This window comes from Saccopteryx bilineata, chromosome 6 (genome assembly GCF_036850765.1).
Source record: "Saccopteryx bilineata isolate mSacBil1 chromosome 6, mSacBil1_pri_phased_curated, whole genome shotgun sequence".
NCBI classification, from domain to species: domain Eukaryota; kingdom Metazoa; phylum Chordata; class Mammalia; order Chiroptera; family Emballonuridae; genus Saccopteryx; species Saccopteryx bilineata.
Window position 1 is genome coordinate 161,707,817 of NC_089495.1, and position 121,896 is coordinate 161,829,712.

The window sequence follows — 121,896 nt, forward strand, 5'->3', positions numbered from 1 at the left end:
AACTAACCAGTATTTCAATGGGAACTATGCTCCTCTCACTGACCACCAATGAAAGAGGTGCCCCTTCTAGAACTGCAGCGGGGGCCGGATAAATGGCCTCAGGAGGCCGCATGCAGCCTGTGGGTCGTAGTTTGGGGACCCCGCTCGAGATAAAGGAGCTTAAGGATTTGAGGTCAAGGATTCAGTCTTGGAGCCGGGCCAACCTGAGGTCAAGTCCTGCCTTCACTGTTCACTAGCTTTTGTAAATGTCACACATTTAACTGCTCTAAGCATCAGTGTATTCATCCGGAAAATGGGAATGTTGATACCACCCTGCCAGGTGGTGGTGGAGATTAAACAGGACACGGTCTATAAAGTAATATCCATGGTAGTTACAGTGACCATGGCAGAGCAGCCAGGGGCTCAACAATGCAAGCGAAGTGTTCTTTTCAGTAGAACCCAACATTTCCCCAAGTGTCATTCCTGGGGCCCACGTTCCATGGGGCGTGAATTCACTCTCAGCAAAGCTTACCTTCTGGAATGCAAAGAGACCAGGTATGTAGCATGTTCAAGGTTCAGGGAAGTCCTGCATTTAAATAGATAGATAGATAGATAGATAGATAGATAGATAGATAGATAGAGCTGTTTGATTTTGCTGAACTCAGCATTTCCCAAACCTATTGGCCACGAAAGTTTTTCTTTTTCTCACAGAGATTTCCCCAGACCACTGTGCCACCTTACACTCCAGGAAGCGCTGACCCGTGCTTAGTTTGAGAGTTTCCTGGTCAGGTGCGGAGGAGCCCCGCCAGGATGGTACCTGAGCCTTCACCACTCCCTTTCCCTCCCAGGTTTCCAGCCTGGTGGACTGGGCTGAGAGAGGAGGGAGGGGTTCAGGAGGAGCCAAAGGGCGGGCTTTCCCAGTTTGCACTGAATATTTCTGCAATGTTTGATTGTCTCACAGGGCACGAATTCCTTTGATGAGAAGGGAGGGAGAGAGGGAAGAAAAGGGGATGAGAAGGAGAGAAGAAATGAGAGAGAAGAAATGTCTCCAGCCCCTCCTGCCCATCCTCTTAAGCTAAAGCCAACCTGCAGACCTCAGGAAGAAGAGGCCATTCTGTAGACATCCCCCTCCCTCATGCCTCTTCCCCATCCTCACACGCCAGCCCACTCGGGAAGCACGTGCTAACTAAAAGCCACCTCCCTGTCACAGCTGTGCCTCTGCCCTGTGCCTTAACTATGTGCACTTTCCATTCAACTCCCCAGAAACAGAGGGGCGGGCTCAGGGTCCACCACATTATCATTCCACATCTTCACCCTAATGGGCCCTCTCCACACCAGTTTGATTTTATTATTATGCCAGCACACTTGCTTAATTCTCTGCTGTCTTTCTTCTGCACTGTTGATTTACACTGTTAGTGTTTTAATTATACAATTCAGCACTCCTTAAAACATGAAAAACTGCTCAGCTTTTCAAGCAATTAAAAGGCGGTGAAGTATATCAGCAGATCGGAGACAAGATAAGTAAATCATACAATTAAAAAAAAAAAATCATTTGGTGAAAATGTAGCAATCCACCAAAAAGGAGTGAGGTTTCCTGGGCCCTCCGGACCAGAACTTCCAAAACAGGTGTCTCCTTCACCTCACCTTCCTGCTGGGCTTGCTTGCTCACCCCTCACCTCCCTCTCCCCCTCTGCTGCAGGGGCTGCGTGGGTGCCCTCAGCCCCCACAAGGGACCTGTGCCAGGGGAGCTGTGTGGAAAAGCAGGATGGGGCAACCCGGCCACAGGGCAGCTGGTAAACTTGGCTGTGTCCGTCTCCTCTTGGCCTCAGTTTCCCATCTGCATATGGGCTGTATCGATAAGTTGGTGTCATCCATTTGTCCTAATGTTGGCGAAATACACATAACAAAATTTACCACCTTCACCATCTTCCAGCGTACGGTTCGGTGGCATTAAACACATTCACACTGTTGTGCCACCGGCACCACTATCCTCCAGGACTTCTCTTTTTGCAAAACCAAAACCCTGTACCCATTCAACACTGACTTCCCTTTCCCGGCTTCCTGCATCGCCGATTTTAAGCTGGTCTTTGAGGAGACTCGGGGCTGCATTGCGGCCCCTTGGGCTGCCTGGGAGGGGAGAGGTTCAAGGGAAGGATGAACAAGCAGAGTTCTATTTTAATATAAGTCAGCAGGCAGCTCTTTTTGATCTGGGTAAGCCCCTGGGCTTCTGGGTTAGGTTTCATTTGAGTAAAAGACTGCAGAATATTTTCTGAAGCCTGAAAACAACAGGATGAGATGAGCTTAGAGGTCTTCTGGGCTGGAAGGAACCAGGCTAAGGAGCTTGAGTTTCTCTGAAGGAACGCTCTGCTCACCAGCAAAGGGGACTGGGACCTGCTTCTCTGAGTCCCGAGCAGGATAGAAAGTGCTCCCCAGAGAGGGCCGGGAACACCTCAGAACGCAGCCTCCCCCAGGTCTTTGTCTGTTCTCTTCTCCTTGCACAGCTGGCATCATGACTCCAGGCTCACGGGCCCTCTGGAGCCAGCGACTTCCCCTGCACTCTGAAAGTGGTAGGAGTGGGGACAGAAGTGCAGCACCCATGTGTCCATCACACCGGGAGCTGGAAAGCCCCAAGATGCCACCCATCCTGCTCCCTGGCCAGGCTCTCTGGGAGAAGCATACTGAGCAAAGCGAGAAGGCAGGAGAGGTGGTGGGTTCCTGGGCTGGCACTGAAGGGGGCAGAGAGACCAGGGCAGGCTGCCTGCTACACAGCATCCGGTTCGGCACAGAACCTCCCTGGGGGGTTACACTTCCCCTGTCCTTCGTCTGCCGGCTGGCAGGGTTACACATGCTGAGCGGCAGTGCCCGGATCCCAGCTAGGCTAGGTCTCTGCAGAAAGAGGCGAGGTCAGAGACCAGGGCACTGGCTCTACAACCAGGGTTCAGGTTTCTTCCAGGAGACCAGCTGCATCCAGAGTTGTGCCTGGATCCATCCCCCTACTCTACCAAAGTGTCCCTGTGAAGAGGAAAAGAGATGGAAAATCCTGACTTTCTCTCCTTCAGGGAAACAGAAGACGCTGCTGCCATTTTCTTCCCACTCTGGGTCACTGCCCTTTAATAACACCGGAGGGACCAAACAGTCAGTCTCTGGAAACTGCCCTTCCACAGGTGGGGATTTGCTTTGTGGTGGGGTCTCTCCCCTCTGAGTCTTTTCCAGGAGAACAAGGGGCCCAGCCTCTGAGTCAGGCTTTGCTGTGTTCAGTGGAAAGTAGGCTTGGGACTTAAGAATGAGTGGGACAGGTGCGTACACAGGTCCAGCTCTTACGATCACTGCCAGCCCCTCTGCCTCCAGCCTTGTCCAAGCCCTAAGCCAGATCTCTCCAGAGTCACCTTCTGCTGGGCCACCGCCCAGTCCTGTTCCTCCCCATCTCTCTTCAAAGGCCCCTGCCCCAGCCTTTCCTGGGTCCACAGAATGTCCCCAACCTGGGCCCACACTCTCCTCAAGGTCACTCCCAAGCAATTTCGGTTCCAAACAGTTTCTACTGGTTGCACTTTGCAATTCCAGAACGTCCATTAATCATTCTTAAGCCCTTTGAATGCAATATTTTCCCAAAGAACAGAAATTTCTTCACAACTCTGTACCTTCCTGCCATCTCCAATTACCCATGCTCATCAGTCATTAACAGAAAGCATTAGCATATCTATAATTTCTATATACCATGATTAATTCAGCTTGGAGCTTTCTCCCAGTTGCCCTAATTATCTGAGGAGTGACCTGGATGGGGTGGAGTGGGGAGGGCATGCCCGTCACCCAGCCTCAGAGATACAATGTTAGAGCAGAAATGGAGCTTCCTTTTGTGGGTGGTGGCGGACGCAGAGAGACGCTATGAAGGCCTCAGGCACGCTGCGAGAGTACAAGATGGTAGGGCACTGCCTGCCCACCCCCAAGTGCCACACACCACCCCTCTACCGCATGCGCATCTTTGCACCTAACCATGTTGTTGCCAAGTCCCGCTTCTGGTACTTTGTGTCTCAACTGAAGAAGATGAAGAAATCTTCAGGGGAAAAAGTCTACTGTGGCCAGGTGTTTGAAAAATCCCCCCTTCGAGTGAAGAATTTTGGTATCTGGCTGCGCTACGACTCCCACAGTGGCACCCACAACATGTATCGGGAATACTGGGACCTGACCCCTGCAGGCACCATCACCCAGTGCTACCGAGACATGGGGGCCCAACATCGTGCCCGCGCCCACTCAATCCAGATCATGAAGCTGGAGGAGATTGCAGCCAGCAAGTGCCGCTGACCAGCAGTCAAGCAGTTCCACGACTCCAAGATCAAGCTCCCACTGCCCCACCGGTCCTTCGTCGCCAGCACAAGCCACGCTTCACCACCAAGAGGCCCAACACCTTCTTTTAGATGCAGGACCTCTCAGTCCCCTGGTCTGCTCAAATAAACACCTTGGGAAAACAAAAAACAAAAAACAAACAAAATAAAGAAATGGAGTCCTGATGGTATTAAATGCAACTCTATCTGTTTGCAGATGAGGAAACTGAGGCTGGAAGAGATGAAGTAACAACCCTCCACCTCCTCCAACCACCCCAGGCAGTATCTTCTCCACTGTGTTTCCTACAAACTAGTGGCCAGAAATATTCTGCAAAAAGTGAAAGTGAGAAGAGGGTGGTGGGAGTGCACAGAGCCCAGGGGACCTGTGATCTAAGATGTCTTGGGAAGCCTAAGTCTTGTGTCACTCGCCTGAATAGTCACAATGTGTGGTAGTACATTAAAGGCTTTCGGGAAGTCTCACAATAAAGAAACCTTCTAACTTTGTTTAATCCTAAACTCTCTTAAACATTATCTCTTCTTTTCCCACCCAGATCAGTCATGTATTTGTGTGTAAAAAGTTTATATACATATATCCCAAAACGAAACAAGCATATTATTTCACATAATAATAGTGAGGGGCAGAAATCTGTGGATAGGTTAGCTGGGTGATTCGTGCCCAGGGTCTCTCATGAGGTTACAATCAAAATGTCACCTGGGGCTGAGGTCATCTGGAGGCCAGACGGGTGTTGGAGAATCTACTTCCAAAACGGCAACCTCGCATGAGCTGGTTGTTGGCTGGAGGTCTTGGTGTCTCATCCAGAGGGCCTTGCAGTACAGCTGCTTGTGTGTCCTTGAGACACGGCAGCTGGCTTTTCTCAGAGTGAGTCATCTGAAAGAGACAGAGAAAGGGAAGGAAGCTTCAGTGTCCTTTGTGATGTGTCCTTACAAGTCCCACACCATCATTTCTGCAATACCCAATGGGTCACACAGGTCAGCCATCACTGTGGGAGGCTCTGCTTAAGTGTGAAATGTGACCACCAGGAGATAAGACTCACCTGTCACCATCTTGGAGGTCACCCTCTACACCAACCAACTGCACATCTTGTCAGCCACAAACCTAGGACCTACTCCATGTGGATTGAAATGGAACCAAGAAAGGGGTGCATATCCCAGACCCTCAACCTGCCGTCACCAAGATGAGATGCCACCGATGGCTTTGCCGGGCTCAGCTTCCTAAGGACCAGACCCCAGCCCTTTCCTTCAGCTCAGCTTTCCTGGTCTCACCCTTCCAGGAGGCTCTGTTCTTCCCCCTACTGGTCCAAGCCGGGCCTGGCATCTGTAGTGAGCCAGTGACCTCCAGTCTCCAAGGCAAGGCCCAAAGCCAGCATTCTCTCTGCCTCCAGTCCACCTTCAGCCTCAGCTAAGGCAGGACTGACTCCTCTTTTCCATGCGGGGGCCCCTCATGACTTACTAGTTCCATTGTGAAGGCAACTCTAAGAAGAATAAAAATTGCTAACACTTATTAAGTGCTTACGATAAGCCAGGCACTGTGCCAACAGCTTTCCGTGAACTATACCATTTAATTCTCAATGACCCTCAGAGGTAGTTCCTTTATCCCCATTGGACAGATTTAAAAAACGGAGGCTCTGGCCAGTCAAGGAATACGGTTAGCACCACGGAGCTAAAAGCAGTGTAGATGAAATTAAGCTGGGACTGTTTGATTCCGGAGCCCAAGCTACTGGCTGTAAAGCTATATTGCCTCCAGCTTCCAGGTCATCTGTGTCATGAGGGAGTCTTTTCTGGCTCGAGTGACCCTGTTCTCTCACTTTATCAGGAGCTGTACCAACTCCCCTCTCTGCTAGCGCAGTGCTCTGAATCATTAGATTTTAAAATACCAGAATGCCTTCTCCAGAATGATATTTACAGACCATTGTCTTCCAATAACAATGAAAAGGTGGCTTTTTTTCACCTGCTCCCTCAAAACAGGCTTTAAAAGACAAATGAATATCTTGAAAGACAACTAAGTGTTCTAAGTAAAAATATCAGTATGTCGGTATTATATATGTAGTTGTAAAATACATAATAGTAGCACAAAGGAGTAAATACAACTTCTTTTTTCATTTTTTTAAATTTTATTTTACTGAGAGGAAGGGAGGCAGAGAGACAGATACCTGCATACGTCTCCTCTGGGATTCACCTGGCAAGCCCTCTAAGGAGCGAGGCTCTGCCCATCTAGAGGCATTGCTCAGTTGCTCAGCAATGGAGCCTTTTTTTTTTTTTTTTTTAGCACCTGTGGAAGAGGTCAGGGAGCCATCCTCAGAGCCCAGGGCCAACTTGCTCAATTAAGCCATGGCTGCGGAAGGAGAAGAGAGAGAGAGAGAGAGAGAGAGAGAGAAGGAGGAGGGGTGGAGAAGAAGATGGTCTCTTCTCCTGTGTGCCCTGACCAGAATTGAACCCAGGACATCCACACACCAAGCCAATGGTCTACCACTGAGCCAACCAGCCAGGGCCTAAATATAAATACAATTTCCATGTTGTAAGGTTTTACATTTCATGCTATTTGTTACAATATTAACTTTAAATATACTATGATAAGTTAAGAATGCACAGAACAACCACTAAAGACAATACAAAGACATATGGATTTTTTAAAGATGATATCTTAAAACTAAATATTTTTTAATGAACCTATGCAAAGCAGGAAAAGAGAAAGAAGAGAATAAAACTCAAGGGAGACAACAAACAATAGCAGGTGTGGTGAATAAACTTCTAAATGGCCCCAATAATCCCCATGTTCTGGTCTTGACACCCTTGTGAAAGACCCTCCCCTTGAGGGTCGACAAGACCTGTGTGATGGCCTCTGAGCAGTGGAATGTAGAAAGGTGACTGGGAAGTCCTTGCCATGACTATGTTACAGAAGACTGTAACTGCCGTCCTGTCAGCAGACTCTCCCTTTGCTGGCTTTGCTGAAACAAACTGCCACTTGGTGAGCTGTCCTGTGGAGAAGCCCACACAGCAAGGGCCTGAAAGCAGCCTCCGGCCAGCAGCCACAAGACACAGGTTCTCATTCCAACAGTGTGCAATGATCTGAATCCTGCTGGCAACATTGGAAGGGAATTCTTCCCCAGGCAAGCTTTCAGATGAGAGTCTAGCCCGCACCTCACGTTAATGGCAGGTCTCTTGATGGCAGAGATCCTTCAGCAGACAACTCAACTAAGCCAGAACCAGGATTCTGACCACAAAGTCTGTGAGATAATAAATGTGTGTGTGTGTGTGTGTGTGTGTGTGTGTGTGTGAGAGAGAGAGAGAGAGAGAGAGAGAGAGAGAGAGAGATTTAACCATGGGAATGTGTGGGACTCTGCTATGTAGAATTATCCAAGATCTGACCATAACTAGACACGGGCCCTATTTTGCATAGTTCACTCCTTGACTCACCTTGCTTTTCCCTGACTTTCTTTTTATTTCACAGACACACCACACTCATACCCACTTCGGTCCTGTGCGTTTGCCTGCTCTTCCCTTTCCAGAGTTCTTCCTCGGGTCTTTGCATGACTGTGTTCCTAAGAGAGGCTCTACTGATCAGAATCCTGGCATGAAAGAGATGGCACAGTCAGCCTGGGTAACTGGAAGCCAGTTCACTAAGAGGATTCTTTACAAACCTGTGACCAGGGTGTAAGAAGACCACCCAGTATAATGCAATGTCTGGAGCTAATGCCACCTGGGCCTGAAGTGGGGATAAGGAAACAGAACCATTTCCGGGATGTGTTGAGCTGCTGGGTGGGGGCCAGGCAATACACGCTGTTTCAGTCTCCTCTCTCCCTCCAGTCTCTGCCAGGGCTCCCAGTTGGCAACGCAACCAGCACTCAGAGGACGGGGCCCTTTGCTGCAGCTCAGCCCCCTGCACAGGGTGGAGAGAGATTCCGGGGGAACCAACAGGCTACCCAGCACAGATGCTGTGACTTCCCACCCGAACAGCCATTCCGTCCTGTTCCTTTCTAATTTCTCCTAATTTCACTGTCTTATTTGGTGACTTGTGTGTTGCCAAACTCCCCCGCTCTGAACGCAAGCTCCGGGAACACAGGACCATGTCTGATTGACTGCTGTGTCCCCAGAGCCTAGAACAGAGCTTCCTATTGAAACAGATGCAGAGCACTCCCATGACCACCTGGGAGAAAACAAATGGGCAGGTGTCCAGGTTGCTGCCGCCCCAACCAGGCTGGGAGACCCTTGCAAACAGCCACATTCTCTCTCTTTATTTTATTTTTTTTAATTAATAGAATTTCTTTTTTTAGAGTAGTTTTAGATTTGCAGAAAATTTGATGGAAAAGACAGAGCGTTCCCACATACCCTTTCTATCCACCCACAGTCTCCCTTATTTTTTATATTTTGTATCAGTGTGGCACATATGTTAAAATTCATGAGCCAATATTGATATGTTATTGTTAACTGACATCTATAATTTACATTAGGGTTCCCATTTTGTGACAAAGGGGAAATGACAGGTGTCCATTGTTACTGTATCACACAGAATAGTTTCACTGCCCCAAATCCTCCATGCTTTATTTATTCCTTCTCTCTCTCTCTCTCTCTCTCTCTCTCTCTCTCTCTCTCTCCCCCAAACCCCTGCAACCAGTGTTCATTCTACTGTCTCCATGGTCAGAGTGTGTATAGCTGGATCGTACAGCACCTCTATCGCCTTTGATCCCTGTGAGCACTGCAGAGGACCCACAAGTACCTCCCAAATACACAAATGAACGAACTTAGAGATGTTCACATTGTATGCGGCTTTGAGGACATCAGGAAGGCGTAAGCCTAGGCTCCTTCACATTTGGGGTAAGAAACCTTCATTTTATTTCCTTTTTTGCCCTCTCCTCCCCTAACTTCACTTGCATTCCTCATCCCCTTTAAATTATACAGAGATTTCCTCCTATGAAAGCTAATGTAGGCACCATAACAGAGACTATATTTAATGTAAATGGAAGAAGTAGAAATGGAAGGATTTATGGTAATAATAACCAGCTTGTAATAACACAGAGCGGGTCACCTGCTTAAGATACAGTGGATTAAAGAGAAGGAAATTTACCTCCCAAAAGAACATGGTGTCACCAGAAAACTGCTAGAGCACCAACTCTTGGATGATCTTATTAAATCCCATAGATCTTCCGTGCTTTCCTACGGGGAGAGGGCCGCTTCTTTCCCTGGTTCAGATAATGGCCGAAGTGAGATCTGGAGTGGAAATGGGTGGTGGAGGGTGGAGGGCAATTCCCCAAAAGGCCTGGAGTCAGTGCCTGGTGGACAGAGGCCCCCTCGTGTGTGCAGAGCCCCGCATGGGACCCCATGCTGCTGGGCACAGCATAGAGTCCCGAGGGTGGGAGGGAGGGGGATTCCAGTGTGAGGAGAATGGGAGAGAAGGAAGTGGGAAGCTGTCACTTTGTGAGGGATGCCTCTGATGTCTTGATTCAGCCCTTCCTAGGCATGGACCTGAAGCTGAAATATGAAGAGGGGGGTTTCAGAAAGCTGAGGTGCAACAAATGCCAAGCCCCTGATGGTAGTTAGCTGTGGCAGGAGGCTTTGGTTAAGTGGTGAGCTCTGCTCATTTAAAGAAACTTAGGTTCAAACCTCAGCCATATACTCCCAACCTGTGTAATGATGAACAGATTATAAAACTCGCTTCATTCATCCCCAGCCTTGAGTCGATTCTTGGTCCAGGTTCATTCCTCTTAGGAAACTGGCCCCAGGACCTGAGTTGCCCCTGCCAGGAGCAGGGAAGCCTCCTTGCTGTTGGCCAGATTCAGAGCCTGGATGTCTTCCCAAGGTGAGTAGCACCATCCTCACTTCATAGGGAGATTCATTTCTGGGAGGAATGCCGGCCCCCAGCCCTTGCCTTTGCCCCCACCATGAGGAAGCAGGGGAGGATGCAGAACCCCATCTGCTCTTAGCTCGTGCTCCGCAATTGGACGCCCCATTGGTCCTCAGACTTCCTCCCTCCTCCCTCCTCCTTCCTCCCTCCTCCCTCCTCCCTCCTCCCTCCTCCCTCCCTCTCCCCTCCCCACCTCCTTTCCATGTTAATGGTTTGTTAGGAAATGGATAATCTGGAGAGGACCATGAATGCAGTGAACAGAGATATTACACAAAAGGATTATGGCAGCTTCCCCAGTGTACTGTGGCTTCTTTCATGTGTTTGCGTGAAATCGCCGTTATGAGAATGTCCTCATGAGGGAAGATGAGGGGGAAGGGCACCATGCCTGGGAATCAAGGCAAAGCTATGTGTGCTGAGGGAAAGGGGTGACTTCCAAGAGTCCCCAAGAACCCAGCCTAGGACCCCTTAAATGACTGTGTCTCCACTGAGGTCTCAAACCAAGGCAGACGTTACATCATTCTGGACAAGAGACCAGTCATCTCCCCCAAGGGAGGGACCTGGACCTGAGTTCCTTTCCCTGAGTGAGGACCTGGGGTGGGGGACATGAGGTATCACTTACCCTGGCAAGAACAAAGGACACTCCAGCCCCAGAGCTTGCACCAAAAGCCACGACTCATCTCCTCCACGTCTTGGCCATACCTCATCTTCTCAGAGTCTCCTCCGACCACCTCATTTTCTCTGAAACTTACCTTCCCCATCGCGACCCAATCATCCATTTCTCTTCACTTCTTTTCTTTCTTTTTAGCAATAGCCCTTATGGCCCTCTAATGTACCACTAACTTACTAAGGTATTACGGCCATTACATTTAGGTCCCCACCGAATGTAAGCCCACAGGGACAGTGACTATTATCTGCTTTGTCCTTTGATATTTCCCAAATGACCAGAACTATGGTATTTTTGGTAGTAGATGCTCACTAAATGCTTCTGGAATGAATGCATGAATAGGGCCTCTAATAGAGGTGGGCTGTTGTCCTACCTCATTCATTCCCATTTCACGCACTGTTCCCATGTCTCCTGGGAATTTCCATCCAGCCTCAGAGGAACCCAAACCTACACCTTGTCTGCCAACCTCAACAGCATGAGGCTTTTTCTAAACTGGAAGGGAAGCCTGAGACAAACCCAGTACTTTGCCCAGATTCAAAATCTTCACATCCTCAGAGGATGACTGTGGGCACGCACATGCTCAGAGGCCTCCACCGGGTGCGTGGGGTTCCACCTGCAGAAGCCATATTCCAGGGACACCGTGTTCCAGCATGACCCTGCAGGAGCCATACTCCAGGGAGACCGTGTTCCAGCATGACCCTGCAGGAGCCATATTCCAGGGACACCGTGTTCCAGCATGACCCAGCAGGAGCCATATTCCAGGGACACCGTGATCCAGCATGACCCTGCAGGAGCCATACTCCAGGGAGACCGTGTTCCAGCATGACCCTGCAGGAGCCATATACCAGGGACACCGTGTTCCAGCATGACCCTGCAGGAGCCATACTCCAGGGAGACCGTGTTCCAGCATGACCGTGCAGGAGCCATACTCCAGGGAGACCGTGTTCCGGCATGACCCTGCAGAAGCCATATTCCAGGGACACCGTGTTCCAGCATGACCCTGCAGGAGCCATACTCCAGGGAGACCGTGTTCCAGCATGACCCTGCAGGAGCCATATTCCAAGGACACCGTGTTCCAGCATGACCCTGCAGGAGCCATACTCCAGGGAGACCGTGTTCCAGCATGACCCTGCAGGAGCCATACTCCAGGGACACCGTGTTCCAGCATGACCCTGCAGGAGCCATATTCCAGGGACACCGTGTTCCAGCATGACCCTGCAGGAGCCATACTCCAGGGACCCCGTGTTCCAGCATGACCCTGCAGGAGCCATATTCCAGGGAGACCGTGTTCCAGCATGACCGTGCAGGAGCCATACTCCAGGGAGACCGTGTTCCAGCATGACCCTGCAGAAGCCATATTCCAGGGACACCGTGTTCCAGCATGACCCTGCAGGAGCCATACTCCAGGGAGACCGTGTTCCAGCATGACCCTGCAGGAGCCATATTCCAAGGACACCGTGTTCCAGCATGACCCTGCAGGAGCCATACTCCAGGGAGACCGTGTTCCAGCATGACCCTGCAGGAGCCATACTCCAGGGACACCGTGTTCCGGCATGACCCTGCAGGAGCCATATTCCAGGGACACCGTGTTCCAGCATGACCCTGCAGGAGCCATACTCCAGGGACCCCGTGTTCCAGCATGACCCTGCAGGAGCCATATTCCAGGGAGACCGTGTTCCAGCATGACCCTGCAGGAGCCATACTCCAGGGAGACCGTGTTCCAGCATGACCCTGCAGGAGCCATACTCCAGGGACACCGTGTTCCAGCATGACCCTGCAGGAGCCATATTCCAGGGACACCGTGTTCCAGCATGACCCTGCAGGAGCCATACTCCAGGGACCCCGTGTTCCAGCATGACCCTGCAGGAGCCATATTCCAGGGAGACCGTGTTCCAGCATGACCCTGCAGGAGCCATACTCCAGGGAGACCGTGTTCCAGCATGACCCTGCAGGAGCCATACTCCAGGGACACCGTGTTCCAGCACGACCCTGCAGGAGTCATACTCCAGGGAGACCGTGTTCCAGCATGACCCTGCAGGAGCCATACTCCAGGGAGACTGTGTTCCAGCATGACCCTGCAGGAGCCGTACTCCAGGGAGACCGTGTGCCAGCATGACCCTGCAGGAGCCATATTCCAGGGAGACCGTGTTCCAGCATGACCCTGCAGGAGCCATATTCCAGGGACACCGTGTTCCAGCATGACCCCGCAGGAGCCATACTCCAGGGACACCGTGTTCCAGCACGACCCTGCAGGAGTCATACTCCAGGGAGACCGTGTTCCAGCATGACCCTGCAGGAGCCATACTCCAGGGACACCGTGTTCCAGCATGACCCTGCAGGAGCCATACTCCAGGGAGACTGTGTTCCAGCATGACCCTGCAGGAGCCATACTCCAGGGACACCGTGTTCCAGCATGACCCTGCAGGAGCCATACTCCAGGGAGACCGTGTTCCAGCATGACCCTGCAGGAGCCATACTCCAGGGAGACCGTGTTCCAGCATGACCCTGCAGGAGCCATACTCCAGGGACACCGTGTTCCAGCATGACCCTGCAGGAGCCGTACTCCAGGGAGACCGTGTGCCAGCATGACCCTGCAGGAGCCATATTCCAGGGACACCGTGTTCCAGCACGACCCTGCAGGAGTCATACTCCAGGGAGACCGTGTTCCAGCATGACCCTGCAGGAGCCATACTCCAGGGAGACCGTGTTCCAGCATGACCCTGCAGGAGCCATATTCCAGGGACACCGTGTTCCAGCATGACCCCGCAGGAGCCATACTCCAGGGAGACCGTGTTCCAGCATGACCCTGCAGGAGCCATATTCCAGGGAGACCGTGTTCCAGCATGACCCTGCAGGAGTCATACTCCAGGGACACCGTGTTCCAGCATGACCGTGCAGGAACCATACTCCAGGGACACCGTGTTCCAGCATGACCCTGCAGGAGCCATACTCCAGGGAGACCGTGTTCCAGAATGACCCTGCAGGAGCCATACTCCAGGGACACCGTGTTCCAGCATGACCCTGCAGGAGCCATATTCCAGGGACACCGTGTTCCAGCATGACCCTGCAGGAGCCATACTCCAGGGAGACCGTGTTCCAGCATGACCCTGCAGGAGCCATACTCCAGGGAGACCGTGTTCCAGCATGACCCTGCAGGAGCCATACTCCAGGGAGACCGTGTTCCAGCATGACCCTGCAGGAGCCATACTCCAGGGAACCGTGTCCCAGCATGACCCTGCAGGAGCCATACTCCAGGGACACCGTGTTCCAGCATGACCCTGAAGGAGTCCAGGCAGGCAGTTCAGCCCAGCTCCCTCGTTCCACTGACGGGTGCCCAGCTTCTCTCCCTGAAGGTTTCTCATCGTCCCAGATGTCTCTGCACCTGTGGGTTGCAATTAACATTAGCCTTGGAAGATCTCCTTCTCATGAGGGCCTCCTAATGAAGCCATTGTTCCAACACCACCTCCCGCGGCACCCACACCCTGGCCAGTGCTGTGAGGACTGCTTTCTCACTGGGCTCTTGGCCTGGGATGGGCTTCCCGTTAGAGCTGGAGAAAATGACACAGACCTCCAACGCCCAAGTCGAATGGACAAGACTTCACACGACCCCACACTTGTCCAGGCCAGAGTGCTGCCTTCCTCCATAGCCCTGCCTAATCCAACTTCAGGTAGCCAGGTCAGGGGCCGCTCGCTGACCCCGCCGAGCTCAGGATACTGCCACGTCCTCTTTGCCTCCCCACCCCATCCCAAAGCAGAAGAGGCAGGTAAGGTCATCCTGCAGGCTTTTGCCCCGTTGCCCACTGGGAGTCTCCCAGCCAGGACTGGAATTGCAAAGTCTTATTTCTGCATTCCCCTTGGGGACCCTGTGAAATGTAGGTGTCTTAGCCTGGGTTCTCCCAAAAGCAGAGCCTGAGATTAAGATGTATGTTTGGGAGTGTTTCGTTTGGGAGCTGACCCCAGGGAGCAGGAATGAGACAGGGGCAGAAGAACGCCAATACAAGGCGTGGCATTGACACTACCTCTGGGAGCAACGGGACACACTTCTTCCAGGACCTCCCATCAAGAGTTTGGGGTGTGTCCTGGGATTGTGCCCTGCAAGAGTGGGAAGGGGGGCAGGGGGGGGAGGAACAGGAGCATTGCCCTATTGCTCCAGCATTATCCCTGTTCTTCCCAGAAGCACAGGATTGAGACCAAACAAGCACAGAGCTCCTGCTGGCATCCCCGGCATCCTCCAGGGATAGCCTGGGGCAGAAACAAGGATGCTGCCCTTGCTCGAGGCAGCACCTTGTGAAGCCTGCGGGGAGCCGTCCCTCACTGCCCAGGATCAGAGGGGGTGAGCAGATGTGGGTCAGGCACCAGGCTGCTGCTCAGTGGATGGATATTTCTGCAGATCTTTGAGGAATGACTCATCCTTTGTACCCAGGTGGGGAGTTCTTCTACTCCTTCCAGGTCTCGGTAAGGAGAGAGGGTGATACATATGCAGGCTTTTTATATTGTTGTTCCATGATAGAAGGAAGCCAGCAGCCAGAGGGCTGCATAGGGACAGGGTAGGACAGCAATCAGGACCAGGAGACTCTGGGGGGGGGGGGGGGCTGGAGCAGAGCCCCTGCCGCAGGGGTGCCTGGGAGAGGACAGGCAGTGCAGACGTGCCCACTCGCCTCTGCCTGTCTGTCTTCCTGAGCCCAGAAGCCAGCACAGGCTGCCTGTCCCCAGCCTGGGAATAGGTTGAGCTCCAAAAGTGCTTTGAAAACTCCACAGTTTGGAGCTGGAAAGCTCAGAGCACGTCCTCCCACTGAAAGAGTGCGTGCACGGCTCCTTGGACACTAGCCAGCCCAGAGGAAGTCCAGTAACTGGGGGCCACCAAAGTACAGCATCATAGACAGGGTCAGTGTATCATAAGGTCCAGGCGGACAGCACAGTTCAGACAACTCGGAGAGCCCGGAGCACAGCATACCTTAGGCAGTGAGGCCACAGAGTTCTCCCTGCCCCCAACCGCTGGGCAGTAGAACCAAGCAGATTCTGAGCTTCAAACTCTAGATGGCGATTTCTAGAGCCCAAGAAAAGGCTCTAGCAAAGGAGGTGGGGGAGGGGAGAGCCAGGATGAAGGTGGTGAAGGGCCAGAGGCCTCCACGGTTAGGAATAATCTCCTGGACCTGCAGGGAAAGGGAGAGATATTAGGCAGAGGGCGACACTGTGATCTCTTTCTGACTGTGTCTTAGGTTGATGGGGTAATCTCTGCCCAATGCTGATTCCTCGACCTCCTGGATTCTTTGCCTTGCTTGCTCAGCCCTGGGGCTCCTGAAAGCTCCTCCTTTGAGGTCCTTGTGCTCCACTGGGATTCGATCCCCACCCAGCTTACCTCCTCCAGCCCCCAGCAGAGCGCCCATTTTTCAGATGGGCAAACTGAGGCCCAGAATCATTCAGCAAGTTGGTGGCAGAATCTAGACCAGGATGCAGAGTGTCTCCCACACCCTCAGTGCACCTACTCACCAAGTAGGGAAAAGGGAACCCGTGGTTATGGGGTAACAAAGGCTACTCGACCTTTGCCTTAGGATGGTAGACAGGAGCACATCTTGGGGGAAATTACAGGTATTGGTTTCTTTTCCAAGGGAAAAACTAACCATGGAAAACACCTGCAGTTACAGCTCATCACGGCTGACTGTGAAACTGCAGTCTAAGTAGCTGGAAATCAGAAGACCGGAGACAATGAGATTTTGGCTTTATTTAGCATCTTGCCACCCCCGTCCCTCCAGCTTGCTGTGCCATGTGACGGGGAGAGTTGGGTTTGCAAACACTCGGTGCGGCCTTTTCCCAGAGATCAGGCCACTGGTCTTGGCAGTCCATGGAAATTTCGACATCTTTTCTTTCCCCAGAAGTCAGGCTAAGTGTCACTGGGCTACCTGACTCCTCTTTCTGTCCATTAATTTTTTACTCAATATTTATTGAGTGCCACCCACATGTCGCTCAAGGAGAGAGGAGCAGAGATCACAGCTGTGGACAAGCCTGGCAAGGCCCTGTCCTTGTAGAGATGATATTCTGGCCTGAGATACAGACCACAAACAAGCAAATGCGTGGATCAAAGAATTGGCAGTGTGTCACAGGGCCATGACAAAGCGCCCAGGGTGATGAGACAGAGGGCAACGCTGGCAGAACTCTTCCGGGTAGTCGATGAAGCCATCCCTGAAGAGGTGACATGTCAGGTCCCAGAGCCCCTCTGTCAGGCCCCTGCTTTGCTCTCTCTCCCTGTCCTCCTCACTCCCACACCCAAGGATCACATCTCCAGATAACAATCTGCTCACAAGCCCTGGTCTCAGGACTGGCTGTCATGAAGGATAAGAGAAGAAAGAAGACCGTTCCAGGCAGCGGGGGTGTAGTGGGGACAGAGACCCAAGGTATGGGTGGGACTGGACCTGCTGAGGAAGCAGTAAGACTGGAGCCTTGTGCCCAACGAGAAGAGCAGACTGAGAAGGAGGGGCAGGTGGCAGGGACCAGCTCACGCCGGACCTGCTGGGCAGGGCCAGAGAGTTTGGACTTCGTCCTGAGTAAGTAGAAGCTGCCAGAAGGTTTAGTCAAGCACGTTCACATGACCAAGTTTGTCTTTTGGACAAGACCAAAAGGAAGACTGCTGCTGTGTTCATTCCATTCCATCTATTTGTCATTCCATCTATTTGTGGGTGTCTTGCATCCCTCCCTTCTCATCTTCTTTTTCCCTTTTTCTTACTTCACCTGGTTCTCCTCCTTGTTCACAGTCTCTCTGCCCTCAGTGCCTGCCCGTCCCTTTCTTTCCGTGCTCCCCCAATCTGTCACCCTTTCACCATAGCTCCCTCCCCCCACCTCCGCCCTCGGGTAACAAGACAATGACAGTGGAGCAATAATAACACAAGGCAGTGGAGTGATGGAGACCATATATTCTGAGCCTGTCCAGGACAAAGGCCTGAGAAATTCAGCCGAATTGGTAGGGCCTTGGGGCTGCTGTGAGGGTTCTCAGATGACTTTTTTTGGCAGGACTGTGTTGTGAATCTAAATGCAGGAATCAGATGAAGAAGAAATCACTGTCCATGGGGTGCCCTGAGGATTTAGAGATGAGCAGTGTGGGAAGAGACTGCAGCCAACACATCTGGCTCCTCTCCAAGGTCCATCCCCACAAGCTGGATGACCCACGGGCAAGTTACTTAACCTCTCTGAAACTCACTGCCTTTGTTTGGAATAATAAGACGATCATACAAAATTTGCTACAACAGAACACAAACAAATTAGTTCCAAAGAGGGAAACTTCCTCTTGTAGAACACAAGGGGGGAGGTTTGAGCAAGCCTCCAGAAAGAATAGAAAAAAGAGGGCTCATTATTTCTCTTGCTCGTGTCTCCAGACCAGCATCTTCCACCAGCCAAGCTGCAGAACACTGGAACTCGGACAGCACTCCCCACTTTATATGTTAAGATCTGGCTTCTCTCAGCTTCTCCCTCTCCCCTACCAGAGCAGGTCAGGTGACTCTCATGGACCAATCAGCTGTGATTAGGGCATTGCCATCTGGAGGGAAGTCGGTGACTCAGCTGACTCAAAATATCCTGGACCAGGAAACTCTAGTCATGGATGAGCTGGTGATGTGCTGACTCGACCATAAGAACCCCTCACTGGTGGGGGCTGGGCAGTTAACCAGTAGGTGCCCACCACATCAACCTAATCCCAGAAACAGGCCAGGTCAGGGAAGGACGACAGCAGCAGCAGGCAGCAAGTAGCACCCACTGTGCACCCCAACACCCACAAGCAAAGCTTCTCCGACTCTGCACAGTCACCGCCTCCACTCCATGTCTCTGCCGGCTGCTCCACGGGATGGACACTGTGCCTCGGAGATGGTACTCATGGAAGTTCTCATGGTTCTCTGCATTGCCAGAGCCCAAGGTAATCTTGCTCTTCCCCGACAGCCGTTCTCAGCAGCATTCAACGTTCTCCCCGCTTCGTCCTTCCTGAAACCCTCACTTCCTGGGCCTTGGGGAGCCTACCTTCTCCCGGTTTTCCCCCACGTTCCTGGTCGGGATTTCTCTGTGTTAGATTTGCTTGCTGGTTTACCTTTGCCTGCAAGCCCTTTGCCTGATTAGTGCGTGAGCACATGGCAGAGGCATGTGTGCACAGCCTATATAAGGCTGTGGGTGCTTGCGCTCGAGAGAGATGAGAGATTGGGGACTATGGATGGTGGATTGCCTGCCCACCACTGTGAGGGGCCATTTTTGCTGTTTGTTTGCCTGAGAGGCGGTTTCCCCTGCCTGTGTTCTTGTCCGCCATTGTGAGACTTTATTAAATGGAATGGCCCAACCCTTTCTGGCTCTGCAGTTTTTCTACTGTCGACCCGAATCCAGTGTGGACCTGCCTGGCCTTGGCCACCAGTATTACACTTTGTCTCCTTTACTGGTTACTCCTTGACCTGCCAAGGTTGCTTACATGGCTTTCTTTAGTACTGAAACCTGTGTAAACTTCCTACCCTGACCTGCAAGGCCCTGGACAAGCTGGCCACTGTCCATCTCCCATGTTACCTCCCACCGTTCTCTGCCTCTGGTCCTCTTTCTTTCTATTATTTATTTTTTCTATTATTTTTTGAAAATTTTTATTTATTGATTTGTAGAGAGAGGAGAGAGAGAGAGAAGGGGGAGGAATGGGAAACATCAACTCATCATATGTGCCTTGACTGGGCAAACCCAGGGTTTCATACCTATGACTTCAACATTTCAGGTCGACACTTTATCCACTGCGCAACCGCAGGTTATGCAATGGCCTTCTTTCTGTTTCTCCCATGCACCAGGGTTATTTCTGCCTTTTCACCAACTGCCTCCTGCACCTGGATTGCTCCCCTCCCACCCTCCACACACATTCCAACCTTATCCTCACATGACTAGTTCCTCTTGTTCTCCAGTTCTGGACTGAAAAGCCACCTCTTCTAGGAGGCCCTCCCTGACTGCTTTATCTCAAAAAGCTGCCCAGTTGCTTCATATCAATCATGTGAACTCATTGCCATGCATATGATAGTCTATCTGTCACCAGAATTTAATCTTCACAAGAATAAGGTGGCTTTCTTTTTTGTATCTCTTCTTCTATCTCCTATGTCTTGTTACACAGTTAGCATTTAATAAATATACAAATAATGAAGGGTCGGAAGGAGTTACAATTAGTCATTATGAAAAGAAAGGAAGATCAGTAGTAGATGAGGGAGTGCAACAGATATCAGGAAGGTGAAGGACATGTGCTGATGGGTGAGCCAGAGGGGGGAAGCCACGGCCAGGGTGCTCACAGGAGGCTGAGCTGAGTCAGCTGCTGAATCCACACAAAGGACCCGAGAGAGACCAGGCTCGCTGTGATCAGACACAACCTGCAGTGAGAAAGAAAATGGGAAGACGGTGCTAAAAAAAAACAAAACAGGAACTAATTGAAAGTTTATGGAACAAATTTGTCACTCACCATCCTCCATCAGAGTAACAGACACACAGAAAACCAGAGAAGACTCCTGGATAAATCAATGGAAACACTTGTGGAGCATGGAGGGGTGCCGTATGGAGGCTGATGTCCCAGACTAAAGCTCATCTCATTCTGCCATGGGTGCCTCCCCACAACCAAGCTACAAAGCCACCTTCCTGGAGCAAAGCCTGACAGTCAGCAGACCCTGTGCATGAACCCAGAGCTTTTAGGTGGCATTCCCATACAGGGAAAATACTCAATGGGAAGATGGAATAACATGTAAAAAATAAGAAGCCCACAGCAGTCTCCTCCTAGAGTAATTACCACCTTCCTTCATTCTTAAATGGAAACAGACACTGAGACTCACTGTACATGCGGCCAATAAGAGACATTCTGAGATTAGAAAAGAAAATGAAGAGCAACCCAATTGAATAACCTGAGAAACGTGGGCAGCTGCTGCATCCATGGAAAGAGAATAGACTGCAGTGAAAAAGGAACCATCAGAATAAAAAAGTTCTCAGAATTTAAACTGCCTGGTTACTGAAATATAAATGCAACAGAAGAGGTAGAAGATAAAGTTTAGAAAATATCCAAAAAGTGGAGTAAAGAGAGAGAAAAAATTAATAAATTGAGAGAAGAGATTAGGAGACAAACAGCCTAATCCAAGAGGTCCAACTTCTGGTTAGTAAGCACTCTAGAAAGAGGAGAGAGAAAAACAAAAAATAAAATAATAAAAAACAGAATTAAGTAAACTATTAAAAGAATTCTTTTATATAGAACTCAAGTCAGAAAGAAGCTAAAAAAAAAAGCCTTCTGACTAAAACAAAATTTAAGATTCACAATCAGAACTCATTATGGGGAAACCTTAGTCCACTAAAGATAAGTAAAGACCTTGGAATTTTCCCGAACAAGGAGGAAAAGTTACCTGCAAAGGCATGAGAAATCGCCCATGACTTCTCATCAGCAGTACCAGATTCATAAGACGATGAAAAATGCTTCAACATTTCAAGAGAAAACTATTTTGAAACTAGATATCTATGGCCAGCCAAACTATCAGTGAAAGAAAAACAAAGTCTCGGATGCCAAACACTCAGAAAATTTATCTCTCAAGCATCCTCTCGAAAGAAATTACTAGAGAAGGCACTCCAACACAATGAACACCATACTGAGAAAGAGAGAAACAAATAAGAATCAGAATGCCCAGTGAAAAGGAAATTCTAGGATCGTGGCTGTTCAGGACAGAAAGTCAAAGCCAAGATCTTCAAGAACTCAGTGTAGTCCAAGTAACGGGTAGACTTAGTGAGAATCTGCAAAATATTTTGAAACAATGAGGAAGATAAGTTTTTCTCTCTGAAAATAATTTTTTAAAAGTGTACTTAGATAACTCAAGAAAAAGAAAGTACCAAACAATTGTGTTCTAAATATAAGCAAAAATTTTGAGCAATTGATGGAGAATACAAAAAAATCACCTGTTGGATTTTCAGGTGAGTCTTCTTTCAATCTCTGCGCAAGAGTTGTGGTCTGAGAGAGAAGCAAACGTGAGCCCTCGATACCGCCTGTTTCCCTGGGGAAGACAATACTTCCATCATTATCAAAATGTCGAGGCTGTTGATTGGATTTCAACTTTTAACATCGATCTATCGATAAAACATGGGTGGCATACAGGTGGTTAAAGAATGGAACAAAATGTCATCAACATTGACTATGTAAAAGCAAAAGCAAAGCTGGCGGAAGTTGGGGAGTAAAAGGGGTGAGGAGAGGAGCCTAGTGGGGGTATCATCTTACAGGGCAAGCACCCAAGAATCTTAAGGGAATAAGAATTGAGTGTTTTCAGTACATAATTGAAACTTGCTATGGTAACTAGTTTAAAAAATATGATATCATTACCCAAAATATGATGATCTAGATGAGGAAATAAACTAAATCTTCACCTTTCATAGTAGTAAATCAGTATAGGTCTAAAATGAACAAATCAAGAACTAAAGATAGAACACTAATAGAGACCAACAAAGACCACAGAAAACAAAAACGTAGTTGTTGCCTTTAAAGGCTAGAACAACACAGATGGATTCATAGGGACTTCTTTATGACCAGTTAACTGAAAAGGACAGGAATCAGATCTGTTTACAGATGGTTCTGCAGGATATGTTGGGACCAACCAGAAGTGAACTGCTGCTACATGACAACCCCAATCAACACAGCATCTCTAAAAGAGTGGTTAAGGGAAATCCTCCCTGTGGGCAGAAGAAGTTCAAACAAATCTTTGGTTGTCCACTTTGGCTGAACTGAGAAATAGCCAGAAGTAAGGATTTCCATGAACTTATGGGCTGTGGTTAATGGTTGAGTAGATGGTCAGGGACTTGGAAAGAACAGGACTGGAAGATGGTGACAAGGAGACCCGAGGAAGAGATATGTGGATGGAACTCTGACAGCCAGCACACAATACTAATATATTGCATGCTTTTTGAATGCTCACTATAGGGTAGTCATTCTAGGGGAGGTTTCCATGGACAGGATAACATATTTTATGGATGTCTGTCTTTTACCCCAGCCATCCCAGTGACTACTCAATAAAAACTTGTACAAAATGACCATGATAGCAGAGATGAAGTTTATGTGTGGCATTCCTTTCTCAGAATCCCCCTGGCCAACCACCTTGGCTGAGTGCCTAAGTGAACAACAGCAGAGGCCCCTGCTGAGCACTCAATACCGCACTTGTGGCCCAGGAGTATCAGCCAGACGTCTGACGGCAGGTTGAGTATATTGAAAGGGCAGCAATTTGCTCTCACTAGAATAATATGTCATCTGGATCTAGATTTGTCTTCCCTGACTACAAAGCCTCTGCCAGCCCCACCTTCCATGAACTCGCAAAGTGTCTTATCCACCAGCGTGATATCCACACAACATTTCTGATTACAGAGCTCATTTTGTAGAAGTAAGGCAATGGGCCCGTGGCCATGTTAAACAATGGTCTTTCCACATGCCCCATTACCCAGGAGCCGCTGGTCTGGTAGAATGGGGAAATGGCTTACTGAAAACCATTCACTGATGCCAGTGGGACGATATCCCAAAAGGCTGGTTTTGCAGGATGCAGTATGTGCTGCAAGTCAATAGCCAGCACATAGGGATGTTTCCCAGTACCAGAATACATAGGCCAGGGAGAAACAAGGGTGGAAGTGACCCCTTTCACTGTTTTATCTAACAACTCTTCCTGTATTTTTCTTCCTATCCCCTCCATTTCAAGCTCTGCTGGTTTCAAGGTCTTAGGAACCAGGGAAGTAAGGCTTCCATTAGAGACTCAGTTATGGAAGTTGAGACTGACATCTGGTCACTTTAGGCTCTTAATGCCACTGAACAAGCAGGGAAAGGAGAAAGGGACTCTCCTAATTACCAAGGAGAAACTAGGTTGCAGCTGCATGAGGGAGACAGGGAACCTAGGAAACTCTCTGGTGAACCACTTATACCTCCATGTCCAAGAGAAGTGCTGTGAATATGAGATGAGTAGAGGGAGAGCAAAGGAAGTTACAGGAATCAGCGATGGCCTCACAGCAACAAGAGCTAGAGAAACCGTGACTGGTTTCTTCCTTGCTTGATAACGTATATACGCATTTGTGTGTATTAACTACTTTCTCTTCTCTCAACTTCCTCTTTTGATTTTATATAAAGGAGGTGGTGGTTAACTCTATAATCTTGTCTTTAAGGTAAAGAATATTCCAATGGGACAGTGACTGCATTTGAGGAGGAAGTAGTGAATATCACCCAGAAAATGATACTGTGACTGTCCCTCGAAAATGGATAGATATAACGGCTGCTGGGATTGTGTCTCCTCTTCAAGAACAAGGGGGGAGTATTTGTACAAAGAGTTGCACCTTGTAAGGTAAAAGCATGAAGCTGTTATCATTATCACTGAATGGAGTTCAACTATGTGTTGAGGGATGTGTATGGATTTTATACATGTCAGTTACTAAGTTATATCTCTCAACTCCAAGTCCTTCCTTTTAACCTCTCCTTTGCGGTGCTGGGGCTGGGACTCTGCAAATCAGATTCCCTCTTTGCCACCTGGCTTCCTGCTAGGTCCTGCCAACAACAGGCCCAGGGAGAAACTAGAAAGCTAGAGGAAAGAGGAGGGTTCAGCTCTTCCCTTCCATGTCACTCCAGCCAAAGAGGTCTTCCACCCCAGAGGTACAGTTCATGCCGGTTTCCAGGTTTTCATGACATAACGTCATTGTGCTCCTTCAAGTGTATCTGAAGAATCAGCATTAGTCAGCCAGGGCCCTCAGCAGAGGACTGAGCCCAGCTCCATGTGGTCTTTTCTTCAGTCTTTCATGGTCAGATAACCTCCACCTGTCCCTTTGTTCTTCCATCCCTGGATGTGACGGCTTCTTTCTGAGGTTATTATATCCATGCTACCTCGATGTTCTCTTTTTGCCTTTGTGGTCTTCCAATACATGCTTAGCCCATTCTCTGCACTAAATCCTCTCCATTGAGATTACTGATGAGGTTTCTATTTTCCTGACCAGACCTTGACTGATACAGGCAGACAACTGCCACTTCTTTATTTATTTTTACAGAGACAGAGAGAGAGTCAGAGGGACAGACAGACAGAAATGGAGACAGATGAAAAGCATCAATCATTAGTTTTTCATTGCGTGTTGCGACTTCTTAGTTGTTCATTGATTGCTTTCTCATATGTGCCTTGACCATGGGCCTTCAGCAGACTGAGTAACCCCTTGCTGGAGCCAGCGACCCTGGGTCCAAGCTGGTGAGCTTTTCCTCAAGCCAGATGAGCCCGCGCTCAAGCTGGCGACCTCGGGGTCTCGAACCTGGGTCCTTCCACATCCCAGTCCAACGCTTTATCCATTGTGCCACTGCCTGGTCAGGCGCCACTTCTTATTATAAGCCTCCTATACAATGGGAATTTTAAAATTCTGAACATGTACCATTTCTCATTAATCTCTCCTAATTCTGTGGTACAACTGTCACAAAGTGCAGCAACAAAGTGCTGTAGGATTATCTAGAAGGAAATCTTCCTTCCATGAATCACGGAACACTTCCTGGAGGAAGTGGCATATAAGCTGAATTTGAATAATTCATTGGAATTAACCAGGCAAAGAATGTGTAATAGTGAGCCAGGCATAGAGAATAACTAGTCAATGTAGTGGGAAGGAGGCAATAAGACCATTTTTTATACTTTACACTCAAGGATGAGTTTGGCTGGAGCATCGAGGGTGTCAAGACTTGAAGCTGGAGGGGTGAAAGGTGGCCAGATCAGAAAGGACCTTTTTCACCTTGGTGAAGAGTCAAGACATTTTCCTGAGTACTATGGAGATCATTAAGAAGTTTTCAAGAAGAAGGGCACAATTATACGTGCCGGCAGCAGGCACCCAGTGCCTTTGTGCTGACCTTGAGAGCACTAGCCCTTTCTTTTATCATGTCACATCTTCCCCAAGTACTTGCCCAAATTTTAAACCCCATCCCCCATGAACCTAGCACCTCCTTAAAATGAATCTGTGCTGTGTCTCTTCCCCTGAGCAAGCTTGTGAGGACCCTAGTTAGTGTGACCAACTAATTCAAGTGAAGTGTGAGCAAACGAAACGGTGTATCCCTCCTCAGGGCGCTTTCATTTTCATAGACACTTGACAAATATTTACTAACCAGTCCATGACATGCAAGAGACTATGTAAAACTCCAAGGGGGATCCTGGCTGGAGCCAAATAAATCAGTCTCTCGTGATAGAACGTTAGGCTCACAGGAGCCTAATGTAGGCAGCAGATAACTGTTCTTCTCTCCAGTTGAATCACACCAGTATCCATCTCCGTCTCTCCCAGGTGCCCCAGTCTGCTCACCACCACCTCCACTGGAGGTCAGCAGAGGCTGTTACCTGTCACCACCCTAAGTGGTGTGAAGTCCTTGCTGTATTGGAGGCTCTGGGAGCAATCCCTGCCTTATATCCTGGTACGCCTAGGTCTGGCCCATGCCCTGATGCTCCATTTCCAATTTTTGGCCACTCTCTGCCCCTCCTTTATAGCTTAGTCTCCATGACCTCCACCCAGGTGCACTGGCCTCCTGGGCACCTGGCGTTATGCCAGGTGTGAAGAGCATAGGAGCAGGTGGCACAGAAGGGTGACCACCAAAGAGGAATGACACGCAGCTTGCATTTCAGTCAGTTCAGTGCCAGGTGACCTCACTGTTGAAAAGTGGGGCCTCTCAGCCTGACTGCCTCTCTTTTCCTCTCTCCGATGCCGCTCTCTTACACAGTGGAGCGGAACAGGGAGGAGTCTGAGAGGCAGGGGAGGAAGGGGGCAATACTGGAAGGATGAATAGTGCTCTTCCAGCCGCGGGCCCCTCCGAGGCTGCCCTCTCCCCCACCTCAGCTGGTTCCCCAGGACCTCCCCTACCCCTCTGGCTCCTCCCCACTCACCTGTTGGCAGGTCCCTCGCGGACACTGACAGGGTAGGAGAGGCAGACCCTGTAGAAAGAGGCGGAGCCGGGGAACTGGGAGTCGGGAGCCTAGGCTCCTTCAGCTGATTCACTGCGTATCGTCCAAGGGACTCATTACCCACCTTAGCTACATTCTCTGAGCTCATTGTTCCCATCTCTAAAATGGACACAGCCTAGAAACTATCCCGCTAAGACAGTCCAGAACTTCCTTCATCATCCCCTCTCCAGACCCCACTTTCCATTCATTAAGAAACACCGACATCTAGTGGTTCCGTGGGAGACCTGCAGCACAAACTCACCCTCCAAGTAGAGGGACTATAGAATTATCTAGAAACAGGAAGACCCCCTCCCCACCCCATTTCTCACTTCCCTCTGCAATTTCCTTCCTAGTCCCCCTGAAGTATCTCCCAAGGCCCCTGACAGCCTAGGTGTCAGGAACTACTGTTGAAATGGTCATGGGTACTGATTCTTGCTCAAGATGGCCTGGATGCCTCCTGGGTGGCAAGGGGAGAGGGAACCTGGATAAAACACACCAGGGATAATCCACAAAGCAAATCATACTGAGTGCAAACCCAGATTCCAGCAGCCACACAGGGGCCCCACCCCCATTGCCACTACAGGGAGGGTCACAGATAGCAAGATAGATGGAGCCTATCTTGCTCCATTCTGCCAATCATTCATCTGCCAGCCACTCCCTTCGGCACGTAGACCACAGGTGCTTAGTCAGCACTCCCAGGTGCCCAGCACCATACAGGCAGCTGACAGTGTGTGAGGGGCGTAGGTGTGTACGTGCATACATGCATGCAAAGGAAGGAGAGGATGTACACAGCATGAATCACTGGCAGATATAAGCAGATGAACCATAAAATAATCTAGATTCATTTATTCAACAAATACTTCCCCAACACCTGCTGTGCAGCAGGCAGAGGGAGCTGCCTCTCAAGCTGCGGGAGGCTCCTCCCACCCTGCCACCTGATAGCCCCCTGAGCCCGTCCCCTCTCACTCCTACCCTGTAATTCCTAATTGACCTACTCTCCATGGATTTAAGGCAACTCACTATCATCCTTAATCTCTGCATCCCCAGGACCAGCACACAGGAGGTGCCTAATATGTGCTTACTGAAACCTTTAATCCAGTCCAGCCCCCTCCCCAAAGCGGGGATCCCTTCTAATGATGTCACTGATAGTCTCTCACCCCGCCTTCCTGGATGCTGCCCCTCATGTCTACTTACTAGTTCATGTGCTGTCCTTAGTCAGGGCTCTGTGACAAGTGACAGAAACAAAGGGGCCCCCATAACAGTAAAGAAAGAAAAGGTGCCGTTGGGTGTGGGTGGGCCTGGATTCCAGGATGATGCCCTATGTTTCTCCCTGATTCTCTCTAGTCCTGTCTTTCTTAACCCCAATCGTCACATCCCTATCTCCAGGGTCTGCTTCTTTTGGTGGCTGGCCTCGTCCTGTCCTTCTGCATCCCGGCTTCCTCCAGGCAGCAGGAAGGAGGGAGATGGCCACAGGTCCCTCCAGGTGTGCGTGATCCTAGCGCAGGGCACCAGAGGGCCTTCTCTTCCTCCCCCACTGAACATACGCTGAAGAATATCCGGACCTCAGGGAAATGGCTATGATTGGGCCCAATCAAACCTGTTGCCCCAGATCCTTTCTCACAGCCTGAGAGAGGGAAACAGTTGCCAAGGGGTCACACGTCCGCCCTTGTAGCCAGGCGATCAGGAAAAGCCACCACCAGAATTGTGTGCAGTGAGGGGTGGGACACCAGAGTTTCCCAAATGAAGGAAGGTGTGGTGTCAGGGAGAGGGAAGAAGAGATATTGTGGAGGTACAGTGACTTGGACATTGTCCCCCCCCCCAAAAAAAAAAACATTGTGTCCACCCAGAAACTCAGAATGGAATCTTATTTGGAAATAGAGTCTTTGCAAATGTAGGTAAGGATTGAGATGAGATCATACTGAATCAGGGTGGGTCCTAAATTCAATGAGGTCATCCCTCTAAGAGACACCCACAGACACAGAAGGAAGGAGGCCGTATGAAGACAGAGGCAGAGGTTGGAGCGATGCAGCCACAAGCCAAGGGATGCTAGGAGACACCAGAAGCTGGAAAAGCCCAGGAAGGAGTCTTCCCTCAAGCTTTCGGAGGGAGCAGGGCCTCTGACTTCCAGAACTTGGAGAGAATCAGTTTCTATTATTTTAAGCCAACCAGTTTGTGGTCATCTGTCATGGCAGCCCTGGGAAACTAATATAGGAAGCAAGACCAAGAGAGGCCCACCGTGCCATCTGCTGGGTGGTGGACGGGGCTGGGGCTGGCAAGCACCTGCTAAAGAGCTCAGGATCCTTCCTGAAGCCACATCCATTGATTATTGCTGCTGGGGCCACAGGTCAGGTACCCATCCTCAGCTGGGTGGCCCCAGTGTGCACACCTGTGTGACACAGCAGAGACTGAAGGGTTCTAGAGGTTTTCTAGGTTAATGCTGCCCATCCCACCACCCCATATGAATAAACTGAGGCCCAGGGAGGCTCAACAGCCTGCCCACATTCAGATCATTTAAAGGATTTCTGAATAAAGGAAGGAATCCTCCAGTAAAACTGATAAATGATTCTATTTCTTTTTTTTTTAATCTGAATAATTAAGCCCTGGTCAGTTGGCTCAGTGGTAGAGCGTCGGCCTGGCGTGCAGGAGTCCCGGATTCGATTCCCGGCCAAGGCACACAGGAGAGGTGCCCATCTGCTTCTCCACCCCTCCCCCCTCTCCTTCCTCTCTGTCTCTCTCTTCCCCTCCCACAGCCAGGGCTCCATTGGAGCAAAGTTGGCCTGGGCGCTGAGGATGGTTCCATGGCCTCTGCCTCAGGCACTAGAATGGCTCTGGTTGCAGCAGAGCGATGCCCCAGAGGGGCAGAGCATCGCCCCCTGGTGGGCGTGCCGGTGGATCCCGGTCGGGCGCATGCAGGAGTCTGTCTGACTGCCTCCCCGTTTCCAACTTCAGAAAAATACAAAAAAAAAGAAAAAAAAGAAAAAGGAAAAAAATCTGAATAATTAGGAAAGACTGGAGCATTTGGTAGTAATTGCTGAAAACACTGGAATTATCAGGAAGCTTCTGGGAAACTTGTGAAGCCCTGGAGATACAGCTGCCATTTTTTTAGCCTAAAGTTATGGCAGGATCAGGAGGACGTAAAAGCCCTGCTGGGTCTTCTCCCTCCTCATCTAATTTAATTGTTGGGAAGTTAGAAAGTGCAGTCACCCTGTGGTCTTTATTCTCCAACCTGAAATTTTCAATCCTCAAAACATCCTTCTTTCCTTGCTAAAGTTTCCAGAACCTTCACATGCTAGTTGGCAATGTCTGCCAACCTCACTGTGGCCTCCCTCCCTCCTGCTGGCCAGCTGGCCAGGCTCTGACCTGGCAGGGAGAGCTGGTCCAGAAGTAAGGCAGCCTCCAAGCATGGGAGAGGAGCAGTGCTCAGGCCAGACACCCCCCACCACCCTCTCTCCATCGGCCCAGAAGCAGTGTGAACACGGGTTAGCATGCCCAGCCTCTGCCCCCGCCCTGACAACATTACCACAGCCCTCCAGGACCCTCTCTCTCCATCGGCCCAGAAGCAGTGTGAACACGGGTTAGCGTGCCCAGCCTCGGCCCCCGCCCCTGACAACATGATCACAGCCCTCCAGGACCCTCTCTCTCCATCGGCCCAGAAGCAGTGTGAACACGGGTTAGCATGCCCAGCCTCAGCCCCCGCCCCCAACAACATGATCACAGCCCTCCAGGACCCTTTCTCTCCACCGGCCCAGAAGCAGTGTGAACACGGGTTAGCATGCCCAGCCTCTGCCCCCGCCCCTGACAACATTACCACAGCCCTCCAGGACCCTCTCTCTCCATCGGCCCAGGAGCAGTGTGAACATGGGTTAGCGTGCCCAGCCTCGGCCCCCGCCCCTGACAACATGATCACAGCCCTCCAGGACCCTCTCTCTCCATTGGCCCAGGAGCAGTGTGAACATGGGTTAGCGTGCCCAGCCTCTGCCCTGCCCCTGACAACATGATCACAGCCCTCCTCCATCCTCTCTGCATTGGCCAGAAGCAGTGTGAACACGGGTTAGCATGCCCAGCCTCTGCCCCCGCCCCCGACAACATTATCACAGCCCTCCAGGACCCTTTCTCTCCATCGGCCCAGAAGCAGTGTGAACATGGGTTAGCGTGCCCAGCCTCGGCCCCCGCCCCTGACAACATGATCACAGCCCTCCAGGACCCTCTCTCTCCATCGGCCCAGGAGCAGTGTGAACACGGGTTAGCATGCCCAGCCTCTGCCCCCGCCCCTGACAACATTATCACAGCGCTCCAGGACCCTCCTAAGAAGATTCAGAACCACAAGCCCACTCAGAACCTCTGAACTGCTCCCTGTCCTCAGTTCCTGAGACTTGGATGGGCTGACTCCTGCCTCCCACCTGGGAAGCTGGCGTGGCGGGAGCCCCACAGAGCTGTCCTCACTCACAGGCTTGGCAGAGTCCCAGCTGCTTTCCCAGTGATTTGGGGGCCTCCCTAGGAAACACTTTGAAGCCTCTTCAAAGCCAGTGGTATTGTGTAAATCACCAAATGGTAGCCAGGCCCTGCAGCCCTGGGCCACATCCAGTCACCAAGCCCCAGGGACACACGGCCAACCACGGCCTACCCCCACGCACCCCAGAGACTGCTAGAGCCCAAACGTAGGACCCCACAGGGATGAAGCGAGGGTGGAAAGACAACAGTGTCAGGAAGACGCATCCGTGAGACTTCTTCTGTGACTAAGCTCCACCTGGCCACCCTTCCAGAGCAGGAAGGAGAGGTGGTCTATGCAGGGAATTTCTTCCAAATAACAATGATCTTCAAAAAGAACATCCCTGAGGAGTTCCGGAGCTGCCCTGGAGCTCGGGGTTAAGAAAACTAGTGCTCTGATCTAACACTGTGCCTGGGTGGTGACCACGTGCTGCCTGAGCCGGTACTTACAGACATGGGGCCGGGCACCGCCTCCCTCTCCCTGGCTTCCCTTCCAAGCTGCAGGCTCAGGCTGTGATCCCTCTCCCCAAGTGGTCTGTGGTTAACAGAGCCTGGGGAAGGGGCTGCGGAAGGGGCTCAACCCGTTGGTTCAGCCACAGCTGAGCTCAGGCACTGGTGCTAAACCAGCTCCTCCCCTTGTCCCACCTCATTCCCCCAGATTCTTAGTTTAAAACATGCAAATACTCCTTCTCCATTAGCAGGATAATTTCAACAAATGCCTGCAGAGCAAGGGCCCCAAGCCTCCTCCCTTCACTCCTCCCCCCTCCCCCCACCCCTATGTTCTACAGTTTTTACTCCAACTCCCACCCCGCTCCCCCCTCCCTCCCCCAGACAGCAAAGGCTAGTGTGAGGCTGCGGGGCTGCCAGAGGCAGGCTCAGGGCAGCAGGGGCCCCAGAGAGATAACTCGCCCACCTGCCCCCTTAAGAACCCGAGCCCCCTCCCCACCCTCTGGCCCTGGCTTCAGAATATGGGGCTGAATCTCATCAACAAGAAATTTGAAGCCATTAAAATATAATAAAAGAGAAATTAAATGTAATCACTCTGTAAATTATAACTAATTGAAACATCAGTTGTAATGTTTATGATCTGTATTGGAGTGAGTGATGCCTTGGAGCCACAGAATGAAATTAAATGAGGGTGGAATGTTCTGGAATGCCCACCCCCACCTGCAGCTTCTCCCTATCCTATAGGGAGGATCTAAGGAAAGGACACTGGGTGGAGGAGTGGGGAGGAAGAGACAAGAAGACAGGGTCACTGGAGAGGGCTACAGCCATGGGCCCCCTCACTCAGGACGCAGCTGCTCCTCAGTAAGCCCTAGGTCAGGTCATCTTGTTGGAACTTATGCCTCTGACATTTTCTCCGAGTGTGGGATGTGTCTGACGCCCCTCCTGGGCAGACGACCTTCCTAGAGTCTGGTCTACTTTTGGCTCGAATGTTGACCCAGGTTCCTGCCATCATGACCGAATTTCCAGAGTCATGGCAAGCAGGGGGACTTGAGTGGATCACTGAGTCTCAGACTGTCCACTAGAACAGAGATTTCCTCTTTCTGCCTCCAGCGCCTGACCCGGTGAGCACTCCATGAGCCTTGGTGAAATGAATGTGAACTTCAGTGCAACAACCCATTAGACTTCCCAGCAGCAAAGATGCTTGGCTTCTCACAGGCTGGAGGGAGTCAGTCAGTCAACCTGGGAGTCATCTGCCTACCTAAAAACTGGAGAAAAGAGCCGTGAGAAGAAAAACCGTAAAGCCGGTGGCTCCCTACAATCCTGAGTCAAGGAGCTGCAGGGTCTCCCAGGGCCGTGATTTGTGGTTCCTGGTTAAATACTGGATTTAATGGACTTGCTAGGGAAAACTGTATTTTTAGTGAGCAGTGAATGTATCCCTGGTGACTGCAGTAGTAATTACTTCAGTGGGACCATCTGTCCTGGCCAGCAGGTGGGGAGAGGCTCTGGACTCAGGGGCCAGGTCAGGATACTGTGGTCGATGGCATCTCTGAGGAAGCGAGGGAAGGAAGGAGGGAGAGGCACACAGGTCAGCCCACACCAGAACCGGAACCGAGCTAGGATGACAGCATCCTGGGGAACTAGGGCACCAGGCAATCAGGGCAGGGGAGCACTTAGGTTAGTGAATGCTTCAAGTTAGATTATGGGGTCATCCAACAAACCTTAACAAGGCAGGAAATGACAATCAGGCCAAGCCCTACATGCCAGGCATTGTGTTAAGTAAGCACATCATTGAATTAAAAAAAAATTTTAAAACTTTATGCAGCAGATATCATTATAATTCCCTTACAAAAGAAGAAACTGTGGCTCAGAGGGGTCAAAGAATTCCAGACTCAAGATGCAGAAGACAGAGATAAATAAGACGCAGTCTTCACCTGATGAGGTTGCAATCAAGGGCAGGGCGGGCCAGGTTCAGTCTGAACACAGACCAGACCATTTTTACCTATACTTTTTATTGAATTACAAAAGCCACGCACACAATACACTGATCAAGAGTATAGGACATTTTCACAAAGTAGACAGTACTATGAACCAGCTCCCAGACCAAGAAATAGACCAGCTCTCCCCCCACCACCACCAGGAGCCCAGAAGCCCCCTTTTTGTCCTTTCCTGTCACCACTCTTCCCAAAGGTGATCATTGTCTGGAACTTTGTCATCATGTTTTACCTGAACATCTGGATTTTATCAGGGGTGATACATGCTAAGGGAAACACATGTATGCGGGAGTCTGGAGAAGAGTCCAGGAGGAGGTAATATCTGAACCAAATTTTGTAGGATGGACAGGCATAAAGGCAGAGCGGGGGTGGGGTGGGGGGTCATCCAAGTGCATTGGTTCCAAATCTCTCCCCTCTGGCTACTGATCTTCTGTCTGTTCTACATGAAGAAGTGAGTTCAAGCAGGACTTAGGTTGCTCAGGATCTCTCAGCCTCCACACTATTGACATGTTAGTCCCGGTCATTGTTTGGGGTAGGGCCCACCCTGAACACTGTAGCATGTTTTAGTAGCGTCTCCAGCCTCTACCCCCAAGATGTAACACCCAAAAATATCTTCAGTCATTTCCCAGTGTTCCTGGGATAGGGGGCAGACCTGTCCACCCCCTCATGGAGAACCAGTGGGTTAGCTGATACAGAGAACTGCTAGGTGGCCAACAGGAGAAGTGAATAAAGAACTTAGGATATGCTCCCGAGGTGGGGGTGGGGGGTCCTGGGATAGACTGGCTTAAATTGTGCTTGAAAATGGGGATGAAGTTGAGCTCAGGAGGTCCCAGCACTGGTCAGCATCTCCCAGCAACAACAGGGAACCTGGGAATTCACAGGGGGTCAGCCTCAAGCCAAGGGTAGAATGTGCTCTCTGCTCCCAGGAGAGAGAGGAAGACACCACTCAGCAGCATCTCCTGCCGCTGGGATTATTAAAATGATCAGCGCCATGTATTTAGACTCCATAGTGGCATATAGTCTATTTGTGCACTGTGGTGGATTTAAAGTCATCAAGGAGGGGTGTGGGGGTGAAGGGAGGCAATTCAGCCCAAATTGAAAAAGTCTTCCTGTAATTATGAGACTGGAGCATATCCGCTGAGAGGATCAATAATGGGAAATCTAAGTGCCACTGTTTGCCAAGATTACAGTTTTTGAATCGCTCCAACTCGGATTTTAATTTTCTCTCTCATTGTCACATCGCCACGCATGGTGATCCCGGCCCCATCTCCCAGCGTCAGGCTGGCCGCGAGGCTGGGCTGAAGCTGGCTTCCTCCGGGCACATTCAGCCCTCTGCGGGAAGTTTTTATTGCTGCGTAACAAATTACCACAAATTTAGTGGCTTAGAACAACACACACCTATTATCTGACTGCTTCCACGGGTCAGGATTCTGTTCACGGTCTGTCTGGGTCCTCTGCTCAGGGTCTCACCAGGCTGCTCGCAAGGTATTGGCTGGGGCTGGGCTCTCCTCTAGGGCTCAGGGTTCCCTTTCAAACACGTGTTTTTCTTGGGAGAATTTGTGTCTTTATGGCTATAGACTCCTGGCAGCATGTTCCTTCCAGGCCAGCAGCAAAGACAGTATCTGATGTCCAGCTCCTCTTTTAAAAAGAGTGCCCCTGATTAGGTCAGGCCCACCAAGATAATTTCTCTTGTGATCAAACTTAAAGTTAACTGTTTAGGGACCTTAATTACATCTGCAAAATCTTTTGGCCTTTGCCATGTTCTATGGGTTAGAAGCAAGTTACAGGTGCCACCTCCACCCAAGGACAGGGAATGACGCTGTGGTGTGAGTCACTGGAGGTCATGTTAGAATTCTGCTTGTTGCACCCCTCCCCTGCCCAGAGGTCACTCTTCGAGCCCTTGCACCCAGATTCACAGAAGCAGACCATGGGAAGGTGTCCCTTTCTGAGCCAGCCTCACATCCACAGGCCTCTCTGACCACAGCCTGATGGACTGCCCTCCAAAATAACCCAGCAGCCAGCGTGACTGACAGAGTCTTCTCACATGGGGGAGGAAATAAAGAAAATAACCAAAGATCTGACACAGTCTGATCCCCTGTTCAGTGCTCTCTCTCTCTGCCAGAAATGGGCACATGCCCACCAGTCTCTGGTCTTCTCTGTGTTCCAGCAAAGGTTCCTGGCTGCCCTGACCCTGCAGCCTTGAGCAACTGCCTTCCTTCTTCCCAGGATGCTGAGCACAGGGCACGATGTGAGCAGCTCCTCCAGGCTGGGTGAGGAGAGGATCCCAGAATTCGGGAGTCCAGTCACTCTTCTAACAATGACCCCATCACACTGCTCCTCAAGTGCCTTCGTTCCTCTAAGACCTAGTTAGATGTCACCCTGAGTTCATTTCAGGCAACCCTGCTCAATGCTAGCTTTCATGGTTTGCACCGTAGTAATGTGCCCTTTACTCTTACATTTGAATAACCCTTTCATGATGGTGGATATATAACTTAGAATTTGGTTCAGCTCAGCATTAAGACCTGAAATAATAAGAAAATAAAATTAGAGGTCAATTTATCTCTCTCATTGCAGTCTGGATGTTAGCAGCCCACGGCTAGTCTAGAAGCTCTGTTCTGCACAGTCCTCAAAAGACTCACTCTTCTTCTATCATATTGCTCCAAGCTGGCTGGTTTTCAAATCTATGGTGGCTGCTCCAGCTCCAACCTCCACACCCACAGTTCAGCCAGGAGAAAAGAGGAAGGGAAGGAGAAGGGCATGCTCCCTCTCTTTACATCACTTCTCCTTACACCCACCCCGTTGGCTATAAGTTAGTCACATGACCACAGACAACTGCAAGGAACATTGGCATGTGTAGTTTTTATTCTGGATAGCCCTATATCATGAAAGAATGAGGGACTGGATATGGGGATTTCTGGAAATCTCTGTTCTAACTTCTTTGTCTGGTGTTTGCAGCCTAAGGGATGGGATAGTCCTTCTGTATTCAAATCCTTACCCACCCTTTCAACAGCCTGGTTATGATTCTATACCCATCATTGTTTCATCAAACATTATTATTTATAGATTCTTTCCCTCACTCCTCACTCGTGTATTCACTGGTTCATTCATTCATTCATTCATTCCTCTATCCCTATGCCATGCATGTGGTCAGCATTCAGGACATGGAGAAGATAACACAGGCCCTGCACTCAAGTGATTTACAAACTAGTAGGAAAAAGTCAAGAAAATGTAGCATTTCAGGACCCAGATATAGGTGCTCTGAGAATGTGCAGAGACAGCCATGCAGACACTGTCGCCCTTAACCCACCTGGGGCTGCACACAAGGTTCCCAGAGGGAGGGGATCTCCCATCGGAGTCTTGGGAAAACAGGGAGCAAAAGTCATAGAAAAAAAAAAGTAGGGAGCAAAAGTCACAGAAAAGACATTCCAGACTAGGGAAACTTAAAGCAAGGCTGTCCCCTGTCCATGGTGCTGACCCATAGGCCCAATCGGGAGCCCCATTTGGTAGTGAGGTCAAGCCAGTCTCTGTTCTCACCTCTCACCCAGTCTGGGCTGACACCCTGGGTAGGCAGGTGGGACGGCAGTGGTGTGGCATTTAGCTACACACTTTTTTTTTTCATAACGACCTTCCCATCTCCCCTCTCAGTCTTGCTTGTCAGTCTGTGACCATTAAATTCCTCATTAGCAAATGAGATTCGGATGGGCTCATTAAGATGAGGGATGGCCCCGAAGTACGCTGGCTGGGGGTGAGTTAGAACTGTTTTCTCTCTCTTAATTAGAAAATAATGCACCTCCTATTCTGTGCACCCCCCTCCAGGTCTAATAGCAGGCTCGAACAGACCCCTGGGGTAGCTCCTCACCTTTGAATGTGCTGTTCCCTGTCAGGTTCTCGTCCTGACTCCTCTGTCTCTGTTCTCTGCCTGGTGAAATCATGGTCATTCATTGAGATCCTGGGATGAGGCCCACTCCCTACTTCTGTGTCCTGCAGCATGGGAATCATATGCCCCAAATGACTTCCACCTTAGGCATCATTCAGCTTCCAAAAATGGAGACCAATTCAAACGAGCTACAGGAAAAGGCAGAAATATGAGGGGTGGGGGAACCTCACAGTATGCAGGGACAGAAGGTTTAGCTGCTGTTGTTACAGGCACTAGGAAGAAGTCCAACAGCTGCTCTTCCTTGGGAGCCACCTCGTCCCTGACGCCTGCTTACACACACCCATGTGGCTTCCTTTGGAGAGGTGCCCTTGGCCTCTAGTTTACATGAAATCCCAGACCAAGTAGCCACAAACCAGATTCTCTGAGTTACAGGGTTGCTCCAGGTTGCTGTAATGATCTGAGGTCACGGGGTGTTGTCACACATCATGGGTGGTGAGGTCCTACAACCACTGCCTTCTCAGCAGGAGCCATGGGGCTGGCTCTGGAGAGGTGGTGGGCAGAGCTGGTCAACCTCCCAAGCTGAAGGGCAAGCTCCATGAGGACAGAAAATATGTTTGCATGTCACTTGACCCCCCCCCATCAGTTCTAGCACAGAGGAGCTGCTTCATAATTATTTGTAGATGAAATGAATGACTTCACAATTTGGGTCCTTCTCTCAGCAACCTGTGACTCAATTGGTCCCTGGAGAGGGAGGCAAAAGGCTTTGAGGAAGTCAATAAGGAAACACTTTGTACCCAACACTTTGTGTAATGAAGCATCCATTCCCTCTAGTTACTAGCTGTGTGACCTTGGGCAAGTATGTTAGCCTCTCTGTGCTTTGAAAGCCTCATCAGTAAAGTGCAGGTTGTGATCTTACCTAATTTAGGGTTGTTGTGAGGATTATAGGAGATGGTCTTCACAGAGCAGCTGGTGTGGCACATGGCACATAGTAGGCAGTCCACACAGCAGTAGCTTTTGTCCCCATTTTACCTTGAAGTCACAGAACAGGGTCCCTCACTGCTCAGCAGCCTTCCTCTCCAGGTCTGATGTGACTCCATTCGGGCACATGCAGTGATTCTCTTCCAATCCCACCCAGGCGCCTGCTCTCAGAGGGTTAAACCCAAGGATAGGGCCCTGTTGACAATGACTATGGTCCCTCCTCCCCCATTCCCCTGGGAACTCTGAGCTGAAGACTTCATCAGCTGTAATTAACAGGCCAACTGCATCTGTCTTGCTCCATTAATAGCCGATCAGCCTGTCAGGCAGGGCTGAGAGGGAAATTATGAACAGGAAGGTGAGGAGGAAGTGGACAGGAGTAGGGCCAGCGTCCAGCCTGCCCTCCACCTCTACCCCACCTTCTTCCACTTCCAGTGCAGCCCAGAGGCCACAGGCTACATCTAAGGAGAGGAATGACCGAGCAAAGGGAACAACTCATGTCACCTGGCCAGGTGCTTCAGAGAGCAGTGGGGCTGAGGAGAAGGCTCCACTTGGCAGAGCAGACTGTAGGGACAGCCAGCAGCCCCTCTGAAGATCCCCCTTCCCTGAGAGCCGTCCAGGCGACTCTGCCTCCATTCCTCCTTCTCCAGGATGCTGTGATTCCCAGGCCGAGGGCAGTGAGGCTGCCCATGGGCCTTTGCACGGAGGAGGATGTGGCAAAGGCTTCTCACCTCTGGGACCCTGGGCAAGTAAGTTAACCTCTCTGTGCTTTGAGAACCTCATCAGTAAAGTGCAGGTTGGTTTGTCCCTCTGTGTCCACCCGAGATGGGTCTAGATTATTTCTCCCTGCTCAAACATACCAGAGAAGGAAACAGGAAAGACTGGTGACCCTTGGAGCTGCTGGCTTCCAAGGCACAACCCTGGCTGTCTCCACCATGGCACCCTCTCCCTCCTTGAGTGTGCACGTGCCCAAAGGCAGGTAGCGCATGCACGTGGTGCCTCCCACGCTGGCAGCCTGCAGACGCTGAGCTCCTGCTTCCGGCAGCACACAGCAGTAGGGAGTGGTCTATTCAATCTCCTTACTGTGGGGGCCATTGCAGCACTTGATAATTGTTTTTGGAAGTGCAGTCACCAATTTAAGTGGTAGAACTTGTCCCAGGTGATGTAACACAGTGAAGCACATGCCCTTTCTGGGTCCTCCCTACTGGCTGACCAGCTCTGGGAAAGACACATGGGCTACTCAGCCTCCGCCACAGGTGTCCCCATCCACCGGCTCAAAGGAGGGCCTGAAGAAGGTCTCCGGGTCACTGATGAGGGGGCAGAGGAAAGAGTCTCGGAGGTTAAGGAAAACACAGGTGCTCAGTGGGCAGAACGCAGACTCACGGACGTGGAGAGCCAGAGAAACAGACAGGAGCTGGCAGACAGACAGTCAGAGACAGAGAGGAAAGGCAGGCCGGGGCCCAGCTGGGAGGGTCCCCGCCCAGGCTGAGAGCACGATCTGTGGGGTTGAGCAGGGGTCAGGGATTCCAGAGCCCCCTAAGGCCAAGGCTTCATGAGTGGGAGCAGTTAATAGGAAACAAAGTGCCACAGCCCCACCTGAAGCCCCCACACACATACAGGCTATGAGGTTATCACTCATTTCATATCGCTCCCCACTCCACACCCAGTCCAGCCCTGCCCTCACCCCTGTCCGCATTAACACTGTTGATACATGAGGCCTGCCCACTCTCCCCCCCCCCCTGGACTCCTGCCCAGCAGAGGGGGCCCAGGACCTGGGACACTACTGCTGCTGATAAGGGTCTCCTGTCATTCACATCCAGGATGCTTGCTAAGCCTACTGATTTATGGACTTTAATTTTCCCAGAGCCTCGGTTGTGTCCCTCCTTCTCTCTGGTCTGTCAGGGTGTTTATCTCCCACCCTCTCAGCCGCTGTCCCCCCCTCCCTTGTTTTTAATTTGAAGCATCTGTCTGGAGCACCCTGAGATGGGGATGTCTGCAATACTGAATGCATTAAACCGCTGACAGCTCTATTGATTTCCTCTCTTCCGTTGCATAATGCAAGATATATACAAGCTGATAGTCTGGCCCCTGTCCCTTACTGTGAGGGACCGTGCCCATTTCCTTTCTCACTCGAATGCCCAGTCACCCTGGCACACGTTGACATAGAGGAGGGGTGCTTGTCCCTTACACAAGACGGATTCTCCTCTGCCGGCCCCGGTGTGATTTTCCTCGCTGCCGGTGGACACCGTCTAATTGGTAGCAGCTTGGGCACTGCAGCAGCACTTCATAGGATGAGAGGGACATGGGAGGAAGCAGAGGAGTTGAGGAGGTGTCATCTGTCGCAGCTGACTGTGCCCCACCTCAGGAAAGATTTGGCAGGCTTTCTGTGGGGTCCCCTCTGCCGGTGTCACCAAGCTCTGGGGAAAGGAATGCTGGCCACTCCAGCCCACCTCCACTTCTCCAGGTGGAAGTTCTCCAAGTTCTCCAGATCCATGGGCAACTCTCGCCTTGGACTCACATTCCATGAACAGTCACAGAGCCAGCCAGCTGCTGGGCTAAGTACTTTCCGTTCCTCCTGTCTCCTGGTTTCTCAAAAGCAGGGCAGCTGCAGACAGTTGTGCAGGCTACCCACAACTGGCAGGAAGGTTTGAAAGAAGGGATTATTCTCAACAAAGACTGGGGCTCAGAGGTGCCAGGAGATTCTATCAAGGTCTCCCAGCCAGAAACAGGATGTGACCCCAAGACTAGCTGTCTCCAGGGACAGTTTTCTTCCCACCCTATTACAATACCTCCTCCAGAAATACCTCCTGGTTTCCTGTCGCCCAGTCTGACTGCTTCTCTACTCTGGCCCTCTGGACACACGTGCTGTGAGGGTTTGCACGTTCAGGCGGGCTGCACTAAGTGTGCTGGCTGGGTTTTCTCCCCTGTGAACTAGCATCACTGTGACTTGTCCCTGGAGGATTTCTCCAGTCCCACCCCATTCCCGACCTGATCAGTCCCCCACACCCTCCATCTGGCCCCACAGTGAGAAGCACTTACTGTCCATGTGGCCCTGCCTTTTCACTGCCTCCCTGTTAGTCTAGGGGCGCCTTGAGAGGAAGACAGAGATGCAGACAGGACCTCAATGCTGTGTCCTCACCAGAGGCTGGCACAAAGCCAGAGCGACACGAAGCTGTGTGAAAGGTTGTTGCCGGGACAGGGAAAGCACCCAGCACAGTGCCTGGCTGACAGAAGAGCTGTCCAAGAATGGGGTGAATCCATTTAATCAGTCAACGAGCTGTCTGGGCAGGTGGGCGTTTGCTGACTGTCAGGCCCCTTACTGGAGAGGGGGTCAGGGGGTACCACATCTTGTCTCCCACTCCACCCCTCCCCCACTTCCACCCCACCCCCTACGCAGAGTCCCCTGCTGGAAAGGGGCCCATGGAGGAGCAGCAGACTGTTCCGAAGGTTCGGGCTTCTCCTGGTGACTGCCTGCCTGCACCCCACCTTGCCAGCAGCCAGAGCCCAGGCAGAAGCAGCAGAACTGAAGGTCGACCCTCCGAACATTCCAGAGAAAGGGTTAGGCACAGAAATGAGAGCTGATACGGGCTGCAAAGCCAGTAGCCCAGGGCTTCTCCTGGTGACTGCCTGCCTGCACCCACCTTGCCAGCAGCCAGAGCCCCAGGCAGAAGCAGCAGAACTGAAGGTCAACCCTCCGAACATTCCAGAGAAAGGGTTAGGCACAGAAATGAGAGCTGATATGGGCTGCAAAGCCAGAAGCCCAAGCCCAGCAGTGGCCTGGCCATAGGCATGGAACAGACACCCCATATACTAAATATCTCCAGGGTTTTGTCCTTTTAGCCAAGTAGGTCTCAACAAGAAGTGATTGTGCCACCAGGGGACATTTGGCAATGTCTGGAGATGTGTCTGTCACAACTATGAGGGTCTGGCATCTAGTGGGTAGAAGCCAGGAATCACTAATTGATGTCCTATGATGTCCGGAACAGACCTTGCCTCTGCGGAGAATGATCTGGTCCAAAGGTCAGCAGTGCCCAGTCTGAGAAATCCTGCTCCGCTCTGCCCCTTCGCACTTTGTGGCTCTCAGTTCAGCAGTCCTGCGCCCCCGGGCACCTGAAGTTCTCTGCATTCTGCAGGGGCCAGAGGAGGGGTACTCTGCCTTCCTTTACTCTCTCCGCCTTGGGTTCCGCCAAAAGGTGCCAGCCCCAATGCCCACACTCTGCCTTCCTCCTTTCCTCCCCATTCTTTCCCAGGTAGCTGACTTCAGCAAGAAGGACTCCAGACTGTCCCCCTGCTGAAAACCTTCGAGATTTAATAAACAACTCCTTTCTGAGATGATTAAAGACCAGCCCTGCCGGCAGCCGAAGGCATGGGCCCCTGGGGGGCTGCTTGGAGATTAAATGAGATGGTAGATATGAAAGCACCCCATCAGGTATGAAATGCTATACAAATATTACTTCTAATTTATATAAGCACTCTCAGCCAGAGACTTTAGAATTCAAAGCAGAAACGGATTAGTTGCTCTCCATGTCCAGCCGTGGCATGGCGCCCCGTGTGGCCACTTTAGGACACCACACGCAGGGCAGAGGTGGACTTCCAGACCTGAAGGAAGTCAGGATAGCACTGACTTGCGCTTTTATGTTTTATCCCACTGAGGTTTCACAGCAGCCCTGTGAGGAAGGAGAGGCGGTAGCATCACCCCACACAGCTCGCTGTAGAAGCACATAAGTGAAGGAGGCAAGACTGGAACCAGCGATGGGCTATTGTGCAATGAACCCTGCCCTGGGCCAGCCCAGGGAGCCCAGGCAGAAACAAAGCAGTGGAAAGTGGAGGAGGCAACTTAGGGTGTCCCTCCTCTACCCCTGCCCCACCCCGGGCTCTCATTAGACATTCACGGAATAAATGGAACAAATGGATAGAAAATGTGGAGCTGGGAAGATCACATCATGACACATACCCTGATGCCCCTTTGCCCCTTGTGAGGTCGGGTGCTAATTATTTGACTGTCCTGGTGTCCTAAAAGCTGGTGCAAAGTTGGGCTTCATGGGTGGCCAGGGAAGTGCCTGCTGGGGGAGGGCGAGGCTGTGTGCCTTACCAGCCGAGGACCTAGCCGAAGACCCTCCGCCCAGCAGTTCATAGGGAAGGGAGAGGACCGGATGCTTCCCACAGCTCTAGACACGCCCTCCGTCCATCTCCTGTTCTCTGACCCCAGTGCGGCCCCCTGGTTGAGGCCCTCCTCCCTGGCCCTTGGACAGTGACAGTAGCCCTCACCACTCCTACAGCCACAAGTCTCAGACATTCCAACCCATCCTCCACGCTTCACAGATCAGTGACCTGTATCAGGCAAACTGGACCATGCTATGCCCTGCTCTCAAATCCAACTTCTTTTAGTTTTCCACGTTGCCTGTGTACCAACATCACATCACCATGGACACTTCTGTCAATGAGGCATCCTGAGCTCCACTCACAGAGACACAGGCTGGTTCACTCGAGACCAGGACGTTGGCCCGTTGATTACCAGTAGTCGCTGCCACACCATGACCTTTGGGACTCATCTACCCCTGAAGTGGGGGTGGCTCTCCCTCCAGGCTCCTTGCTTCCCCTTTCAGTAGCTGCTGTTTATTTCGCTATTTGTTCCCCCTGGAGAAAACCCATTGGCACTTGAACAAATTTGCCTTTGTGTTTCGTTACTACACATCTATGTTCTCTTATTATACAATGCAAGAGGGTGAACATCTGTCTCTCTGGGATCTCTGCCAAAAGGGGGGTGCAGCCTCCCCTGCTGTCTGCTGTCCCTATCCTGTATGTCCTGCAGTGCACAGAAGCACCAGCCATTTACTCAACAAATATTTTTTGTAGATCTACTATGTGCCAGGCACAGCTTTGTCCACTATAACCCTCCCTTCCTCCCTCCCTTTCTCCCTCCATTCCTCCTCATCTCTCCAATCCTTTATTCATTCATCCCTCCATCCTGCATGTGCCAATCCAACCTTAATAGAGTGAGTGATCTCAGATGCTGCATACAGCTATCCAGCTTGAGAATCCTCTGGTGTCAGCATTGAACACCTGCTGTCTGTATATACATACATGTGTGTATATATATTGCTCACAAAAATTAGGGGATAGTTTATTGCTTTGTATTCATTTTGTGTGTGTGTGTGTGTATATATATATATATATATATGAGTACTGTGTTTCAAGAGTTTTCTCTCAATGGAATGTGGAACTCCATTCTTGTTTTCAAAGAAAAGTCGGTACAAATGTGTGAAAAGTTTAACGCTGCTGCACAGTCTGTCAAGAGGTATGTGTGAGCAACTACTGCCTGGGTGATGAGTGTCTGGAGTCAGGGGTGAAGGTCCTGCCTGAGGAGAGGTAGGAGCTGAGCCTTAGAAGATGAGCAGGGCTTAGTATCACAGGGACAGCACAGACACAGGTCTGGAGTCAGGAAGCGCCCAGCACATTAAAAGGCCAGTAGTTTGGGTCCAAAGGGCGAGTTTATCCGTGATATGGCAGTGGAGAAGAGATGACCAGAAAGGCATCAGCTTCAGATCGAGGAACGCTGGCCAAGCCAGGCCGAGGATTTGGGACTATCCTTCTCGGTTTGGGAGTGAGGCTCCCATCATTCTCAGGCTGGACCCCAACCTTCAGACAATCTAAAATTAAACCCCTACCAGTTAACTTTTCCCACTGTTAACACCCAGATGCATCCATAGTTAACAGAAACATAGTTTGGCTTCTTTTAAAAGGCTCTCTGGTACAATTAGAGGAATTTCATGATCTCTCTGTTGGTTTATTTTTCCCTGTATCCTAGCACTCAGGGAGGGTGCTCAGCCTGGGCTTGTTTAACAGGGGGGAGTTGGGTGAGTTCAAAGTTAAGTTCAGGGGTCCTGGCCAGGTGGCTCAGTGGATGAAGCATCATCCCAGTACACCAAGGATGCGGGTTCCACCCCCACTCAGGGCATCTACAAGGAGCAATCAATGAGTGCACAATTAAATGGAACTAAGTGGAACAACGGGTTGATGCTTCTCTCTATCTCCTCCCCCTCTCAAATCAATGGAAAAAAAACTTTTAATTACAATATAATATGGTAAAGTACTCTCTCTTCAGGTGTAATAGTACACACAAAGCAATTACATTCTGTTGTGCAGTTATTAAATTTGTAGGAAACAAATATAATAAAATGTAGACATTTTTAGAGAGGTTAAACATAAAATAAAAGTGGAGGATAAAAATAAAATTGATAGCCAACGGTTTCCAGAGCTGCCTGAAGAGAGTGGAGAGTAATTATATGCCAACAAAATACTATTCAGGTGCGAGCTGGAAGGGCAGGGACCAGAAGGGCAGAGGAAACGCCGCCTCCCCGTGCTGCCGGCCCATGTTAGGTGTGCAGTCTCTAAGTATTCAGAAGCCTGAGCTGGGGGATCTGAGCAGCATGGGTTCAAGTCTTGACTTCTCCTCTCCCAGCTCCGACAAGCCTTCATTCTCCCCATGGAGAAGGACAAAAACTTTGCTATTGGGAAGTATTTGCTTACTTTTATTGTGCACCAGTTCTCAAAGGAATTAGAAGTGGAGAGTGACAAAGCTCCCTTAAATTAAGGTGACCAATCGTCTTCCTTTAGGGAGGACAGTCCTTCTTTTGTAAGTTCCGTCCCTCCTCAAAAAGTGTTCTCCTACATGTCCTCCTTTTTGATATTGGAAGACTAATCTGTAAATGTCGTATTCGATTGATGCAGAGTCGATTCATTGCGTGTGATGTGATGTATTTGTATCTAAATGAGTACTTTTTTCTTACAATTATTATTAAAAATTAATAGGCATGTAAGCATAATTACAATATAAAATATTACAAATATTTTTCTTATATATTTATCATATTATAGTGTATTATTGTTGCAATGAATAAAATGTTTCTTTTATTTACGATATTGTTTTCTTCAATTTATTTTTGTCCTTTTCATTGTAAAAAGGTTGGTCACCATATTTAAATGGAAAAGAGGGCCCTGCTCCTGACAGATCAGATGTCTGTGGAAAAGAAGACAAGAAGGAAATGTGAAAAAGCCCTAGAAAGAGGTTCATATAGAGCATTGGCCCAATGTGTGGAAGTCCTGGGTTTGATTCCCGGTCAGGGCACACAGGAAAAGCGCCCATCTGCTTCTCCACCCTTCCCCCCTCCTTCCTCTCTGTCTCTCTCTTCCCCTCCTGTAGCCAAGGCTCTATTGGAGCAAAGTTGGCACAGGGCTGAGGACAGCTCCATGGCCTCTCCCTCAGGTGCTAGAATGGCTCAGGCAGCAACAGAACAACGCCCCACATGGGCAGAGCATCACCCCCTGTTGGGCATGCCAGGGTAGATCCTGGTCGGGTGCATGTGGGAGTGTCTGATACCTCCCTGCTTCTAACTTCGGAAAAATACAACAACAACAACAATAATAATAAAATATAAAAAATAAGATGCAAAAGAAAACATTCCCTTGCCTGACCAGGCGGTGGCGCAGTGGATAGAGCGTCAGACTGGGATGAGAAGGACCCAGGTTCGAGACCCTGAGGTCGCCAGCTTGAGCTCGGGCTCATCTGGTTTGAGCAAAACTTACCAGCTTGGACCCAGAGTTGCTGGCTTGAGCAAGGGGTTACTCCGTCTGCTGTAGCCCCCCCCCCTTTTTGCAACTAAAGTGTTGCAAAGAAAAACTGATGATTGATGCTTCTCATCTCTCTCCGTTCCTGTCTGTCCGTCCCTATCTCTGACTCTCTCTCTGTCTCTGTAAAAAAAAAAAAAAAGTAATAATAATAATAATAAAATATAAAATATACATAGGAAGGTCCCTTCGTTTAAGTGAGAAAATCACTGTGTACATCGATGCCCAATGCACAGGACTATGGCAGTAGTAGATATTAGTGTTAGGACTTCAAACGGGATCTAAAATAAAATCTAGCAAAGCTAAGAGGTTTCGGGATGGGGGGGGTGTATAAAAGAGGCGTGGAGGAGGGAAGTGGCCTGTTACATTCGTGGAGCTGCACTACGCATTAAAGCCATAGGGAGCATACTACTGCAATGGAAAGGCGAACGCCTCCATAATTCTTGACCCTTTGCAGACACCGTACCCAGTTTCTTCCGGGGGAAGGTTTAACTGCCCGGAAACGGAAGTTTCGTTCCTTTTCATCTTCTTTGCGTCTTGCCGCTAGCTGTAAGTACCTATTGGGCTGTGCACGGGGATTGTGGGGGATAATCCAAGGTAATCCACGGCCGGGTGAAGTTTGCGGACCCCTACCCTGGGTTGAGGTTGCGGGGAAGGAGGATGGAGTGTTATGGGGACGGCATTTCGCGGGGTCGGAGAGGAAAATGGGGTCTCTCTTGGTTCCCGAGATCCGTGGACGCCTACGTTTCTCTTTCTCTAGGTGCCGGGCGCCTCCTCTCCGCACGTAGCTATGGTGAGTACGGCCCCTGCCTGGGACCCTTCGCGAGGGTTTCCGGAGCCCCGAGAGGGGCTGGTTTACTTGACCATCGCTAGTAAACGTCTAATCTGCCCATTCCCCGTTTCCTTTGTATTGCAGCCTCGCAAAATTGAAGAAATCAAGGACTTCCTGCTCACAGCCAGACGAAAGGATGCCAAATGTAAGTGAGCGGTCTCCGCACTGGTGCTGCTGCGGAGGGGCTTCCCGAAGTGTTGGACGGGAGGCTGGTAAATGAGCACGTGCCTGGCAGCTGGGAGCGTGCCTTTGTTGTGTATCCCGCAAGAAAAACTTTGTTGTCCTGTTATCTTCCTTAGCGAATTATAAACACTCTAAAACCGGCCTGACTTGATTTTTGTTTCAGTTGTGGTGTTGCTTTAGTGCTGTGAACAGCAGCCTTACTGAGTGCAACTTCTAGAAATACGGGTCCCATGAAGCCGGAGTTAGTACTGCAGGTTTGATACTGGGCTGACTGCAGACCCTGCTCGCTATGAACTTCACTTACTAAGCAGTCTCACTTCGACGTGTATTAGTTTCTTGGTCTGTATTAAGAGGAAAGGAAGTGATGCATCAGAAATACAAAACGGCAAGCTATTGATTGGTGTGTGCTGGCCCCTGGTGCTCGTGTGTTCTCATTTCTGCACCAAACGGGGTTCTGATGTTACTCCTTTATCATGGGTGAAGGAGGTTTGGTGGCTTGCGGTTAATACAGAAGAGATCTGGAATTCGTGGGTTGTGTTAACCTAGATTCTTTCTTATTTTTTTGCTACGTACAAGTGTCCTTTTCCCATTGAGATGTGTCACAAAGAGGAAATCAGATCATTTGTGGAAGTAGAGCTGAGACTGATCCTCTCAGGTGCTTTTTGTCAGCGATGGGATGAAATGATGTGAGGGAGAGCCTTTCATTGGGTTGGTGGGGGGTCATAATGGTGTCCCCGGGACCAGAAACAATCTGTTGCCTTTGGTCCTCTGGTAACCTGGATGAAATGGTGACCACCTGTGGAGACAAGTGGCATCTATCTGATGGGAATGTCTGCCCTGCTGGATGGTTGTGGGACCACAGGTGCCAGTGCACTGTCATGCTGTAAAGAGATCTTCCCCATGCCCGTGTAGTTTGAGCGTCATCCTAACACCAAGGTTGCAGGTTCCATCCCTGATCAAAGCACATACCAGAGTGAGCCAATAAATGCATAAATAAGTGGAACAAATTGATGTTTGTCTCTCTCCATCTCTCTGCCCCACCCTCACCCCCTTGTTTTTCCTCTCCCTTTTTCTTCCTTCCCACATCTAAAATCAATGAATTTTCAAAAACTAAAAAAAAGGAGGAGGCGTTGTTCATGTCAGTTTTAGTTAAGACCAGGGAATTGGTGTTAACTGCTTGGCTCAAGTCCCAGCTTAATAAGTAGCTGTTGACAAGTTAAACATGACACCCTTTTCTTGGAGGGTGTGATAATAGTGTCTTTCTGATGGGACTGGTGCAAGGATCACATCAGATGATCTACTAGAGACCTCAGTAAATTGAAGAAATGACACTAAACCCATACATTTCATTTGCATTTTAATTGTTTCAGAGCCTGATTTTAGACAGTTTGTCCTGTGAAGGTAGGGATCATGGTCCCCTGGACATAATAGGTTGTTCAGTAAGTTAATATTTTTATTTTAATTCTAAAATGTGCATAGCATAAAACTTTTTGTGTGTGTGTGTGTGTGTATTTTTCTGAAGTTGGAAACGGGAAGGCAGTCAGACTCCCACATGCGCCCGACCAGGATCCACCCGGCCTACCCACCAGAGGGCAATGCTCTGCCCATCTGGGGCGTTGCTCTGTTGCAACCAGAGCCATTCTAGTGCCTGAGGCAGAGGCCATAGAGCCATCCTCAACGCCCGGGCCAACTTTGCTCCAGTGGAACCTCGGCTGCAGGAGGGGAAGAGAGAGAGAGAGGAAGGAGAGGGGGAGGGGTGGAGAAGCAGATGGGCGCCTCTCCTGTGTGCCCTGGCCGGGAATCGAACCCGGGACTCCTGCACACCAGGCCGATGCTCTACCACTGAGCCAGCCAGCCAGGGAAAACTTACTATATTTAATTGTACATTTTGCTGATGTTAAATGCATTCATGCTGCATCTCCAAAACTCTTTTTTTTTTTTTTCTTTTTCTTTTTCTGAAGCTGGAAACGGGGAGAGACAGCCAGACAGACTCCCACATGCGCCCAACTGGGATCCACCTGGCACGCCCACCAGGGGCGACACTCTGCCCCTCCGGGGCGTCGCTCTGTTGCGACCAGAGCCACTCTAGTGCCTGGGGCAGAGGCCAAGGAGCCATCCCCAGCGCCCGGGCCATCTTTTGCTCCAATGGAGCCTTGGCTGCGGGAGGGGAAGAGAGAGACAGAGAGGAAGGAGAGGGGGAGGGGTGGAGAAGCAAATAGGCGCTTCTCCTGTGTGCCCTGGCCGGAATCGAACCCGGGACTTCTGCACGCCAGGTCGATGCTCTACCACTGAGCCAACCGGCCAGGGCCTCCAAAACTCTTGATCTTGCAAAACTGATACCATCATTAAAAATTAACTCCCGCCTGACCAGGCGGTGGCGCAGTGGATAGAGCGTCAGACTGGGATGCGGAAGGACCCAGGTTCGAGACCCCCGGGGTTGCCAGCTTGAACGCAGGCTCATCTGGCTTGAGCATAAAGCTCACTAGCATGGACCCAAGGTCACTGGCTCAAGCAGGGGGCTGCTCAGTCTGCTGAAGGCCCACGGTCATGGCACATATGAGAAAGCAATCAATGAACAACTAAAGTGTCGCAACGAAAAACTGATGATTGATGCTTCTCATCTCTCTCCGTTCCTGTCTGTCTGTCCCTGTCTATCCCTCTATCTGACTCTCTCTCTGTCCCTGTAAATAAATAAATAAACAAATAAATAAATTAAAAATTAACTCCCCATTCTTTCCTTTTGATCGCTGGCAACCACCACTGTAGTCTCTTTCTCTACCAATTTGACTTCCCTAGGAACCTTGTGAGACCAGACAGTATTTGTTCTTTTGGGACTGGCTTTCTCATTTGTCCTCAAGGCTGAATACCACATCTTGTTTATTCATTTGTCCTGTTACAGACATTTAAGGGGTTTCCACCTTTTAACTATTATGAATAATGTTGCTATGAACATTTGGTGCACAGATACCTCTTCTCCCTGCTTAATTTATGTAGTGATTTTAGAGAAACATCAATTTGTTGTTCCACTTATTTATGCATTCATTCATTGGTTAATACTTGTATTTTTGACCATGTATCAAACCCACAGCCTAGGCGTATTGGTACAGCATTCAAACCAACTGACCTACCCAGGCAGGGCTACATCTTTTTTAAGAAATCTGTATACCTTACACCTGCTTAGAGGTGCATAGCAGCTGCTGGGGACAATGCAGCATATTTTAGCTTTAAGAGGAGTGTTAAGATAGCAAAATGAGTTGGTTTGAATGAATATCCAGGCTTCTGGGGTTTTTTTGGGTTTTTTTACAGAGACAGAGAGGGATAGACAGGGAGAGACAGACAGGAACGGAGAAAGATGAGAAGCATCAATCATTAGTTTTTCTTTGCGACACCTTAGTTCATTGATTGCTTTCTCATATGTGCCTTGACCGGGGGCCTTCTGCAGCAGTAATCCCTTGTTCGAGCCAGTGACCCTGGGTCCAAGCTGGTGAGCTTTACTCAAACCAGATGAACCCTCGCTCAAGCTGGCAACCCCGGGGTCTCGAACCTGGGTCCTTCCGCATCCCAGTCCAACGATCTATCCACTATGCCACCGCCTGGTCAGGCCTTCTGGATTTATTAAAACAGGAGCCAAGGCAGCCAGTGTTGCATGCAGACTCGGAGCCAAGTGCTTTCGTTTCCGGTTTTGTGCCCTATCCTTTTAACAGTTGTTGGCAGAAATGGGGTTGTTAGTACAAGTTAACCTGTGCTGCTTCTGAGTGCTTGTGCGTCTAATCAGGTACTTGGGCTGAGGCATGGGAGTGTCTGAGCTGTTTTTAAAGAAGTTGGAATACAGGGTGTGATGGTTCCTTGAAATGACTGGCCTACAGGGAGGCAGTTATCTTTCAGCAGCCAGAGTAGCTGCTGGCCATGTGGAAATGCATTGACACTTGTCCGTAACCAGACTTGAGAAGTTGCACTGTTGGATTTGGCAGAAGTGAAGAGCCCAGAAAGTGGGTTCCATGTAAGGTTTAGGAAACCTCAGCACACACTCACTATGCTTTGCCATTGTCTTTACATGTCATCACATCTGCAGAGGAACTGGCTTCCAGAAACTACTTCCATTTCTTCAGAAAAATAAGATGGGGACAGAATGTTCAATGATGTGTTCAGTGTACCTGATACATAAACAAGTAGATTAAGCCCCGTGCTCTTGAGTATTCATTATGGGAAAGGTAGATCTCTGACACTTTAAATGTTGAGGTCACAGAGGGAGTGTTTTCTGTTTTAACAGAGGGACAGGACACGGAGACAAGCACAGCTCTATCAGTGGTGGCAGTCATAAGTGCCACTCTTCTGCATGTGTATAAAGCAGGTGAACCATGTGATTTCTGAGGTGCAATTAAGTTACTGATTCTGGTCCTTTTGATAGCTGTCAAGATCAAGAAAAATAAGGATAATGTGAAGTTTAAAGTCCGGTGTAGCAGATACCTTTATACCTTGGTCATCACAGACAAAGAGAAGGCAGAGAAACTGAAGCAGTCCCTGCCCCCAGGTGAGTAAGTGGGAATCCTGGGTGAGTGGCCAGGAATGGCAAAGATGCTCATGTCACCATCTTGTTTCTTAAGTCATCTCCAAATTGAGGGAAGTCCATCCTGTGGTCTAAGTATCTGCTCTTGCTGTTGGTGGTGCAAGGAGCGATGATTCTCCAGAGTTGTCCATACCAAGAAGTGGTTCACTGACCAAGGGAAATTTGTTTCCATTCTCATGCTTTTCTAATACATATTAGAATGCATATATTTCCAGTGAGGATATTAACAGCTCACTCTTACTCTGTGTGTAAGTTATTTCATCCTTAGCAGGCAGGTACTGGGTTTGATCCCCATTTTTACAGGATGGAAAACTGATTAAATACAGTAGGGCAGCCATGAGCATAGGTAAAACAAAGGGTGCCTCCTGGTGGGGGGAGCTGCCTAGGAGCAGAGTGACTGAAGGCTACCTCTTCCCAGCAGGAGGTAGCCAGTACTGCTTGGCTTTGTCAGAGCTAATTGGGACCTCTTTGTAAAGGCTGGCAGATTTTTTTTTTTAATCTAAATATTTTAAGCAAAACCTCCTGAAGGGCTATTTTCTAGCTTTATGAGTCCTCTTCAGCTTAAGTACAAAATCAGACAGGTAGCAGTAACTCAACATGTATCTTCTGGGTGACTCACTTTTGTCTCTCTTGCTCCAGGTTTGGCAGTGAAGGAGCTGAAATGAACCACACACGCTGATCCATATTAAAAAGCTAAAAATTCTTAGTGTCTTGTCTTTGAAGATGGGGGTTTGGGGAATGTTACTTGGTGATAGCTTCTGGTGGGTATGTGGTGGAGCTCCTGGTTCAGGCTCCTTGCATCCCTCATCTTGGGCTCTGATCCCAGTGGACAAATAAAGCCATCCTTGTTTTAGCTTAAGTTTGAAAATAAATAGGTGGAAATGGGCAGATGAGACAGATAGGTATGGAAGTAAGCCATTATGCACTCAGGAGATTTAAAAGTCACTTAGGTAAAATGAGCTCCCTGATAATGAAAATGATGCTTTAAAGGAGGAGTGATTAGCTTTTTTGGGAACAGCTGCAAGCTAGGCCATCATCCTGTAATGAAGCGCCACTTTCATGCCTGCAGGGCTACGGCAGAGCGGTATTTTGTACTAAAACACTTGTGATCCCCGGGTGCTGCTCATGGCAGAGGAGTTCAGGAGCTATACGGGGTGCAACCAGATGAACAGGTGAGAGGACAATTTAGATGCCGCCTCGGAAGCTTCAGAGCTGAGAACAGAAGGGGAGGTGTTAGCCTAGCTACTGGCCTAGCATTCCAAGGAAGAGGGATGTCCTGAAACAGGGAAGGAGACCTTGCAACTGAAAGACCGGTCTATAAAATCCAACTGCCATTTCAAAGGAGGAGCAGAGTTCTTCCCCCGGCCTCCAGGCAGTGGGGTAGAGATTGAGTTCACTGGGGTGGTGTGTGTGTGGATGGGGCATGTTACTATAACATGGGCATAAAGGCCCAAATCTCAGCATGAGGAGCAATTTAGGTCCCAGCAAGGCCCGACTCCTTGGGGATTAGTTCTGGTTCAGCCACTTGCTGACTGGGATAATCCTATCACCTCACCTTTGAGCACCATGCAGAGACAAAATGTTCATGGCCTGAAACGGCTATGCCCACGTGAGATGACGAGGGCAGCACAGGCTGTGTGCGCTCCTACACCCTTGGCAAGAAAGTGGCCCAGGCCCAGGACTGATGCACTCTGGAGGTTGCCAGACTGCCTTTGCCAACAGTGGGGATTGTTAATGGCAAATAACTATATTAATACTTAGTTCAGCCTGACCTGTGGTGGCGCGGTGGATAAAGCATCAATCTGGAACACTGGGCTTCCCTGGTCAAGGCACAGATGGGAGTTGATGCTTCCTGTGCCTCCCCCCTTCTATCTAAAGTGAATAAATGAAATCTTGGGGGAAAAAATAGTTCAGTGGGTTCTTTTTGTGGGAAGGTGCACAAAGCAACTCCATGTGCCTTGATAGGGCAAGTTGGGTTTCAAACCAGAGACCTCAGCATTCCAGGTCAATGCTCTACCCACTGTGCCACCACAGGTCAGGCTAGTTCACTGGTTTAGTGTAGGGGTTAAATGAGGTAATCTTGAATTTAGAAGTGCTCATAACACTTGGCAAGTTTGGGAGATGGAGCTGGGGTCATGTCAGGACTGACCAGGAGGTGGAGACATACTCCAATGAATGAGCAGTTGACCAAAACACTAGAATTCCTTACAAGTAAAAATCCACTTCCAAGTAGCTAAATCCCTGAGACCTTTGATTTTTCTGTGAGAGCTTTAAGGTTGTGAGGTAGTTTGAATTGGGTCATGGGAGTCATGGGTTTTGTTTCTTCCAGGGAGGGGTCTGGGTTCTCAGTGATTTGACAAGCCCCCTCTGGGGCCCTTCAGTGGCTTCAGTTTTCCAGCGTCCCATTTCCAGGAGGGAGAGTGTGCTATTTGAGTTGACTTTCTCCCAGCGCATTGTCCAGAGACTAGCCCCAGCTCCTAGGAGACCAGCCCTCTGTCTGGGGAAGGCATCCTTTCACACCGAGGTTCCCAGTTCTGGTTTGTGCCTTGGAGTCATTTGAGGCACTTAAATTTTGCCATGGTGGCCAAAGCTGATTCCAGAGATTATGATTAAACTGGTTTGAGGCACAGGTATGTAAGCTCTCCAGTGGCCAGGACCAGCCGCTGTCAGCTTGGGTGAGCTTGTGCTGGCATCAAGTAGGCCACAGTTGCCGGTTTGAAAAGGACGAGTGTTGTCACTTCAAATCCCGAATGAGTTCTTGGGAGGTCTGTTCAGCCTCTGCTCAGTGAGCTCACCAGTCAGTAGGCCTCTGGGGAAGCAGCTAGAATGCTCAATGTGTAGCTGGTTGGAGACCAGCCAAGCAGTTTTGGGTGTTTCACTGCACCCAGGTGACTGCAGTGATTACCCTGAGAGCAAGCTTTTGAAGTTGACATCAAGTGGCTATGCAGGCCTTCCCTCACCTCCCTGTCTGGGGCCCAATCCCAGCTCTCGAAAGGCTACCCTGTACCACATTCAAGGTCAATCCTAAGGGCATGACTTCCCTACCACTTACCAGGAGGCAGGCCATTTGGGGTCCTTAGTCTATCCTTTCCATCCTCCAAGAACTGACAGTTGTGGCTCTAATCTTCCTAGGGGAATGATAAGTCCTTGTAACTTCCCAGTCCTTTGGGAAGCTTGGCAAGGACCTGCAGCCATCACCTGTGCTGTTGACTTGGAGGAAGAGGGGAACACTATACATGGCACCAGGCTGTGCCTATTACAGAGGTTCCAGGGACAACATAGGCTGGGGCTATGTGGTCATGCCTGTTACCTACCTGCCCATTAAGGGCTCCACAAAATTACTTCATTTTCCTCTGCAAGCAGCAGTGGCTGCTTCAAAGACCAAAACCCTTAGCAGGGCCTATGGAGCCTGAGTGATCTGGCTTTTGCTTACCTCTTTCTTAAAAAAAATTTTTATTTTTTATAAAGGTATTTTAAAGTAACACTTATTGGGGTATAATTTATAGTGACATTCACCCTTTTTGGTGTACAGTTCCATGAATTTTGACATTCACAGTTGTGGAACCACCACTGCAATCAAGAGAATTTCTTGCACCCCAGCTGCTGCTCTGTTCTCTGCAGTTTTCTAGTCTTCCTGTCACTCCTCTGACTCTGGTTTACACCTGCTTAATCCCCCTTCAACCCCCACCCACTGTGGTCCCTGACCTCATAGTTACTGCCTCTCTGTTCAGAATCCTCCCTGAATTATCCTTTCCATCATCCTGCTCTCACCTCAGTCATTCTCGGAAACATCCCTGGGCACCCCGTCCCGACTTCATCCTCCCTCTTACACAGCAACAGGGACCCTATGTGGGATCAAAGGTTGCTGCCTCACCTATTAGACTCTAGACTCCATGCAGACAGGACTTACATGTTTTATTCATCACTGTATACCGTAGAACAGAGTGCTCAATCAGAGAACAGTGGTCTCCAGCCTTTGTCCCCGCTGAGTGCACCAACTTTGGAATGTGCAGGTGAGACAGCCCCAATCAAACTCAGGGAACTGTGACTCAGGGTGACAACCAGGGGGAGAGGCCTGGACATAGGACTCCCTCTCCTGTCCCCAGACTGATGGCATGGAACCACTGTCTACTCATGTTTGTGGGTGTTTTTTGAAGTTGTGTTTTTTTTTAATATTTATTTTCAGAGAGGGATAGACAGGGACAGACAGGAATGGAGAGAATGAGAAGCATCAATCATTAGTTTTTCATTGCGCATTGCAACACCTTAGTTGTTTATTGATTGCTTTTTCATATGTGCCTTGACCGCGGGCCTTCAGCAGACTGAGTAACCCCTTGCTGGAGCCAGCGACCTTGGGATCAAGCTGGTGGGCTTTTCCTCAAACCAGATGAGCCCGCACTCAAGCTGGCAACCTTGGGGTCTTGAACCCGGGTCCTCTGCATCCCAGTCCGACACTCTATCCACTGTGCCACCGCCTGGTCAGGCTGAGGGTGTTTTTTGGACTCCTGCGTCCACCTAGTTCCTGGAGCCAGGGACCTGAGAGTCCCTGCCGGTCTCTCCGCTCGCCTCCTCTGTTCTCAGGCACCATTTCCCTGTGTCTTCCCCTGTCGCTACCACCCCTTAGACTGGCTGCCAGGGTCTAACCTGTTATGACCCCTTCCTTAACTCCTCCATTTCTATCTTCCCAATCCCAAGCGGCCCTTTAACCTGCCCTTGACTGTCTCGTCCTCCCCCTCTCTGCCTTCCCTCTCCCTGCCCGCCCAGCATCATCCGGTCACACCACGCTGTTTTCAGCTGCAGAACTGTAGCGCTCTCCTGCTTGGGGCCTCCCTAGACTCTCAAAGAACTCAAGGTTAGCGCCTGCGAGACTTATCAGATCTGCGGCTGTTCCCGACCGCGTCCTGTCTGCTGACCCTGCTCTGCTTTTGCTTTTCTCCAAAGCACCCCCTAACATTGCTCGGTAGGTCCCTGCGTGTGTACTGTTGCCATCTGCCCAGTAAAGTGCCATACCCTCTGGGCAAGGGCTCCTGTTTGCCGCTGTTCACTGATAGAGCAGTGCTGGCACACAGTGCCACACAGTATACGTGTGCTGCTGACGGCCCTGAGATCCTTCCCCGCGCCACCCCCCATCTGGACAGCTCACCGGGCTCTTCCTCCATGAGGCCCGCCCTGTCCCGCCTGCCCGGAAGAACGCTGCTTTCCTTAGTCCCTCGTGCTTTCCAGACGACAACTACTGAATGCTGCTCCTTTCTGTCCCCAATCTGTCAGTTTGCCACTCTCTAAAAGCCCCAGGAACCGCCAGCCAAGCCTCTCCCGTGCCACACTGCTAGCTGCACTCCTTAACACTTTACAGGCTTGATTTTATAATTAGGAATTAATGAGAAGCCCGGGGACTTAGAGGCTGCTATTAAATAGATTTAGGGACGTCCTGGGGCTGTTTTCACTTTTCCTTCCACCTTTTTCTGCCCATGGGGCCGGATTCTGGACCACAAAGGACTTAGTGGGCGTGACACCCTGCAGCCAGTGGGCGCCTCAGGGGGCGGGCCCAACACGGGCGGGCCGGGGTGTGTGGGCCGGCCCGGGGGCGGGGTCAGAGCGGGGCGGGGCCTGAGGCGGGCGCGCGTTCCGGGGCGGCAGTGGCGGCCGCAGGGAGCAGGCTCTCTCTGTAGGAGCCATGCCAGCCGCGCGCGTGGAATATATCGCGCCCTGGTGGGTGGTGTGGCTGCACAGCCTCCCGCACCTCGGCCTGCGCCTGCAGCGAGTGGACAGCACCTTCCGCCCCCGGGATGAGAATTATCAGGAGGTGAGTCCTCACTGCCCCAGACCTGGGCAACCCCTTCCGTCTCCCCAGCTCGCCACTGACACCCCTCCACCGCAGCCCCTTCCCTTCACTCCTCTTCCCCTTTCCCCTGGCACCTTCGGCCGTCGGCCCTCCCATCTGGGAACCTCGTGGGCCGAGATAACTGGAAAGATGGGAGTTGAGCCGGTGGTGGGAAGGGGAGGAGAGACTGGGAAGCTGCCTGCCGGGGGTGGGGCTGAGCGCCCAGGAGGAGGTCCGCGCGGGGCGGGGTGGGGACGTTTGTGCCTGTACCCGGGCAACTCCTGGGCGCGAGCCAACGGGCTCCCGGAGTTTTCGTTCTTCTGCAGTTTCGAGACAAGCGCTCTCTTTCCGGGGCTGGGAGACCTGGGAGAAGTTTGTGCCGAAACTAACTGGAGTTTTGCAAGTTCTGCTCCGCAGCACCCCTCCACCCCAGCCCCTGACTAGCAGGAGGGTCCCCCAACTCCTTGCACTTCAGCCCTTTCCCTGTTCTACTGGCCCTTCCCTCTGGCCTCTGCCCCCCTGGGAGGGAGGGGTGCTCCCCAGACCTTCTTGCCCATGCAGAGCTGCAGAATCTCCCAGCCTTCTCCTGTCTGGCCCTGCCCAAGTGTGTCAGTTCTTTGCTGGGTCAAAGATTCAGGTGGGGCAGCCCGGGATAGGGCCCATTTGTTCAGAGGTATGGGCCCATTCTGGGACTTTGGCTCCCGAAAGCCTCCGCCTGCTCTGTCCAGTTCTGACGCACCATTTCCCCCTGTGGGCCTGTCAGGCCAGTGGAAGGCTGAGGCTGGAGTCAGCTGTTTGACTTCCCCGCCAGGTCTTGGGATTGGGATCCAGATCCGGTAGGGTGCACAGGGCAGGTTGACAGGGAGGCTAATAATAACACCCTGGTGCCCTAGGCCCCAAGCAGATGGTGCCTGCCCCTCCAGTAGGAAGGGGAACCAGGACCCTCCCTGCCTCACCCTGCTCCACTTTCTCCTAATCTCTCTGCCCCTCCCTCTCCCAGAATCCTGCCTATGGAAGTCTGAGAATGCCATTGCCTAGGGACAGCTCTGGGGACTCTTCCACTCCCTATGACTGAATGGAGAAGCAGATAAGATTTCAGAGACTGCTGTGTTGTTGTGTGTGTGTTTGTCTGTCCCAACCCTACGCCCCAGATCCTGTGCCCGGGGTCTCCAACCACAGTTTTCTCCTCTCCACTGGAGGAATTCTAAACTCCTCACTGGGTAAACTGGGGTGCAGGAAGGGGTGGTGGGGCACTCTCTCACCCCACAGCCCCTGAAAGACAGCAGCTGCGGCCAGCATGGCCTGAGCCTGCCCCATCCCCCTTAGTCCCATGGAGAGCTGGCATTTGAGGCAGAAGGACCCTCTCACAGCTCTTCTCCCAGGGTTTGGAGCCTAGCACACTATGTATCAGATATCTCCAAAAAAACAACCCCTTCCCATGCGCCTCTGCTCCTGAGTAGCCTGGCAACCAGCCCTACCTCCATGCTCCTTGTCCCACTTAGACCTCGAGAGGACACTGAGTAGGAAGTGAGTTCGATGGGCTAGACCAGGATGGGAAGTCTGGCTCTGGGTGTTATTTAAGGCGGCTCCTATTTCAGTGAGTTCCCCTGCTGTCTGACCACCATCTCTCCTAGACATCTCCTTTCTCCTGAGCAAGCAGTCACAGCCAGATGACTGGTGGCAGAGACAGGCAGGGGCAAAAGGGGGTGTAAATGGAATCACCTGAGCAAACTTGGTTTCCAAACTTCCCCGGGGATGCAGGCAGCAGGCCGATTAACACCACTGATAGGACTTCTGCTGTCCGTCATCGCAGTACTCAGCAAACTTGATTGGAAACAAGCTCTCTGCCCAATTTGGGTGACGTGATGATCAAGGCAGCCAGGGGCTGGGGCTCTGCCATCTGGCTGTCTGGGTCGGAATGCCCATTTAGCACTGACTATATGTGACAAAAGGGGTGTAAATGGAATAACCTGAGCAAACTCGGTTTCCAACCTTCCCCGGATGCAGGGGCTCCCACTCGCTTCCTGAGGTCCTGGGGGACCGTGGAAGCCTGATAGTGTGCCCTATCACCCTCCACCCCAGTGGACTTGACCATGAGTCCTTGCTCAGGTCCTGGGAGGTCGCACTGGAGTCAACAGAGCCAGGTGAGTTGAGTGGGTCAGGGAGGGAGCCCTGGTCCCACAGGGCCCCTGATAAGTTAGTGGGTATAAAGCAGGTGGCAGTGCCTGGCACATCATAAATTGACAAACACTGCTTGAGAAGGAGGAGACTCGGCTGGCAGATAGGGACGACAGAAAGGGCACCTGGCACTGTCTCCAGCTGTGTCCCAGAACAAGCCACTTCAGGTTCATCCTTCAGTTGCCACCAGCGCCATCCCCGCTGTCCCCCCCCCCCCACACACACAGGCAGACTAGACACAGGTGAGATAATGAACTTGAAATGTAAGTTCCCAAATACTGTGCAAATGTACCTTGTGACGTGTGTGCTTCCTGGCCTCTCCTACATCAGGAGATGTTGCATGAAAAAGCAGTGATGTTTTTAACTTTTGTTTTTAGGCATGTATTTTCATGTCTTAACTTTAGGTGGTTCTACTGATAGATTCCCCAGAGACTGCCATGTGTGTGTCCCCAGGTCAGGGGAGAGGACAGAGTAGGGGCTACACCCAGAACTATAGGCTCCCCTACTTCCCTCCAGCCCCACACTTGGGGTCAGGTCTCAGACGGAAAGGCCAGGCTGGGAGCCCCAGGAAAGATGTGAGAAGAGCCAAGAATGGGATGAGGAAGCCCCATTCATCCAGTCTAAACATTGAGTCATGGTCATCAGACAATCACGCTGCATACCCCCGGTGGGGGTGGGGTGGCGGGGACTTAGCTATCCCAATCTGTGGGCTTCAGTTTCGCTCCCCCTGGCCTCACTCCTAGGCTGGCTCACTCTGTCTTCTAGGGTCTTGAGGTAAAGGGGACTCAGACTGTTGCCCCCTCACCCACCAAGTGCAGAAGCCCCTTGGAGTCCAGTTCCTCAGCATTTCCAGGATGCAAATTGATCACTGCTGCCCCCAGCCTGGGTCCTGGGCTCCTGCTCTGGGTTTCTTGTTACCAAGTGACAAACCAGAGCTAACCAAAGGCACTTTGATGAGAAGAGAGGCTGGAGATTGAGCCCTGACGTGGGGGCTGAGGGCAAGGGGCCAAGGTGGGGTGGGGAGGGTGTGGTGGCTGCAGGACTCTCAGAGGTGCAGGATGACATGGTAGATTGTCCTTTCCAGGCTCTGTCAGAGCAGGATAGTGTGTGAGCAGAGCTCCTGGCTCCCTCTGGATGGGGTTTCTCCCTCTTCCATCCTCCCCTTAGGCCGTGCACATGGGGACTTGCAGTGTAATTAGAAGCAGGAAAATAATTGCCTATTGGAGTTTGGCAGGTGACACGAATGTGGCCGTGGGAGATGGTTCTTCTGGTTAACCCTCCACTCCCCCCACACACACCTTCCTCCTTTCCTCTTCCCTTCCTACCTCCTTCTCTCCCAGGCCCCTCTGCACTGACCCATCCCTGTCCTCCCAGTACCTGGGAAAGTTCCAGAAGTAAACTGTTTGGGTTTCCCAGCACGGCCTTCCCAGGGCTGGATTGCATTATCTGTGACCTAATTGAGGCCAGCTGCCACTGGACTGGCTTGCCAGGAGGTGGTCCGAGTGGACTACAAGAGTAGGAGAACAGCCTGACCTGTGGTGGCAGAGTGGATAACGCATCGACCTGGAAATGCTGAGGTCGCCGGTTCGAAACCCTGGGCTTGCCTGGTCAAGGCATATATGGGAGTTGATGCTTCCAGCTCCTCCCCCCTTCTCTCTCTCTGTCTCTCTCTCTCTCCCTCTCTCTCCTCTTTAAAAATGAATAAAGAAAAAAAAAAGATTAAAAAAAAAAAAAGAGTAGGAGAACAGGGGGCTGGGGCAGGGACTAGGGGGTGGGCATGGGCTCTGCTTTGGAGAAATTGAAATGGCACAACCACATGTTGCGCTACTTGGAGACCCTCCCTTGCTGAGTAGGGACATGTGGTAGAGTCAGTGGTGTTCCTATTTGGGATGGCTGAAGAGGCAATTAGAAGTCAAGGGTAGCTGCGAGGAAGTCCGGATGTTAACCAGTCTAATCTATACAAAAGATTTGTCTGGGTTTGTGTTACCTTTTTTCCCGTTAGGAATAACTTATGGGAACTCAATTTGTGAGTATGTATGTGAGACGCCACCCCAATCCAGGCCTGTTTCTTCTGATCGCTGGGAGACTCCCTCGTGGCCCCCCTCCCCCATCGATACGCACCCAAAGGCAGCTACTATTCTGACATGAGTTTCTCTGACTTTGCGTTTTACATAAGTTAACCTAGACCATCTCCACTATTTTGTCCGGTTTATTTTTGTCCCCTCCAACATTACATCTGTGAGATTCATCCATGTGGTCGTGGGTAGCTGCATTTACTTTTCATGGCTGTGTAGTATTCCACCGGATGACTATAGCATGTTTTCTACATCTCTTCTCTTCTTGTGGACATTTGGGCTGTTTCCACTGTTTGACATGACCACTGTATTAAGCTGCTGTGGATATTCACGTGTGTATCTTGTGAGGGACATGAGCCCTCCTTTCTGTAAGGTAAATATTCAGGAGTGGGATTGCTGGTCGGGCCTTGGGGTATACACATTGCACAATGGTTTGAAAAATGTAAAAGGGATCCCTGAGTTTTAGCAGATGGGTGTCAGAGGCCTGCGAGGGGGTGGTCAGGACAAAGCATGCCGCTTCTGTCCACTCAGTCAGAGCAGGCTCTGGGTATCAGAGCTCTGCTAAGTGGGTCTGTTTGAAGAAACGGTTAAGCTGCTTGGGAAAGTTTGAGAAAGTCTGTTGACACTAATCAGTGCTCCCCTGATTTGACTGGGGTACAGGTCTCCTGGGGTGTCTCTAGTTGCAGTTCTGATTCACGAGGTCTAGGGTGGGACTTAGGACTCTGTGTCGTTCTCAGGACTCCGCAGTCTAGAAGATGGCAATGCCGGGGAATCTCACTCTGAGCGCGAGGCTCTCACCCCTCACTCACGCTTGGCTCCCTTTGCCATGAGCTGGAGGTACAAAGGTGGCAGCGCCTCTCAACTGTCTCACTGGGCAGGGGATTCTGTGGACAGGCCGGGTGGTCTAGGCCAGGGACTCGTCCCCTGCCTCACCGTGAGGACTTCAGCAGGGTGACATGGTCAGGTCACTGGGCCTTCCGTCTGCCTGGAGGAGGGCTTACCATCCACTCTGGCGAGTCGGGGAGGCGAGTTCTTGGTCATACCTGTGACATTTATCCCAGGTGAAGGTGAAAGCCACACTTTTAAGTCACATTCACCTCCCCACTCCCAAATGAGCCATCTCTCCTGTCTTTTTCTGGGCTGTTCCCACCACTTGGGCCATTTGTCCCTGATGCTCAGAAGCCTGTTGGCCAGGTGACCAGCAAAGAGGTTGAGTCAGGGATATGAAGGTCAACCCAAGCCGTCCCAGGGCCTAGCAGCTAAGCAGGCCCAGGAGGGGTAGGGCAGACCTGACAGGTGCCCTCACTACTGAAAATGGCCCCAGGCCCTGGAGCCCCAGCCTCTGATTTTCAGAACCGTCTCTTGACGTGTGTGTCTGGTTGTCTCCTGCACAAGGCGTGTCTCCCCCTGAGACCTGAAGGGTCCCAACATCTCCCCCACTCTGCTGATCACTTCCACCGGCATGGGGGTTCCCCGAAATAGGCTCCTGCCTTGACAGCCCAGACTGGAACTCTGGGGGTTCTGGACTAAGGACCATTTTGGGGCACATGGGAAACTGGGTGACGCTACAACCTCAGGAATCTGACTTACAGCCAAATCCGGCCCTGGCTGGTGGCCACAAATCCTGGTGCCATCTGGTGCCCATCTGGTTGAATCAAGAGATTGGAGGGCATGGAGTGGGACACAGGCCTCCTGACAGACAGCAGCTCCCTTTGCAGGGCCCTGAGGTCCTTGGGGGGCCTGAGGTAGCCCCTCCCACCCCTTCAGAATTCTGTGCTCTGCTGCTACCCTCGGTACGCAGGGGGGTCAGCATCCTGTTCAGGATGTGGTGGAAGGGGTTCCACAGGTGCACGTCCTGACATTTCCCCCTGTCCTAGCACCGTGCTGGCTTCTTTCCTGGCTGGACCCCAATACCTAAGAGAAGGCCCTGGGGGAGCAGATATGGCAAGCCATCCCTTCCTGGCCCTTCCCCAGTTCCCTGAGCTTCTGAGATATCCTGCCCAAGCCCCGTGTCCTCCAGGAGGCCTTGGTGGTGCTCTGGTCCTCAGGGATGTCCCTCTCCCTGTCCCCTGTCTGTCTCCCTCAGTCACACTGGTCACCCACAGCCCTCGCTGCCAGCGGTCCCTCTTTGTGCAGTTCTGAGTGTCTCATCAGGTGGGCCTGGTCCATGTCTTCCTCCAGATGGGTCAGCCACAGACCTGGGGGCTGGCCTTCAGCTGTTCCCCGTCCCTCACCTCTCCCTCAGCTGACCACATCCTGTTCACGTGTCCTTGGAGCCCCCAGCCCCACTCAGCCCGAGTGCCCGGCACTCCATGCTCAAAGCAGGAGCCTCACTCGGGAAGAGGGATGGCAGATACCCCACTCAGGCTGGCTCCTATACCCACAGCCCAGGGGAACCCTGGGACTGAGGACAGGGCACTTCCCGGACCCCGCCATGGGACCAGTATTGACACCAGGCCTCTCTCTCTCCAGTCGCTGCTCTTCCTGGGGTTGGGGGCCGCGGCCTGCCTGGGCCTGAACCTCATCTTCCTCGCGGCTTACCTCATCTGTGTGTGCTGCTGCAGACGGGACGGCGCGGTGCAGACCAAGCAGCGCAAGTCCTGCCATGTCACCTGGTCCACCGTGGTGGCCGGGCTCATCTGCTGGTGAGTGTCCCTCTGCACTGGGCCTGGCGTGTGTGGCTAGGGCTTGTCAGTGTTCAAGAGAGCAAGGCGGGTCCAGTGGATAGAACGTGGGCCTGACCACCTGTGTCTTGCCAATAGTTAGCCCATGACCATGCCACCCCTTCTTTACCCTCCACCCCCAGTCCCCCCAACAAACCCCAGGTGGTTGGTTCATCAGCTTACTGACCACATTCTCCTGACTGAGCTATGGGTTCCTTGATTGGAAAGACTTGTCCCTAGGGTGAATGTTGTCTCCTTTCTTGCCATGCAATGAGAATCAGGTGCCTGGGGTGGCAATGAGGGCCTCTAGTGTGCCCCATCCCCTGCCCAGGTGTGAGCCTGTCCAGCCTGGCAGCCCCACAAGTTGCTTTCTGAGCAGTTTATTGGGTGTCATTCCCAAACAGAGGGCATCTCTGCTCTCTGAGTCCCTGTCCCTTCCCAGCTGCTGACTTACATCTGTGAGGTCAGGGAAAGTCTGACTGAGACACAGATCAATTCCATCTTCTCGCAAGATCAATAGCTCTTAGCATTATCAGCCTAACTTCTTTGGTTTGGATGAAGAACTAAGGATTTCTAACTTCAGCCAAAAGCCTGTACTTCCTGGGCTGTGTCCACACACACACTAGCCTCATTGTGTGACTTGTTGCATTTTTCTTATTTTCGTATCTACAGAGGTTCTTTTCAGAAGCCTTGGGTCTACCCTGAGACCTCCTGGGGGGTGACCACCTGCAAGGGATAGAGTCCCTTATTGCTTAGTGTCCATTGCATCCAAGAACCCACAGTGGGAGTAACTCCAGCAGGGCTGGCAGCAGACGAGACGCTAAGCCTGGGAGTGAGGATGCCATGGTTCTCACCCAGAGGCTCACCTCGCCGCTGTGGTTTTCTCTGTTAGGGCATGTTCACCATCGCATCCTGCCTGCAGCATCGCAGGTGTGACAAAGCACAGCACACGGGCAGGACTGCAGCTGGGTGGGGCCCTGGGCTGGAGTTCAAATCATTGGCAAAAGAAAGAGTTGTAGCCCCCATCTGGAATTTGAAGATGAGCATGGGTCCCTGCAGAGAGGAGCTCCTTTGCGGTATCTATGGTATTGGAAAGCCTTCTCCTGGGACTGAGCACACGAAGGTGGGTGGGAGCCGCAGGATGGGAGACAGACAACCGAAGAAAGTGCTGGCACGCTGGGAGCACCCTCACGTGAGCTCAGATTTTTGTAAAACTTGACAAAACACAGAAGAATACTGTGAAATAGTAAAAATGACTTTGGAAGGTCAGTTCTAATAAGTAATAATTACCTACCATGGAAGGAAAGCTCAAAACAGAGAGAGTGTACTTGGCATGACTCATTCTAGGGAATTCTACATGGTATTGGTGCTGGGCAAGAGGGAGCCAGTGGTGAGAAAGATAGGCGCCGTTTCTGCCTCCTTATGGCTCCTGGTGCCCAGAGAAGGGACATTCCCAGGCCAGGCTGATATTGGGCACAGGGTGGGGGGCCCCTGACCGTCACTTTTAATAGGCACTCTAGACCAGGGGTCGGGAACCTATGGCTCGCGAGCCAGGTGTGGCTCTTTGATGGCTGCATCTGGCTCACAGACAAATCTTTAATGAAATAAAATAATAACGTTAAAAATATAAAACACTCTCATGTATTACAATCCATTCATTTCCTACCGTAGCTCATGTTCCTGGTTGCGGGTGGCTGGAGCCAATCACAGCTGTCCTCCGGGACACCACCAGATTTTTATTGGATAATGCATAACATACACAGTTCGTTGTATGGCTCTCATGGAATTACATTTTAAAATATGTGGTGTTGCCTGACCTGTGGTGGCGCAGTGGATAGAGCGTCGACCTGGAAATGTTGAGGTTGCCGGTTCGAAACCCTGGGCTTGCCTGGTCAAGGCACATATGGGAGTTGATGCTTCCAGCTCCTCCCCACTTCTCTCTCTCTGTCTCTCCCTCTCTTGTCTAAAATGAATAAATAAAAAATAAAGAAAAAATTTAAAAAAAAAAAAAAAAAAAAAATATGTGGTGTTTATGGCTCTCTCAGCCAAAAAGCTTTCCGACCCCTGCTCTAGACCATTATGTCCTGTGGTCCTTGGACCACATCCTGAGAAACACTGAGCTAAGGGTCAAGGGCACCTGAAAGGAGGTTTCTCTATCAGTCTCCCAGGGGATTCCATCCTAGCTCGGGTCCTGTTTAAAGAGAAAAGAAAAAGCATAAACGTATGTATGTGTGTACAGTCGTCCCTCGCCATATCACGGTATCCCGGTTCACTTTTTGTGGTCTCATTGTATCGCGGATTTTTAAATTGTATATATCTAATTTTGTATTGCGGATTTTTTGCTATATTGCTGGATTTTGTGGTATATACCATAGTGTGTGCTCCATAAGACGCACCTGACCATAAGACACACCTAGAATTTTAAGGAGGAAAATAAGAAAAAAAATATTCTGAACCAAACGGTGTGTTAAAATATTCACTAAAATACTGTATTTTTCGCTCCATAAGACGCACGGGCATTTTCATCTCCACATTTAGGGGGAAAAAGGTACATCTTATGGAGTGAAAAATACAGTACATATTTTTATATATTTATTATTTTAATTATTTTTGCGGTAAAATAAGTGTGGGAAAGATTAATAGCAGTGTGGGAAAGGTTTGTAAGAGTGTGGGAAGGGTTTATAAAGCCTTAAAATATATATAAATAATGAAATAAATATAAGGTCACCACTTCACTGATTTTCGCCTATGGCAGGGGTTCTGGAACCTAACCCACCCCCCCACACACACAGTAGAGGAGGGACCACTGTATCTGTCCTTTCTGCCACCCCCACTGCCTCCCTCCCAGGGTTAGGGTTTGATGAGAACTCAGGAGGCTGCTTAATGAATATTCAGATGACCCCCAGTGGTGTGGGTCAAATAAAATGTGATGGATGACAGAGGCACGGTTTGAGATGATTTGTTCAGCCTGGAATGTTGGACTAAAACCAGCTGGATGAAATTTTGCAAAGATAGATTTCAAGTTCTACTTTTGGTTAAAATAAAACAAAAACCAACTCAGCGCCATAGGAGGGAGGAGAGTCTGGGCTTCGCGGCAGTTCCTGTGGAGAAATCCGTAGCGTTTGTGGACCACCGGGTGGCGGGGGGGGGGGGGGGGGACGACAAGAGGACCTCAGGATGTCAGCATCCAGGGCAAGCTGGCCCTGAACCTTCATCTCCCGCCCCTTCCTGCCAGAACTTAGACATCATCCCTCCCCTACTCCCAGGAAAGAGCTAAAGTCACAAAGCTTCTCTCTGTGGACATTTTACCAGCTCAATTAATAATCATCAAAACCTGGAAGCCAAGACTTCCTTCAGTAGGTGATGGGTAAATAAACTGTGTGCCATCCAGACAATAGAATATTACTCAACACTGAAAAGAAATGAGCTATGAAGCCATGAAAAGCCATGGAGGAGATGTAAATGCGTATTAGTAAGTGAAAGATGCCAATCTGCAAAGACCACATACGGTATGAGTGCAACTCTAAGACAGTCGGGAGAAGGCAAAACTGTGGAGACAGTCAGGGTCAGTGGCTGCCAGGTGTTGGCGGGGGAGGGATAAACAGATTGAACAGATTTCTAGGGCAAAGAAAATACTCTGTATGATACATGGTGGAGGTATGTCATTATACAGTACATTTGTCCAAACCCACAGAATGTACAACACCCAGAGTGAATCCTAATATATACTACTGACAGGTGACGTGATGTGCCCATGTAGGTTTATTGGTTGAAACAAATGTAACGGATGTTGACAGTGGGGGAATCTCAGAGGGAGAGGAGGAGTACATGGGTAATCACTGAACTTTCTGTTCAATTTTGCTGTGAATGTAAAACTATTCTGAAAAATAGTATATTAAAAAAAGTCTCCTTCATTTGGGGCCTAACTTCATTTGCGGTCTTGCCCATAGTGCTGCAGTGGGTGTTGGTTTCTATGGAAACAGCGAGACCAACGATGGGGTGCATCAGCTGATCTACTCCTTGGATAACGCGAACCACACCTTCTCCGGGATCGATTTGCTGGTAAGGCAAGGCTCTGGGCAGCTGGCCGGGCGGGGCACAGCCCGTGAGGTCAATGTGGTCAGAACAAGGGCCCCAGTCAGATCCCCGCCAGCTCGACTCCAAGGGGGCTGGACTCCCTCTGGGGCTGCAGCTGGTCCTGCCAGGAACACAAAGGCAATTTCTGCGCCCCGGGTTGGAGGTTCTGGCAGGGATGTGAGTGAAGACCAAAGGATAAAGGCTGCTGGGTCCTGTGGGACCAGACCCCACTCATCTGCAGGAGAGCTGAGCACTCTCCCGTTTGGCCAGTGGGGCCCTGAACTTGGGAAACCAACCTCACATTGTTTCTGTGATCATGTTAAGTGCTGCGTGTAGAGTATCGTGCAGTCCAGGAGGCATCAAGGGGAAAACTTCAAAAACAAGACAGCGCCCTGTGAGGTGGGGAGACTGCTCAGAGCTGGCGAGGCGTCCCCCTGACTCTGGCTTCTGGGCGCCATGGGTCCAGCTGCGTGCTCAGGGTGAAGGGCTGTGCTGGGCTGGTCAGAGCAGATGTTGAGCTTTCAGGGGATGAAAGCGTTCCTCTGCTGAGCCTTTGGCCCGAGCGACGGAGACTGAGAGGGTGGGGAGTCCAGGTTTTTCAAAATGTAGACTGTGGTCCCCAAGTGTGCGCCACCTTCACTGGAAGCAGGTGGCCTATTCGTGTCAGACAGCCTCAAACATGAAAAGCAGTGCCAACCAGAGCGTTCGAACATTTTCCTGGCACTCACTGGAGGAGGATTCTGGAAAAGGATTCAGCCTCCCTGTCCCTTTTCCTCCCCTTAAGCTCCTCTAAGGCCTTAATCCTTCAGCCCCTCAGGAGGAGCTCCCCTTAAAGAGACAGCTCAGCTGCTTCTCCGCGCCCAAGGGGGCAGGCTGCAGTGGCTCTGGCCTCAGAGAACCTTCCTGGAGAGCTGAGGGCGCATGGCCTGACCAGGGCCCAGCTCCTGCAGAGCTTGTCCGTCCACACCTTGTGTCCACTGGGACCTGTCCCTGGGGACTGAGCTCTCTGGGGGGTGAGGGAGAAGTGGCTGGGATGGGGAAGCAGAGGGCGGCCTTGTGGGCTGAATGCAGCCTGACTGGCACAGGGAGACCTGGGCACGACCTGGCTGCCCTCTGGGCAGCCCCACCCTCACCTCTGTGCCCAGTACTGCTTCTGGGTTCTTGCTCCCCCTCCTTTTCCACTCACCAGCCTCAGGACCCCCTAGAGGAGGAACCCAGCCCCAAAAGGAGAATCCCCTGCCCAGGAAAGCCCCAGAGCCATGACCTTCACTAGCTGGCTTGTGACCATTATAAGGAATGACCTTTGTTTTCTCCCGGGATTAAGGAAGACAGAAAGTCCAGAGCCATCCGATGGGAACGTTTGAGTTCCTCATGCCCTCATCCCACCGGGGAGAATTGTGCAGGGAGATGCTCTGGGTGGGAACAAGACCCCAGGCGGGGTTCACCCCCCCTGCCCCCCCAGCGCGGAGTGAGTGCTCCAGGGCCAGGTTTGGACATTCACAGCAGCCCATGTCTCTAAACACCCCTCCCCCCCGCACACCCCCGTCAGCTCCTAACAGAAAAGATTATGTGTTGCACCTGAGGTTAGCCCCTTGTCATCACTCTACCACATCTAAAAAGTGAGGGCAGGGTCCCTAAGCCTTTGTGATGGTCCAGCCAGCGGAGGCTGTTTCCATCCTGCTGACAGCCCCCTCCTGCCCCCTCCTAGGCTCCCGTAGAGAGGCAGGGCATACAGAGCTGCTTTGGGCCTGGGGTTGGGCACCCAATACTCTCGGTCCCAAGGACTCCAGGAGGGCAGCAATCTCCGAGGGCTCCCAGATCCGAGGGGTGAAGGCCACTTGTCGGACAAATGATGTTAGGTGAGATACTGTGGGTGAAAGTGCCTGGTAATCTACAAAATATCCTCCAAATAGGGGTGACTATGATAATGAGTGCCATTATCATAATTACCAAAATTATATATGTATTACTATAATCAGCTTAAAGGAGAAAGGAGGCTTGAATTGGGGATAAGGAAAACTTGGGGAACAGGTCAGGTGACTCGGACCTGGGCCAGAGTGAACCCCTCCCAGGTTCCCTTTCCTGGACCAGAAGCCTCATACTTGTGCCTCAGTGGGAAGGGCTGAGGCTCTCAGCTGGCCTGCCAGGGTGCAGTGTCAGCGACACGCTCTGATTTGGGGGGTCAGAAGAGTCGTTTAGGAGTGCCAGTGGGTCCTTTCTTTGAATCCAGTGCCTTCAGTCATCCCCCAATGGCTCCAGTTACCCAGGGGACCAGACACACCTCTCACCCCTCAGGTTCTCCCACCCCTGAGAGTTAGTTCCCTGACCCCAGCGCTCACACTCCAGTGTGGCTCCTCAGGGCTCTCCGTTTGGCCTGCAGCAGGCCTGTGGGCAGCCTTGGGGTGGGGGTGAGGGGGAGATGGGCACAGGGAGATTGCATTCCTGTCCCAGGTTGGAAGGTGTAATACAGCCCTGGCAGATAATCCCCTTCCCTTCACGGATCTGAGATGAGGCTCCTCCCCCTAGCCTGCTGAGGCTCCACCCCTTAGACTCCCAGCTCCTGTGCCCTTTTAGACAACTTCAAGTAGGGAAGGTTCCTCTTTCCCAGAGGTTGCATCAGAATCCCCTGGAAGGCTTGGTAAGCCTGGACTGCCGCCCCACCCGTTTCTGATTCTGTAGGTCTGGGTGGGGCCAAAAATTTGCATTTATAATCAGTTCCCAGCTGAACCCCTTGCTGCTGCTGGTCCAAGACCTCAGCTCTACCCTATGGGACAACAGCTTCCACCACGGCTAACTCCCTTCACACCCTGCCCCGGCCTGGGGAGCTGAGCTGTCCACTTGTCCACCAAGCTTCTCCCTGTGGAAGAGCCCTGTTCCATTCTGGGGCATTTCCTATCCCCTGCCACACCGCCACCCCAGTGTCTCTCTGCGGGAGCTCTGTCTGTGCCACCCAACCTCTAAAGAGCTAGCTAGGGGTGGCATAGAAAAGGGGGCCAGCATTGTGGGGTTTTGTTATTGTTGTTTTTATTGTTTTGTTTCCTGTGCAAAGACATCAGGAGGAGAGAGAGGGCCGGCTGGGCAGCAGGTGTTTATTGGCTTTTGTCTTTTGAAGGAGGGAGGGATTTAAGAAAATAGAGAAGTTAAACATGTAAAGCTCTGAGAAGGAAAAAAAGGGGTCTTACAGGAAAAAGTTTACAGATCATTTTAAGCGGCTCTTTCTTTAACGTTTGTCACGTAGGGACATGAAAATATCACCCAGCACGAGGTTGGCACCTAATGTTAGTTTAGCCTTTACTAGCAGTGGATCAATGGCTGCAACACACTTGCACATTGATCTTATTGAATTAAAAAGAACATTTTATCGGGGTGATGTTTAGTTACTGTATTTAAGCTCACATGGTTTCCACCCCCATGTGCAGCTAAAAGCTGCCAAACCCCTCAGGTCTGGGGTCCCTTTACACTCTGATAGTTTGTAGTCCGCAAGCAGCTGTGAGAACTAGGAACAAGCTGGGAAACGGAACAGCCTGCTGACATTGAAAAATAAAACAAACTGAAAACAAAGAGGGCTATTCTCTTTTCTGGAACCAGGAACTCTCAGAGCAGCACAGATGTGAGAGCCTACAACGTGGCTGTCCCTCCCCCATAATCAGGGTGTCATCTGCTTCTCCTGCCTCGCTCTGCCTGTGGGAAGTGCCTGCCCTTTGTCCTGGGTCATTTGTATCTTCCTTCCAGGCCCCGGATTAGCCACACCCCCTCTTCTAGCCCGTTGTGCTATTGGTTTGGAGTGACAGTTTCAGAGGGCAAAGCTCTTCCCTCACCTCCAGCACCCCCGCCTGGAGGGAGCTTGGGGCCCCCGGGCTGTGTCCCCGGGTCTCACAGGGACCCTACGTCTGAGCTGTTTAAGAGTTCTTGTTGTGACACCACAGACAGTCATGGCCATCATCCTTCCCTCTTGGCCTTTATTTTTATTATTTTTTTTTTATTATTTTTTATTTTTTTGTATTTTTCCGAAGCTAGAAACGGGGGGAGACAGTCAGACAGACTCCCGCATGCGCCCAACCGGGATCCACCCGGTGGGGCACGCCCACCAGGGGGCGATGCGCTGCCCCTCCGGGGCATCGCTCTGCCGTGACCAGAGCCACTCTAGCGCCTGGGGCAGAGGCCAAGGAGCCATCCCCAGCGCCCGGGCCATCTTTGCTCCAATGGAGCCTTGGCTGCGGGAGGGGAAGAGAGAGACAGAGAGGAAGGAGAGGGGGAGGGGTGGAGAAGCAGATGGGCACTTCTCCTGTGTGCCCTGGCCGGGAATCGAACCCGGGACTTCCACACGCCAGGCTGACGCTCTACCACTGAGCCAACCGGCCAGGGCCACCCTCTTGGCCTTTGAATAACAAGTTGCTTCCTTTGGGTCCACTCAGCTCCAGGCTCTTAAGACTGGAGCCTGTCCTTCAAAGTTCCATTGTCTGCCTTCACTCAGGAGGGCTCAGGAGCCTTCAGCCATTGCTAGCTGGACAATAGGCCTCTCTCCTGGGGGCCATTTCACAGTCCTGTGGAACAAAAGGTCAGGTAGCAACAGAGGAGCTCTTTGGCTTAAACATTTTTATTCCAAACTTTAAAAACGAATTTATAATCCACAGGGTTTGAAGTTTTAAGAGAATCTGCATGGCATAAGTATTGCTTTGTTTCCCCATCTGAGTCTCTTTGTTTCCCCATCCTGATTCAGTGCTGGATCTTAGAGCCCAGGTCCTGGTTCAGGCCAGATCTGGACCTGTCCCCTAAAGGGAGGGACGACCAGGCTAGATGGACAGCAGGGCCTCTGTCTTCCTTCCTCCTCTCAGGCAGCACACCCCTGAGCCCTTTAGGGCTGGGGGCCGTGCATGTGAGGTGCACTCACGCAGGCCCGAGCAGCCGTCCTCTGCTACTCACAGACCTTCCCCAGAGCCACAGTCAAGAGCTAGGCCTCTCTGGCAACCTCCCACCCCAGGGCCAGGTTCCCAACCCCAGCCTCTCCCTAGGTGTCCAGAACCACCCAGAAGATGAAGGTGGACCTAGAGCAGCACCTGGCCCGGCTTAGTGAGATCTTTGCCGCCCGGGGCGATTACCTCCAGACTCTGAAGTTCGTACAGCAGATGGCCAGCAGCATCATTGCCCAGCTGTCAGGGGTGCCTGTGTGGAGGGAGGTCACAGCCGAGCTGACCGAGCTGGCTGACCAGACTGGCTACGTGGAATACTACAGGTGAGGGGCCAATGGGGGCAGAGTGGGGCCAGCAGCGCTGTGTTGGCTTCCTTGATCCAAGCCTACGTCTTGGGGCCCAGGCAGGGAAGTGCCACCAGAAGTTCTTAATAAGCCATCAACTGAAATCAGAGAACACGAGAGCTTGCAGGGCTGAAGGGTGAGCAGGCAGAACGACCTCCTGATACAGGCAGGCGCCCAGGCCAGAGAGGGGCAGAGCTGTGGCAGGTGCCCAGCACTGGGCCTGGCCATGGCCTCCGGCATACAGCATGGGGCTCCCTGAGGGCCAGCGTTCTCCCTGGCTGGTGCCGGCTCAAGTGCAAGTGATTTATTTAGAGGGTCCTCACCTGCCAAGGTTTATGAGACAGGGTGCCTGCACCTACAGACTCGGCCACAGGGGTGCAGGGGTCAGGGAGATGTGGCCTCTGCCTGCAAAGAGCCTCCCCTTGATGGCACTTTCTTAGCAAGCCCAGAGGTACCCCCAGCCTGAGTGCTGGGCCTGGGGGGGCACGACACCCACCTCTGCCATACTCGGGTGTGCAAACTCATACATACCTATGCCATCTGTTCTTGGTGGGCTGTTTATGTCTCCCCTGCCTCCCCATTCCTCAGACCCCATCCCAGGGAAGACACTAGACACAGGTCAGCTGGCCAAAGACCAGCCACCCTCGCCCCATGTGCAGCGCTCAGTGCAGGTCACTGGGGAGGGCCCAGGGGGGAGGCAGCAGTTGCCTGGCTGAATGTGGGCACACACTCATGAAGTGCACGTCACTGCACCCAGGGCCTAGCGTGGAGAAGGCGTGAGTGTGGAACAGAGAAATGAATCCTGACCAACAAGTATCAGCCCTTTGGACTGCCCTCCACCTACCCACCCAATTTGTTGGTTCCTTTTAAAACCATTTGCAAAGGTCAGAGCCTTTACCCAAGCATTACACAATTTACTCTGGTTTACTGGATTCATTTCCCCTTTGTGAGAAAGTCCCACCCCAGGCTGAATCAAGTCTGGAGAAGATGTCCCTGGTGACCTCTGGCCAGAGACCTCCCTGCCCCGGGCTCCTGCTTCCCCAGGTAGGCGATGGCAGGGCCCCGGGCTCCTGCTTCCCCAGGGTAGGCGATGGCAGGGCCCTGACCAGGGGAAGCACTCGGAGCCCAGGCTCTGCATAGCGCTCCCCGTCCCTCCCCTCTGTGGCCAGCCAGCCCCTGCACTTCCAGGATGTCCTGGACGCCTGGGCTGAAAGGGACCTTGGTTCGGCTTCCCACCCGATGGGCACTCGTTTGCAGCAGTGTCTTGTTCCCAGGTGACAGAAAGAAACTGCTAGCTCTAAGGACTGGCTGTGACCTGGGTCACCGAATGTATTGGCTGCATCTGTTTAGTCCTGTGACATAAGGGCCATTCAATGCCTCAGCCTTCACAGTCTTTTTGTCATGAGGGGTTGAGGGGGATAGAATGTGGAGTTCATTTTGACCCTGTCATTCTCTCTGAGTGGACCTGACATAGGACCATGTACTCTTAAGTGCCAAATGTGGCCATTTTGACAAAGACAAGGATGAAATAGGTCAGAATTTATATATCAGAAAGAGCTTATTTTTAAGGTGATTTCATTAAAACTGGGAGGAGAGGGTGGCACCAATGGCCCAGAAGCTCTTTCAGTCTTCAAACGCCCACCCACGCCTCCTATCCCATGTGCAGAACAGGGAGCACAGGTCTCCTGCAAGGTCAGCACCTGGGGATCCTGAGCACTGACAGTGATCTCTCTGGTCCTCTCTGCTGTCTGCTGGTGCCTCTCTCACCTGGGCTGCTCTAGAGCAAGGCTGTGCTTTACCCTTGAGCTGACCAGCCTTAGGGGCCGGGGCTCCTCTAGGCAGTCTCCCCATCTCTGCTTTCCAGGTGGCTGTAGAGCAGTGATAGTCAATCTGGTCCCTACCGCCCACTAGTGGGCGTTCCAGCTGTCATGATGGGCGGTAGTGGAGCAACCCAAGTATCAATAAAAAGATAGATTTAACTATAGTAAGTTGTTTCATAAAGATTTATTCTGCCAAATTTAGCAAAAATCTGACATAAAGTACTTGGTAAGTAATTATTATTCTATGCTTTAACTTGCTGTAACTCTGCTTTATAAATTTTTTAAAGTAAAGTTACTTCCCTACTTTATAAATCACCATTACTGTGGAACCAGTGGGTGGTTAGAAAATTTTACTACTAACAGATACAAAAGTGGGCGGTAGGTATAAAAAGGTTGACTACCCCTGCTCTAGAGCATAATCTTCCGGCTAGGCAAGTATTTTTTTAGCACTTGTATTGGAGGGGCTGAGTATGGGAGGGGATAAAAAGCCTGAACAGACTACCCTCTTGGAGAGGATTCTTGCAACAGAATGAGTGAGATAGCGAAGGTCAGGTATGGAAGGGGCGGCAGGAGCGAGGGCCGGAGCGGCGTCTTGGCGAGCCAAGTTCTTGCTTGAAAGTACATCCCCAGGTCATCACCCAGCTCCTCTGGTACAATGCATCTGCCTTGCAGAGCTGTTTCCAGGAACTCCTTGCAATACAAGGTGTGGCTGCAGAAAGAGGCACGTTGAAACACATGTTGGAAAATGAGTTTGAAGCAATCCTAACTCAATTTCCTGCTGATGGGGAGAGGAGTAACAAGAAACCTTTGGTTTGAAACATGAAGCCAGGATTCTGAGAGGGGCCTGGTGGCCGGCCTCTTACAGGAGGGCTGGAAGTTGTGCAGAGTTGGGGTCCTGGGCCAAGCTCCCCTGCTGCAGGCCTGTTTTCCAATCTGTGAATGGGATCCTAGCACCAGGTGGTTCCCAGAGTCCTTCCAGCTCTGACCCTGAGTCTCAGGAAACTGGCTCCTTGGTGGCCTCCTCCCAGGGAGGGGTAGGCTTGGCACTTTCCTCAGAGCCCCCAACTTTGTTCCTGGGAGCTGCAGGGGCCTCCAGTGGGTCCTCTGCTCTGTGCAGGGGTTGAGGGTGTTGATCAGGCCCTTTGGGGGCTCCACTCACAAAGGTGAAAGGACCTCACTTGGGTGCTGGGTGGCCTCCAGCATGCTCCCTCCCCCAGGAACGCCTTTGTCACAGTCTTCCAGCGCCACCCCACTTCCCACCCATACTCCAGGCCCTGTTGCCCTCTTTGTGGCATCAGTGAGGCAGAAAACCACTGCTGGCGAGGAGGGGGTCACCGAATGTATTGGCTTCTGCATTGAGAAAAGTACTGACTTTCCCTTTGGGGACTGGGAGAGGTCCCTCTCTGCCCCATATCCCCGCTCTGGGCATGTCATAACACAGGGCCGTGGGCCTGCGGGCAACTGCGCAGTCCTCCCTGGTGGGAAGGGGGGTTTGTCCTGCTCCCTCTTAACCATCCCTCACCTCCACCCAGGTGGCTTTCCTACCTCCTGCTCTTCATCCTGGACCTGGTCATCTGCCTCCTCGCCTGCCTGGGCCTGGCTAAGCGCTCCAGGTGTCTCCTGGCCTTGTGAGTAGCCCTGCCTGCGGGGTGGGATAAAGATCTGGGCAGCATGTGGGGAGGGGGGTGCCACCGCTGGAGAGAGGGGAGGGCCTGGCCAGGCTCCAAGGGTGTGGTGGGGACAACAGCCTGAAGCCCCCTCTGTCCCTCCTCAGCACCCAGCCAAGGGGGCACAACAGCCACCAGCCAAGCAAGGACTGGGCTTTCCTCCATGTATGCCCTCCCTCCTGGGCCTGCCCAAGCGTTAGCGCCTCCCGCCATCTCTACCCAGGACCTCCTCCTCAGCTAGTGCCCTCACAGCTGTCTCTCCAGCCCAGGGACCTGTGCCCAGGAGTGGGGTTCCATCTCCCTGACCCAGCAGTCAGCAGGGCTGATGTTAGGGCAGGGGTCGAGGCTCAGGGGCCAGGGAGGGCAAGTTCATGCTGAGAGGAAGGGTGCTGAAGTCGGTGGGGTCACAGCTGTCATGGGGTCCCCGGCCTGCCAGCCTTTGCCTGGGTTCCACCCGTGACAGCCTCTCTCCTAGGATGCTGTGCTGTGGGCTGGTGGCCCTGCTCCTCAGCTGGACCTCCCTGGCCGTGGACACCGCTGCAGCCGTGGTGAGTGGGGGTGGGGGCTGGTCTGAGGTGAGTGGCACTTCAGTGTGTCCTGTCCTGTCTAGAGCCCCGGGGCAGGGTCAGTTTCCAGTCTCAGTCGCTAACCTAGAATCCCAGAATCTCAGTACTGAAGGGGTGTGGATCTTTCGCACCAGCCCCCTCGCCCTCCACAGGGGGACACGGGCCCAGAGAAAGGAAAAGGCTTCCCCAAGATCACAAAGCATTTAGGGCCAGAGCCAAGATTAGACATCTGAAGCCTCTCCCATGGCCGCTCCACTGGCCCCTCCCAGCCACCTGCTTACAGCTTGTAAGGACTTGCATGGATGACATCTGAGTGTGAAGACGTAACCAGGTCCATGGGAGTGGGCGGGTCTGGCCCTCAGGCTGAGGGCCCTTTGGCTTCAGCAGCCCTTGGACACTGGGAATGTGGGACGTGGCATTTGGCTTGCCTCCATTCCCTTGCCCTTGGACTCACACGGTCTGACACGCAGTGATGCATGCTTATGGATGTGGTGCCTCAGACTGTTAAAAACAAAAATAAAAAAACACAAGATGCAGAGCATCCTATGTAGGTGTACGTTCGCTGCTTGCATGACTCCATTCATTTGTTCATTCAGCTGTTGTTTGGCTCTGTAGCAGTGAGTTGTGCCAGGTGCAGGGGCGTGATTGTTCTTGACTAAGTGGCAGCCTGCAGAAGAAAGACTTATGACAGATATTTGCAACCCCGTGTGAATTGATAACAGTGGAGGTGCACACCGTGTGTGTGTATGTGTGTGTGTGTGTGTGTGTATAGAGGGACAGGATTTACCAGGAGAGGTCAGGGAACACCGTGTGTGTGTGTGTGTGTGTGTGTGTGTGTGTGTGTGTGTGTGTGAGAGAGAGAGAGAGAGAGAGAGAGAGAAGAGGGGCAGGATTTACCAGAGAGGTCAGGGAACCCCTAGCTAATTCAAGGGCCACAGACTAGCCCTGTGGCCTGCGTCTGTTCTGACCTAGCTATGTGGAGATAAAAGAATGGGGCTCCTGCTGGAAGCCCTCTACCCAAACTCCTGCCTTGCCCCGTGACCTGGGGGCTGGCCAGGAGCTCTGGCCTCGGCCAGTGTTTCCAAAAAATGAATGGACCCCGGTGCTGCTTGGCTCATTGCAGCTCTGGAAGGGAGAGCCGTGGGCAGCTTCTGTTTGGTTTTTTCTCCCCAACCATGCAGTGTCCACTTTGGGCAGGAGGGAGGACTGAAGAGGCATGAGCATACGTCCCAAGGGCTGGGGCCGCTTCAGATACAGGGAAGGGCGAGTCGGGTGGTGCACATTGTGCTCAAAAGCATGCTGACGTCATCAGGAGCTGGGAGGGCCGTACACAGTCCGAGGAGCAGCTCTTGGCCTGAGCACCACCACAGCTGCCTGGCCCGCAGCCTCCTCGGGATGAGTGTAAGAGCCTGGTCTGTGTTGCTGGGGCCTCCCCCGCCCCTCCACGGCCTGCCTTCTGGAAGCAGCAGCTTTGCCCTCATAAGCCACACTTGGGAAGCCAGCCTCCTCCTGGCTCCTTCTTGCCAGGCTTCAGTGTCCACAGAAACTAGAAGCCATTGAACCTCCCAGCTGGGTGCTCTGGAATGCAAGGGAGCCCAGAGAAAGGCCGTTTCCCTAGTTGGTTAGTCAGGCCCCTGTGTGCCAGAGCCAGTGTGAATGAGCCTTTGATTGGACTGCAGACCCTGCTGTATTTCAATGGGAAGCGAGGTGAGGAGGAGCCGGGGGTGAGGAGGAGCCGGGAGGGGTGGGAAGCAGGAGGTCAAGGGCTACTGTGGGCGGCTTTTGTGTGGCCTCCCTGCCCCTGCCCTCTGAGGCCTGGCATTTTTTTCAAAGCTGTGGGGTCAGAAGACTGACACTGTACCCCCCCACCTCCCACCCCCTGCCTTTCCTGTCCCCCAGAAAGGACCTCCCTAGGGAGGGAAGGGACAGCCAGGAGCTTTGGCTGTGCAGCGCGCTAACCGGAGGGAAGTGCCCTGGGAATCTGGGTGCCCCTTCCCTGAAGTGGACCCCTGGGACAGTCCCTGAGGCTCTCCAGGCCTCGGCTTTCTCCTGTGTAAAATGGGGAGACTCGGCGCCCTGGCCTCAAAGGGTTGTTGGTGGGGTGAGATGGGTCGTTAAGCCATGGGAACACGTAGTAAGTGTTCATAAACAGTAGCCACCGCTGGTTACCACAGTTATTTTCAGGTCAGGGTCCCAGGCTGACTCCCTCAGACCATCATCACCTCTGCTCTCAGGAGCTGCCTGCTGGCTCAGCCACCAGCTGGCCTGGGCACTGGGTGGCTTCTCCACCTTCCCCACTGTGCCTGGTGCCCCCTTCTCTCCCCACCCCATCTTGATCCCCATTGCGGGGGTAATGCACGGACCGCCTCGTCCTGGTTGACGGGAAAGGTGAGTGCTCGTGGAAGCGTTGAAGAGCAGGCCTGGCTGGAGGGCTAAAGGGAAGAGAAGGGGACAGGAAGACTACATCCCTCATGGAGCCTCTGACTGGGCCTCTTGTCTCTCTTTGGGTCTCAAAGACCTTGTTGATTCAGACCAAGCTGGTGGTCTCACTTTCTCCCACCCCCTCTGTGGGCTGCCTCCCCGCCCTCTGCCCCTCCGGTGACAAGGCAGGGGTGCACGCAGGCCTGCCGGTGCTATGGCTCTGATTGCTAGTGATAAACCAGTCTGCTTGGTGGTGCGTGTTAGTGATTTGTGTGTAGAGCAATTCTCCCGAGATCCTGAGCACATGGCTCTGTGTATGTATACAGATGTGGCTCTGTGTATGTATACAGATGTGGCTCTGTGGCAGCTCTGTTCTAGAGGGTCATGTTAGCCCTCAACCACCCCCGCTATACATCCATTTAGACCACAAGTGCCACAGTGCAGCTTGTCCCTGTGTCCTGTGCCTAGGACAGTGCATGCACCTTGTAGGTATCAGTAAATATGGACTCCAGGGATGAGTGAGTGACGCTCCAGTGTAGCCCCCGAGGCAGCCACTCCTGGAGGAGAATGGGGCACTGGCAAGTGCAGGGCCATGCGGAGGGGTCCCCTGGCCAGGAGCACACACTGGGGCAGGGGTGGCCCCGGGAACCGGTTAGAGGACCAGAGCTTACCCTGGCTGCTTTGCAAAGTGGAGGTCCCCTCTACCCAGTGCCCCACTGCACGCTGGCAGGACCCGGGGAGGGCCTGGCTCAGTGGATGGTATTCTTGCTGCCACATCCCCAAGGCCCAGAGCTGCTCCCACTCAGCCCTGTAGGCCCTTGACGGGGCAGGACTCAAATGTGGGGAGGCTGGTTCCTGACTTCTTGCCCACCCGGGACTGAGCCAAGGGGCCCAAGCAGCTGGGGCTGCAGGTCCGTGGCTCCACCCAGGGCCCTGGTGTGGTGACTGCCCCACCCTTCCTGTCTCTTCCTGGCTTAGGGCACCAGTGACTTCTGTGCAGCTCCTGACACCTTCATCCTGAACACCACAGAGGGCCAGCTCAGCACAGGTAAGGGGCTCGCAGTTTCTGCCGTCAGAGCGCTCTGCCAGCCGCACTGCCTCCCCTGCCTGCGTCAGCTCTGTGGTCACCCAGGCTCTCCCAAACCCCACACTCCAGGCCCAGGTGGACCCCGGCGCCATTTTTTAGAACTGCCTCCTTTCAGAGCTCAGGAGTAGCTTGGCCACTGAGACTGGATGAGGGTCACTTGTGAGCCTGATGTCGTCTTTGCCTTGCAGAGGTGACCCGTTACTACCTGTATTGCAGTCAGAGCGTGAGCAGCCCCTTCCAGCAGGTACAGCCCACCCAGCCCGTGTCCTGCCCACAGTCCCCTTGTCAGCGTGCTCCCTCTAGACCCCCAGCCCCAGCACTGGCGAGCAAGGTGGAGGGGGCGGGGCCTTGCCTCACTGTGGCCCTCTGAGGGGGCAGTGCTCCTGGTCAGCGCTGTCTAGATCAGTGTTTCTCATGCGTCAGTGTGTGTGACGCCCGTGCAGACCCTGTGAAGCAGATCTGGGGTGGGGCCCGAGAGTCAGCATCTCTCACAAGCTCCCTGGTGAGGCCAGTGCTGCTGGTCCCAGGATCACACAAGAGGACCATGCAGCTCTCAAGAAGCCCGAGGGATGAGGGGAAGATTTCCTGTAAGCAGAAAGGGCCCCACTCAGGGGTGTGAGTGCCGAGTGCCAGTGCAGCAGGGGACAGGGCTGCAGGGGATCAAGCCCTGGGCAGCCGGGGTGGGGGGGCGCGGGCGGGGCGCCTGGGAAAGGACACCACGATGGGGCTGCGGTCTCTCCTGCCCTAGGCACTGACCGTCTTCCAGCGCTCGCTGACCACCATGCAGGTCCAGGTTGCGGGACTGCTGCAGTTTGCGGTGCCCCTCTTCCCCACGGCGGAGGTAAGACAGCCTCCCCCAGCATCCACACTGGAAGACGGGGAGCCCCAGGGCCAGACCTCAGAGAGCCAGGCTGTGGAGTGTTCCCTCTCTGTAGTCTGGCTTCTTCCTTTGGCTTTAAAGGCCACTCTGCACCTGCTGAGGTTTTTGGTTTTATCCGCAAGCCCTGCCCACACCGCTCAGTCTCTGTCTCTCTGTCTGTCTGCATGTTAACCTCTTTCCCTCTCCTGCTTCAGAAAGACCTGCTCAGCGTCCAGCTCCTGTTAAACTCCTCAGAGTCCAGCCTTCACCAGCTGACCGCCATGTTGGATTGCCGAGGGCTACACAAGGTGCTGGGCTGGCCCTGGGGCGTGAGTGGGGGCTGGGGTCACCCCCGCTGGTCACATTGTCCCAGAGAAGCCAGGAGAGGCTGGAAGAGAGATGGCCTGGGCTCCCGGGGATGGGAAGGAAGCTGGACTGCGGGAAGGTGGAGGAGGCGCCTGGCTGCCGGATCTCTCCGGTAGCTGAGACAGGAAGACTCGGAAAATACCAGGGGCCAGGTAGCAGGCCTGCATCGGGTTACCTTGAGAACACTCGGGACCCTAACCTACATGAGGGGACTGTTCCCCATCTCACAGATATTTGGTCAACCCACCCATCTCCCTGGGTTGCAAGTGGACATCTCAATCTCATTGCCAGAGTCATTGCTCCAAAAACTTGAACTATCAGACACTAATGCGGGGAACAGGGAACACACTGGGGGTATGTGAGCCTCCCCCCCCCCCCCACCACACACACGAAGCAATAAGCCAGTGCACGTCAGCAGATTTCACAGCCCACATAGATACAGAGCAGACAGTCGTGCTGAGGATCGTGGCTGCCGTTTAGTGAGTCCTGGATTCTGGGCTTAGCCTTTTTCCGTGCACTTTATATCTAATGTGGCATTTAGTCCTCATAGTTATACTATGAAATATGTATCGTTTCATGGGAAATTTTATAGATAAGGAAAGTGAGTGTGTGTGTGTGTCCGTCTGTAACTTACTGAAGATTCCAGAATTGGCAAGTCAAGACCCTGGCAGTCTGACTTCAGAGCTGAGGACGTGGGCATCACCCTGCCTCGCCCCTCCACAGCTCCTCCAGCCCCTCCTCCGGGGGCGGCTGGCAGCCACTGCACTCTCAAACACGCTCTGACTTCCTTCTGCTTCTCTCCTTCCAGCTTCCGCCGTGGCCATGGCCCCGGCCCCTCACTGGTCTCCCACTTTCTCTCACCCCCTCCCCACTCATGTCCTTCCATATACAGCAGCCAGAGCGGTTTAAATTACAAACAGATTGGCCTGACCTGTGGTGTCACAGTGGATAAAACATCAACTTGAAATGCTGAGATCACTGGTTCCAAACCTCGGGCTTGCCAAGTCAAAGCACAAATGGGAAGCAGCTACTACGAGTGATGCTTCCCACTCTTACCCACCCTCCTCTCTCTAAAATCAAGAAATAAAATCTTTAAAAATATAAATTCATCAAAAACAAATCGGATCACATTCCTTCCATCCCAAACCCTCCAGTGTCTTCCCATCATTCTGATAAAGTACAAATTCCTCGCCCGCCCTGTGAGGCCCGGCATGACCCAACGCCACCTCAACCCATCTCCTGTTGGCCTTCTTTCTCTTTCCTGACATGCCAGCTTGGCCTCAGAGTAAATGCCCCTGTCTTCAGTCCCCTCGCCCCCCAAGTCCCCACAATCTGGTCTGCCTTGTTCAGAGCTGACCCTCTCATGCAAGCACAGAGTAGGTATTCAGAGTGAGCCCAAGCAGTCCCATAGCAGTAGGCTCCAGAGCACGGACCCTTAGTGGCTGTGCAAGGTCCTTGGGTTGTGGCGGAGAGGAGGGGCTTCCAGGGACAAGCTCAGACCTCTGGTTGTGCCCCACTCCCTTCTAACTGCATGTCCCTCCTCCTCCCCAGGACTACGTGGACGCCCTTACTGGAGTCTGCTATGATGGCATCGAGGGCTTGCTCTACCTCGGCCTCTTCTCTCTGCTGGCTGCCCTGGCCTTCTCCACCATGATCTGCACGGGGCCGTGGGCCTGGAAGCACTTTACCACCAGGTGGGCTGCCTGGAGGGGGTTTCCTGGGGGAGCAGTGGGAGGCTCTGCCCTCACTGAGCGAAGAGCTAATAACCTGAGATGGACAAGAGCAGCAGAGGCCCTGGCATTCAGCCCCAACAGGCTGCCTGGGTTTCTGCAGAAGGTTCTCTGAGAGTCCAGACAGACCCCAAAAGGAGGTTCCCAGGAGGCAAGGACAGGGATGGTGACAGCATCATGCCACAATCTGGCATCCCTTGCCATTCCTCTGTTCCTCCCTAGGGCTTTCCAGCAGAAATAAATGAGAGCTTTCACTGCTGGGAGGGGTCCCCCAGAATACCAGGAGGCATAGACTATAGCACTCTTACCAGGGCACCTACCGTCTCAGTGAGGAGATAGGCAAGACGAGGTGGGAGACCAGACAAGAGGAAGCAGGTTAGGGAGTCATTGTGCATGCAGCCAGCATGGTGGACTGCCTGGAGGAGGTGGGTGTGAAGTTGGGAACAGGGTTGAGTGATATGTGGGAAGGCGGGCCTGGGAGCATGTTTTAGAGGAAACTCAAGGCTATGCCTGTGACTAGAAGAAGAATCCTGGGAGAAAAGATTGGGAAACAGGCCAGGACCCCATTGCCTTGGAGCCTCCCTTGCCCCTCATGGTCAGCTATATCCCATGTGTTGCTCTAGGGACAGAGACTATGACGACATCGATGATGAGGACCCCTTCAACCCCCAAGCCCGGCGCATCGCCGCCCACAACCCCCCTCGGGGGCAGCTTCACAGTTTCTGCAGCTACAGCAGCGGCCTAGGCAGCCAGACCAGCCTGCAGCCCCCTGCCCAGACCATCTCCAATGCCCCCGTCTCAGAGTACATGTACGGCAGGGGGTCCCGGGGCCTCCCCTTGTACCGCCCAGCCCGAGGGGAGATAGGTCTGCGGGTTCAGAGAGCCCGGTGGGAAGGAAGGCATCAAAGGCCAGCCGAGGTCCCCTCACAGCATGCCTGGCAGGAAGGCCCCGGGAAGCATTTAGTCATGTGACCCTGCACATCCACGTGTGCAGAGGGAAGAACCACCTTGTGCCAGCCTGCAGGGCAGGTCTCAGGGCCACGAACCTGCATTCCTCCAGGCCACGCTGCTCCTGGGTCCTGCTGCCCATTGGCTGCTTCTTCCCTGGGCCACCTAGAGTGCTCTTATCGTCCTGTTCACACTCCCTCTGTTCTGTCCATGCTCTTTCTCCATCCCCTGACTGCCACATGCACGCCCACTGGACCCTTCTGTGGGAACCTGGGGCCCTTCCCCATGCCTGCCCTTCCTGAGCTCTCCTCTTGGCCCCGCAGGAACCAAGCTGTGCTCTTCGGTGGGAACCCACGCTACGAGAACATGCCACTCATCGGAAGAGGCTCCCCTCCTCCCATGGTAACCTGGGCTCCTGCAAAAGGGGTGGGCAGAAGAGCTCTTGAGCCAGGTGTCGGTCGGAGAAGGAGCCCCTGCCTTTACTCAGCTGGATGAGTGGATGAGGTGCCTCACCTGCCCCATCTGGGTAGTTTGGAAGGGACCATCCAGTTGGTAAATTAGGAGCACTGGAGACCCAAGTACATGGGTTCAATGACACAGGCCTGGGCGCTGAGGACCAGGACGCTTGTGGGTGTCCAACAGGTGCTCTCAGTGAGAACCATAGTGCTGGACCCAGGGAAAGAGAGACAGGGCCCAGACCCAGTGAAGTGAATGATCTGCAGGAGGGGACGCTCAGGGAAGCTGCTTGTAATAAGTACCCTGGAAGGAGGAGCTGTCCCAGCTGCTCTGCAGGACTCAAAGGGGTCCTATGGAGTAGACGGCATTGAGCCACACCTAGAGCAGTGGGTCTCACCCTGGGCGCTTATGCCCTCCAGGGGACATCTGGCCACGTCACTTGGCTTTTCTGGTTGTCACATCAGGGGCTACTTGCTGCTGGCATCTAATAACTGGGGGCCAGGATGCTGCTAAGCCGCCTATAGCACACAGGACGGCCCCCACCACAAAGAATGACTGACCCCAAGCGTCCGCCATGTGGTGGTTGAGACACTGCTCTGACCTTGCCATTTTTGCCCAGCACGCCTCCCCCGCTGTCCTCTTATAAACAGCAGAAGACTCACACTAAGCTCTTGTGCCCACAGTCCTGAGGCCGGAGACTGGGTGGGCGGAAGCCTGCGTTCCGAGTCAGCACCTTTTAAACCCCTGCCTGGCTTCTCTCTCTAACCGGAAGCCTCCTGTGTTCCTTTTCCTCGCTACCCACCAGCTGCCGTGGGCCCAGGAATGCAGATTGCTTTTAACATTAATCTGAGCACAACATAATTAGGGGAAGTTAGCCTCTGTGAAAAATAAATTACTCAAAGCAGCATGATGCCAAATAAAAACGACTTTTGGATTACCGTCTGTTTTGAAAGATCCAGGCTACTCTCGCTGCCATTAGCAGAGGCGATCAAGAACTGACCTTATTTGCAAGGCTCAAGGACAGAGTCAACCTTCCTCCCTAGAACTAAGACCTGCCCAGGAGCTCCAGTTGCTTTGGCAGAGCCCCAGGGAAGAAACCCCCCACTCACCTTCCTACCATTGCTAGGGGCATGAGGAGACCCAGGAGCCCACAGCATGGAGGTGTGGACTTCCCCAGTACCCACCACACAGCTGGCCAGGCCCTGCCCTCCCTCTGCCCCTGCTCTAAATACTCATCAGTACTCAGTGCATTTGACGTGGAAAAACCCCTCCCTCTGCCTGGTCCCTCTGGGACAGATGGAAGATTTCACTAAGGTGGGGGATGTCAAGCAAGACCATCGGAATGTATAGCCCCTTCCCGTGGCTAGCAATGCGCCTTCTCTTAGCTCTGTACACCTGAATCCCTCCTGTCCTTCTGGCTCCATGTCCTAGACTTGATGGACAAAATGACCAGGACAGTTGTTAAAAAATACTAATCCTGGGACTTGGCCCCAGACTCGCCGAAACAGTCTCCAGGCACTCCTGGGAAGTGTGACAAGCTTCGCAGGTGGCTCAATCGTCATGTTAGTTTGGGCAGTAGTGCTTCCAGGGAGAGTGTTTCACCCATGATCACACCCCAGAATCACCCGGAAGGCTTGTTACCACGCAGGCCGCTGGGCCCACCATGCTTCTGATTCAGAAAACCTGGGGTGGGGCCCCGGGATTTGCGTTTGTAGCACGTTCCCAGGTACAGCTGAGGCTGCCAGTCTGGGAGCACACAGAACCCTGCACTGAGCACCGCTTCCTCACCCTCCACACAACTGACATTTGAGCTCAGCCAGCTGACATTTGAGTCAGTAGACCAGCAGCTTGTGGAGCTGGTCAGAAATGCAGACTCTCAGGTCCTGTGCTGGGAGGTATGATCGTAGCTGTAGCTGGCATCTCCTCCGAGTAGTAGCTGGTGTCTGTTGAGCACTGAACTTCGTGTGAGGCCACGGCTGCACCGACTTGGCTGCACTCGGAGAAGCTTCCATACGCCAAGTTTGAGAACCACACTGTGTTGGGGGTCTTGCCTGCTTTATGTCATTGTATCCTTTCGATGTGAGAGCCGAGTGCTCTCAGGTCCATTTTGCAGGTGGAGGAACTGAGGCTTGGAGGGATTGTAGAACCTCAGCCAAGGCCATGGGATAAGTAAGACACAGCTGGGATTAGAACCTAGCTCTCTGAATAGTGGGTCTGTGCCTTCAGCCTGCTCACTACTCAGGTTTCTAAAATGCACTAGTGCACCCTGACACTGTTCCTGGTGTCAGGGTGTGCACTGGAGTGGACGTGGCAGCCACAGCGGAGGGAGAGTGGCTGGCCATTGTGTGTACCGTGCGTTTAAGCGGGGAGCCAGCTGTCCTGATAGCCCCATGCACAGAGCATCACCAGACAGGAAGCCTGCCCACGCCACTCTAGCGTCCCCAGTCCCCATGACGCCACATCATTAGAACTTGGTGCCTGACCGCGGTGGCTGGCCCAGCTCTCTCCTCTGCAGAAATCCCCAGCACCTTTGCTAGTGCAATGTCCTGTTTAACTGGTAACGTGATAAGACCCTGTCCTGACTGTCTCCTCTCTGCTGTCCGCAGTACACGCCCAGCATGCGGGCCACCCACCTGTCCGTGGCGGATGAGCGCCTGAGGCACTACAGCAACGAGTTTCCAGCCTAACAAACGCTGTCAGAGGTTCCTGCCTCCTTGATCCGTTTTGGTTTGTCGTGAATTCACATGAAAGCTGTGTTTCTTCAATAGAAACCAAAGGCATCTGGAAACTGCTTGCAGAACTGCCGGACTGGGTGGCTCCCGTTCCCACAGAGAAGCTGCCGAGATGCGGGCAGAATCAGCCTGGGCCTGGCGGAGCCTGACCAGAGCCGCAGGCACGTGGAATACCCTCAGCTTAGACCAGCCTGTCCCTCTTCCTGCACCAGAAATGTCCCCCAGCTGTTTGGCTGTCCAAAGCTGCGGGCCTGGTTCAGCTCACCCCGACATCCCACCCTTGCCAGTTGGGGATCAGCAGTAAGGAGGGGCCAGGACAGGCTCGAGGGCCCATTGCCAGGACTGTGTGTCCTGCAAGCACAGCTAGAAGCCCGGATGACCACTGTCTCTGAGTGCCCTGTCTCCTCCTGGCTGCATAGCATTTTCCTGCAGGTGAAGGTGGAGGAGCTGATCAGGAATGCTTTTAAGGAAGTCGATGTCCCCTGTGAGACCAGAGACTGTCCAAATCAGTCTCCCAGGGCCTGGTGGGCTCTTCCTGGGCCACGGACGGAAGGTGTTGCTCTACACAGGAGGCTGGTGGCCCCAGGGCAGGAACCACTACCTCGCGCTGGGTGGGCTCCGCAGTGACACCCAGTGTGAGTGGGGGTGAAAGCCTGCCCCATTCCCTGCGCCCTTCTGCACCCCTCCGTCGCCTCGCCTCCGTCCCAGAACCGATGCCATGAGTTTGTTCACCGCACATAGGGACGGTCTCAGGTATTAACAGACACTTTGAAAGCGACTTTAACTCTGTTTTTATTTTCCAGTATTTTAAATACTTTGATTATCCAAAGAGTCGAACCTCACAGCACATCCAGTTTTTAAAATAGATTTGGGGCTCATTTCTTACACTTGACCTGTATCCTGTTCCGTTTTGGATTTTGTTGACACCGGCCAGTTCTTTAAGGCTCTGGAGGTGGGGGAGGGGGGTTTTTAAACAAAATAAAGATCAACTGGACATCCTGTCCAAAGCTGCCGTTTGATGGGAAGGTGGGTTCATCCCAATTGAGGGAGGCCCTTTAAGAGAGGAAGGAAGGGCAAACAGCATGAACAGTCCTGTCCAGGGGAATGGCCAAGTGTCCAGGCCAGCTTCCCCTCCCTTTTGTCTTCAGGCAAGCTTGTCAGTAAAGGTTTTAGCAAAGCTGGACGACTGTGTTTTGATAGGAAGTAGGCGTCTTCCCTAGTTCTTCCAGACACCCTGTCCCGACGCCGTTGTCCGCCATCTCTGTGCTGTACCTGCTGGGTGAGAAGGAGCTTGTTTCTGCCCTCTGAGGAGCCAGTGTTAGGGTCTTCCGTGCTGCCAGCCTCCTGCTATTTCAGAGTACCCAGCACTGAAGACCCCAGAGCCTCACATGCCAAAGCAGGGACATGGTGTGGCACGGTTTGCGACAAGCACTCCACTTTCATTTTGGAAGAGCCACCTTCTCATCAAAACACTGACAGCAGGGTAGTTCTTGGCCCCCAGCCCAGCCCCCAAGATGGAATGGGGCCACAAAGCGGCCAGGACTTTCCCCTGCACTAACCTGTAGGAGATGAACTGAGTACCATAGACGCGCCTCCATCTGGCCACGTTGGGAGTGCAGATCGGTACTGCGCCTCAGGCTCCTGCTTAATGTTTCATTGTTGGCGACTAGAGAGTTGTTTTTAATGCATGTAAACTAAACTAGAACCCTTGGGTGCTTCCCAAAGGAGCCGGGAGGACACAAGTCTGCTTGGTATGTGTGTGCCCACACCTGGGGGACAAATAAACCACTTGTACTAAAATGTACACTCCATGTCTAACTTCCTTGGCTGCTGGAATATGGAGGAGATTGAAGGGTCCCTGTTGGCTGAGTGATTGGTGGGAAGGCCTCAAGTCAGGTCTGAGTAGCAATATCAGTGCAGGGATTGGAAGATGGGTTGTTGAATGAATGCCACAGGACCTCTCGTCTGGTCCCTAGCTGTTCTACGCATACCTTGTTTCTGCCCTAGTCTCTCTCCAAAGGTCCTTGTAAGGTCATTGCTCTTAATGTTGCTAATAATAAGTGGCATTCATTGAACACCTGCAATGTACCAGGGACTGTCCCAGGTATTTATGTTAATTTTTTATATGTTAATTTTTCATCAAATCTCACAATAACCCTATGGGGTCACTCATTTTGCAAACAAGCTAACAGGCACAGAGAGGGTAACTTGGACCCAGAGCCAGAACCCCCAGTGGGGCGCCTCTGCCACGCTGTGAGTTTGGGGGGGTGGTCACATGGTGGACTCCCCCCCAACTTTGCCATGGGTCTTGACTGCTCTCGTCCTAAACGTTGCACCTCTCCGGCAAGGGCGCCTGAGACGCACTGCACCCTTCATGCTTTCTTTGCAGAGTCCCCTCTGTCTGATGAACAGACTCCAGCTCTCCACCCATGGCCCCAAATTCTTGGTTGCTCTTCTGGGTAACAGCTGTGTCCCCTTAACTGGCTACATTTCAAGGAGCTTCCTGAAGGGAGCAGCTTGTGTATCCTTTGAGAGCATCTGAGGTGAGTGCAGAGGGCTCAGTGCAACTCAGAACTGGGACATCCTTTGAGTGGAAATGTTTTCCCCACCCCATCTAGCAGAATAGCCTTCTTTTGCTCTAACCACAGGATACCAAGGGCAGTGGGGAAAAGTCTTGGAGCAATTATCTCGGCCTGCATCACTCTCTCACCCAAGGGAAGGGGTGGGGTGGGTAGGCCTCCCAGCCAAGCAGGGCAGTCCTCTCTCTGCCTGCCAGCCTGCCGGCCTCACCATCCCCAAACATCTCTGAACAGTCCTGACTCCAGCCCCAGGAACCTGTTCCCAAAGAGGAAGAGGAATGAGTGTCAACATGGCCCCTGTATGTGGAGCGTTTGCCGGGAGCAGGCGTGTGGCTGAGTCTGTCATTCAGGGCCCACTTACCTACATGGGGCAGCCCTGGAGCAGAGGGTCCCTTCTCCCAAGCTGACTCATCTGCATCCTGAGCCATGCTCTGCTGTGCTTTCTCCTCCTTCCAACGCTTCGCAGTCTCGTATCTCTTTACAGGGAGAGAGGGGGAGAGAGAGACCTGAAAGAGGGACGCTGAACAGCCAAAGCAACCTTGTAAGAGAGCGAAGTTATAGAACTTAACTACTGGTTTCAAATTCACTACTACAAAGCTGCAGTAATCAAAGGGCGGTGATGCTGGCATAAAGTCACACATATTGCCTGGCCTGTGGTGGCACAGTGGATAAAGCGTCGACCTGGAAATGCTGAGGTCGCCGGTTCGAAACCCTGGGCTTGCCTGGTCAAGGCACATATGGGAGTTGATGCTTCCTGCTCCTCCCCCTTCTCTCTCTCTCTCCTCTAAAATGAATAAAAAAAAATTAAAAAAATTAAATAAAATAAAGTCACACATATTGACCAGTGGGGGAAAAAAAATAGAATCCAGAAATAAACCTTTAGCTATATGGTCAAATGAGTTTCAACAGGGGACCAAAACCTTTTCAACAAATGGTGCTAGGAAAATTGTGCATACATTGGCAAAAATTTTAAAACTGGATGCTTACCTAACAGCATATAGAAAAATTAACTCAAAATGGATCAAAGACCTGGATGTAAGACCTAAAACATAAAACTCTGAAAAAAAAAACAAAAAACAAAGGACAATCTTCAAAACATTGGATTTGGCAATGACTTCTTGGACGTGACCCCAAAGTCACAGGCATCAAAAGAAAAATAAATTGGACTTCATGAAAATTTAAAATAGTTGTGCATCAGAAGACACTGTCAACAGACTAAAAAGCAACCCACAAAATGGGAGAAAATATTTGTAAATCCTATGTCTGATAACGCATTGACATTCAGAATATACAGAAAACTCAAATATTAGAAAAAAATCAAAAACAGGCAAAGGATTTGAATAGCTATTTCTCCAAAGAAGCTGTATAAATGGCCAAAAAGCATATGAAAATATGCTCAACATCGCTAATCTTTGGGGAAATTCAAATCAAAATTTGAGGAGATGCCACTACACATCCATTAGTGGCTCTACAAAAAAAAATTAACAAGTGTTGGCGAGGATATGGACAAACTGGAACCCTTGTGCACTGTTGGTGGGAATGTAATTTGGCACTGCTGTTATGAAAAACAATGTCGATTTTTCAAAAAATTAAAAAATAGTAAGTTTTATTAAGCAAAAAAATTACCATATGAGCCAGTAATTCCACTTCACAAAATAATTGTAAGCAGGTCTGAAAGAGATACTTGGACACCTATGTTCACAGAAGCATTGTTCACGGGAGTGAAAGGTGGGAGCAGCCTAAGTGTCCAACGATGGTGGATGGATAAAACAAAATGCGGTGTATCCATACAATAGAATACCATTCAGTCTCAAGAAGAAAATCCTGACACGTGCTACAACATCAATAAACCTTAAAAACATTGTGCTAAATGACATTAGCCAGTCACAAAAAGACAGACTGCATGATTCCACTATTATGAGGTACATAGAGTAGTCAAAATCATAGAGAGAGAAAGTAAGATTGTGGAGTTCAGGAGCCGAGGGAAGAGGAATGGAGGGGCTATTGTTTAATGGATATACAGTTTCAGTTTTGCAAGATGAAAAGAGTTCTAAAAATGGATGCTGGTGATGGTTGCACAACAGTGTGAATGTACTAATACCACTGAACGGTACACTTGAAAAATAGTTAAGATGGTAAAATTTGTGTTATGTGCATATACCACACACACACACAAAAAAAAAAAACCCAGGAAGAAACAGGGTGGACAGCAGTGCAATGAATTGTGGACTGGCTTGGGGATGTCCAGGGCCAGGGGCTGCTCCCAGCAAAGAATTTCAGTTGCCAGTTCTGCTGTGATTGAGCAGAGGTCTGAGACTCGGTGATATTTCCAAACATGATCCCTGTGCATACTCCTAATCATCTGACCTCATGCTGGCCTCCAGGGCCGCTGAGCTGGGCCTGCCACGGGGAGATGGCTGTTTTGCCAGTAAGCAGAGTGCCCTTCAGTGGTTGGCAGCATGCACTTCTGAGTGAGGGTAGGGGTGGGGAGACCATAAGTCCTTGCGATAATATGAGAAAAGTGGCTAAGCAATCAACTTTTCCCATTTCTACCCTGCCCGCAGGAATAATGTGGGTGCTGAGGGCCTCAGCTCCCCAGAGCCCAGGTGGGGTGAGAAGGCTGTTGGTGATTGCAGTCCTGAGGCTCCGCTGTGGAGCTGATCTGATCTGTTTTTTTCTGGATGCTTTGTCTGGACCTGATTTGCCTCTGAGCACACAAAGCCGGTTCAGTGAGACTTTGAGGGGCTTCTTTAACTGGCCCCCCATAACCCACCTCAGCACCCACCCCAAGGTGCTCAGAGAAACTGGCAGATGCGGGCGCCAAAGGAGCAGTGATGGCAGCAGTAACTTAGGAGTTAGCATGGCTGGGCAAAGTGCCATCTTGTTGGGAATTTTGTTGCCCCACCCAGTTCAAGGAAGGTGAGTAGTGGTGAGAGGCACACATGGAGAAGTGGGGAGCCAGGGTGGGGGGTGAGGAGGGGAAGTGTTGCTTTCTTCTTGTACTTTCCCAGTTCCAAGAAAAAGCCTGGGAAGCTGTCCAGGTGTCTTAGCCAGCATCTAGGGACCCCTCACAAACTGGCTCCAGCTGATCTTTGCAAACTCCTCTCTCATTCCCCCCTACCTGGACTGTCAGCTCCAGCCAGACTGATGCACCCTTTGTCCCCCAAAATGCCTTCCTTCCACGACAACCATCCCTCCCTTGCTCACACCATGGCCCCCTGTCCCCAATCTGGAATGTTGTCTTTCCCCCTGCAACTCACAACCACTTTTCAAGGCCCACTTCCAGCCCAAATCCCAATGACACATCCCTTGTCTGCCCCCGCCCAGATCTCTAGCGCCTATCCCTGAATTCAGGTTAGCCTGACCTCTAGTGGCAGGAGCTGGCATTGGTCAGACGCCAAGTCTGCCATCAGTAGGGCTGCGCACGCTGCAGCATGTCTCACTTGATCCTCCTAATTAACCTAAATAACTACTGTCCCCCCACTTTGCAGAAAAGGAAGGTTGAGTCTTGGAAAGGAAAGTAAGGTCATGCAATCAGTAAATGGCCACGCTGGGATTCAAACCCATGCCTTCTAGCCCCCCCCGTTTATATGATCTCACTTCATTGCCTTAACCCCACAAGAAATTTCATTTTATGGACTCATTCATTCAGTGAACATTCAATACTTGCTTACAACGTGCCAACCACCAAGCTAAACTGTGCAAACACCCGGTCCCTACTCTCAGGCCCGCCCTTTTCTTTATGGTTATTTGGTCTGACAGGATTCTTGAATCCGACCTGCGGAGCCAATATGGCAGCAGAGGGAAAGCTGGGGTTATAATTCCCACTTACCGCTTGAGGACACTAAAGGAAGTGGTGGTCAAACGACCTGCCAGACCACAAGCTAATAAATATCAGAGCCCTGCATCACCAACTTGGGTTCGGGACTTCGGAGGCACTGACTATAAATTGGCGTTTTCTCTGGATCTCGCTCAGTGCATATTTGTAGACTTGGATAAGCGCCTTGGCAAAGCCCCTACAAACGTCTGTCGTTACCGGATTTTGGCTAGCTCGTTGGTTAATTCCCCTCCTAACTCTCTAAACCTCCGGAAGAGGGAGGAGGGAACCGCGGCGCTTCCGACGTGTCTGGACGGGACGTCACCCCCCCCACCCCCCACCCCCCCACACACACACGGTTCAGCGCCCCCGCCCGGCCAGGGTTGCTAGGCGACAGGTAAACTCCAAGGCTGGGAGCCGTTTGAAAGGCGCTGGAACCGACACCTGGGCTCGGGTGCTTCCCCAGCGGTCCAGCGTTAGGAGGAGAGGATCCAGGGTAAAAACGGGCTCGGGAGGACCTCGGCGGCTTAAGAGCAGAGTGGAGAGTGAAGGCAGGAGCCCCCGAGGATAATAATCACCGATAGTGCAAAGAACTCCTGATGGGGGCGTCCTTCGGAGATAGCTCTGCCCGGTGGTGGATGCCAGGACTAGGGCTCTTAGTGTCTCAGCCCCGTTAGATCTTGCTGCCCTCAATACCCCGAGTCACAGGACCCTGCAAATTCTAAAAAACCTTGCCTCCTGCACCCCGTACTCCCAGTTAGCAGGGTCTTGATACGGATCTGTCTCCTTGGGGGATGAGGATGGGATTACAGCTGAACGGATGGGAAATAACAGGCTGGGCTGGTGGCAGGAGGATGGAGAGGTGAAGAAGAGAGCTTGCAGATGAGAATGGAGGGAAGGGAATTTATAATGACTAAGCACCTACTGGGCTACAAGGCCTGTCAGTGCACCACTTCATCTCTTCCTCAAGGTTAATCACTGCTTTAGAGCCAGACGTGCCCGGGGCCCGGCTCTGTCTGGACTTAAGTACTGTGACCTTTGACAAGGTACTTACTCTCTCTGGCCATCAGTTTTTTCATCTGTAGAAAGGGAATTGTGATAACTGTTCTGGGGGTTGCGGTGGGCTCTGTGTTTTTCCTGTAAACTGCATTCACAGACTGGGACCTAGTAGGTCTTTATATATTCTGGATATAAGTCCTTTGTCAGGCATGTGATTTGCAAATATTTTCTCCAAGACTGTGTTTTGTCTTCTCAGTTTCTTAATGTTGTCTTTTGAAGTGCAAACGTTTTAAATTCTAACGAAGTACAAGTTATTGTTTGTTTGTTTTTTCTTTTATGGATCATGCTTTTGATGCCATATTTAAGAAATCTTATTTTTTTAAAAAGAAAAAGAAATCTTTCTTAAGAGTCATGAAGATTTCCCTCTATGTTCTTCCACCTAAGTTTTATAGTTTTCGCTCTTAAATTTATGCCTGTGATCCATTTGAGTTAATTTTTGTGTGTGGTGTGAGGTAGGGGTTTGTGGTCATTCTTTTGCATATGAACATCCAGTTAGCCCAGCACCATTTTTGTGCCCTCCTAGCTATAAGTCGCCTTAGTACTTTTACTGAAAATCAGTTGACCATAAATATAAAGGTTTACTTCTTTTTTTCTCCATTGGTTGAGAGAGAAAGAGGTCAGAGAAGGGAGAGAGAGAGAGCAGCAGCAACTAAATTCCACTTAGTTCCATTTAGTTGTATATTTATTGGTTGCTTCTCCTACAAGCCCTGACCAGGAATTGAACCCATAACCTTGGTGCACCAGAAGGATGCTATATCCACTGAGTCACCTGGCCAGAGCTAAAGGTTTATTTCTGAACTCTCAATTCTGTTCCATTGATATATACATCAATCCTTATAGTAGTACAACACTTTCTTGACTATTCAGAGTTTTTTTTTTGTTTGTTTGTTGTATTTTTCTGAAGCTGGAAACGGGGAGAGACAGTCAGACAGACTCCTGCATGCGCCCGACTGGGATCCACCTGGCACGCCCACCAGGGGCGACGCTCTGCCCACCAGGGGGCGATGCTCTGCCCCTCCGGGGCGTCGCTCTGCCGCCACCAGAGCCACTCTAGCGCCTGGGGCAGAGGCCAAGGAGCCATCCCCAGCGCCCAGCCATCTTTGCTCCAATGGAGCCTTGGCTGCAGGAGGGGAAGAGAGAGACAGAGAGGAAGGAAGGGGCGGGGGTGGAGAAGCAAATGGGCACTTCTCCTATGTGCCCTGGCCGGGAATCGAACCCGGGTCCCCTGCACGCCAGGCCGACGCTCTACCACTGAGCCAACCGGCCAGGGCCTATTCAGAGTTTTAATAATGTTTGCTGAATAAGTAAAATAATAAAATGATAATCAGAATGAATACAAACCATACAATTGGCACTCAAAAGAAACTATGAATTACTAGCAAAATCTATGAAATTCTTTTTTTTTTTTTTTCATTTTTCTGAAGCTGGAAACAGGGAGAGACAGTCAGACAGACTCCCGCATGCGCCCGACCGGGATCCACCCGGCACGCCCACCAGGGGGCGACGCTCTGCCCACCAGGGGGCGATGCTCTGCCTATCCTGGGCGTCGCCATGTTGCGACCCTCCTGGGTGTCGCCATATTGCGACCAGAGCCACTCCAGCGCCTGGGGCAGAGGCCACAGAGCCATCCCCAGCGCCCGGGCCATCTTTTGCTCCAATGGAGCCTTGGCTGCGGGAGGGGAAGAGAGAGACAGAGAGGAAGGCGCGGCGGAGGGGTGGAGAAGCAAATGGGCGCTTCTCCTGTGTGCCCTGGCCTGGAATCGAACCCGGGTCCTCTGCACGCTAGGCCGACGCTCTACCGCTGAGCCAACCGGCCAGGGCCTTCTTTTTTTTTTTTTTTTTTTTTAAGATTCATTTTGGGTGCTCCAGATGTTTCTAGGCACAAACTACAGTACAAAGTTGCTTGACAAAGTGAATTACTACTGTAGCATGTCTTTGCATTTTTTTTTTCTTTTTTTTTTTACAGAGGCAGAGATAGACAGGGACAGACAGACAGGAACGGAGAGAGATGAGAAGCATCAATCATCAGTTTCTCGTTGCGCGTTGCGACTTCTTAGTTGTTCATTGATTGCTTTCTCACACGTGCCTTGACCGCGGGCCCTCAGCAGACCGAGTAACCCCCTGCTGGAGCCAGCGACCTTGGGTCCAAGCTGGTGAGCTCTCCGCTCAAGCCAGATGAGCCCGCGCTCAAGCTGGCGACCTTGGGGTCTCGAACCTGGGTCCTTCCGCATCCCAGTCCGACGCTCTATCCACTGCGCCACCACCTGGTCAGGCCTGTAGCATGTCTTTGCATTTTTAAACTTTGTTTCCTAAGTTTAGATATTTGTCTGTAGGTTTTACTTAAAACAGGGGACATGCCCTCCAAAACGTTTTTCTACCAGGTCCCCTTATCTATCATTCAAAGATAGCAACACCTGCTCACAGGTAAGAACCTAAACTCGGCCTGACCTGTGGTGGTGCAGTGGATAAAGCATTGGCCTGGAAATGCTGAGGTCTCTGGTTCGAAACCCTGGGCTTGCCTGGTCAAGGCACATAATGGGAGTTGATGCTTCCTGCTCCTCCCCCCTTCTCTCTCTGTCTCTCTCCTCTCTCTCTCCTTTCTAAAATGAATAAATAAAAAATAAAATAAAATAAAAAAGAAACTAAACTCTTGGATGTTGAAAGGCCTTCAGATGTGAATCCTACCAAGGCAAGGCTCTTGTAAAGTTAACCTTCCCCACACCACCCCCAGTCACTCATTCAACAGCTGGTTCCCTGGGCCCCCTGCAGGCCCAGGATACTGAGCCCTTGGCAGCTTGCCATCAGAGGCACACTTTCTGAGAGTTAGGAGTGGCCAGAACATGGACAGCTCCGCTCAGCTCTATAGTTGACAGACCCCATCAGATGACCAGCTATGTAAGCCTCTAAGGAAAACTCAGACCCCACAGGGTCTATTGCTGTGACAATAGTCAGAGGGTCAAGGTCTCTTTTGGGGTCAGTAGAGAGCAGTTTGTGGGAGCTGCTGCTGCATTTCTTTTCTATTCTTCTCTCTAGGTCTTTTAGGTCTTTTCTTTTGTTTTGTTTTTTTTATTAAGTGAGAGGGTGAGAGGCGGAGAGGCAGAGACAGACTCCTACTTGCGCTTCAACTGGGATCTACCGGGCAAGCCCCCTACCAGGCAGTGCTCTGCCCATCTGAGCCTCTGCTCCATTGCTCGACAACCGATCTATTTTAGCACCTGAGACAAGGTCATGGAGCCATCCTCAGCACCTGGAGCCAACCTGCTCCAGGTTGAACCATTCCTGGCGTGGCTGTGGGAGGAGAGAGAGAGAGAAAAAGAGAGCAGAGGAAGGGGTGGAGGAGCAGATAGTTGTTTCTCCTGTGTTCCCTGATCGGGAATCGAACCCAGGACTTCCACATATCAGGTCGACACTCTATCACTGAGCCAACCAACCAGGGCCAGGGTTGCATTGCTAAGGCTTCCAATTAGCACCAATAAGAAAACAGTCCCTTGCATTGCATTTGAGTACTTGCATTTCACACTACTCCCAAGTATGTCAGGTCTCAGAATGGCTGAGTGGCCAAGGTCAAGCAGCTGGTGAGTGTCATTGGCCAGAACTTGAAGTCCAGACCCACGCCAGCCTGCTTTCCAATTCCCCATTGGATGGTTTCAATAATTCACAGTTCAAACGAAAGGTCTTTCTTGCCTTCCCAGAGCTAATTGGTATCATGGGGACCAGGGTGGTTTTGTGCCTTTCATGACCAATAGCACAAATCAGAGGGTTTCTCAAAGGCCTAACTATTCTGCCTGTTGAGGAAATGGTCCAGGATTCTCCCCTCCTCAGGTGGACTCCCAGCCCTGTCCTGGGAGCAGTGATGTGGAGGGAGGAGTTTCCCACTGGGCCTGGAAAGAGTGGTGGACGGTAGAGTCCGGTAACCTAGAACTCCGGAACGGGTGAGCCCTTGGGCAATCGGGCGGTCAAGGGGGAGACTTTCCAGAGAAGCCCAAGGCTCTCAAATCTGTGTGCTGTATGATCAGCTTCAGGGCCTGGCAAGGAATTTAGCCCAGCCCAACATAATCACTATCAAGACTTCTTCCTGCCTCACAATAAACATATTAGCCCAGCAAAAACTGTATCATTTCATAAGTATGAGCTTTGGAGTCAGGCAGACCAGCCGTACCACTTACCAGCTATGTGATCCAGACAAGCAAGGCACTCAGGGCATCTCTAAGTGTTAGATTTCTCTGTAGTAAAAGATTTTATGGTTCACTTCAGAAGGCAATGGCAAACACTGAGCAAGATACTGCTTAGCATGTCATTACTACTCAATGACTTTTTAAAATGCAGACTCAGCTTCCAGACAAATCCCTAGAACCCTGCCCCTCAACCAGATAGAGAACCTGGAGCCATGTCCCAGTGAGACCCTCGGGGACCAGGAAGCAACCAGGCAGGGCCCTCACCGCACACCCTCCCTCTGCCCAGCAGCAGCCGGCACCATGGAGATCGTGTACGTGTACGTTAAGAAGCGAAGTGAGTTTGGGAAGCAGTGCAACTTCTCTGACTGCCTGGCAGATCTGAATATCGACATTCCACCCAACCCGGAGCTGGCCCAGCAGTATATGGAGCGGAACCCCGTGGACGTAGGCATCCAGTGCTCCACCAGCATGTCGGAGCACGAGGTGAGTCCCAGCCTCAGGGCCCGGCCAGGGAAGGTGTGGTCTGCGCAACTTCACCCACCTGGAAGCCAGTTAGAGTAGACCAATGATGCTGGTAGTGTGAGGGCAGGATGATACCAAGAGCCACCGTGGTCCCCAGAGCCAGGAGAAGACCCAGCACCAAGCAGTCTCTGGGCCAGGGAATGTCAATCAAGACTTTCCTTCTCCCAGGGGCTCTGGTCTCACCTCTATGACTCTTTCTAGAGTTGCTTTAGGCATTTGGTACAGGTGGATGAGATATTCTGAGGGGGCAGAGTTTTTCACTGCCCAGCTGTGAAAAGGAAAGGGTGCCACAGAAAGTTCTGGTCAGAGGGGCCTCCGACAGAAGAGAACTGAGTCATGTTGCCGTTCAGACTCCCAGCCAGCTCTCCGCCTGTCTGAACTGGGCGGTCAGCTCCTGATTGTGTTTGGAATTGCAGGGAGAAAATTAGACCAAAGGATAGAACCCAAATCAACTGAGGGCAAATCACATTGGATTTTATCAAAACATGTGGCGGGAAGTTCCAATAATTAACAATTCAAATGAAGGGTATCTCTTGTTTTCCCAGGGCTAATTGCTGTCACAGGGACCAGGGAAAATTTTGTCCATGGCGTAGAGGTGGCCGCCAGAAGGGCTACCCCGTGTTCATGCCTCCTGTCCACAGCTCTGCCCGTGCAGACTTCTAACTACTGTGAGGGCTGGTTTAAGAATGGAAGGGAGGGCCCTGGCCGGTTGGCTCAGCGGTAGAGCGTCGGCCTGGCGTGCGGGGGACCCGGGTTTGATTCCCTGCCAGGGCACATGGGAGAAGTGCCCATTTGCTTCTCCACCCCCCACCCCCTCCTTCCTCTCTGTCTCTCTTCCCCTCCTGTAGCCAAGGCTCCATTGGAGCAAAGATGGCCCGGGCACTGGAGATGGCTCCTTGGCCTCTGCCCCAGACGCTAGAGTGGCTCTGGTCACGGCAGAGCGACGCCCTGGAGGGGCAGAGCATCGCCCCCTGGTGGGCAGAGCGTCGCCCCTGGTGGGCGTGCTGGGTGGATCCCGGTCGGGCACATGCGGGAGTCTGTCTGACTGTCTCTCCCCGTTTCCAGCTTCAGAAAAAAAAAAAAAAAGGAATGGAAGGGAGAAAGAGGTGACTGCCTAATGGGTATGGGGTCTCCCCTGGGGGCAATAAGAAAGTTCTGGAACTAGATAGTGGCAATGGTGGCACACCTTGTGAATGTCCTTAACTCCACGGAATCGGATACTTTAAATATAAAAGTAGTAAAATTTATATGATGTGTATTTTACCTCAATTTTAAAAATGGGGAAAAAGAGGAAAGTTGTAAGTTTAAGGGGTAAAACTACATCTATACTCACCTCCCTGTCAAAGAATGGGCCAAGCAAACTCTTCATTGTATCTATGTTTCAATTCCTGTGACAGTGTCAGTGGTAGGGCAGAGGAGGATTGTTCACTTCTGTTTCAGGAAGGGGTCCTTCTCGGAGGGATGGGTGGGCTCCTCTGGTCCACTGTGATTCATAAGGGTATTTTCTATGCCCACTGGCATCCACTGCAAAGCTGCCAGCTCCACACAGTTGCACTTACATGGTAACCGGTGAGCCCCTAAGAATCAGTGACCATTTTCCCGGTACCTGAAACTATTGTGGCTTTGTCCCACGACACCTCCTCGGTCCGTCCCTGAGCACACAGGGCCCCAGATCCTGGTTCACAGAGGTGCCCAAATGCTCACACCAGGGATGATGTTCTCACCTGGGGCTCTCTGTTCAGGCCAACACAGAACGCTTTGAGATGGAGACCCGGGGTGTCAACCATGTCGAAGGGGGCTGGCCCAAGGATGTGAACCCCCTGGAGCTGGAGCAGACAATCCGCTTCCGAAAGAAGGTGGAGAAAGACGAAAACTACATCAACACCATCATGCAGCTGGGCTTGGTAAGGCTTCCTTTGGCTCCAGCGGTCAGAGCCGCAGCCATCACACTGGTTCCCCAACTGCATGTCAAGCCTAGATGTGCTCAGCTCCTATAGCTACTCAGGGGAAGAATGCCAGCTACCTGAGTAGCTTTCTGTCTGGAAGCAGACAGGTCCATCAGAGCAGACAAGAGGGGAAGGCGGGGAGGTGCAGGGGCTGAACAGCTTTTAGGAGGAGCCTGAAAAGTAGCCCCTTTGGGCAAAGAGAACCCCAAAGAACCTTACCCCCCAGTAGTGAACATTCTTTCATTCAACACATCTGGACCATGCTTCTGGTCTCTGCCAGGCATAATAGAGATTGCAAAAAATGAAATTCACATACATCCTGCTCCAAAGACTTTATAATCCACCAGGGCTCAAAGACAAATACAGAGATATCACCATACGACGACGTACAAAGAAATACTGTAAGAGAAGGTATGACTTGCCATTTTGCCACAAGGAGATCCCATTTCTGCTGAAGGAAGCAGGGAAGGCTTCCTGAAAGAGATGGCACTTCAGCTTGAGCTTTTCCATGGTGGATATTTGGAATAAAGGGGAGGGCTTTCTGAGTGAAGGAACCAGAGGATGAGTGCTGTATATGGAGTCATGAATACTTCTGTGTGGCTAGAGCATGTCTCTTCACCTTTTTGTTATTATTATCCCCAAGGAGTTTTTTAGTTATTCTTTTCCGAATTGCCTCCCCCACTGAAATTTCAATGTCATAGGTATAGCATGTATCTGTTTATGTACTATATGTATACTTTTGCTTTGGATCTAAAAGGTAATACTGTATTGTTTTACCACTAAGAACCAGTTTTACTGTGTGGGGGGCGATGTTGCCCCATTGAAAATGCATGGGCTGGAAGGGTGGAGAGGACCACTAGATATTGTTTGGCCCTCCCAGACTTCATCTCAGTCCCTGCCAGTCTGAAAGGACCTGCCTGCACCTCTAAGAGCTCCTGGCATGTCTCCTCAGATCATGGAGCACTGCATCAAGCAGAATAACGCCATCGACATCTACCAGGAGTATTTTGATGATGTGGATCCGGTGGAAGTTACAGAAGAGGCCCCTTCTGCTAAAACCATCAACGTTTTCAGGTATTTCTCTAGTTAGACAGGTGCTGGCCAATATCTGTCACCTCTGTAGGTGAGTGTTTTCAAACATGACTCTTCGCTGTGAGCCCTCTGTGCTTGAAGCTTGATAAAGGGCAGAGCAATACAATGCCCAGCAGACAGGTGGTGCCAACCTCGGAAGCGGGCCTGGCTGGGGAAGGGAAGACAGAGTCTGGTGAGGGACAAAGCACACGTGCAAAGCTGTACAAGAAGGGATGATTTACACAGCAAAATTGAGTACAACGTGCTGAGCATCAGCCTCACTGTGGGCAATAGGACCCTCGTCCCCCACTCTCAGGAGGAGGGTACCTGGGAATAACCTGTAAGGAAAGAAGTTTGACAACAGGGATTCATTGCACAGATACACATGTGTGAAATACTGTGTGTGTGCGTGCATATTCACTGCCGCAGGATGTGTGCCGGGCAAAGACTGGAGGCAAACAAAATCCACCAGAAAGGGGCTAGTTCTAGCCACTCGGGGACACCCATACAGTGGAAAACCACGTGGTGTTTCCAAGAGTTAGTACGTGAAACCAAAACAAGGTGCAGAGCAGCATGTGGAGAGCGCGCTTCGTTTGAATACTCTGAGGTATATGTGCATATGTCTGTGGGTATATATATTTATGTATATGTATATCTGTATGTGCATGTATGTGTGTGTGCTTCAATATCTGGGGAACACCTGTGGTTTTTGAAAATGTCTAGCCTCAAAGGACAACCCTGGGAAATTCATTTTGCTACCAGGACCCATTAAGAGTCCTGGGAAGTGTTTAACCCGGTCTCGACATGAGCAGGAAGTACCCTTTTCTGACCTAGGGCTGAGTTGTGGTGTGCAGAGCAGGACCAACCACTGCCAGCAAGCAGCGTGCAGGAGAGGTGGGGGGTGGGGTGGGGTGGGGGTTCTTCCAGCTGCCCCAGCCCAGCTGGGGTCTGAACTCAGCTGCATGATGATGCGTTGTAAGTTATCCCCCCTCCGACCTCCAGATGGTGAACCAGACCTCAGGGAGAGAAGTACTGAGTTCACAGTGAGTGGGTGAGCCAACCTAGGACAGGGCTCTGATCTCCTGGATCCCACCCCTTCTTCTACAGCAGAGCCCCTAGGGTGGGGGTAGTGACAGGCACGACTCACACAGTGAGAGAGTTATCTTGTTTCCATTTTTATGCATTCCTTCTGTATACCTCCTATTTCCTCATGTATAAGACTCACCTTAATTTTGGGTCCTGAAATTTGAAAAAAAAATGTGTTACATAAAGTTATTGAACTCAAGTTTTATTCATCATAAAATTCATCCAACTCATCATCTCAGTCAAAACTCCCATCCATTAGCTTGTCCTCATCTGTGTCTGATGACAAATCACTGTCTTCAACAATGCAAGTAAAAAAAAAAATCTACAACCACTGTATAAGATGCACTGAGTTTTTAGACCCCAAAATTTTCAGAAAAAGGTGTGTCTTATACATGGGGAAATACGGTACTTCAAGGAGAAAGTCTCAGTTTGGGGCCACTGAGTCTAATACTCAACTCTTTCTCATTCTTCTTCCCACCTTGTTCTTTAAACTGAGAGGTTTTGTTTTGTTTTGTTTTGTTTTTGAGAGGGTTTTTTTTAGAGCAGTTTTAGGTCCACAGCAAAATTGATCGGAAAGAACAGAGTCCCCACCTACACCCTGCACCACCCTCCACTCACTCAGAGCCCTGTCCTAGGTTGGCTCACCCACCCACTGGGAACTCTGAGTACTTCTCTCCCTGAGGTCTGGTTCACCATCTGGAGGTCGGAGGGGGGATAACTTACAAAGCATCATCATGCAGCTGAGTTCAGACCCCAGCTGGGCTGGGGCAGCTGGAAGAACCCCCACCCTCCCCACCCCCACCTCTCCTGCACGCTGCTTGCTGGCAGTGGTTGGTCCTGCTCTGCACACCACAACTCAGCCCTAGGTCAGAAAAGGGTACTTCCTGCTCATGTCGAGACCGGGTTAAACACTTCCCAGGACTTTTAATGGGCCCTGGTAGCAAAATGAATTTCCCAGGGTTGTCCTTTGAGGCTAGACACTTTCAAAAACCACAGGTGTTCCCCAGATATTCAAGCATATACACATACATGCACATACAGATATACATATACACAGCTTCCCCCACTCATACCCCAGAGTGGTACATTTGTCAGAATGATGAGCCAACATTAACACATCATTATCACCCTGTCTTAATCTGTTCTGGGCTGCCATAACATAATACCATAAACTAGGTACCTTGGAAACAACAGAAATCTATTTGTCACAGTTCTGGAGGCTGGCAGTTCTGAGACCAGGGTGTGCCAGCTTGGCTGGGTTCTGTGTCTGGTGAGGACCCACTTCCTAATTCATAAATAGCCATCTTTCCTGCCTGACCAGGCAGTAGCACAGTGGATAGAGCATCGGACTAGGACACAGAGGACCCAGGTTTGAAACCCTGAGGTCACTGGCTTGAGCATGGGCTCACCCAGTTTGAGCGTGGGTTCACTGGTTTGAGCGTGGTTGAGACCTGACCCCATGATCACTGGCTTGACCCCAAGGTCGCTGGCTTGAAGCTTATGGTCACTGGCTTGAGCAAGGGATCACTTGCTCTGCTGCAGCCCCCGGGTCTAGGCACATATGAGAAAGCAATCAATGAACAACTAAGGAGACTAAGGAGCTGCAATGAAGAATTGATGCTTCTCATTTCTCTCCCTTCCTGTCTGTCCCTATCTGTCCATCTCTCTTTCTCTCTCTCTCTCTCTCTCTCTCTCTCTCACACACACACAAACACACACACACACACACACACACACACATACACACAAAGCCATCTTCTCTCTGTGGGGCGCAGTTGCCCCCTGAAGCCCCATTTATCAGGGCACTAATCTCATCATGAGGGCTCCACCCTCACGACCTAATCACCTTCCCAAGTCCTTACCTCCTAATACTATCACATTGGAGATTAGGTCAACATATCCATTTGGGGTGAGGAGGTGTAATGCAGGAGGTCCAGACCCAGAAAATCAATGATAATATCTATCTGATATTGTTGTGGGATCCCAAAGAAACCACAAGGAGGACCGGATGGAACGGGCATAGCCTTTATTACTTACATACAGGGGCAGCTCCAATGGCAGCAGGTCAGTGAAATCTTCGCACCCCACTGAGGCGGGGCACAGTTCTTATAGCTAAGCCCTGGTCAATTGATCAAGCAAAACTCTTGGTCTACAGGCAAGCAAGCAGGGGGTGGGGGGAAGTGTATGTGCCATTCTGTTCTGTTTCTTCTTAATAATATCTGGCAACTCAGTTCCTTTGTCCTTAGTAAAACCTCAGCTGCAGTTTTATTACCCTCTGTTCCATACCTCCTGGCCAGAATCTGTGACCACAGTGCCAGGGACTGGAGAGGGGAGGGGCCCTGCCCAGTATCAACCCTGCAGGAGGGAGGACACAAACCTTCAGCCTATAGCATGCCCGAAGTCCATGGTTTATGGCTCCCTCTGGGTCGTACACTCCGTGAGTTTTGACAAAATTAACACACAGAATAGTTTCACTGCCCTATAAATTCCCATGTGTTTCACCTATTTATCCCTTTCTCTCCCCAAACCTCTAGCAACTGGCTTTTTTACTGTCTTTATGGTTTTGCCTTTCCCGAATGTCCTGTAGGTGGAGCCACACAGTGTGTAGCCTTCTCAGACTGGCTTTTATTCACTTAGTAATGTGCATGAAGTTTCCATTGTGTCTTTTCATGTCTTAATAGCTCGTTTCTTTTTAATGCTGGATAATATTCCAATGTATGAATGACTCACAATTTACCCATTCACCTATTAAAGGATATTTTGGCTGGTTACAAGTTTTAGGAATTAAGAATAAAACTGCTAAAAATGTTAATGTGCAGGCTTTTTAAAAAAAATTTTAAAAATATTTTATTTATTGATTTTTAGAGAGAGGGAAGAGAGAGAGAGAAGGGGGAGGAGCAGGAAGCATCAACTCCCATATGTGCCTTGACCAGGCAAGTCCAAGGTTTCGAACCGGCAACCTTAGTGTTCTGGGTCGACGCTTTATCCCACTGCGCCACCACAGGTCAGGCCATGCAGGCTTTTTTTGAGGACATACATTTTTGACTAATTTGGGCAGATGCCAAAGAGCACCACTGCTCAATACTCCACGCTCCCTTTTATTTCAGTATTACCAGAAACTCAAGCCTTTGGCTTAACACGTTCAGCAAATAAAAACAGCTGGCTGGAACTTAATATGTTGTATCCATTGTTTTCATTTTTATCATCAGCTTCTATTTATGGCTGGTGGGATTTGGTTTGCCAATGAAGGGAATCCCATAAACTTTGTTTTTAAAATAAATTTCTCTGTGTGAATGCATATGTATGCCTAAGTATGTTTGAATATTTTAGAGAAAAGATTTAGTAAATAAGAAATAGGGGAGCCTTGCAGCCCAGCTGTCTGCCCTTTGCTCTCCCCTGAAGGGATCCCCAGGACATCAAGCGGTCAGCCACACACCTGTCCTGGCACCCTGATGGCAACCGAAAGTTGGCGGTGGCATACTCTTGCTTGAATTTTCAACGGGCACCCAAGGGCATGAGCCACGACTCGTACATCTGGGACCTGGGTGAGAATCAGAAAGGCCCGCTGGCCAGGGACGGCTGAGGGAGAGGACAGTAGGAGCAGCAGAGGTCCCACAGGGAGGGACCAGGGACCAGGAAAAAGCCTCTCGTCCCACTGCTGTCTGGGGATCGGGCACAGACAAGCAATCAAGTCGGGGAAGCAGGAAGCTCCCTTCATTTCCAGGCCTGTAATCAAGGCATTCAAGACCAGACCACAGACGTCCCAACAATGAGCCCCTGGAGAGAGTATCACATAGAATTCCTGACAGACTGAGTAAAGGGACCCAAGGCAGAGGGGAGAGGACTCACCTCTGCCCACCTTCCCAGGTGCTTGTCCTTAATTCATGGCCAGTAGGGCAGTGTGTCCCTCTAGGAGCATGGACCACACTGTTGTTGACCAACGGGCTCATGGCAAAGGCAAAGCCTGGCTGGTGGGCGTCATACTCTCAGATGTCCCTCATTGTTGTCATTGTGAAGATAAGCTGCCAGGCACAGACTGAGAGCACTCTACACTCTTGAGCAGCTCAGTGTGTTGAGGGTGGGTCCCATCATTATCCCGAATATAGAGAAAACTGCATACGTCAGGGGTCAAAATTTCATTCCATACCACACCTGGAAAATGGACTCGAATTACAATTACACACGCAAACACAATTCTGAGTCCCCAAAATAAAAACATTGGAAGAGCGCCTGGAGCCAGAGTCCGGCCACCAGGACCCAGGGGTTGCAGCCTAGGAAAGTCACTCCCAGGCTCCCCCTCCTGTAGAAGGGGCCGAACTGTCTGGCCCTGTCCTTTCCTTTCCAGGCACGGTGGGATATTATAATGTTGTTGTTTTTTTCCTGCTTTTTAGAAAACCCCAACAGGCCAGAGCTTATCCTGAAGCCGTCATCTCCTCTTGTCACCTTGGAGTACAACCCCAAGGATTCCCACGTGCTCCTGGGAGGCTGCTACAATGGGCAGATTGGTAAGAGGGACCCAGACAGTTGCCTTGATGAAAGACCGTTTCCCCTGGGCAAGCTCTGCGTCAGGTCGAATACAGACAGCCTTGCAAGTGGGGTCCTGCAGGGCGCCACCAGACTGGCCGAAGGAAGGCAGTTCTCTGACAGGAGACTCACAGGGCTGCAGCCCCACAGGTTTCCCTCCGGCAGCCGCCAGGCTGCTGGGCTTCCCCAGGAAGCAGGAGGCTGCTTCTCAAAGCTGCCATGGAACGGAGTGAATAGGATCTTAAGTAGGGTAAGTTCAAATGCAACAAAACTCACTGTTCTTACCAATAGTCAGCTGTTTTTCTTGAATCAACACCTTCTGGATCGCTGCAAGCCTTTGCCTATTTTCCAGGATTCTGAAAAAGTTGATGGTGACCATTTTTGCTCATTTTCTCATTGCTTTTATGGAGGAGAAGATTTTCAGAGGTCCTTATTCCTCTGGTTTTGCTGATCTCACACCCAGAAAACTGAGTTTTTTTTATTGCTAGTGAGATCGGAAGAAACCTGCCCACACAGGCCCTGAATGTCCCTGTCTGCCCCTGTCTGCCCCTCTGGCCCGAGGGCAGCCAGACACTCACCGTGCCCTGTTTGCACCCCAACCCAGACACCACACGCATAGAAAGGGCTCCCCACCCTCCTACCTTCACAGGCTCTTAGCCTCCCCTTCTTCTTCCGGGAGTAGGAGTGGGAATGGCTGGGTAAATTCTCCTCGGAAACACTCTGTGGCCAGGCTGCCTCTTGGCCCTCGGAGACCTCTGATCTATCTCCTTTTCAGACCTGCTGCCTCTTTCCTGGGGAAGCTGCCAGGGTAGGGACCAGATGCGGGCTCCTGTAAACCTCCCTGCCACGTTACCTGGGTGCCAAGGCTCTAAAAGACTGAAGCAGAGCTGCTCTGCCATGTTTTATTCAGGAGCCTGCCTCACTCATTATTCATAACCCACTTGGTGGTTCTCATGCCCGCTCAGGGCAGCCAGGGCTCTGGAGCTCGGGCTCTGCTGCCTGTAAGGTCGTCCACAGTGGGACCCACCTCTGAGCACTGCTTTGCCCAAGCAGAGCAAGTTTCACTTAGAAAACCCATTTCTGGGCCAGGCTGGTTCAGGCCAGTGCTTTAGACTTGGAGTCTAACAATCAACACTTAAAGATCAAGTACTTTTGTTGTTTGTTTTACAGAGTGAGCTTTCCTAGAAATAGCTCTTAATAACAGGGTGGGTCCTTGCTGTACATTTGTGGGAAAATGAAAACAAAATCTATTAGGACAAAAAGTAGATAAGCTTCAGGTCTTTCTTGGTAAAGCAGAAGAGTGAAGCACTAATAACAGATCCGAGCAAAGGGTGAAGCCCGCTCTGTGAGTCATGTTTCCCCACCAGAGGCAGCGAAGGCACAGAGGGGAACAGGGAATGAGTTTAGGCAGCAGGAGGACTCACCTAATGCTCTCACTTTCAGCAGCCTCTATGGTGGAGGCACTACCCTCCCTCTGCCTGGCTCACTCCAGCCCAGGTTCATCCTCAGTCTTAGTTCCCTCTCACCTTCTCTAGGAAGCTTTCCTTGACTACCACTGTGTGTCCCCCACGAGAGAAATTACATTATGGGTTGTATTTACTGATCCCCTACCTGCTTTCAAGGGACAGTAACTGTCCTATTCCCACTGGCTTCCCCAGGGCCCAGGATGGTGCTCAACACGTGGCAGGGGCTCAGCAGAAAGAGTGAAGCATGCACTCTGGGAGTCTTTCCATGAAGACTTTGTGGGGGCTGCAGGGACTAGCAGGAAACTCAGGCTGGTTTGAACCTAGCCCTGATTCTAAGAAACCACACACCTGCCACACCAAGAGCAGCAGCCCTCTGTCCCCTGCTCCCTGCACCAGGAGAGGAAGCCTGCACCCCTGTTTATCTCCCTGTTGTTTCCCTCCCCACTAGCCTGCTGGGACACCCGGAAGGGCAGCTTGGTGGCGGACCTGTCCACCATCGAGTTTAGCCACCAAGACCCTGTGTATGGCACCATCTGGCTGCAGTCGAAGACGGGCACTGAGTGCTTCTCAGCATCAACAGATGGGCAGGTGCCAGCAGGCCAGGCGCGGGGCGGGGGGTGGGGGAGTGGAGCAGTAACTGTCACCTCATTCCTCATTGGGAATCACCAAGAAATGTTTTGTTTGGTTTTGTGACAGAGACGAGAGAGGGACAGATAGGGGCAGACAGACAGGAAGGGAGAGAGATGAGAAGCATCAATTCTTTGTTGCAGCTCCTTAGTTGTTCACTGATTGTTTTCTCATATCTGTCTTGACTGGGGGGCTACAGCAAACCAAGTGACTTCTTGCTCAAACCAGCAACCTTGGGCTCAAGCCAGTGGCCCCACACTTGAGCTGGTGAGCCCACAGTCAAGCTGGATGAGCCCATGCTTAAGCCTGCAATCTCAGGGTTTCAAACCTGGGTCCTCCGTGTCCCAGTTCGATGCTCTATCCACTGCGCCACCGCCCGGTCAGGCAAGGGAATGTTTTCTTTTGCATCTTATTTTTAAATGGAAAAATAATTAATACAGGCACATAGAACAAAATGCAATAGGTACAAAAATGCAGATAGGCCTGTGAGTCGCCCTCCCAGGAGGCACCCCCACACCAGTTTCTTCCATCGCCTTCAGGGTACACACCTGGCGATGGGATTCAGTGGGTCTGGGCTGACGCCCTGGCATCTGGATTTTATGATGCTTGCTCATGGCTCTGGGATTGTACATCAGATCAACCATTCTCAAAACTGTTTTGTCCCTGTGGGTTGAGGGTAGCTTCTGTCACACACCCTTTTGACCACAGTGACTGATGCTAAGGAGCTGGAAGAGGTGAGGGAGACATAAGCCAGGAGAACTGCAGGACCTCAGGTCTCAGGGTTTCCCCCACCCCCACCAGGTCATGTGGTGGGATATTCGGAAGCTGAGTGAGCCCACCGAGGTGGTGATCATGGACATCACCAGAAAGGAGCAGTTGGAAAATGCCTTGGGGGCCATCTCCCTGGAGTTTGAGTCTTCTTTGGTGAGTGTCCCTTTCTCTCCCTTCCCTTGCTTCTATCACCTGGGCAGCTGGAGCCAAGAGCAGGCCGTGACTAGTGTATAAGATGCCTGTGAACCCCACGCGGTTGCCAACCTTGTGCCCTGCACAGTTCTGGGACTGTCATCCTAGACCTGGGTGGTCTTTATAACAACCTTCCAGCAGGGGGCAGCAGAGTCACTGGCCAGTGGCCACGCTGAGCAGAAGGCAAGATTTCAGTCTAGGACCAGAGTCTAGAAAAGCCCCATTCTACGTAAGAGGCCTGCCCAAGAGCAACATCAGAAGGCTAGGCTCTGCCTCTGCCTTGCGTGAGACCCTGGGCTGGTCACTTAACTCCCTGTAGGAAAAGGAGGAGATGTTGGAGGAGGAAGGAAATGAGATCAGAGGAGGCTCCTTGGAAAACCACAGCACAGGCATAATTATAGAATTTAGTAACTGAGAAAGAGCAGTAAAGGAATATCAAAGGTGAACAGTAATGAGAAGCTTCTAGAAGCAGCAAATAAAGACTCTTTCTAAAGCAAAAAACAAACAAAAAGCCACTTAGCTTTCTCAGATGACTCTTGACCTGGGCTGGTTGCTGGTTTACGTCTCACTGAGCCCAGGCCTAGCTCCCCCTTGGAATTGTCACTGGTTTGCTTTAGGTTCATGTGACGTCATTTCTAGGCCCTTGAGAGGCAGAGGTGCTCTGGCCTCACTCCTGCCCCGCAGTCCTCACCTGAGGCTGGTGAGTGAATGCCGATGGCATGAGGTGATGAGGTGACAGACAGTTTAACTACCCCTCAGCCCCGGGGCATAGAGGTCAGCATGGGGAGGACTCAAAAAAAATAACATTCTGTCTGGGAATCGGGGATTTTAAGGCCAAGTGCTAGATGTCACGACCACGCCGCCACTCATCCCCACCTGCCACGTGCCTGTCACTGAGTGCACACTCTGGGCTGGACACTTGTGACCGCCTTATGCGATGAGCTTGTGTCATTGCCTGTGACCATCTTGTGAGGTGATGTCATCCCTCCCTTACTCAGATGGACGAACTGAGTCTCAGTGAGGCCAAGTCATGTGCTGCGAGACGTGAAGCCAGGCCCAGCCCAGGGCTCGGACTCCAAGGCCAGACTCCCCCTGGGCCGCCAAGTCTGAGGCCGCAGGAGTGACACACCGTCCTGCTCTGGGTCCCTTATCTCCCTAAGGGCTGGCAGGAGCCTGCAGTTCCCTTTGTCGCTTACTTTTCCGGGCCTTGCAAGCTATGTCTCCTCGTTTTTCTTTGGATCCCTTCACCCAACTTGTAGCCCAGTTACTTTTTTTAAATTGTGGTCAAAATCACCTAACATAAATTTGACCATTTTAACCATTTTTAAGTGTACATTTCGGTAGTGTTAAGTACGTTCGCGTTGTTGTGCAATGGAGCTCCGGGACTTTTTCGTCTTGCAAAGCGGAGAGTGTGCTGTACCTGTTGAACAACAACTCCCCACTGGCCCCTCCCCCGTGCCCGTCTACATCCTGTCTCTATGAACCGGACTCCTCCAGGTACCTCGATTAAGTGGACTCTCACAACATTGGTCCTTTTGTGACCGGCTTATTTCCCTTAGCATCACGTCCTCAAGGTTCATCCTCACTGTAGCAGGTGTCAGGATTTCCTTCCATTTTTAAGGCTGAAGAGTATGCCATTGTGTGGATGGATCACATTTTGTTGATGCATTTGTCTGCTGGTGGACACGTGGGTGGCGTTCACCCCTTGGCAGTTGGGAATAAGCTGCCATGAACTCGGGGGTACAGTATAGCCCAGTTTTTCAGGGAGTAGCTGGAGTTGGGGGTGTTTGTCTAGACTCATGTTTTATATTATTCATTCAATTAATTACTTTGTCTGTAAACAGACATTCATGATCTTTATGACACAATCTTTGTGGACACAGTGGTGCTGCATGGAGAGAGCTGGTGACGAGAGTCTGCAGAGCTGGGAGAGTCAGGGCTTTCGTTAAGCATGGGAGGGTCTCAGGAAGGGCAGGTCTGACGAGGCTGGGAAGGGTGGGGCAGCCTCCTAGGAGCAGGTGGGACACAGCCTGAGCAGCGACTGGAACCAGAGGTCCGCCCCAGGAGGCTGCTCGCCATGCCAGCTAAGCCCCGAGCTGATGTTCCATGGAGTCTTCCACCCCGTGTCACCACCCCCCACAGCCAACCAAATTCATGGTGGGCACCGAGCAAGGCATCATCATCTCCTGCAACCGCAAGGCCAAGACCTCTGCCGAGAAGATTGTGTGTACGTTCCCTGGCCACCACGGCCCCGTCTACGCCCTGCAGAGAAATCCGTTCTACCCAAAGAACTTCCTCAGCATAGGCGACTGGACTGCCCGCATCTGGTCAGAGGACAGCCGCGAATCGTCTATCATGTGGACCAAGTAAGGGTGGAGTTTGGGGGAGGGAGAGGGATGCCAGAGGGCGGAGGGGACAGAGGGGCTCAGTCCAGCCCAGGAATGACCTGAGTTTTTGTGTGTCCACCCATGAAATGAAGAAAACACCCCTCGCCAAGCACCCTAGCTTATGCGAGGAAGGGGCTTGACTCAGCCACTTCACAAAGGTTCATGCTTCCAACTGCCTGGGTTAGTGACGATAACAGCCATGAGTTCATTTCCGTTACCCTCGAGACAGCCCTACGAGTAGGTGGCATTGCTCTCCAGCCACCTCATTGTTTGTGAGGGAACCGAGCTATAGGGAGGCAAAGCCACTTACTTGTTCCTGGTCTCCCAGCTGGCGACCACCTTTTTCCTCCATTTATATACGGATAGACACCTGAGCTGCTTTCACCTGAGCTGCTGTGAATGAAGATGCCGCGAACTCAGTGAACGAGGTAGCCCAGTTTTGCAGCGAGTAACTAGAGGCGAGGAGGATCTTATCTAGACTCATGTTTTACATTATTTATTCAATCATTTATTTGTAAACAGACATACAGGATCATTATGACAGAATGCTTAATGGAAACATTTTTTTTTTTTTGGAGGAAGCTCCTTACACATTTCTTTTTGAGGACCAACCCAGAGCCCTTCAAAGTACAGTCTGTGAGCTGTGGGTGGGCAAGGTTGGCATGGCCAGAAGTCAGACACACGGAGGAACTTCCTGACTGACAAGGAGACCCTGTAGCCCGGGAGGGGCTGGGTGAGCAGAGTTGTGGTTCAGCATCCTCTCCGTCCCTCCTAACCACAGTGGTCCCTGGCTGGGGACACCGGCTTCCCACAGGTATCACATGGCATACCTCACAGATGGTGCCTGGAGCCCGGTACGGCCGGCAGTGTTCTTCACCACCAAGATGGACGGGACCCTGGACATCTGGGACTTTGTGTTCAAGCAGTGTGACCCTGCCCTCAGCCTGAAGGTCATGGACACTCCCCTCCCCATGCATCCTGTTGGCCCTGGTGGCGTAAATGAATATGAGGCTGAAGAGGGGGTGCAAGGTTGAGGGGAAAAGCGGAAGATGAGGTTGAGGAGTGGGTACCAAAGGGCTCTGACAGCCAGTCTCAGAGTGTGCACTTCATCCTGTGGGCCGGGGGAGTCACCGAGGGTGTTGGAATGGGGCCGATTGGCCAAGCCTCCCCAGGAAAATCAGACGAAGGCTTACTTTGCTCCTCTCTCCTCCCTGTGGGTCTGTCTGGCGCTGTGACAGGTGTGTGACGAGGCCCTCTCGTGCCTCCGTGTGCAGGACAACGGGTGTTTCGTCGCCTGCGGCTCCCAGCTGGGGACAGCCACACTGCTGGAGGTCTCCCAGGGGCTGTGCACCCTGCAGAGGAACGAGAAGAACATCGCGTCTTCTGTGAGTGCCCAGTGCCGGGCCGAGGTGCCCTCCAGCTCGTGTCTGGACCTGGTCCCTAGAGAGCAGGCTAGTCAGAGGAACGTGTAAGGCGCTGCCTCTCCCCTCCTGGGAACTGGGAGGGCTTTCTGGCGAGGCAGCGTGCAGTCCTGGGGTGAACACTGCAGGTGGGTGTTGGGGTGCCTGAAACCTCCCTGGCTTAACCCTAAGGAGCTAAGTGGCCTTGTCAAGTCACTTCACCTCTCCAGGCTTCTGTTTTTCAGCTGTCAACCAAATGGTTTGACTAGCTCAGTTTGTCTAGTTTCGAATAATACATACTTTTTGCAGCGGAACCTATCAAATGAAGGCTTAGGAGACTTCCAGTAGAGTAGAAACATGGCAAGGGACCTCCCCAGGGTGGGGGCTCTGGGGATTGAAACCGTCAGTACACCTGCCCCTGGCAGGCAGCTCTGGAGGCACCTCCCCAGAGCCACGGGGCCCATGATGCTCAACACCTCTGGTGCCGAGACCTCGGAGAGCCTCCTGGCTGAGCCTGAGACAGTGGCCCTAGCTCTGAGCTGGCCCTTCGGGGCTCAGGGCACCATGTTGTACAAACCCAGAGGGCGTTCTTCGTGCTGTCCTCTATGTTCCTGGAACGCCTTAGAACTGATGAACTTGCTGTCCCAGCTCCCACCTCCCCACCCCCAAATTTCGCCCTTGGTTCCTGCCGTTAGCCCTGAGTGCAGACCTCTTTGGGGGCTGTGGTGAGCAGGGCAAGGAGAACCAGCCTGGTCCCTGTGCTGGGTGCCCTGGCCACCGCCGTCCCCCACGGGCCTCTCTGTCCCCATGCGTCTCAGATATTTGAGCGGGAGACCCGGCGGGAGAAGATCCTGGAGGCGAGGAACCGAGAGATGCGGCTGAAGGAGAAAGGCAAGACAGAGGGCAAGGACGACGAGCTGAGGGAGGAGGCGCCCGCCATAGACCTGGAGCAGCTGGTCGCCAAGGCCGAGGAGGAGTTCTTCGACATCATCTACAAGGAGCTGAAGAAGAAGGAGGTGGAAGCCATGAAGACCGCCAGCCTCGTAAGGACCTCGGGTGGGGCCCATGTGGGTGGGTGGGCGGCGTGGCACCTGGGTGACCTCGAGCAAGTAACCTTAATCAGGTGGACCTTAATTTGTCCATCTGGCAAATGGGAGGCATTCCTCCCTTCCTCCAGAGGAATCCTAAGTCTCCAAATGAACCCGGGCTCTTTGAGGGCAGGAGCCATGTTCCATGCTTGTAGGAACTCTCCTCTCCCCAGTCCAGTGGGCACCTTGAACATGTGCATGACCAACTGAATGAGGATCGGGGAGTTAAGGGAGGTGTCAGACAGGAGTGAGCCTTGCGGCCTCTGGAGGAGGCAGCTGTGACATCCACCGTGTGGAAGGCATCCTGCTCACCCGCCTGCTGTCAGGGGATGTGGTCTGTGCTGAGTTCATGTATCCATGGCCCTTTCTAGCTATAACAACTGGGCTGGTCACTTCACTTCTTGTTCCTTCTCACTCAGAAAATGAGGTTAGCTATAAAGATGGTGTCTGGTCACCTTCCAAGCCCTCTTCCACACCAGGGGACAGAGGAAGAGAAGGACATTGTCAGTCTGGATCACTGCCTTGAGAGGCCCACAGATAAGAGGCCAAAATGGGAGAGTGCCAAAGAGAGGCGTGGGAGGGAAAAGAGCAAGGGTGCGTGTGTCCGCGTCCACCTGTGAGCGAGGCCAGTGGCATCATTCGGGGCGTGGCCCAGCACAAAATGAAAATGGGGGACACTTGGTTCAAAAAGTCTGGAGAGCCTGACCAGGCCGTGGCGCAGTGGATAGAGCCTCGGACTGGGATGCAGAGGACCCAGGTTTGAGACCCGGAGGTCACCAGCTTGAGCGCGGGCTCATTTGGTTTGAGCAAAGCTCACCAGCTTGGACCCAAGGTCGCCGGCTCGAGCAAGGGGTTACTTGGTCTGCTGAAGGCCCACAGTCAAGGCACATATGAGAAAGCAATAAATGAACAACTAAGGTGTCGCAATGTGCAATGAAAAACTAATGATTGATGCTTCTCATGTCTCTGTTCCTGTCTGCTGTCTGTCCCTGCCTATCCCTCTCTCTGACTCTTTCTCTGTCTCTGTAAAAAAAAAAAAAAGAAAGTCTGGAGAATCTCAAGACAATGGCAGCGGAGCCCGAAAGCAGGAGTGGGGCCCTTGTGAGCACAGGCCTTGCGTGATCGCGTGGACGCCTGCACAGGAAGCCGGCCTTGCCTGCAGAGCTGTGTGGCACTTCCTGGGCGCTAAGGGAGAGGCCAGGGTGGCAGAGGATGGGGGATAGAGCACAGGGAGAGGATCGCTGCTCCCATCTGTGACTTCTCTCCTCTGTGTCCCTCTCACTGGGTCTAGGGACAGGCTGTGCTTTCACAGGTACATTCTGCTTTGGAAGTCCTTGACATGAGCAGCTTTATCCTCACATTCTCTGTGTGGTACAGGTGGGGCAGGGCGGCCCTCCATTTATGGCAGAGGTGAGACTGGATCCACAGCCCAGGCTCCCCCACCACCCGGGGCTCCCCAGCCCTCCTGAGGGCAGTGCCGACATTCGCCACCTTCCCCGGTTCCGACACCGTTCTCGGGACTGGAGGTCCCAAAAGCGCTGCTCACAGCAGCTGGAGCAACCAGATGAGGACTCTGGGCCTCCGGAGGGGTTAAGGGTCACAGAATCTGGCTCCCTTCCTCTTCTGCCCCCTCCCCACTCCCGACTCTCTCGTGGTCTCTGCACTTGGCCAGCAATTCTGAGGTCAGAGCTTAGAAAGCAGAGCTGGGTCCTTAGACCCGTATGTCCAATCCCAGCCCCAGCCCTAGTCCTGCAAGGAATACAGGTCAGGGGACCAAGGAGACTCAGGAGGAGCTAGCCGAGGTCACCCAGGTAGCAAGCAGCAGGGGCAGGACTTGTACCTGAGCCTGTCAGACACCCTCGCTGCCCCCACCGTCCTGCCCACTGACTTTGAGCACCCAGCAGACCCTCAGGGCCACAGTGCTGGTGCCCAGGCCTCAGCCAGTTGGCTGCTTTTGGCCTCAAGGGGTTAACCCCCCAAGGTGCAGAAGAGGCCTGCCCCCCACACACACCAGTGGTTCTATGAGTTATTTCCTTAACAGAAAAAACCACATGTGGAGGCTGAGGAGGAGAAGGAGGGAGAGGATGAGGTGGAAGAAGAGAACCCTGAAGAGACTCCAGCCTAGAAGGTCGGCCCAGACTGCAGCCCCGACACCGTGCCTCTGTCTCCCACCTCTTGGCACGGCCCTGATTTTATGAGTTCTTTCCTTAAAGTGTCGCTGTGGGGAGGACAAGGGGGCAAAGGGACCCCGACGCAGCCTCCACACCCCACAGATTGCTAGCCTGCACTGACTTACTGAGCCCCGTCCCCAGCGACCTTGGGAGAGAGGGAGGGGCAGGACTCCTCCCTGAGACCGGTGCCGTCTTAGCCATGGTGGGCAGCTCCACCTCAGGTGCCACGCAGCCTTTTAGCCTGGCCCTGCACGTCCCCTTCAGCTTCTCAACAGCCTTCCAGCCATCATTTTCTGTCATGAGCTTGTGAAACCCCCACTGGGCTTGTCACAGCCGAGGCAGGGGCTCAGGCAGACCTGTGGGTTGGGGGCTCTCCTCCCTGACCCTCCTGTCCACATACAACCGGGGACAGAGGTCTGTCCTCTCTAAGGTGTCTTTCCAAACAACACCCCAGGCATGTTCACCTCCAAGAGGGTTACCTCCGTGACTCCAGCTTGGTTGGTCTTGTGCTCTGCAAGGTTACTATTATCTTAATTCTCGTAAATTAAATGAATAATGACAACGTCAACAGTAGTGATTATTAGTCATCATGCACTGTGAGCTTTTCATGTTACCTTGTGTCATTCTTTTTAAAAGTCTCTGGAAGGTCTGTACTCTGATTGTCCTGCTCTATGGAGGAAGACCAGGTTCCAGGAGAGGTGTGGGGACTTGCCCAGGTTCCCACACAGAGCGAGTCAGGGGCAGACAGGGGACAGAGGCTCACTCCCCACCCTGCCCGGTAGTCACCTGTGTGGGCAGGGCCCCGGGGGCGCCAGCACACTGCCAGTGTGGAGCTGCAGGGACCATTGTCAGAAACGTCATAGGCAGGAGAGCACTTCAGAGCCAGCCTGTCCCAGGAGGAGCCCTGATCACCTTTCATTCTGTGGTTGTCAGGTGGTCCTGACAGGGGCCCTAAATGCCCTTTTTAAATGCCCTTGTTAAGAATCTCATTGGGAAGAGCCCCAGGGCCAGCTGCCCTTGTGCCTAAAAGAAAAAAAAGAATACCGAGTGTCCACTGTGGCTAGACCTTGATAAAATAATCTTTGTGGGTCACATTTATTGGGCGCTTGAGCTCCACAATGGCCCCGGGGGAGTGCTATGCCCAGCTTCCATCCCTGAGCCACAGATGGAAGCTGGGCATAGCACTCACTCTCTGAGCCTCACTGGGCACAGAGAGAGGGAGCAAGTTGCCCGTGTCTCATGGGAACGAGGGGCAGACCTGGGATTCAGCCTGAGTCCCCACCCGAGTGCAAACATCTGTACACACTCCATGCCAGGTCTCCCAGGAAGAGGCTTCCAGAAAGAGGGTGTCCACAAGCCACGTGACCCTCCTGTGATGGGCCCCTCACTGTGCGAGGACACGGAGCCCAGAGCTGTGCACAGAGCAGTGGGTTCACAGGGGTGATTTTGCCCCCAGCGGGGCACTTGGTGATATCTGAGCACATGTTGGAGTGACGGGACTAGTTGTGGGGAAGCCACTGGCACCTGGGGGTGGAAGTCAGGGAGGCTGCTCTCCATCGTAC

At 51.8% G+C, this 121,896-nt stretch overlaps 3 protein-coding genes and 1 pseudogene across 8 annotated transcripts; all 4 read left to right on the forward strand.

Moving 5' to 3' along the window:
• Positions 1–3,831: 3,831 nt before the first annotated feature.
• LOC136308720 (large ribosomal subunit protein eL20 pseudogene) lies at positions 3,832–4,446 on the forward strand (annotated as a pseudogene).
• Positions 4,447–47,611: 43,165 nt separating this feature from the next.
• Positions 47,612–53,439, forward strand: RPL38 (ribosomal protein L38). Of its 2 annotated transcripts, none has more exons than XM_066237158.1 (5): positions 47,612–47,700; positions 47,912–47,944; positions 48,068–48,128; positions 52,575–52,697; positions 53,373–53,439. In XM_066237158.1, the coding sequence occupies exons 2-5, from the start codon at positions 47,942–47,944 to the stop codon at positions 53,396–53,398; spliced, it is 213 nt and encodes a 70-aa protein (XP_066093255.1). In that variant the 5' UTR covers positions 47,612–47,700; positions 47,912–47,941; the 3' UTR covers positions 53,399–53,439. The 2 variants fall into 2 exon arrangements, with proteins under 2 accessions (XP_066093255.1, XP_066093256.1); XM_066237159.1 differs by lacking the exon at positions 47,612–47,700 and adding an exon at positions 47,707–47,748.
• A 4,901-nt stretch (positions 53,440–58,340) lies between these two features.
• Positions 58,341–91,257, forward strand: TTYH2 (tweety family member 2). The gene is made up of 14 exons (XM_066235339.1): positions 58,341–58,536; positions 65,280–65,452; positions 69,421–69,532; positions 74,560–74,780; positions 78,154–78,249; positions 78,764–78,836; positions 82,254–82,323; positions 82,551–82,606; positions 83,111–83,203; positions 83,437–83,529; positions 85,139–85,281; positions 85,941–86,126; positions 86,589–86,667; positions 89,328–91,257. Exons 1-14 carry the CDS (start codon positions 58,408–58,410, stop codon positions 89,406–89,408), a joined length of 1,605 nt encoding a protein of 534 aa, XP_066091436.1. The 5' UTR covers positions 58,341–58,407; the 3' UTR covers positions 89,409–91,257.
• A 5,000-nt stretch (positions 91,258–96,257) lies between these two features.
• DNAI2 (dynein axonemal intermediate chain 2) lies at positions 96,258–120,888 on the forward strand. 5 transcript variants are annotated; one of them, XM_066236890.1, is made up of 14 exons: positions 96,258–96,345; positions 101,370–101,566; positions 103,348–103,509; positions 104,504–104,625; positions 109,111–109,253; positions 110,100–110,213; positions 112,147–112,286; positions 113,127–113,249; positions 115,431–115,654; positions 116,490–116,625; positions 116,914–117,060; positions 117,894–118,118; positions 120,205–120,291; positions 120,377–120,888. In XM_066236890.1, exons 2-13 carry the CDS (start codon positions 101,384–101,386, stop codon positions 120,286–120,288), a joined length of 1,803 nt encoding a protein of 600 aa, XP_066092987.1. In that variant the 5' UTR covers positions 96,258–96,345; positions 101,370–101,383; the 3' UTR covers positions 120,289–120,291; positions 120,377–120,888. The 5 variants fall into 5 exon arrangements, with proteins under 5 accessions (XP_066092987.1, XP_066092984.1, XP_066092985.1 ...); XM_066236887.1 differs by having other exon boundaries at positions 120,205–120,888; XM_066236888.1 differs by having other exon boundaries at positions 101,373–101,566; positions 120,205–120,888.
• The last annotated feature ends 1,008 nt before the right edge of the window (positions 120,889–121,896 follow it).

Bases quoted from the DNA above. Each gene is read 5' to 3' on its own strand.
- RPL38 (XM_066237158.1), top strand. The intron at 48,129-52,574 runs GTAAGTGAGCGG...TCCTTTTGATAG, and splicing joins CAGACGAAAGGATGCCAAAT to CTGTCAAGATCAAGAAAAAT. The intron at 52,698-53,372 runs GTGAGTAAGTGG...CTCTTGCTCCAG, and splicing joins GAAGCAGTCCCTGCCCCCAG to GTTTGGCAGTGAAGGAGCTG.
- TTYH2 (XM_066235339.1), top strand. From the start codon at position 58,408: ATGCCAGCCGCGCGCGTGGAATATATCGCGCCCTGGTGGGTGGTGTGG. The intron at 58,537-65,279 runs GTGAGTCCTCAC...CTCTCTCTCCAG, and splicing joins GGGATGAGAATTATCAGGAG to TCGCTGCTCTTCCTGGGGTT. The intron at 82,324-82,550 runs GTAAGGGGCTCG...TTTGCCTTGCAG, and splicing joins AGAGGGCCAGCTCAGCACAG to AGGTGACCCGTTACTACCTG.
- DNAI2 (XM_066236887.1), top strand. From the start codon at position 101,384: ATGGAGATCGTGTACGTGTACGTTAAGAAGCGAAGTGAGTTTGGGAAG. The intron at 103,510-104,503 runs GTAAGGCTTCCT...ATGTCTCCTCAG, and splicing joins CCATCATGCAGCTGGGCTTG to ATCATGGAGCACTGCATCAA. The intron at 112,287-113,126 runs GTGCCAGCAGGC...CACCCCCACCAG, and splicing joins CAGCATCAACAGATGGGCAG to GTCATGTGGTGGGATATTCG.